Source organism: Diospyros lotus, chromosome 3 (assembly GCF_014633365.1).
Source record: "Diospyros lotus cultivar Yz01 chromosome 3, ASM1463336v1, whole genome shotgun sequence".
NCBI classification, from domain to species: domain Eukaryota; kingdom Viridiplantae; phylum Streptophyta; class Magnoliopsida; order Ericales; family Ebenaceae; genus Diospyros; species Diospyros lotus.
The window spans coordinates 31789085-31900735 of NC_068340.1; the positions used below are offsets into that span (position 1 = coordinate 31789085).

At 36.1% G+C, this 111651-nt stretch overlaps 12 protein-coding genes and 2 non-coding genes across 20 annotated transcripts; 3 read left to right on the top strand and 11 right to left on the bottom strand.

Annotated features, from left to right (window-relative positions):
- Nucleotides 1-17384: 17384 nt before the first annotated feature.
- LOC127798460 (trans-cinnamate 4-monooxygenase) lies at nucleotides 17385-21131 on the bottom strand. Its single transcript, XM_052332040.1, has 3 exons — nucleotides 20262-21131; nucleotides 18753-18886; nucleotides 17385-18103 (listed from the first exon to the last, which is right to left on the bottom strand). The coding sequence occupies exons 1-3, from the start codon at nucleotides 21044-21046 to the stop codon at nucleotides 17505-17507; spliced, it is 1518 nt and encodes a 505-aa protein (XP_052188000.1). The 5' UTR covers nucleotides 21047-21131; the 3' UTR covers nucleotides 17385-17504.
- Nucleotides 21132-28399: 7268 nt separating this feature from the next.
- On the top strand, nucleotides 28400-28472 carry TRNAR-CCU (transfer RNA arginine (anticodon CCU)). The gene has a single exon. It is a non-coding gene; the product is annotated as a tRNA-Arg (tRNA).
- A 487-nt stretch (nucleotides 28473-28959) lies between these two features.
- LOC127798245 (uncharacterized) lies at nucleotides 28960-30592 on the top strand. Its single transcript, XM_052331685.1, has 3 exons — nucleotides 28960-29117; nucleotides 29307-29389; nucleotides 29872-30592. Exons 1-3 carry the CDS (start codon nucleotides 29021-29023, stop codon nucleotides 30082-30084), a joined length of 393 nt encoding a protein of 130 aa, XP_052187645.1. The 5' UTR covers nucleotides 28960-29020; the 3' UTR covers nucleotides 30085-30592.
- A 100-nt stretch (nucleotides 30593-30692) lies between these two features.
- Nucleotides 30693-36429, bottom strand: LOC127798243 (eukaryotic translation initiation factor 2 subunit beta). Its single transcript, XM_052331684.1, has 10 exons — nucleotides 36274-36429; nucleotides 35840-35901; nucleotides 35583-35691; nucleotides 35414-35469; nucleotides 35274-35328; nucleotides 35037-35128; nucleotides 33571-33716; nucleotides 32577-32719; nucleotides 32341-32426; nucleotides 30693-30928 (listed from the first exon to the last, which is right to left on the bottom strand). The coding sequence occupies exons 2-10, from the start codon at nucleotides 35885-35887 to the stop codon at nucleotides 30851-30853; spliced, it is 813 nt and encodes a 270-aa protein (XP_052187644.1). The 5' UTR covers nucleotides 35888-35901; nucleotides 36274-36429; the 3' UTR covers nucleotides 30693-30850.
- LOC127798575 (small nucleolar RNA SNORD34) lies at nucleotides 31151-31243 on the bottom strand. The gene has a single exon (XR_008022439.1). It is a non-coding gene; the product is annotated as a small nucleolar RNA SNORD34 (small nucleolar RNA).
- A 3211-nt stretch (nucleotides 36430-39640) lies between the features above and the next one.
- On the bottom strand, nucleotides 39641-58073 carry LOC127797332 (ubiquitin-conjugating enzyme E2 28-like). The gene is made up of 5 exons (XM_052330149.1): nucleotides 57906-58073; nucleotides 57413-57529; nucleotides 57167-57294; nucleotides 56079-56183; nucleotides 39641-40126 (listed from the first exon to the last, which is right to left on the bottom strand). The coding sequence occupies exons 2-5, from the start codon at nucleotides 57480-57482 to the stop codon at nucleotides 39983-39985; spliced, it is 447 nt and encodes a 148-aa protein (XP_052186109.1). The 5' UTR covers nucleotides 57483-57529; nucleotides 57906-58073; the 3' UTR covers nucleotides 39641-39982.
- Nucleotides 58074-61284: 3211 nt separating this feature from the next.
- Nucleotides 61285-65109, bottom strand: LOC127797606 (uncharacterized). Of its 2 annotated transcripts, XM_052330645.1 has the most exons (3): nucleotides 64833-65109; nucleotides 63413-63459; nucleotides 61285-61484 (listed from the first exon to the last, which is right to left on the bottom strand). In XM_052330645.1, exons 1-3 carry the CDS (start codon nucleotides 65059-65061, stop codon nucleotides 61380-61382), a joined length of 381 nt encoding a protein of 126 aa, XP_052186605.1. In that variant the 5' UTR covers nucleotides 65062-65109; the 3' UTR covers nucleotides 61285-61379. The 2 variants fall into 2 exon arrangements, 1 of the variants encoding a protein (XP_052186605.1); XR_008022254.1 differs by lacking the exon at nucleotides 63413-63459.
- A 929-nt stretch (nucleotides 65110-66038) lies between these two features.
- LOC127796944 (uncharacterized) lies at nucleotides 66039-66677 on the bottom strand. The gene has a single exon (XM_052329345.1). The coding sequence runs from the start codon at nucleotides 66675-66677 to the stop codon at nucleotides 66039-66041; it is 639 nt and encodes a 212-aa protein (XP_052185305.1).
- Nucleotides 66678-67183: 506 nt separating this feature from the next.
- LOC127797604 (probable inactive receptor kinase At5g58300) lies at nucleotides 67184-73241 on the bottom strand. Of its 2 annotated transcripts, none has more exons than XM_052330643.1 (3): nucleotides 72811-73241; nucleotides 68807-70135; nucleotides 67184-68049 (listed from the first exon to the last, which is right to left on the bottom strand). In XM_052330643.1, the coding sequence occupies exons 1-3, from the start codon at nucleotides 72836-72838 to the stop codon at nucleotides 67427-67429; spliced, it is 1980 nt and encodes a 659-aa protein (XP_052186603.1). In that variant the 5' UTR covers nucleotides 72839-73241; the 3' UTR covers nucleotides 67184-67426. The 2 variants fall into 2 exon arrangements, with proteins under 2 accessions (XP_052186603.1, XP_052186604.1); XM_052330644.1 differs by having other exon boundaries at nucleotides 72829-73240.
- Nucleotides 73242-87394: 14153 nt separating this feature from the next.
- LOC127798480 (root phototropism protein 2-like) lies at nucleotides 87395-89708 on the bottom strand. 2 transcript variants are annotated; one of them, XM_052332068.1, is made up of 5 exons: nucleotides 89548-89708; nucleotides 89383-89452; nucleotides 88931-89305; nucleotides 88134-88859; nucleotides 87395-88046 (listed from the first exon to the last, which is right to left on the bottom strand). In XM_052332068.1, the coding sequence occupies exons 1-5, from the start codon at nucleotides 89610-89612 to the stop codon at nucleotides 87564-87566; spliced, it is 1719 nt and encodes a 572-aa protein (XP_052188028.1). In that variant the 5' UTR covers nucleotides 89613-89708; the 3' UTR covers nucleotides 87395-87563. The 2 variants fall into 2 exon arrangements, with proteins under 2 accessions (XP_052188028.1, XP_052188027.1); XM_052332067.1 differs by having other exon boundaries at nucleotides 89383-89467.
- A 1501-nt stretch (nucleotides 89709-91209) lies between these two features.
- LOC127798396 (60S ribosomal protein L10-like) lies at nucleotides 91210-94170 on the top strand. Its single transcript, XM_052331929.1, has 4 exons — nucleotides 91210-91364; nucleotides 92537-93038; nucleotides 93625-93706; nucleotides 93919-94170. The coding sequence occupies exons 1-4, from the start codon at nucleotides 91355-91357 to the stop codon at nucleotides 93985-93987; spliced, it is 663 nt and encodes a 220-aa protein (XP_052187889.1). The 5' UTR covers nucleotides 91210-91354; the 3' UTR covers nucleotides 93988-94170.
- A 1921-nt stretch (nucleotides 94171-96091) lies between these two features.
- On the bottom strand, nucleotides 96092-99532 carry LOC127796539 (putative B3 domain-containing protein At5g58280). 4 transcript variants are annotated; one of them, XM_052328717.1, is made up of 8 exons: nucleotides 99277-99532; nucleotides 98845-98958; nucleotides 98366-98428; nucleotides 98091-98186; nucleotides 97696-97754; nucleotides 97447-97606; nucleotides 97094-97300; nucleotides 96092-96415 (listed from the first exon to the last, which is right to left on the bottom strand). In XM_052328717.1, the coding sequence occupies exons 2-8, from the start codon at nucleotides 98917-98919 to the stop codon at nucleotides 96221-96223; spliced, it is 855 nt and encodes a 284-aa protein (XP_052184677.1). In that variant the 5' UTR covers nucleotides 98920-98958; nucleotides 99277-99532; the 3' UTR covers nucleotides 96092-96220. The 4 variants fall into 4 exon arrangements, with proteins under 4 accessions (XP_052184677.1, XP_052184675.1, XP_052184676.1 ...); XM_052328715.1 differs by having other exon boundaries at nucleotides 98845-99016; nucleotides 99277-99531; XM_052328716.1 differs by having other exon boundaries at nucleotides 98845-99105; nucleotides 99277-99531.
- Nucleotides 99533-100213: 681 nt separating this feature from the next.
- On the bottom strand, nucleotides 100214-107743 carry LOC127797991 (cytochrome b-c1 complex subunit 8). The gene is made up of 2 exons (XM_052331252.1): nucleotides 107536-107743; nucleotides 100214-100616 (listed from the first exon to the last, which is right to left on the bottom strand). Exons 1-2 carry the CDS (start codon nucleotides 107703-107705, stop codon nucleotides 100568-100570), a joined length of 219 nt encoding a protein of 72 aa, XP_052187212.1. The 5' UTR covers nucleotides 107706-107743; the 3' UTR covers nucleotides 100214-100567.
- LOC127797990 (uncharacterized) lies at nucleotides 107686-109611 on the bottom strand. Its single transcript, XM_052331251.1, has 2 exons — nucleotides 108119-109611; nucleotides 107686-108015 (listed from the first exon to the last, which is right to left on the bottom strand). Exon 1 carries the CDS (start codon nucleotides 109433-109435, stop codon nucleotides 108509-108511), a length of 927 nt encoding a protein of 308 aa, XP_052187211.1. The 5' UTR covers nucleotides 109436-109611; the 3' UTR covers nucleotides 107686-108015; nucleotides 108119-108508.
- Nucleotides 109612-111651: the final 2040 nt, after the last annotated feature.

Below are 111651 nucleotides of genomic sequence, written 5' to 3' on the forward strand. Positions count from 1 at the left end.
TCGGCGAGACGACAACCGACGAGGGAAAGGGCACGGTGACAAGTAGTGAGGGCGAGTCGTGAGGGCAAGGGGGCGAGTCGTGGAGGGGCAGGAGGCAAGAGAGGTGCAGAGGAAAGAATGAGGAAGGTTCTGGAGTATTATATATATATATATAATTAACTAAAATAAAAATATTTATATATATATAATTAATAATTGATTAACTAAAATATTAAAATGACACCCTTACAACCTGTCATTGGAGCAGATGTAGATTTCAAAAGTGCCATAACGTTATTTAAGGTTCCAAATTAATAATTTAGCACTCCAAAACCTCTTAATTACATATACTCCAATGGCAAGTTGTAGTGTTATTTTAGTATTTTATTTTTTTTATTAAAAAATATAATTAAAATCAAAATATATAATTTTAACCTAAAATACAACAACAATAACAACATATCCAATCTTTATCCCACTATGTGGGGTCTGCTATATGAATTCTAGACTTCTATGTATTTCTATCTTTTTTCATATCTTCATTTAGGCTCATATATTTCATATCAAATTTTAATGTCTTTCTCAAAGTTTTCTTAGGTTTGCCTTACTCTTGTTTTAACTAACTCTTCTCACATGAGAGTCTCTTAGTGTTTTTCTCACATGACCAAACCATTTTAGTCTAGCCTCTCTCATCTTCTTCTCGATTGGCATTACTCCTATCATATTACGAATAATCTTATTTCTAATTTTATCTTTTCTTGTATGGCCGCACATCCATCTTAGTATTCTCATTTTTGTTACGCTCGTTTTTTACTTATGTTGGTATTTGACAATTCTAACCTAAAATAATCAATTTAAATTCTAATAATTAACTAAAATAAAAATATTTATCTATATATAATTAATAATTGATTAACTAAAATAAAAATATTTATCTATATATAATACATACTCCATAAGCTTTCTTTTTCTGCACTTATCTTGCCTTCTCTACCCCTCCATGGCTTGCCCCTCCTCGCCCTTGCGATTGGTCCTCATTGGTTGTCACCTCTCTCTTGTTTTCTTTTCGCTTGGTCGTTCGTCGTTGCTCGTTCTCGTCTGTGATTCTTCTGGCTCCATCGCTCGCTGCCTCGATGCCTTCTGTTTCCCTTCGTCCCTCACTGGTCGATTGCTGCCTTAGGTTCTTTCTCGCTCTGTCTCTCCTTCCTTGTTTCAGGTAAATATATGTATATATAGAATGTCAAATATAGCCGTTGTATTTTTATCGTTGGCAAAGGCAACCTCAATTTTTCTCTCTTGAAAAAATGACACTGCAAAAGAATTGTTGTCATTTTGCGAACTCATATGTCACTCCCATTAGGGTGGAAATTTTCTATTTCAGGAAAATGACACCTTTCTCATTTTCTCTTTAGAGGTTGGAAAAATAGTATTGCAAAAAGATTATTGTTATTTTGCAATCCCATTTTCCACCTTTGTTAGAGTGGAAAATTTTGAATTTGAAGTGTCATTTCGACAATTATGGAATTAATACTCCTTCTTGGAGTTACTCTTAGATTATCATGGATGAATTTTTCGTATTCTTATTAGAATGTGAGAACTAGCCCTTAGAGTTTAGGGGTCCTGAATGAAGCTTTATATTAGCTTCTTTTATATTTAAAAATAAAATTACACGTAATAAATATGAATTATTTTTTTATTATATAAAAATATTTAAAGTTATCACAATAATAGTTTAAAATTCATAATATTTTATTTTAAATTTATTTTTTTAGTATTTTTAGATAAAAAATTTATAATTAAATTATTATAATTAATTTATTTCAATATATGTTTTTTAATAAGCATTATTGTCAAAGAGCAACCTAAGCATTCTGTATCAAATTTTTTATATTTTTGTTCATTTTTATTTTTGACATCTCCTAATTCATGTTGTTTCCGTATGTTATTTTGAACCTTTTTATCTATCAAATTATCACTCTTTATTTTTTATTGTATTATTATTAATGTTCCTAGTGACAAATCTGTCTAACGTCCTGAGCTTTTTATTTGTTTTTTTTTTATTTTTAGATAAATATTTTGCAATAGACATAATAAATTAATTAAAATATGAAAATTAATACAATATCAAATTTAAAAATATTCAAATGTAATTGATGAATAATAAAATTTGATTATATTTGATATTTGCATTGAAATTTACAAAACAAATTAACAGAAGAATATCGTTGTAAAAATAAAAAAAATTAAAGAACATAATAAATTAATTAGTGTGGATTCATTAATAACATAAGGATTATAAATAATGAAATATATACATAAAATTAATTAATAATTTGATGATAAAAAAATTAAAAATTGTTCCTCTTTTAAGTCGGACAATGGGATGATAAAGAAGAAAATGAAATTGTTGAAGAGAATATGTAATTGTCAGATCGGTTGAATTGAGATAAATGCGTAGATAAATGCCAGTGACGATGGTTAAAACATTGAGGAGGATGGAGAGGAAGACCAGAGGGGATCAAAGGGGAGATTGATTTGAGTTTGAAAAGTTAAATCAATTGATAATGTAAAATGAAATAGTTGCGAGAGGATGTCTAGGGCCAATTTTAGATTCAATTAATTTTAATTTTTTTTGTGTGATAATTTTAGGGAGGTCTACTCACTGATGAATAAAGACGTAACATTATTGTGGTTGGGACAATGTGAATTAGAAGTGTCTGAAAATAAAAATGAGCAAGAATATAAAATTTTTGATACAAAATGTTTATGTTGTTTTTTTTGATAATGATGTCTATTGAAAAATATATATTGTAATAAATTAATTGTAATATTTTAGTTATTAATTTTTTTATTTAAAAGTGTTAAAAAAGTAAATTTAAAGTAAAATATTATAAATTTTAAATTATTATTGTGATAATTTTAAATATTTTTATATAATAATTTTTTATTTATATTTATTATATATAATTTTATTTTTAAATATAAAAGCCCTATATAAAATTTTACTTGAGAGTTCTTAAATTCTGCCAGAGGGAAAGACTACGAGAGCTTGGTGGCAAGTTATGATTGGCCAGGTCCACTGGCGGGTGGGGCCATGGACCCAACCTAGCATATAATTTTCCTGCGGGTGTGGGATTCAGTAGCTTGCAACAGTGGCCTTAGACGACAAGAAGCGATCGGACAACAGCGTCGCGAAGCGTGGCTGACAACTCTTAGCGACGGTTGACAAGGAAAGCGTGTCAATGGCAGGGCCCACAAACTGACGTCGTTGGCGAGAGAGAGAGAGAAAAGATGCAGTGAAAAAGTGATTTTCACATTTAGGATAACACGTTTATTGTTACCTCCAAATGTTCAATTATAAATATATTCTCAATTAATTAGTTAACCCTAAATTTGAATACTCACCCAAAATTGGAGTTTCTTCTTCATACTTTCTCTCTATCTCTTTTTTCACTGCATCATCTCCACCGTTGATATGTGTCTCCTTCACCTCTGGTGTTTCTTGAGCTTGTTTCTATTATTGTTAGTTCTCCATCAACACTGGTGTTGGGCATCTCTTGGTGTCTTTCCTCCCATCCTTAAAACTTCGACGTCTCTTCCATCTCTGATTGTCCAACATCCTTTGGACTCGTTCATTCCATCATCGATCTTTTTCCAATAGTGACGTCGGGCATTTTTAGGTGTCTTTTTGCCCGTCTTCTCACATCTTTTTTCTCTTTCTCTTTTATATGAGTGCGTAATTGCACCTCCGGCATTCCTTGGTTCGCTCTTTCTCTTTAGTGTCTATTGTCACCATGCCCCTGTCTCCTCCTATCTCCGGTGTCTCCTTTCTCTCTCACACACTTATTTTAACAATCTCCATTTTAATATTTATTTTTTTCTTTATTTTAAGAACTAAAATATGAATAAATATTTTTATATATTATATATTTGAATCTCACTGTTTATTTTGTGTTTACTATTGTTCTCATTTATTTTTTTTCTATTTTGTACATCCTTCTTCACATTAAGTTGTTTGTTTCTCACAATGTCAATTCCATGCTAGTCCGGATAATGCTTTCTCATGAGTTGTGCATTTTTCATCAATCCATTGAAATTATCTACAATCATTATCTTATTCATTAAACATCTAACAATCAATTCTATTCATATTAATTGATTTTTTATTTATAAAATAATAAATTACCTTTTAGAATTCACATCTCAATAGTTTTCTTCCATGATGTGCAACATGAATTGACATCTCAATAATTTTTTTTCTAGAATTGACATCTCAATGATTTTCTCAATGATGTGTAGTAGACTTACTAGCACAAAACAAATATACTATTGCTCACACAATTTTTTAATGCAAGGTTTCAATATTGATTCAATTAAAAGTCATCTTAATTGAGACAATCAATTTTGATTCAATTAAATGATTGAAGCTGAAAGGTTTCAATATTGTCTATATCCTCAAATTTATACGTTATAAAGTATGAAAAAAATATTACTAAATATTACAAATCTATACACTATAGTATGTAAAAAACATTATTAAACAGTACCAATTGATACGCTATAAAGTATATAAAAAAACATTACTAAACACTACCAATTGATTTAATTTGTTGAGTTTTCAAAAAGAATTCAACTTTTGGTAGGATAAAAAAACTCTTTTAACAAGGACAATCTCAATTTAGAATCCTCAAACTGAGGAGAAAACATACACATGATCATCATTTTTGCTATTTTCTCTCTTTTTGGTAGAATTAAAATGTAAAAGTCACGAACAATAAGGAAAAGGAATAGGTGTATAGTGTGAGGAAAGATTATACTAGTTTGGAATTGACATTTAGAAACAAACAACTTAATGTGAAGAATGATGTACAAAATAAAAAAGAAATAAATGAGAACATGTAAACACAAAATAAATAGTGAGATTCAAAGATATAAATATATAAGAATATAGATTTATATTTTGGTTCTTAAAATAAAGCAAAAAAAAAATTAAAATAGAGACTATTAAAATAAGTGAGAGAGGAGACACCAAAAGACGGGAGGAGACACATGCAAGATGGCAACAGATGTTAGAGAGAGAGCAAACCAAGGGATGCTCAAGGTGCAGGAGATATGGTCACACTCACACGGAAAAGCAAGAAATGAGATGCGAGGATGGGAGGAAAGACACCAAATGATGCTTGATGCCACTATTGGTAGAGGGTCGACGACAAGAAGAAAAAGCCCAAAGGACCATCGAAGGTGGAGAAGCTGCACATTGGAGATGGAGGAGCAGTCAGAGCACTGTGGAAGGTCACCAAGGGACACCCGACGTTGCTGCTACTAGAGGATCGACGACGGTAGGAATGAGCCTAAAGGATGCCGGAGGTGGAAGAGATGTGATGAAGAGAGAGGAAAAAAGATAACTTTTGGAATTTTAGGGTTGCTGATTAGGTTGAAAATATTGTAATATTTTGGTGTCAAAATGTCGTGATATTTTGGAGGTGTCTATTAGGGTGTTTTCCAAATATGCAAGTAGCTTTTTCCAGAGAAACAGAAGGAGATGTCGATGAAGCAAGGTAGGTTGAAGAAAGAATAAAAAGAGAAAAAAATAGAAAGAAGGGAGAAAAAGACCAATAGAGAGATGGGTTGGTAACCATCGGGTCGAAGTGATTTGTTTAAGAGAAACTCCAATGGTTGTAGGTTAGTCATAGACCACCTAGGATAGGGAGGAGGAGACGTCGAAGAAGATAGGAAAAGACGGCTGCCGTTGATGGGACCGGGTTGACTTAAGGGTTGGTGGGGTCTTAGGCGATAATTAATTTTGAGCCTTCCAAAAAATAAATAAAATTATTAAAAATTTATTTTTCTTGCTTTTTAAGATACAAAATCACTAATTAAATTTTTGTATTCTAGTTTAGAAGGTAACTTTTTTTCAATTAATAATATAACTAAATTATTAGTTAATCTTTCATGTGACATATTTGAACATAAATAAGATTTTATTAATTTTAATTTTGAAAATTTTCTTTTTTCTAAAACTATAGTAACACGAATGGTGAATAATATTCTATAAGTTATTCATGTATTTAAAAAAGAATTTATTATTATTTTTTAAATTTAGTATCGCAAGTGTTGTTTTAATTTATATGGTTATGATTATAATTTCTTTTAAAACTTTTAATTCTAAAAATAAATTTAAACCATAGCATAACATGTTTTAAAATTTTTTCAACAAATAAACAATTTTTATTTAAATTATCATCTTCAAACAATTTTAACCTTTATACATTATATAGAAAATCGAAATTATTTTCATAAATTTTAAATTATTCAAATCTATTTTGAATGGAAAAATTAACATGATCAGCTAAAATAATAGTAAGATGGTGTACCGGTTTTTATGTCAATCAAATTGGTAAGATAGATAAACTAACAGGAGAGGAGAATCGGAGATGTTATAGTAGTGTTAGTGCCCTTAATGTTGGATTTAAAGAACATCTAGTATGTGTATTATGAGATTATTGATATAAATTTTATAAATATAATAAAATATATTTTCATATTTTAGGGTCATATATTTATTTATACCTCTCCGATATGTATATGTATATATATATATATAGGAATGAGTACCTAAATTCCTTGATAAATGCCTTATTTTTAAGTGTTATGTATATGTGACAAATACCTTTTGATTAAAGTTTTTTTAAAGTGATTTCAATTCTTAGATTTTTTAGAAAGGGACTATAAATAATCGATTATAGATTGACATATGAACTATTACTTTTGATTAGTATAAGATACTAATGACAAAGAATGTCTACTTACATTTCATAGTCCATGAGGTAGATATAGTAGATATGTGGGTGGATATTAGTTGAACTTTTGTTAAATGTGACGCAAATGATGGATCACATGGCTAAGAGGATCTATGATTTGTCATTGGTTTTGATTGTGTTACCGGTCCTTAGACAAGAGACAACACAATTGTTTTGTATGTTGATGTCAGAGTCGTCGTTAAAAACTATCTAGTTGCCGTGGTGGGAGATACACTGTGTGATCTCTATGTAGTAACGTATGGAGGTAGGTTATTACTAATGGAATTCATTGATTTTCAGCATGAGGTAAACATGAAGGGAATTACATGTACGACGTTACAAACAAAAATAAAATTTTTATCGTGTATCAAATACACACAATGGAATATAACATATACGCCATACTTTAGTTTGGGTATTTAAACAACACACATATTCAATAATTGAATACATTAATAAATCTCAAACTTGTTGTTCAATTTAAGAATGAAATACATAAACAATTTATGTATTGAGACTGAATCCACTTAATGATGTGATGGTCTTAGTCGGTCCACACCTTGTATGTAGCAAAATACAGTTCTGGTCACCTCTTCTTGTGCTAGACATAGAGGATCTGCTTATCACTAGTGCTCGCGTTTCAAAATTATATGCGTAACAATTATACATATAATTTTTATAATATTTTCAAAGAAAGCATAAAGAAAAAAAAGAGAGCAACATCAGAAAAAAAGAGAGAGAAAAGGCAGAAGCCATGCCTCTGCTTTTAATAATCAACCATTTATTCTTTTTCTTTCTTTTCTTCTCCCAATTACAATCCCACCTCACATTCTTGCAACCCTCCTTTAATAATTGAGTAATTATGTAATTTACTATACACTATTACTTAACACTATGCACTATTACTATTGGGCAATGGTCAAAGGTCAATTTTTTACCAACCATTTTTAGAGACATTTCAGGCACACGATGTCTGTAATACCCCATGTTCGTATGAGGACGCCACGTAATTTTGATGAGTTTAGAATACCGAAAAATTGATTTTATAGCAATTTCAGGTACCGAATCAACTGCAGGGAATGCCTCGGAGTGAAATTGTCTAAAGAAAATTATATGATCTCGACGAGCGTTCCGAGATAAGATTTATGGTATTGAAAGAAATCGGATCGGGAATAGTTTTCGGTACAGCTAAAATACAGTTATCATTTAGGCTGTAAAACCGAATCGTTGTAGGAGGCTCCTGAAAAATCAGCGGAACCCTAGGGAGGCTCCGGTTTTGCATAACGAACAACCCTTCAGTGATTTCAGGAGGAAACAATAGCTCGGTGAGGACTCTGGGACAAAATCGTCTAAATCGAGTAACTTTGAAGTTATTAATTTTGCGTTTTTGGTATAGAAATGCAATTTAATCCAATGTTGAGGGTATAATTGAAATTACGGAATTGCCCATTTGATATAAGATGAAAATTAGAATTTAATAAAATAATTTCTTATAAATTAGTGTGCTGGCAAGCTTCTGTGAAGCTTTAATGACTGAGATTCTGGCCACAAAATGAGGAGATTATGGCAGCAAGGATTGAGAAAGAGAATTGCAGCTGGATTTAAGGGATATGGCAGCCGATTTTGAGAGATTTAGCAATTAAATGCGAAGTACAAATATATAGATATGCATATATATGCGTTCGTCCATGGCTGCCTATAAATAGGCAAAGAAGTTGGCCGATTGAGGGCAGCAAGCAGTGAGTAATCGAGAGAGAGAAAGAGAGAGAGATAGAGAGGGAGAGAGCAAGAGAGAGGCAGAGCAAGCCGCGGCAACTCGCGGCAGCCATGGCCGCAAGTTTCCAGCAACTCGAGCAACCATGGCAGCTCAGTTGAAAGCGAGTGGAGATGGTGCGATCGGCGAGGCCAGCGGAGGCCGTAGGGAGGCGGCCGGCGAAGCGAGCAGCTCCCATGGAAGCTCGCAGCCACAGCAGGCCGCGATGGGGAGTTCGCGGGAGGCTGGGGAGGCGACGCGAGCGGTGTTGTCGGGCGATGGTGGCTGATCCGAGAGCAGCGACGGATGAAGTCCCCCGGGGGTGGCAGCCACGATGCGCGGCGAGGGCGGTCGCGGCAGGCGGTGGCGAGGGCAGCGGCGGCGCGAGGGCAGCGCTGGTTCGGCCATGGAGGAGAGAAGAAACAGAGGAAGAAGAAGGAAGAAAAGGAGAAGGAAGAAGGAAGGAAGAAGAAGAAGAAGAGAAGGAAGAAGAAGAAGAAGAAAGGAGAAAAAAAATAGAAGAGGGAGCAGTGCGCGGGAGCAGGGGAGCGAGAGGTTGAAGAAGAAGGAAGGAAGAAATAAAAGAAAAAAAGGAAAAGAGAAAAAGAAAAGAAAAAGAAAGAAAAGGAAGAAAAAGAAAAGAAAATGGGAAAAATGTCGAAAAAAAATCCCGAAAAAATTTCAAAAGATAGGAAATTATATTTTGATAACATCCTAAAGATTTTGGTGAGAAAACGGCTCAGGCACACTTTTCGAGATCAAGGCACGCATACCGAGGAAACTGGAGAGGCTAAATCAAGGTAAGTAAAATTTCTTAAAAATTCTAGAAATTCAAGAATATTATTTTATGAATTGTCATAGTGAAATATTTGAGAAAATATTTTAGGAATATTTAATTTAGAATTATTGAGGAAAAAGAGGAAGAAATAGAGAAAAAAATTAAAGAAAATGCCAGAGATTATGGAAAAATAGGTTTTAATATTTATTTAAATAATTATGGTGATTAGGATACTTTGAGGCTGAAGTTGAAGAGACTCGTGCAAATTTTGAGGTTAGCACGTAAATCGAGACAATGCACGAATTTCGAGGTAACCCGATAAGCTCTAGAAGGTAAGTGGTACTTCTTCGAAAATGTTTTCATCATATTGACATGCCCTGATATGTATCCATCACGTAGACTTCATACATAACTATGAAATGCATAAATACACGTTGATATCATCGATCACACGCATATGAGGCCGTAGGGAGTACGAACTGGCGCCGCTGCCTTACCAAGGGTGCACCCATACACCCCGGCTTCGAAAGAGGTGGCCGCTAAAATGGTAGGTAGCATGAGGGGTGCAGTTGACACCTACGATGAAAGACATTGCATACACTCATAACATAGCATTATGTACCCTTACTTAGATGGTTCATCATCTAACTTGGGTTCGCCCCTGGAATATTCAACGTTCCAGTCGGGACTTGCAGAGATGATTCCGAGATTGGTGATATGTGATGACGCGAGACGTCGAAAAGCGAGTAAATGTACCATGTTATGTTAGTAGTCTAAGAATTATGTACATTGTATTTTTTGTCAGACGCTTATGAATTAACTTTGTAATGAATGTCATGTCTAGTTATTATTATATGAGCAGGTTCGATTCAGCTTCCGCTTTGTATTTATTTCTAGTGTAAACATCTCGCACTAGATAAGGTCTTAGGGAATTTCGGGATAATGTAAAGATAAAAAAAAAAAAAAACCAAATTTCCTAAGACATAACACGCCCTGAAGAAGTGGGCTGTTACAATGTCGATACCAAATGCAACACTATATGGTGTGTAACTTTTTAGGTTCACCACCCGCTAGCAATTGGATAACAACGAAATCATTTTCGGTATCGGTCAACTCCTTATCCTATTATTAAAACTTTTCCAAATCCCAATGACATTCCGAGAGTTCCTGAATAGCGCCCAACAGCAGTTTAACACAGTACAAGTGGTAGTAAAGTTTCACTTCAAGTGAATCTATTACAGTTGACGATTATCGTATGCTATAATCTTTCTATCACCTAACGTCTCAACTGAGCGAGAGTCATGGAATGACAATACTCACAAACTTAGTAACTATGTGTCATTCTAAATGACACTTCAAGAAACATATTTCCTAATTTTCAATCTGCTATAACGAGAGACTATCCTATCACATCAATAATAGATTACATAAGCAAGGTAGATTGAAAGTTAAAAAATATGTTTCCTAAAATGTCATCTACCTTACATATAGTAGATGAAACTTCAAGAAACACTTTTACTATTTGTGACACCTTTAGTATTGGTGTCATCACTACCTGTTTCTATTTGGTTTTGGAAATCATTTCTTCTAAACCCATTCCCATCTTCATCATTCTTGCAATTAGCTTGCCCACCACATAGTCAAATGGAGAATCATCTACTCATCATCTATGTATCACAATGTAAGGCCCGATTCTTGGACCTTACCCTTTAGAGGCCCAAGAGAAGCCAAGGCCAAGGGCTCTCTACTCTTCTCTCTGCTAGCTCTAAGCTCTCGTCTCTCATCCTCCAATCACGATCGACAGTCACGCGACCTTTCTTCCATGGCAGCAACGACCCCCCTCTTGCAAGATTTATACCGCGACCGACCCTCTCGCTCTCTCGTGCTCGACGTCTTCTACGTGATGTGGGTTGCCAAGACTCGTAAGTAAGAACTGCCCTATGCCGCCATGTCCGTCGATTTTAGTTCTGGGATGGGTTTTGCCATGGCCAAGATTGTTGGTATCTTGGTTTATGGTATTGAATCCCCTTTGCTCCCTCTCGATTCCCTGTACCAACGTTACGTGTGGCTTCTGTTTTTGTTCTTCTTCTTCTTCGGCGTCGTCTTCTTCTTTTGTTTCTTCTGCGTCGTCTTCTTCTTCTTCTTCCCGCAATGAACCCAACCCCCAAACAAAAACCGGCCATGGCTGGGCGGCTCTGACAACAGTGGTCGGAAGCCACTGCCGTCAGCCACATCCCTCTCCCAACCCTCACACACACGCACTGCATTCCTTGGGCTGAAATCTTCCAAACCCCAAAACTGATTTAGGGTGTTTGGTTGGTAGGTGCAAACTTAATCCAATCCATGGATAGCCAATTCCCATGCTTATCCAATTCCTGATTTATTAAATACCCAAATTGATAAAGGGTAATTGGGATACTCAATTCCAATGGTTGTCAAATTTTTGATTTAATACGTAATGTTGAGGATAGTTTATGATATTCTTGTTTGTTTAATTCTCGATTTATTTGGTTTAACTTATGATATTCCTAATTTATGTACTTCTTAAATATATATATATATATATATATATTATCTTTGGTTAGCTAAATTTGATGGCCAAACCCAATTTTATATCAAATGGGAGCTAACTTTATTTTCAAAAATTTAAATTTAATTGGTAAAGCTTAATTCTCAGGTTCCATTAAAGCCCAACCAGTTTTTTTAAAAAGCCTAGCATTAGAATTATACTCGCCGCATTCCATTTTACACATGCTAGTATCATATGTAGTCCATTAGCCAGATAGGATAAACATTTTAGATGGTTGGGAATATTTTAGTTGTTGTGTATCTTTTTTTAGTTAATTCTCATGTTGCTTTAATAATTTTGTTAGGTGATTTTGACGCGATTTAGCTAAGAGGCAACTGAAAAAATTTCAAATTTAATATAATATTGTGAGTAATTTGTATTATAGTGGCATTTGTTATATTCATATTGCTAATCATCCTTGTATTCTTGATATACTATCTTGTTGATATTTTTTTAAATTGTATTTGGGAAAAAAATAGAATTCATGTTACATGATCTGTTTGATTTCATTTTCTTTAATTTAAATTTGAGAAAAATATAGTCCATGTTACTTTGATCTATGCAAGTTGGTAGGCATGTGTCATTTATTGCATGTAACACTTCAATGTCAGAACGAAAATATATCATTCACTGCATCTGTACATGATTATATTTGGGGAAGACACCTTGTCATTTAATGAGGGGAAGACACCTTGTCATTAAAATTTATGATATAATTAAAGGATCACAAATGTCATTTAGGGGGGGGGGGGGGGGGGGGGGGGGGGGCTGTTGCTGCCATGGAATGAAGGTCGCATGACTATCGATCGTGATTGGAGGATGAGAAAGGAAAGTTCCAAGCTATCGTTGCAAAGAGAGAGAAGAAAGCTTAGAGCTTGTAGAGGGGATACGTAAGCTTAGTCTTGGTGTTGTTGCCAACATACAACAATTAAAATTTGTGATGTGGCTTTAGATTGACAATGTCTGCTTGGCTTCGAGAGACAGAAATGGCCTTGGGTGGAATAGGCCATTGGGAAGAAGGAACTGCTCTAGGTGGGCAGCTCATCGGGAGGAAGGAATTGGCTTTGGGTGGACGGCACCGGAAGGAAGGAACGGGCTTCGGGTCACCGGGAGGAAGGAACTGTTATGAGCAAATGGCTCACAGGGAGGAAAGAATGTGCTCCTAGTAGACAATTCACCAGGAGGAAAGAACTACTCTAGTTGGATGGCTTACTAGGAGGAAAGACAGGGCTTCGGGTGGACGGCTTACTGGGAGGAATTGCTCCGAGTGGACGGCTCACTAGGAGGAAAGAACGTGCTTAGGGTGGCTCATTGGGAGTAAAGAACTACTCCGAGTGGATGGCTCACCAGGAGGAAAGAACGAGCCCCGGGTGGACGGCTCACCGAGAAAAAAGAACAGGCTTCGAGTGAATGGCTCGCTGGGAGGAAAAAACGGGCCCTGAGTGGATGTTTGCTCCTTCCGGGTGAATTGTAGCACGAAAAAGGGTTAGAAGACACGCGATTCGCCCACATAGACCCTCCAATGTTTAAGTTAATAATGGATGAAAGCAAATGCTCTAAATGGATTGAAAAGTCCCTTTGGGTGAAATGCGTGTGGAGTAAGTGTTGTAGACAAATGAGTATTTTGAGTAATATAAGTGAGGTTAGATTTTACTAGAAGTGTAAGGTCTTTTCTTCTCTCAAGTGATTAGGTATTTTTAGGCACAATTCTCGAGAAATTCGTATAGGCCACGTGTTGTGCCAAGATGTCTACAACTGTTAGACGAGCGTAGGCGAAATCCTTCTCGAAAGAAACCCTGTGGGTGAAGGTTGGCCTTGCTCCAGGTGGAAATTTGTTCCACTTGAAGGAAACAACTTCTCTCCTTGCTCAGAGTGGAAATGAGTTTCACCCAAAGCAAGGGCCTTTTCTCTTACTGAAATTTTCACTTGAAAGGACTGGCACAACACTTAACCCTAGGCTTGGCCAGGGCCGGCCTTGAGGGTAGGCAACCTAGGCAGTTGCCTTGGGCCCTCCACCAAGGCTGGTCCTGGCCTTGTTGGCATGGGACCATCTCATATTATATATATATAATATTAAATAATATTAGGGGCCTAAGATATTAGTGTTTATATAAAATTTTGCTTAAGGCCCCTAATTTCTTAGGACTGGTCTTGGGCTTGGCTTCTAAATGGTAAGGCCCAGGAATCGGGCCTTACACCCAACATATATCTACTTGGATCAGAACAAGGAATGGAGACCCAATTATTCAGGTTGGTATTTCGAGTTGATTAAAATGAAGACGTAACGTCAGGCGGCAGCAAGGAAACACAATTTTTGGTGCTTAAATTTAAACAAATTTTCTTTCCCATACTTCATTCTAGAAATAAATTCACGGTATTCATGTGGCCTCAGTCTCTCGGACCTTTCTCCGTCATGGACAATAAAAATATTGAACTCAGACGATGTAGGCACATTTTTAAAACATCATAGGCCTCGATAGAATACTGGTCTTCAAAAAGAAAAAAAAAAAAAAACCTCCCAAGGGAAAAAGTAGGAAGTCATGGGCTGTATACAATAAATGTCATGTAGGAATATGATATTTCCAATTAAATGCAGGATGCAAAAAACAAAAATAATCGCAAGCCATATCCATCGACGGCCATGTCTCTTGAGGAAATGTTCAAACAAAAAACAAAAGTTGTCGACCCAAAGAAAGCCATATTTACCACCCATAAACTGGTCATTCCCACCTCATTGACACTCCCAGTCTCCAGCTGGATGGAGTTAGGGGAAGTCCAGGATATAAGTTGGGAAGGGAAGGGAAAGAAGGTGGCAAGGACAGGTATCCGTTCTCTTGTTTGGTTAATCAAGGTGAAGAAAGATAAGTATCTTTTAACATTTAAAAATAAAAAAAAAAGTGAAATAAAATGAAACCATTGAAGCTCTCACAGTTGGTCAGAACAGATGTTTGCAATTGAAACAAATACAAGCCAACACAAATGCTTTGTGGTATTGTGCAGGCTGCTGTGGATCTAAGTTTGCACTAATTTTCACAAAATTTGACGTGAAACAGAAAGGAGGAAAATGAGAAGAGAAGCAGCAATAGAGAGACGAGGAAGAAAAGGCAAAAGTGTATATACATACAGACAAGGGAAGTGCAGCGCATTGATGGTAGATCTGAACCTTATACCTAGAATAATATGGCGAATATGTTACAGGCTCATCTTATCTTAAAGATATATTATTAAGACTCATCAAAAAGCCATATCAAGGAACAACACAGTACAGACAGACAGACTTCAACATTGATCATGCTATTCATGGTACACAGAATCACTTACGTGTTCAGTCTCAAGGACTGTGCTGGGATTAAACAAAACGAGAAGGAAGAAGAGCAAGAGGAATTGAGGAAGGAGTTGATAGAATGCTTGAAGATATTGGAAGCAGAGCTCGGACCGGAGGCAAGCCTTTCTTCGGGGGAGAGGCCATGGGGATGGAGGGCGTGGTTCTGGTTCCACACCTATATGAAACCTTGGGGAGATTCAGCATCCAGGCTGAGTGTCCAATATCGCTGAATGGGTGGGTTAAGAGGTCCGTGCAGAACACTGCGTCTCAAGCTTTCTGACTCACCCTCACTATATCTACGACCATGCCTTGCAGCTCAAGCAGAGAGGCGGCTTGGACGTTGAATCGGCCAACAAAGTCCGTCGTCTGTGACTTTTCAATTTGCTGCTTTCCGGTCCTGTTTGGGCGGCTAAAAAAATTAGTGGCAAAAAATGCAACGTGTGTCGAAGGTACTCCCATTCCAGCCCCCCTTTGGGTAAATTTTCTTCAACTAGAGTTGAGTTTAGCAAATAGTAATTTTTATTTTATCTCAATAATAATGATTTTTAATTCGAATTGGACAGAAAATTTTGAACCAAATAAAGGTGAAAACCATGTTTATATTGCCAGAGGATACTTAAAGAAGAAAAATAAGATTAATTTTAAATGCAAATTAAAAGTAATTAAGGAGAATCTCGAAAAGATGGTTGGTGTGAAAGGAAAAACAAGCATATGTATGTATGTATATATATATATATATGTTTTGCAGAAAGTGAGATCCGGGGAGGGTGCAAATGATGACTATATTATGTCGTCATTGCGGCAATCGCCGTACTCGATAGAAGCTTCATTGCTTCAGGAGGCTATTGACCACCCAAGAGCAAGAAGAGGAAACATCAGTTGACAAGGAAAGGAGGAGACAGTGGATGCCGATGGGACGGGGTTGCTGGTAGCAGGAAAGAGATGGCAACAGATGCATAGTTGTCGATAAGGATTCACACAGATCCAAGACGGTAACCGATGAGAGAGAGAGAGAGATATAGGGTTGCCTACGCCGCTGCTTGCTGCCGACGCCGATCACCGATTGCCTAAGACCCCACCAACCCTTGAGTCAGCCCTGGTGAGGTATGATGCAAGTTCGACTTAAAACTAGGTGCTTAGGCAAAGACAGACACACTGGCGGAGCCAAGTGAGGCCCGACAGGGGCAATTGCCCCTACTGGGCTAGATCTTAATTTTTTTATATTATTTTTAATCGAGTTCAACTCTCAATCAATTCAAAATTATTCTATTAAAATTTAGTAATGGGTCAAATGTTTTAAATCCACTAATTCCTAAGTTATAATATGTTTCATTTATAAATTTATCTTATTTCTTGTCTTCTTTTCCAATACTCACTTGATTTTCTTTCTTTCAATTATTACTACTACAGTTGAAAGAACATTTTTTGTAATGAATATTATGAATAATTAATTACATAATAGGATTGAAAATTAATAGATGGATGATAATTTAGTTATCTATATTAAAAATAATATATTTAATAAAATTAATAATGAAATTATTATACGACTTTATCAAAGTAAAAAAAAGTCATAGAGAATAATTATAAAAAGTTTTTATATTTTAATATTATTATTATTATTATTTTTATTTTTAAAATTATATTTTTTTATATTAAAATTCATCTTCATTGAATCAAAATCTTGAATCAAAATCTTGGCTCGGCCGATAAGTAGACAACCGGCCGGTGCAACCGATGGCCAATGGCGATGAGACCCCTCATCAGCTCCCCCTCGCTCTCTCTCTCGATGTCCTATGTGAGCAACTTCAGTGACTCTTGCACATCTGCTGTCTCTTGGTGTCCTTTCTTTTGTTGTCTCACGTGTTGTGACCGGCGCGGTGGTGACTGCGTTTCCTGGTCTCCTGACCTTGGACTGAATATGTGTAATTTTGTATGTGGTGTGTTTTCGTTGCTTGTTTTAAATTTAAAAAAAAAAAAATAGTAGTAGTTTTTAGGTGTGAATTATCTTAGTCTTTTGATAATTCTTTAAATTTTATTTAAAAATGGTTAATATAGATAGATGAAATGAAAATGAACATAACGTAATTAGATCCATATATATACCCAGAAAGAAGAAATGAAAATATTATATATAGGTAGAGGTGGAAGTGGAAGTGGAAGTGGAAGTGGAAGGGTGCTTATTTCAAACTCATGAATCATCCATCCTTGCAGATGCAGCATGTAAGGTCCACAGATTTACAATCACATCAACCGAAATTACTTTGGAAATCCAAAAAGAAGAAATTTGGAAATCGAAATTAAAACGATCTTGGTTTCAGCACGATGGTGGAATGCTTCAGGATGTGCAAGCTGAACTGCCCGCCTTTCTCCGTAGTATCAATCTTCGACTGCCCCGGCGGAGGCAACAGCTCGAAATTCTGGACCAGACGCCCCAGAGTGATGCCCAGAATCGGCAGCGCCAGAATAATCCCAGGACAGCTCCGGCGGCCGACGCCGAACGGAAGGTACCGGAAGTCATTGCCGTTGGCTTCGACCTTGGCCTCCTCCTCCAGAAACCTCTCGGGCCGGAACTCCTCCGGCTTCTTCCATTGATCGGGGTTGTTGGCGAGCCACCAGGCGTTGACGAGGATCTTGCTCTCGGCGGGGATGTCGTAGCCGCCGAGCTTGGCGTCGTGGAGGTTCATGTGGGGGACGAGGAGGGGGATCGCCATGCGGAGGCGGAGAGTCTCTTTGATGACGGCTTGGAGGTAGGGGAGGCGGTGGGTGTCGGGCTCGGTGATTTGGACGCCGGGGCCGAGCACCGTGTCGAGCTCTCGCCGGAGTTTGGTCTGAATCTCCGGGTGGTTGACCAGTTCTGCTATACCCCATTCTATGGACCACAGTGTGGTTTCGATGGCTGTCTCATCAAAATCAAACAAATTTTGTAACATTAATACAGCGATAATATATATATATATATATTCTTAGTTTCTTTCTTTAGTTTTAGATATTAAACGTAAAGTAAATTGTGTTTCTATAAATTTTTTTATTTAGGAAAGAATATTGATAATAAGGAGCCCAGTCCCAGACCCAGTCCCAGTCCCAGTCCCAGCATTAGATTAGATTAGATAAATAGAAATAAACGTATTGGAGATTGGGGTTGGCGCGGGGGTAGGGTAGGGTAGGGTAGGGTAGGTCGTCTATTGGGTTGGATGGATGGCGAATCACTTTCATTCAAACAATGACAATTCCACAACGCTCTATACCAAATCATATTGATTGGTCCCCACGTCACCAACAGACCCTCGCCATTTGCCAATAGACGCTCCACCAACTTCACCTACACTTATTTATCCATTGTTCTTAAAAATTGAAATTTTCTTTTTCTTTTTTTTTTTTGTAAAAAAAAAAAACCTCATTATTTTTGAAATTGTCTAGAATAATAATTCCAAAAAATAAAACTCAATGCACGAGATAATAAGCAATTGAGAGAGAAGTTAGCAATTGAGAGTCAGTCCTCTAGTGTTTCAAATTGAATTGAGGAAAAATAGGGAAGAAAAGGTTACCGGCGACGTTAATGTTCTCAACAATGTAAAGAACATTGTCTTCATTGATCTCTCCCTTCTGCTGAGCATCCAGAATATGATCGATTGCACATTTCAGGCTGTCATTGTTCATGCTCTTCGTGCTTGGGAGTTTCCTGCAGCCACCATTCAATTTATTTAAACCACCCACCCACCCCCATATTTACAATACAAACAAAACAACAATTTAATTTATGAACAAATGTTTTAAACAACTTAATTATATAATAATAATAATAATATGTTGATTACCCTAAACCCACCCAAAATGCAAATGTTATTGTCATTTGTAACAAGAGTACAAAGTCTCAATCTCGGATTAGGTTGTTGGTGGACGACGACTACTACTACTACTACTACTACTACTACTACTACTACTACTTCATTTTTGGGCCATTCAAGTCTTTTTCAGCTCCTGTATTTGTAACTTCTAATGCTTGGAACCAAGCCACTCGGCCCAATTGGCCCGTACAGCCTCAATTGAATCTTTGTAAAGGTGTGAGAAAATATAAAAATATATATTTAAACTTCAATGTTATTTTATAATTTTTGTAGTTAATTACCTTCAAATTTTATAATATGACTAAAACACTTTTCTTATTCTTCTTTTGTCTCTTTTCAAATCCTCTCTCTCTCTCTCTCTCTCTCTCTCAACAAGGGACATTAAGCAAATACCAACAACAAGCTTAGTTGTTTATCTTCTTTCTCTTTCCTCTGTTTCCCTTTCTCACCCTCAAATTGTGAAGGCTGGTCGCAACAAGAATGACAATGGGGCATATTTGGTCATGTTGACAATGCCACAACAACAGTAGACACCTACTCTTTTTCTTTCTCCCCCATCTAATTTTTTTTCTTTCTTTCTTCTTTGAATCCAAATCTAAGTTAGTTGTTCATCTCAAATCTAGATCTGGATTCGAGATGAATAGTTTTACACATTTTTTCTCTTTTGAAACCCAACCAGGTTTAATATTTATTTTAAATAAATTTTGACTTCAAGATGAAATATCATTCTTCCCTTCATTTCTTTTCTATTTTTCTTCTCTCTCTCTCTTTTTCAAACCTATATTTAGGTTCGAAATGAAATATTTTACTTACTTTTTTCCATGATCTCTTTTTCTCTTTTATATCTTTTTTTTTTTCTTCTCTATTTCTTTTTTAAATTTAGATCTAAATTCGAAATGGAACTTAATCATCAACCCAGATCTAGTGGGTTCATCACATCTCAAACCTATATGGGTTTATTGTTGGCACAAGCATGGAAGTGGGTTTTAACATGGGTTATTTTTTATTTATTTATTTTTAATATGAGGAGGGAAAAGGAGGATGAAGGTAAATTAGTTATTTTAACTATTTATTTCTCATAATTTAGTAAAACCTAAAAGTATATATTCTTTACAATTTAGCCTTATATAAATGTATAATTGCGCAAAGCTTTACCTATTTATGCATTAAAAATAAAATTGGGAAAGAAATAAAATAAATAAAACTTACTTCCTTTCGTCGACGAAGTAGTCCTTGAAGATCTTCAACCTCGTCTCCTTAACTTCTTTGCAGATTTTCAAGTACCCTCTCAGAAACGGCCTCAGAATGGGAATGAAATCACCATAGTTGTAGTCGAAGCTCTGCGCCAGCCTACTCCTCTCCCCATTCAGTGCCTTCAGCTTCCCGAACAACGGGTCCTCCTCGCTCTCGAACCGCCGATCGAACATGATCCTGTACATGTTGTTGTACATCATCAGCTGCAGCCGCCGCCTTAGCACGATCCCGCCGGCCGCCGCCTCCGGATTCTTCCTCACGTCCTCCACCACCTGCGCTGCCTCCTCCTCCCACCCGAACCGGTACTGCTGCACCACCTTGTTGGTAAAGAACGGCACCGTCATGATCCGCCGCATCTTCCTCCAGTGCTCGCCGTACACGGTGAACACCATGTCCTGGCCCTTCCCGGTGAAGATATCGAACACGACGTTCCGGGTTCGGGACCCGAATTCGACCCCCTGTGTATGGAGCACCTCCTTCGCGAGATCCGGCGAGGAGACCACCACAAGGTTACGCTGGCCCATGCGGAGAAGGAATATCTGGCCGAATTTCTTGGCGAGGTCCGACAAGTTCCGGTGGTTCAGGTCGTCGCCGACTTGGAGCCAATTTCCGAATACGGGTACGGGTAGGGGACCCGGGGGTAGCTTGAAGCGTTTCCCGCGCAGTTTAGAGATGGTGATGGCGAGGACGGTGGCAATGAAAAGACCCAGGAGGGTCTTCTCTAAGAGGAGAAGGTCCATGGGCGTATGTAAGGGCAAATGCGGCGGGGATGAGTAGGACAGAGAGGCGGTTGGCGGTGAATACTGGCGGGGGAAGTGGTGGTCGAGGGGGAATTTATAGTGGGGAGAGTAAGGTGACAATGGGGGTTTGCGGGTCGTTGACGGCGTTAGTTTTAACGGCGGGAGAAGGAAAGATGGAGTCGTGGAGCAGGCGGAGGAGGGGGGTAGGTGAGCTCGGTGTGGTTGGTGAGAAGAACGGACGTGATTTTGTCGACGCATCGTCATTGTAATGCAAACCGGCACCTACCTCCGTTCGCCCATTGTTTTGCTGCCACGTCAGAAGAAAAAGAGAAACTCCACTCACTCCCCATATGTAGATTAATTTGTTTTTAGATTAATATTTTAAAATAAAAAAAATACATTTTCCTTCAAGAAAATGACTTAAAACACACACTGATTTCTTTATTTTATTTACAAAAATAAATAATAATACAATTAGACATGTAAAATAAACAGCTTGATTTACAACACAACCCCATCTTATCAAATTTAATCTCTAGTTAAGTGAATTTTGATGACACTCAATAAGTCTTTAAAAGTAATAAAATCGAAAGAGGTCCCAATACCAAATTACTTTTATCAAAACCCTATATAGAATATGAAATCAATCATTGATTTTAGTAATTACATTAATTAGAATGCCTTTTATACTCTCCTCTTTATTACCTTATAAATAATTTACTATTTATTATTTTTTACTTAAAAAACTATAATTATTTCAATCACACTCTCCCTTATTTTTTTGTATTTGACTTTATATATTATTTATTTTAATTTATTTATAATTTTCATTACTATAAAAATTTAATATTTATTTTAAAATTTTAATATATTAAAAATAAAATTTCAAAAACAATGAAATACACATAATGATCGAATCCATATATATATATATAATTAATTAATAATTAAATACACAAAACGATAACTAAGTACATAAATTTTCAATATCACTCATCAAATACACAAATTAATACAAAATTCTCCAAAATCAAATACATACACAAACCCAGATATTGGTCGCCACCTATTCCCTTTTCGATGCCATTGTAGATACTGGTCTTGGTCATTGCTAGATCTCTTAATCGTCGTCGATGCTGCCTCTACTAGTCATCGCCATCTTCTAGTCTACTTGTCGTTGCTTGTTCTTCTTTTGATGGCATTGTAGATGCTGATTGTCACCACCGTCAATTGTCGTCTCTAATCTCTTGGACCCATTGTGGCCTTTTTCTGACAAAAAATCAACTCTTGAGATAGAAAAAATAGCGAGATTTGGTCAAACGTGATGGATCGTCAAATTTGACAAGACTTTGGCTGCTCGCTATCAAATTGGGCTAGGGAATTTGGCAAGGGTGAGTAGCATTGGAGTGAAGAAATTAGATTGACTCCCTAAATGTTTGGGTTGATAAGCTTAATGACAAACAGTTGGAGATTGCCGCCTTATAGAGCAATTGCCTAATATATATGATCGATCACGGCACCTGAAACAATTGTTGCCACCAATCTTCTTTCCAACTAAGTCAACTCACAACTGTAATATAGGTAATGCAATGATCCCTCCCACCTTAGGCTCCGCTTCTAGTACGTACAAGCCCACCAAAAACGAAGGATACGATGAACAAGGCAATTGTTGTTCCCTCCATCCCCAAGAGTGATGATTGCAAGACATAGCCCTTAGCGCAGAAAACCCCTTAAAAAGGCAAGGAAAATAACAACAGTAAAATGCCTAGCCTAATAAAAAATAATACCCTATGATCCAAGAAACGCTTGGGAGGTGTCATTTTGATATTTTCAAAACGTTTCCTATATCAAAAAATCAAGAAATACAAAAAATATATATATATATATTTTTGGGTCAATTATGTAATTTTAAAAATATTTTAGGATCATTTTGTAGTATTAAAAAAATATCAAAAATGTGTTTCTTATGTTTGACTAAAAAAATTCCATCTCTAATTAAATCTAGATATGGAATTTTTTCTGTCTTTTAAGTAAAAAATTTTAAACCTAAAGCGAATATCTTCTTCTTTCTTCATTTTATATTATATTTGATTGTTTTTTTAAAATTTATTATTTATTTTTAAGTAATAAATCATGATTCGTGAATGTTATAAAATTTATATTTATTTTTAAATTGAATAACTACTTTTATAATTTTTTATATTAAAAATTATATTTACAAAAAAAACCTCTATATTTTCCTTAATCAACTGTTCTCTCATATTTCAATTTTCTAATTTTTTTCAAAAAATAATATTTTTTTATTTTTATTTCGTATCATATTTATTGCAATCTAAATAATACCAATCGGTAACCTTGTGGCCCCGCTGCCGAGAACTTGGGTCACTCGGCAAAAGGTTAGTCGGCTTTGTTAATTCTTTATTCTCTTCTTAAACATCTAATGGCCTTTTTAGGTAACTCTTTATATCGTTAATGTTCTCTTTGATTATAATAAGACATAGAAAGAACGGCTAATGACTTAAATCTGGACAAAATATTATAAAAGAAGTTATGTTATTTTTTACTAACCGTACGTAGTGTAGAAATATATATAATATTTAACAAGAGTTTTAATAAGAAAAATTAAAGGAAATTAATTAGAAATTACCCTGACTTTTTTTTTCTGTACGTAGGGTATAAATCTTTAATCGATTCTTTAAATTTCTGTTAATATTTCCTTAATCAAGTTAATTAAAATGTTAACCACCACTCTGTGAAAAGGGTGAGGGGGTTTTATGATAAGTTGTGTGTTTTTTTTTAGCTAGTTGAAATGTAAAATTCATTATGGAGGTGTGTTACGTTTTTAAGTTGTTAATAGTGCAGATGGGAAGGTTTTAATTGAAAGCTTTTTTTTGGGGGGGGGGGGGTCACATAACATTATTTATTTTTTGTGATTTAGTGATGACACCATTCACGAATTTACATAATTATATGAGTTAATAAAATTTTTATTCCCTTTAAAACAATGGTACAAAAATCTCACTTAAGTAACTGTATATATTCTTAAAATTTTTGTCTTTATGAAAAAATACTGAGTAACGAAGAAGATAGCTTGCTAGCTAGCTTCTGGTAAGTACCATATTTTCCCTAGCTAGGTTCCAGGACCAGCTGGATGAAAGCACTGTATTCTACAATGATTTTATAATTCCCCACATTCACCTAAAACTTTTTCAATTTTTAGTTATTTCGATCGGTTTCATTGAATATTGTCACCCATGCATTCATCTGAATAACAAATTAATGCTCCATCATAAGATCTAGAGAGAACCTTGATCCAGCAGATTGGGGACACCATTAATTAGAACAAGTTACTGTATACCTTGCATGCATGTCTCCTCTGCAACTACAAGAGTACACTGACGTACGTACAGCATACATTATTTCTGTGCATATATTAATTGTAGTATTCCATGTGCGTGTGTATGTGTGTGTTGTGTTGTGTGATGGATGTTTCACTACAATGAATAATGAATTATCTGTCTAATTTGTTTTACATTGGGAAAGAGTAAAAATAATTAACAACTAAAGAAGCATCAAAGCTAGTCGACAAATCTACTTCCAACCCCAGTTGAGACTTCAAAACCGAAAGACGTTATGACCCAAACGAGCCAAAGACCATCAGCCACGGACAGTACTGTTGGACTCCTAATAATAAGCATGAGAAATTGATCAAGAAGTCCAAGATATTATATTTGTGTGGTAAAACAAGCAAATCTGCAATCACCCCCCGTAAAGATGAGACGGCAAAGAGGCCCCCGACTTAGACAAGTGAAGTGAACAGCCGCCTTGGAATCAGAGGTAACTTCATCCAATCGATCGGATACCTCGCTCCCAACAATTAATGTAGGAGGAAGGCCCCTCCCTCAGTGCAAGCAATTCCGCTATGGTGTACTTGTACAAGAGCCAATATGAAGGGTATAAAACTAAAACCAAAAACCCAAGTATACCAGCCAGCAAGATCACGAACACCACCATCTGCATGCGGCCACATTCCTCCCTTGCAAGAAGAAAAACAATCTGGCCACCGCGAATCCACACCACACCCACCTTGCTCCATGCATGTCAATCCCGAAGAACATGCAGATCGAATGGATGGCACTGCTCACAGATGTCCGATGAGTTCATATCATATGCTTCACCCCTCCCAGGACTGCTCGATCAGGAAGATTTAGACTAGCAGTAATTAAGCAGTATGCTATCCACTGGGAGATGATGACTACTTAAACTACAGACGACGGAATCTACCCCTCAATCATAATTAATAATAAATGAAGAAAAGTTTTAATTTTATAAAGGCAATATTATCTAAATAAACTTCTTATGTATATGTATATGTACATATAATCCAACCAAATGATGCGACTTTTTTTACTCCTCGTGGAGAAATTTACAACTTCATTTGTTATGTTGTTTGACAGGTAATTGTAAATACTACTACTACTGCATCCTTATTATATATATATATATATATATTATTTTAATAATATTTTAGTGCAAGATTAATATCGAAATTAAGATCAACTCCCTTGCAATAAAAATGGGGAAGCAGTGACTTTTGCTTTACTTGTTTTAATTACACACAAGCAGCAGCTGCAATTTAAAGATTTGATAGCTCTTGCTCTTTTCCTCCCTCAATTTAAAGAACCCCTCTCGCCCTTATAATTCTCTGTTGTGGTAACACCAATATATATCGATCTGGTTCTGGTATAAAAGTAAGTATATAATACCTAACCACCATAACATTATGTAATTGTAGTTCAATTGAAAACGGTGGGCGAACTCATCTCTCTCTCTCTATATATATATGGTGGTAATTAAGACTTTGTTTGTTCACATGTCCAATGAAAACAAAAGAGGGCTTCGCCACATCCATACGTATGTCCAATGAAAATGGCATCACATCACACTATTCACTAATAAAATTGTTATATTTGATTTAAATTTAATTAATCATATATAGGCCAAGAGAAAAATTACGATTCAAGCAGTTAAGTACAGTGATTGAATGACAAATAAAGATAAGTTAGAAGAATGGGAAAAGCTTTCGTCATTGATAATTTGAGAGCGAAGAATTAACATTAATATATTGTGGAGAATTTTAGGTTCACCTACCACCATCCATCCATCCATGTGCTAGCTAGCTACAGGTGGCTGGCTCATCTTACTCCCAACAAGCCTTAACCTACCTCCACTAATTGAATACCATTTCACAAATCTTCAAACTACTTTACACAATCAACTTGACTTAATGAAATGAAGAAAATTTATAATTAAAGAAAATATGATAATGACTTTTTAATTAGATATGACATAAGATTTAACGCTTTTTACCAAAATATATATATATATAATTATAAATAAAAACTTACAATTCATACAGGGAAAATTCTATTTGCATACAGGAAAAATTCTATTTGCACCCCACATTTTGCTCTCCATAGTCACATTTTAATATGACTAAAATAATCTTCAGCAAAAATTCAATTTTGTCCTTTGCAACTTCTTCTCCTCTCTTTGCCGGTTGCCCTATCATTTTCTTCGTTTATCATTGTCATTGGCTTGTTTCTTTAACAGTGGCCACAAAGGCTGTCGGTAGTCAAGAAAGAAGGAATGAAGGAGATCGATGGATATGGCAATGACGAATGGCAAAGTTTGGGAAGAAAGGGAGGAGATTGACTGCCCCATCCTCACACCTATTGGCAACCGCGACGAACACAAAGCTTCTCAAACTTGGGGTGCTTTCAAAGCCTCTAAACCCTGGGATTTGGGATGGTTTGAACGCACCCAAACCTTAGGGTTTTGATGCAATGATAGGCGACCGTGAAGAACACGATCGCTGATAGTGTGAGGATGGGCGTTCATGTTCTTCATGATTGCCGGTGGAAGCTTTGCGATGATGGGCGGCCACCAACGAGTGCAAGTATGGGGTCGCTAGCGGGTGCAAGGATGGGCCCGTCGATCTTCTTTCTTCTTTCTTGAACTCTATCGTTCGTCATTGCCATGGCCGTCAATCTCCTCCCCTCTTTCTTCCTTGACAACCAACAGCCTTTGTGGCCGTTGTTATGGAAACAAGCCGACGGCAATAATAAACGGAGAAGAGGATGGGGCGACTGACGATGAGAGGAGAAAAGGCTGCAGAGGGCAAAAAATAAGTTTTTGTTGAAGGTTATTTTAGTCATATTAAAATATGGTTGTGAAGAGCAAAATACCGAGTTGCAAATAGAATTTTTCTTCATGCAGTTCACTCTAATAAAATTAAGGGTTATAATTGTTATTAATTAATGTTATATATATTTTTTATTCACTTGGGGTGTCTGAGCTTCGCCTGATTAATCCCTAGGAGTGGGTAACTTTTTCCCCTAATACACTACTCGAGTAAATCCGGATTCAGATGCGGACACAATCTAATACACACTTAGAGTTGAACATTTGGTGCAGTCTATACGAGACTTATCTTCTAGTCTTACTGTTGTTTTCTAGTAATAATTCTGCCTTTTAGGTCATCGTATTAATTTGAATCCTAATCCTTTATATGAAATTTCAAGTACTTTACCATTACACCATAACCGTAAGAGCAATTAGTGTTATATTTTTATTAAGTGCATGTAAAATGGAACAGGTGATGTTTTCCATGGTAACTATTGTAAAAGCAGTTTCATATTTTTTTTTGTCTAAGATTCAGTTGAACGTATGCTTTAGGGGTGAGTAAAAAGCTCAAATCCATCAAATTCAGCCAATTCAAACCATAAATTGTCATAAAAGAAATGACAATTTTAAAAATCATCTAAAAGGGTAGACAAATTCTGAGTTTCGATAAATTGTCAAACTGACCACATCTTAAAATCCTAAATAAAATTAAGTTTTTTATGGTTTGAATTTTTCTTTTATCTTGTAATAAAACTATAAATTTTAATTAATTATCAAATGAATGACAAAATCATGATTTTTGGTTTAATAATTCAAACGAAAGGCCTCTGAAATAATTAAAATGCTATCAAATTTTCACCTCACTCTCTCAAGTGCTAATAAACTTGGGTGGGATGGCTTAATTAACAACTTTTAAGTTTTTTTTTTTTAATTTTAGAATCAAAAATAAAAATACCATTAATTGTTGGTATTTACTTTTTTTACTTATTAATTATTATTATTAAATAATAATAGAGTTAAAACCAAGTAAACTACTAAATGTCATAATTTGATCATGATTTAAAAAAAAAAAAAAAAACAAGAGGAGGACAAGTTTGTTTTAACTTGTATATTTGCTAGAAAATTAGCTTAAGTGATGGAGTAGCTGTTTGACTTGATAGCGCGCGAGCGCCTGTAGCTCAGTGGATAGAGCGTCTGTTTCCTAAGCAGAAAGTCGTAGGTTCGACCCCTACCTGGCGCGGGATTTATTTTTGCTTCTTCTGTCGTGGAAGCATTGCCAATTTTTGTACAGATATATAAGAAGAAAGAAAACAAGGTTAACAAATAAAAGACAAAAAAGAATAAAATAAAATGGTTGGGTGGACGAAGAATAAAATGGTTAACAATCATCACCGCTTTGGTTTAAATATTACAAAAAGTATTTTTATCAAATAACGTTATTATAGTTTATTAATTTTTGTTTCTTTCTTTTAAATAATTGTGATTTAGTGCGGGAGATGGGATGGGATGGGCATATTGCATTGTTCCTTGGTTTTTGTGTTTGCATATGATATGCTGAGCATATACTACAGCTACCAAACAAAGGCTGCCCTAGTTATTAGCGTAGCTCCACAATTCAATCTATTTTCTTTTTAAATTATACATACATATATATGTATATATATATATATAAACCACCTCTTTTGGTAGCTGCATTTAGACATCTTCTTCTTCTTCTCTTGCGCTGGTCTTAGCGTAGCGGTGCTTTCACTAAATTTCTTTCTTCACAGGAATATAATATTAATTAGGATGGATATGGGAAATCGCCGGCAATTGGGTTCCAAAGCTGCATTCCTTTGCCTCATTCTCACCGCCTTCTTTCTTCTTCGCTTCACCGCAGCAGAAAGTAGCGTAGCTTCTTCCCACCACCACCCCTTATTTTCGATAATCCCATTATTTTTTCACAGAATTTTCTTTTGCGTAAAAGTTGTACAAGAAAATTGTTTTGCTTTTCAACTTCTGTCAGCTTGATCTGATTGATTAATTGGTTGTTTGGAAATAAATAAATGTTTCCTCTGATTACTTTGCTTTTCAGACACCAGAGATCCCACAGACAACGTTAATCTAAGCCCATTCCGGGCCTGGAGAAGTGCTCATTGGTGCCTCGTCAACTTGAAGGTGCCTCTCTCTCTCTCTCTCTCTCTCTCTCTCTCTGTCACTCTGTGCGTGTTCGTTTTCTCTTCTTCTATATATAATATACACGATATTTTATTACAAGAAATACATCCGTGTATATTTTGTATAATTATATCAAGATTTCATTTACAAACAATCATGATTTATTAGCTTATTTGCAATTAATTATATGGGCTTATATTATTATAGTTGGGGTATCCGTACTATTTGCATAGACATAATATATAGTGCTTCTCCTTAATTTATATGCATCCATAATAGTCTCCATTTATTAAAACGCCATTAAGATATCATGCATCCTAGCGATTCCTTCTTTTTAAAAATGAAATAAAATTTTGTAAACATATTGTGTTCCTTTCTGTTGTGTTTTCTACGGTGATGAAACACGGAGAAAAAGTAGAGTCGTAACACAGCTCAAAATGGCTCATAATTATAAAATTATTATTATTATTATGGGAATGCAGAAAGCGGGGATATGCCAAGGAGCGCAGTTGTTAACGGAAACCGGGGAGCTGAAAGTGGAGGCGAGTGAAGTGGATGGGTTCTGCAAGGGGGGATGCGGGGACCAGACAAGGGCAGCTCTCACCTGCGTTCACCACTGCATGCGCCACTACAAGTTCGCCAACAAGGCTCGCGTTTCCGACCTCAACTCCACCCTCTCCAAAATTTGCCCCTAAATTTTGTAGTTCAATACATAATCACCACCACTGGCCGCTGCTGCTTATGTTTTTGTCTGGAATAATCAAGGGGGAGGCATGACACGATGGCGGGCATCTTCAACAAGAAGCCCGCCAGAATCAATCAGTGTTTACGTTACGTGTGTTGCCTATGTTTAGTAGTCCCTTTTTCTTATCTAATAAGATAATTAATGAATCCGGTTTTGCTTTACAGATAACAAGAATTATCCTACAATTAAATTAACCAGCACTGATCAACGAGTTCAATAAAAGTTCAATGGATCATTGACTAAATTTCGACCTCTTTTAAGGTTGTTGTTCAAAGCTGAACATACTAGGACGGAATATTCTCTGGAAAATGATCCCTCATACACTGAAGAAAGGACTGCGAATAAAACCTAGAGGGTATTTTCAAATGTTTTGACATGTTCCATGCCATCCTTTTCAAGGACGCGCATTCCCTATCATTTCTTATGTATCAATAAAAAAAAAAAAAAAAAAAAAGAAACCCAATGGACATTTCTTTCGCCTCACGAGTATACATGGCACATACATATATTTGCACAATTATCCCACATTAGTCGGTCAAAGCAACAGAAGAACACTCCTCGTCCACAAACAAAAGATCACTCGCTTCTGTTGTATAATATAGGGTTTATCGTTGAAAGGGCGTACCACCATCCTTCAAAATTAACAAAATACCACATTACTGACACAAACTGAAAACGATGCTCGTCAACATATTCCTGACTACTATTGGCTGAGATCATGTTCCAGCCTTACGACGGCCAACACGGGCTACAAAACCAGCCTTGATTGGAGCAACTGATCGCCCTGAACCACACTGCAAGAAAAATTGAAAATCTAGTCATAACCCTGAATCACAATATATATTTCTACTTGATCAGAACAAGGAATGGAAACCCAATTACAGGTTGGTATTTCCAGCTGATTAAAATAAAGCCATAACGTCAGGCTACAGCAAGGAAACACAAATTTTGGTGCATAAATTTGAACAATTTTTCTTTCCCACAACTTCATTCTAGAAATAAATGTACAGTATTCATGTGGCCTCAGAGTCTGACTTTTCTCCATCATGAGCAATAAAAATATTAAAGTCGGACAATGTAGGCAAATCTTTAAAACATCATAGGCCTCAATAGAATACTGGTTCTTCAAATTAAAAAAAAAAGAAAAAGAAAAAGAAAACTTCCAAGGGAAAAAGTAGGAAGTAATGGCTCTATACAACAAATGTCATGTGGGAATGAATATTTCCAATTAAATGCAGGGTGCAAAAACAACAATAATTGCATGCCTTAAACCCAATTAGAGGAGAGTGGCTGTATGAAATCTAACCTTCCAACCATTTCCATCCACGGCCATATCTATTGAGGAAATGTTCAAACAAAAAACAGAAGTTGTCTACACAAAGAAAGCCATATTTACCACCCATAAACTGATCATTCCCGCCTCATTGACACTCCAGTTGGATGGAGTTTGGGAAGTCCAGGACTATAAGTTAGGAAGGGAAGGCAAAGGTGGTGGGAAGGACAGGTATCCGTTCTCTTGTTTGGTTAATCAAGGTGAAGAAAGACAAGTATCTTATGGGTTAGACATCAATTATTCAGGGAAGGAAGTGCCTAAGTCGGAAATGTAAGAGGCTTAAACTGACAGACATAAAGGGAGGTTAAAAGGAAATATATAAACTACCATCTCCCTTTCCTGCCCCAAATGTAGACCCTAACCCTCTATGTTGCGTATGTTCTACAATTCTCATACAAAAGCAATCCAAACAAAGATGACCATTAACGCTTTTCTTTCAAGCCTCCACTTCTGCTTCAAAACATTTCATACAAACAGACCATGGATGCATGAATCTACCCATTGACTACAAAAGTTCCTACTAAATGTTGTTCCATGAGCTAAACAAACCTTCCCCTACCAAAATTTTATTTATGGTCCAAGGCAATTGGCCAAATTTGTGAAAATATCAAAAAAAGAACAAGACCAAAAGACTGAACCATCTGTAGCTTTAGATGGAGGTATATCAACTAGTCCAATATGCAGGACATCAATTTAATTCAGATTCATCTCATTGGAAAGGGAAGGACCAAAACAGGCAGAACCTCTATTAGCATGGTTTCAAAGAGCTGTCTTACACTCTTACCCTGCATACAAGACACAGGTACAGAGGGTTCTTTTTCCTTTTTTTTTCTCCACATGTAAAAAACATAAGAGTGTTAAGTGGAGCACTACCTTCTCACATCTGAGGAAGAAAAGACGATTCTCTTTCGAGAGAATTGTGTCTGGACTCTTGCAACCATTACAGATAACATATTCATCTGCAGTCACCAGAATTCCAATCCAATCAGTTTTTAGTATACTTCTGTCAGAGGCCAAGCAAACCAGAACCATCTATTCAACTTTTACACACACTTTGGCGATTGGCTTGGTTATTTCCAACATTATGTAAATATAGACATGGAACTTACTGACATATCTCCGCAAGATCCCTTCAAAATTTTTTGGTGCAAATCTTCCCTTCACAACTAATCTTTGCTGTCCATCAAGTGATCCACTTGTCCCCATTTCAGCCAGCAAGAAAGTCATCACATGCTCTGGCTGCCTATGCATCCTGACAACAGGAAAAGAAAAAAGAAAAAAGCCAATATAATTATTTTGGTGTAGTAAAAGGGTCATATAATAAATAAATAAAATAAAAGAATGAGTAATTAACAGAGGCGGCATCCAGTAATATCATGAAAATTAACCTGTAAAAATAAGAAATGAATCATAAATTCAATTCCATAAATCACCTGAAAGGCAAACAACCGCCAGACAACCAAAGCAGCTTAAGAAACAACATATCCTTTTTTAGCAGGATTCACCCCCTTACATTGATTTTCTTTTATATTTTTTCTTACCAATACATACATACATATATATATCTATATTAAAACATCTGGTTCTGTATAATAAATGGATTTGTATCTCGTCTTTTTCAACCAAATAGCCTATCTGGTGGTCATTTCTTTCTCATGATAATCAAGTGCTAGCATGACTACATATTTTGCACTTCTCATGACCCTTATACTAACATGGTTCTGGTATCTTAACAAGGAGCAATCTTATATCCCAATCAAATACTATAACTTGGAACCATTTGTCTAGATACAGAACATGGCAGCACCATCATGGAAAGAGATGAAGCTAGTAAAAAACAGAAGTGATAACAACCACAATTAGATCCTTCACATAATGATACGTTGAAAAAGAAAAACACAAAGCATGAAGTACCAAATAATCAAAATCATTCCACACACACACACCCCCCCCCCCCCCAAAAAAAAAAAAAAAAAAAAAACAGAAATAATCAAATTAGCAAGTGCACGTATATCAAACATAGAGGAAGACTAGTAAACCAACATTTAAGAAGACAAATCAAAATAAATATATAATGCCATATAAGTTAAATCATGACCGTACGTCTTGCAGAGATCCATGAAGTTGACAAAGACAGTTTTCTTTGTGCCTTCACGCAGAACTTGAGGAGGTCTCATGACTGTTCTGCGCCTATCTCCCGCAAGCTCAGGATTGTTCTCACGTAGAATGTTGAACACACGGCCCAGAAGCTGCACATTTTTTAGTGTGAAGATAATTAGATGAGCGTTAACAGTTCTAAGAAAGACTAATTATTAGCTAGTACTCAACGCGTCTATGAGTACAGTTTTGGTTTCTTTTGTGAACCAAATTGCATGGCAAATTAACCAAGAACAAATTCAAATTGAAAAGCACATAGCAAAGAGAAACCACCATAACAGAAAAGGAGAAAACAGGAACAAACAAAAGATGTCCAATATATCAGGTCTCTAACATGGCATGATACAAAATAAAAACAAAAAAGAAAAAACCCTAGCAGAAATGATTTTTCAGTAACTTATCACTTTTAACATCTGAGCAACAAGGTAAATCGGGGTCAATATTTCAATCCTAAAAAAAAAAATGAAAACACAATTGCAATTGAAAAAAGAGAGTGAACCCTAATGGCAAGAAGCATTGGATGACATGAGTTTCAATTTAGAGCATGTATGTTGAGTTCCAATAGTATCTAACTAGAGTAGCTGACCCTTTATGGATATGGTTTATAGTTATAATATGGTTTGTACTTTTTTTAGACAAAATTTTAAGTAAAACTTGGCATACTGGTAACCAGAGTGCTTATAAGTTAGTTATAATTAGAAATCATTAGTTCAAATCTTTTTTTTTTTTTTCTGGCTAATGGTTAAACTAACCCATAAAGGGTCAGCTAACATCAGCTTGGGGCACAAAATGTAGCAAGGGTGGGGAAAGTGGGACCCACCAACCTACCACATCCAGGCAATTTCTGACCGGATGGGAGGTCAGTGGCCACTTATCTACCACATGCAGTCCCTCGACCAAAGTGATGCAGGGCATCACTTGTTTTTCTTTTTTTTTTTGGGGGGGGGGGGGGGGGGGGGTTAATGGTTAAACAAACCCATGAAGGGTTGACCAACATCAGCTTGGGGCATGAATCATAGCAAGGGTAGGGAAAGCGAGACCCACCAACCTACCACATCCAGGCAATTGCTGACTGGAAAGGAGGTTCACATCCAGGCAATTGCTGACTGGAAGGCAGGTTAGTGGCCACTTATCTAGCACACGTGGTCCCTCAACCCAAGCAATGTTGGACAACTTCACTCATTTTTTTGCTAATGGTTAAACCAACCCAAAAAGGGTCGATTAGTTCAAATCTTGTTAAAGCAATTTTTTTAAACAGAAGTTAATACATAAAAGACTATTATTAGAATTTAAAAAGTTTGATAGGGATTCAATCTTGTAACACCAAATAATGGGTTGGCTTATAGAATAGAAGAACAGATAATGTTGTTCAAGATAATATAACATGGAAACATAGTGGTGGGGGGTTCTACCTCCTCATATTCATAATCCCGATCACTCCCTTCCCATGGGAACTGTGGTTGCAAGATAATTCCTTCCCCTTCTTCATCATCTCCAATATGATCTGCAAATTGTGTGTAAGCTTCCATTCTTATATTCCATTAAATTATGAATGATTATACCATACGTGACATAAATCAGCAGTAAAAAATATACGCCATATAACTTAAATCCATTTAATTTCAAGTATATATAAAAGAACAAATTACCCTCGAAATCATCCCCTGTATTCTCTTTCTCATCACTGAATGCATCAGTCTGGACCTGAAATTTTTACAACAGTTACAACTCATGAATGGAAAACTAAGCAAATACTATTTATTGAATAGTAGATAACATGATAGCTCACTGGTTTTTTCTTCTTCTTTTTCAAACCAGAAAAGGTATTCTCAAGACCATCAGAAACTGCAGGATAAATTCATGTATATATAATCAAATTAACAAACACTTCAACAAAGTAACGCCCATAAATCAAAGTAGACAATAATCTCCAGTGTCACAGCTGTTAAGTTTAGTACCTGATAAGCTTTCAGTTTTCTCAGCCAACTTGTCCACAGCATCATCTGCAGGATCTTGAATTACAACCTTCTTCTTTTTCTTCTTTTTAGTGGGATCAAATGGGGCAATCTGCAATGCAATGGCAATTTATAACCCAAATGAGTGCTATATCCAAGGTACAATCCAGGAGATCAGATAAAGGCATGACCACAATTTTGCACCAGAAAGCAAAAGGAATAAAACAAAACGTGACAACTATTGCATACAAGAAACTTACATCTGCTACCTCCTCCTTCACTTCGCTTTGATTTTCTGTATCCGCCATGCTTGCCTTAAGATCTACAACAAAAAAGAAAACATAACTGAAAGAAATAAATAAATTGGAAAACTGACAAAGAAAGCCTAGGTGCTTCAATTCAAGAGGAGGAAAAGTAAAGGTAAAAGTAAATTAGATAGCAAAACCCTAAAAACCCTTATCCATGCATCTTTGCCTCTCACTTCACTACACAGCAGGACTCTGATTAAACGTTATTAAACTGAAATAAGCCCTAACGGGTTTCCACTTCCAAATCTAAACGAGCGCAAGAAGGCCAGAACAATCGAGAATCAACCCATGAAATGGATCAAGAAAATATAAACATTCAAATCACGACACAGAAGGTTCGTAGCCGAAATCAAGCTGCAATTATAGATCTAGTCTGAGAACGTTACCTGCGAAAAAATGACGAGTTGCTCTTCCTACGACCACAGCCAACAATGGGGGCTATCTTCTCTGGTTTTTCACTCTCCCTCTGTTCGCCCTACCCTTCCTAGGGTTTTATAGCGCGGAGGTGATATGAGGCTTCGTTTGGCAATGCGGTTTGACCGCTTATAAGCTATATTAATAGCTTATAAGCTATCAAGGTTATTTTCTTATATGTTTGGCAATGCTAATAGCTTAAAAGCTACACAATTTAAACGCTAATTGAGTTTGACCGGCAGAATGACGATTTTACCCTCTAACAATTTCAATATTTACACCTTTTATCCCTATACATCGTGGTCTCTCATTCTCTTCTTCATTACTCTTATCTTTTCCCATCTTCCTTCAGTAACATTTATGCCTTCTCTATTACTACCGTCGTCGAATCTCCTCCCTAAACGGTCATCATCATTGCCTATCACAACCCAACGATACCCAAAACCCTTCATCACTGCCCAACACTGCCAACATCGCCCAAATATGCCCATTGCTGCCATCGTCACCCAGTGCCGCAAGCTGCAATTGCTACTTGATATGTATTGAAAAAATTATTTATTTGTATATTATTATTTATTTAAAAAAAATACTTGATATGTATTGATAAAATTTAAGAATTTATAATTTTATATAATCTCTCAACATATATATTGAAGATTTTTATGAATTAAATCTAAATTTATACATAAAGTCTAAAATTTTTATATTTTTAATTTTTTTATAATTTATCGACATGTAATTATAAGTATTTTAGCAATTAGACATCAATTTAAAAAATTATTAAAAAATTATATTTTTTAAATTTTATTTACATTATTCAATACTATGTTTATTTTAATTTTTTTGTCAAATTCTAATAGTTTATCAATTTTTACAAACCAAACACATAATTTTTAAGTAATAGTTTAAAAATACATTTATTTAAACACATTATCAGTTTAAACGTTACTCAATTTAAAAATTTTAAATAGCTTTAAATCTGAACAACTTTTAAACCATATTTAAAAATGCATAGCCAAACTAAGTCGTGGTGCGATCGATTGCGATCCTATCCCTTTTTTTTTTTTTGGATGACGCCTCATCACAATGCCCCATCTACCGGCCCCATAGTACGATAAAGAAGGTAAAGTAGAGAAACCAATGACACTTAATTTCAATCCTAGGTGCATACGCAAACATGACCATGTGGCAACCATGGCAAGAGTTGTCAAACCCAGTGGGCTATGCCCCTAGGGCGCAATTCTACCCCTCTCATTTTTGTATCAAGTGTACAAAATGGTTTAAGGTGCAAGAGATGTGAAAGGTTTATTAATAAACAGACAAAAAAAATAGGGAGAAATATTACCTTTCTTTCCTTTTTAAATTCTTCATTTCCTCTTTCTCCTCTCAACTCAAATTTAGTCTAGAAATAAGAAAATTATTTTATCCCATGGAGAGAATATAATTTATTTAATATCACTTTTGGTGGAATTAAGTAAGCCATGAACCAATTAATCCTCTATCTCACATAATAAAACTTCAAACAAGATATTATCATGTTAAGTAGTAATGCTTTTTGTTAATCCCTTTACCAAATTAGTTATGATAATGACTAGCAAGTTAATCTAACTAAGACAATAAGTGAGATATAATAAAAACAAAAGTTATTTTCTAAGTACTATTATTTACTTATTTGTTTTTGTATAAAAATTTACTCAATTGTGTTACTATTTTAAAATTAAAAAATATCTCCACAAAGAACTATAAGATTGTGAAAGCGAGAGTAATTTTTTTTTTTCATTTTGTATTTATCTTCTATGTAACTAGAACTTACCTTTCTAATTAATTTATTATATTTAAATCTCAATCATATTTAAATAAATGATACATTAGAAATATAAACATAGGAGAGATAATATTTTATTTATTATAAAATATTTAAATCTCATTTTTGTTTATTTTAAATAAAATATATTTAAGTGTTAATAAGAATAAATATAAGGTGTCAAAATGGAATTAGGCCGTCAAAAAATGAGATTAGATGCCTAGTATCATAACAAGGAAATAACACTTTTTCAATCTCCATTATTGATATATATATATATATATATATATATGATATTGTTTTTTTGTATGATTTTTTTAATGACTTAAAATATAATTTTAAAATTAACTTAAAAAAAGAAATCAATTAGACAAAAATATCTAAATTACACTTGCATTGATTAGTGTTAATTAATCACAAAAATAATTTAGACATTTTAGGGAGTAAGCCTCTCTCTATTCATGAGAATAATGCTATTTTGTTCAAAACGTAAATAGATGGGCGTAATCCCTCCTAAAAAGTCCGTATATGGTCGCCTTACTACAATGAATTTATTTATTCTTTTGTGCTTTTCTATCATCTTATGAATTTTCCCAATCCTATTCAAACTTTAAAAACATTCGTTTTATATAATTTTGTTTTCACATAAAACTTAATTTTCAGAATAATGAAAAATATCTTCTTATTTTTTTTCTCAAAATAAAGAGTGTTTCTGAGGCACTCTTTTTCCTTTTTGGCAACAGTTTCAAGAACTAGTTTTACTTGAGATGTTATCCGAAAAGTCTATTTCCTATAAAGAACAATCATAATCAAAATGGACTATTGAAATATCCATATCAATAGCTGCGGTTCCTCGTTAATCTAGCTGGGACCATTGCTTTTGCCTTGCTACCCTAGGAAGGAAAGCTGATTCCACCAAGTCCATGCCCCAGGGGGATGTGGGATGTGTTGTTAATCCCACACGAAATATCAAAAATATATTGAAATCAATGTCACACTCAAAAATATGTAAGCTTGTATTTCAACTCCAATAATTGTTGACATTTCCTACACACGGCACCAAGCCAACGAAGAATTCAATCTCAAGAGAAAAAAAAAAAAGGCAACGAAGAAGCTAGTATGATCCAAAAGCAAGGTATGGATAATAATCTAAAAATAAAAGGTTTATACAATAATTCGAGATAAAATTATTGAATTGTTGGCAATTATATGCTGCTAAGAAGCTAATCTACGAAAATCAAAACTACCATCCATTTGACAATCACAGAATCAAAGAAAAAGATTAAAATACCTCTTCATTGCAAGCTCAGCACATGAACCGATTAGTCAAAATATGATGATCTTGGGTTGGGTGACAATGAATTTCTAATATGTTCACATTTTCCAGCCATCAAACTGTTATGGACGTATTTTAATTCATCGGATAAGATTCTAATGGATTGTTTACAATGCATCTTGCACAGCTGGAGATTACCAAAAACTTATGTGTCAAAATGCAAACTCTGCCTAGGACACGCTCACATGGGTGCAAATGGTAAGATTAATGTCCTGAAGGATCACCAAACAACTATTTCATGAATCAGTGCGGATTCAAAGAGAACAAGCAAGCAGATCATGCACTTGAAAACTAAACCCCGTTAATATTACAGTTTCATTCCCCCTTTCCAAAGTCTTAGAATTATATTCACAAATTGAGAATTCCAACTTTGTTCCAAGTTCAAGTCTAATAGAGCCAAATAAACAAGTCGCTTTAACCCCCACCCCCCACCCCCGGCTTAACTGACAAGCATAAACAAGTTCCAATTTTATTCTTTCACCCAAGTGCATTGGAAAAGGGCATTATCTTAGGAAGAGCCAGTGGTGTTTTATGTAGCACATCATCCCATGGCATACTTCTGGGTCCAGCTGCGGGCAGTGGCCTCATACTTCGCTCTGTCAGTCTTATACATGTGAGCTATTTCCGGAACAAGTGGATCATCGGGGTTGGGGTCCGTCAACAGGGAACAGATGGACAACAAGACCTGACAAAAAGGTTGTTTAACTTCAGCTATAATTCTCCAAACTCAAGTAATTAATCACTTAAAAAGATTCTAAGACAGCAAATTCAGAAATCTCTGTTAAAAGACATACATCATTACAGGTTTGCTTCAACTCCCAAGTATTTGTTATTACAATTTTTTGTCACTTGCATTAAAAGATACACCTCCTCCTCTCCAATACAACAGCAACAAACAACTCAAGCGTTACAGGCACCATAGAAATAATTTTATGGATAAAAAAAATTCAAATAAAAAATACTTTGCAAATCAATCTTAGCAGTTTCATATCCATGCAAAAAACACTTTTCATTTTCAATTGCAACTAGTAAAAATATCTTAGGTCTAGTACAAATCATTGTAATATTTGGGACATCACTCCAAGAATTTTAAGTCTTTTGAGATTACAAGGCATTCGGCATTCGATCATCTAAAATTGACGGGTAATGAGGTTCTCATGGTGTATGCCATGGATATTATTCAGTTACATAAGGGATATTGTCGGCATTCGGAGATTTCAAGGTGTCATGGGTTTCCTAAAATCAGTTTAGGAAATCTTGCCTAAACCGGTCTTGGGAAACTTTCTAAGTGTACAGTTGCTCTTCTTTCCTATTGTATAGTTGCCTATTTTTTATAGATTTATAGTTTCCTATTGTATAGATTGATTGCTTCCTTTTTATGTAAATCCCTCTTCTATAAAAGAAGAACTCGTGTAATTGGATGAAGGAGATAAGAAAGGAGTTTTTCTTCCATTCCTTACATAATATTAGAGCCGCCACATCCCTACAAACCCTAGTGCCTTCATTGCACCCTTTAGTGCCGCCGCAGCCTTCTGAAACCCTACTTGCATCACACGCACTTTCTTTCTCACCGCCAGCCTTCTTGAATTTCGATTAAGCTCTCTGAAACATGTCCAAAGCAATGGTAACCGGATAGACCTCACCAGCAATGGATCAAGTTCCTAAAGCAATCCCAGAAGCTGGGCATGGAGTAGTAGCAGGGGAGTTGTCCAATATCCACCTATCTTATCGACTAGATGGGAGAAACTAGCTGCAGTGGGCTCAATAGGTAAGGACATTTCTTAAAGGAAGGGGTAAGATCGATCATCTCATTGCCTTTCCTCCAAAGGCAATCAATCCTATGTTCCCGACATGAGATATTGAGGATTCCCAAATAATGTATTGACTATGGAATGCTATGCTTCTAGAGGTAAGTAGGAATTACATGTTTTTGGGTACAACTAGGGAGATTTGGGAAGTTGTGAAGCGAACTTACTCCAAAATTCAGAATACATCAATCATCTATGAAGTAAAAACTAAAATTAGTGATTCTAAACAATGGGGGTTGTCAGTCACTGAGTATTATAATCGTATGAATGATCTTTGGCTAGAGTTAGACTACTACCAGAATATAAAGATGATTTGGAGCACGGATGTTGCAACCCTTAAACAAATAGTCAAATGGGATAGGATTTTCGAGTTTTTGGTTGGTCTTAATCTCGAATTTGATCAAGTGAGGGTGCAACTACTTGGTTGGAAAAAACTCCCCTCTCTTAATGAGGTATTTGCTGTGGTAAGAAGGGAAGAAAATAGGAGGTTGGTGATGCTAAGGGAATCTACCACTGACGGATTTGCAATAGCAGTGAACAAAGGAGAGGGGACACGGCCTAGATTTGGGAGAATAGAGGCTTGAACTCGAGCTAATGGAAGAGATGGACTATGGTGCACTCATTGTAAGAAACCCAGGCATACTCGTGACACATGCTTCATGGCAAAGAGGCTGTCCTAAATAGGAGTGGAGGAGGATTCAAGAACCTAACTGCAAGAAACCAACTTTATCTATCACATAAGGGGCAAGAGGAGGACCGGACATGAGTGAAGGCCGAGGTTGACAGCAGCTTAGATCTCACTCCATTTAATGCTAAGGAGATCAACAAGCTAAAGTCCTTCTTCAAATCAATGCAATTATGCAAGATGGATCCTACTCCCTAGCACAATTGGAAACCCCAGGTAAATGCACTCATTCTGCATTATTTTCTACCTTAAATACTAACAAGAATGGTGTTTGGATCTTGGATTCAGGAGCAACAGACCATATGGCTCCTAACCCCTGTGTATTTTCCACCTATCAACCTCTCAAGACCACCAAAATGATTACAATTGCTAATGGCACGATAGTTCCTATTGTTGGTCATGGCGGTGTGGATCTTAGCTCTAATCTCTCCATTAAACCAATCCTTCATGTCCCATACTTATCAACTAATCTCCTGTCCATTCATTAGCTCACTAAAACCTTAAATTGCCAAGCTGTTTTCTCACATAATATGTGTGAGTTTCAAGCATTGAAGATAGGGATGAGGATTGGTGTCACTAAAGAAAAAGTGGGTTGTATTGCTTTGTAGGTAAGGCTTCTTATCCATCTAGAGACCAACTGCTGGTGGCTTGTTCCTCTCAAACTACAGCAGATCATCACAATATATAGATCCATCATTACCACCTTGGTCACCCTCCATTTACTCTATTAAAAGTTATGTTTCCTACTTTATTTCACTCTATTGATCCCAGTATCTTTCATTGTGATGTATGCATTCTTTCCAAACAGCATCGTGTTTCTTATGCCATGAGTAATAAATTCAATTTTAAACCCTTTGCCCTAAATCATTCTGATGTATGGGGGCCTTGTAAAATTCCTAATTATTCTAGGGCTTAGTGGTTTATTTCCTTCATTAATGATTGTACTCGAATGACATGGGTGTTTTTGCTAAAAGATAAGGCAGCCATAGGAACAGTGTTGCCAAATTTTTGTAAGATGATTACTACTCAATTTGAAACACCTATACATAAACTTAAAACTGATAATGCCAGGGAGTATTTTAACCATCATATGCATCAGTTTTCCCAACAAGAAAGAATTGTCCGTGAATCTTCTTATATAGATACTCCACAACAAAATTGAGTAGTTGAGAGGAAGATGAAACATCTCCTTAATGTGGCCCGTACCCTACTTCATCATCATAGAGTTCCTACAATTTTTTGGGGGGAGGTTGTCCTCACTGCTGCCTTTCTTATTAATCAGTACCCACTAAGCTCCTTCACCAACAAAGCCCTCTTGCTTGTCTAACCACTCATTTTCCAGATTTCAATGTTACCTTTGTTGAGTCCCTTCCTTGGTTTCTCTCCAGCTGGTCCCCAGGGGGAGAGACTTTACTATGGGGATTACAGCTTCGATGAGAACTTTGATGATACTCTCTTGTCTGCCTCCTAGCATACCCCTCACTCCAATTCTAATTCTCTTGACCAAACTAGCCCTACTACCGTTCAAACAACTCAACCATCACCAACACAACCTTCTCATCCTTTGATTGACCTGTCCTTTGGTAGTCGCAAAGAAAGGCATGATCAAGTTGAGTTGGGTGAACAAGCAACCATCAAATGGCTGCCCTCTCCAGTTCGGTACAAGACAGGCGAAGATAGCCTATCCAAGACACTCAGCATACACCACCCTCGAATCCTGGTCTAGGTATGAATCTCACGCAGGATACTTTCTCTTTTGATGGCCCTATCTTTGATGATTTAGACCTACCTATTATAGTTAGAAAAGGGGTTAAGAGCTATATCCAACATCCCTTAACCAATTTTCTCTCCTATCATCATCTCTCCCAAAAGCATAAGAGTTTCCTAGTTTCCTTAGATTCAATTATTATTCCTAAATCAGTAAATGAGGCATTAAATGATTGGAACTGGAAACAAGCTATGTTGGAGGAAATGAGTGCCCTAAAAAAGAACCATACATGGGATCTTGAATCCAGACCTAAGGGGATCAAACTGGTGGGGTGTAGATGGATTTTCAATGTAAAATACAAGGCTGATGGCACCCTAGAGAGATATAAGGCCAGGCTGGTAGTTAAGGGATACACACAATCTTATGGAGTGGATTATCTTGAGACATTTGCTCCAGTAGAAAAAATGACCACGGTATGGATCCTCCTCTTATTAGCAGCCTATTTTGGATGGAACCTACAACAGGTAGATGTAAGAAATGCATTCCTCCATGGGGATTTGGAGGAGGACGTATATATGAAATTGCCACTAGGGTTCCAAGAAGGGTAGATATGTCAGCTCAAGAAAGCTCTATATGGGCTTAAGCAGTCTCCTAGGGCTTCATTTGGACTTTTTTACAAAGCTATGAAAGCTCTCAGGTATGACCAAAGTAGGGGAGATTACACTTTCTTTATAAAACACTCCAAAGAAGGTAAAGTGACAGTTTTGTTAATATATGTAGATGATATGATTGTCACGGGCAATGATAAGAAAGAGCAAGGAAAACTCAAGGAAAGGCTGACCAAGGAATTCGAGATCAAAGACTTGGGGGTTCTCAAGTATTTTTTGAGAATTGAAGTTGCCTATTCTAAAGTTGGGATCTTTCTTTCTCAAAGGAAGTATGTGCTGGATTTGTTGACAGAAACAAGGTTAATAGGTGGAAAAGGGTCTAAAATCCCTATTGAACCTAACAATAGGTTGTTGAACAACCCTAGCAACCAACCGGTGGACAACGAAAGGTACTAAAGACTTGTTGGAAGGCTAATATATCTCTCTCACACAAGGCCTGACATCACTTTTGCAGTCAGTCTTGTGAGCTAATTCATGCATAGCCTAACTAAGGAGCATATGCTTGCTATAAGAAAGATTCTAAGTTACCCCAAGGCCACTACAGGTAAGGGAATTCTATTTAAAGTAGGGAATGAGTTACACATTAAGGGTTTCTCAGATATTGACTATGCTAGGTCTATAACATATAGATGGTCAACAAGTGGTTACTGTGTTTATCTAGGTGGGAACTTGGTGTCATGGAGGAGTAAAAAGCAAAGTGTTGTAGCAAGATCAAGTGTAGAAGCAGAATTTAGGGCTATGGCCCTTTGCCGATGTGAAGCTTTTTGGGTAAAAATTATCCTTGAAGACCTAATGATTCAAGCCCAAGGATCAATTGGGCTTTGGTGTGATAACCAATCAGCAATCAGCATAGCCCATAATCCTGTCCAACATGATAAGACTAAACATGTTGAAATATATCACATTTCATCAATGAGAAGTTGCAAGTTGGCCTAATTCATTTACCCTATGTGCCATCCGAAGAACAAGTTGCAGATATCCTAACCAACGGGCTACCAACAAAGAGGTTTGAAGACTTGATAAGCAAGCTGGGAATGTGGGATATACATTCTCCAACTTAATGGGGAGTGTTGGCATTTGGAGATTTCAAGGTGGCATGGGTTTCCTAAAATTAGTTCAGGAAATCTTGCCTAGATCGGTCTTAGGAAACTTTTCTAAGTGTACAACTGCTCTTCTTTCCTATTGTATAGTTTCCTATTTTGTATAGATCTATAGTTTCCTATTGTATAGATTGATTGGTTTCCTTTTTATGTAAATCCCTCTTCTATAAAAGAAGAGCTTGTGTAATTGGATGAAAGAGAGAAGAAAGGAGTTTTTCTTCCATTCCTTACAGATATATAAGTCTTGAAATCTAATCAAAGCCCATGGACCCCACACCATGGAATAAGACATTTTAATCTTAAGAGGAGAAGATAATAATGTTTATTGTCTTCTATTAATATTTATCTATCTTAATTGTTTTTATGTTTATCTGAGTTTTAGGAGATGAGTGTTTACATGAATTTTCATTTTGATGGATTGGGGTGTGATTTCAATCCAACAAGTTGTAATATGAGTTCAAGATTTTGCTTTGAAATTATTTTTGCGGATTAACATAATATCCACATATATTTGTGATACAAGGGCTCTTGGAGATAGGGTTAAAATTTATGAGAATCGTCAGTTAACTTTCCAGCATCCAACTTCAATACTTAAACTCTCTCCAATTAAAGTTTGTTTCAGCCAATACCTGTAACGTTTCCTCTAAGCAATTTTTGGCTTTAATTCCAACTCATAATATCGCAAATAGCTGCTACCCAAAACCCTTAAACTTTCCCCAGTCTTTTTGGCTCTAATTCCACCTCATAATACCATTAATAGCTGCTACCTTAGTTATAACCAGACAATCTCTAGAATACAGCTTGCAAAATTCTTCTTTTCCTAAAACGAATTCTCCTATATTTTTATATCTGGATGAGTGAAGAAAGAGCACTTTAGAGGCTATCTCTAAGCATAAAGGAGATGTACAAAATTCTGAAAACTATAGAGGGATCAAGCTAAAGAGCCATGGTATGAAACGAAGAGAGTAAGAGAAACTAAAATCACTAAAAACTAATTTTGTTTTATGCCTAGTAGGTCAACAATGGAAGCTATCTACTTATTGAGACACTTAATGGAAAGTTCAAGGAAAAAATAATAAATTTACACCTAATACTAATAGACTGAAAAAAGACTCTGCCCCACAGACATCCTGTGGAGGGTTTTGGAGAAGAAAAGAATTCAAATTGCTTATATACATGCTATTAAGGACATGTATCGTCAAGAAGAAACTTGTCTTAAATCTTAATACTTGTAGAAGAGATACTGAAGCTTTCCCAAATACAATTGGATTACACCAAAGACCTATATTGAGCCATTATCTCGTGGCTCTTATAATGGATGAATTCATAAAGCCAATCAATAAAAATTGGCTTGGTGTTTATTGTTTGTAGACAATATTGTCCTAGTGAATGAAACAAAAGGTGTGAATAATAAAATTGAATTACACGGAAAGACCTTAAATTCAAAGGTGAAACTTGGAAATAAGTCATTCCAAAATAGATTAATTTTGATATCTTGGATCAATTGTTCAAAAAGAAGGGGAGATTATGGAAAATCTTATTACTAGGTTCAAGGCAAGATAATTAAAATGGAGTAATGCGTCCAACATTTTATCTGGTCATAATATCCCTTAAAAGAAAAGTTTTACTGGACAACTATAAGACCACCTTTGTTATATAACTTAGAATATTGAGCACTTAAGTGCCAACATGTACAAAATATGAATGTAACTAATACGGGAATGTTATGGTGGATGTGTGACCATACAACAAAATATAAAATAAAAGATGAGATGAGATCATATATAATAAGGTTGGCGTGGAGCCTACTGAAAATGAGATTCGAGAGTTACAATTAAGATGATTTTGACATGTGAGAAGAATATTGATAGAAGGTTCTATGAGGTGCGTGGATGAAATGGAGGAAATTTGTAGCAAAATAAGGAGAAGAAGACTGGAGAAACCCGGTGAAAAGCCCTTAAAAACATAACATAGAATATAATGGCTTCATAGATGATAGGACCATGGATGGAGACATATAGAGGTCTATATTTCACGTAGTCGACACCACCAAGTAGGATTAAGAATTGGGATTATTGTTGTTTTAAAAACCAGTGATCCATGCTTCTTGTTAACATGACAAAGATCTGCATTGGTTTAGAGAAAAAGATCTAACTTCTTTCAGCAGCCTAAATTTCTTTTGATAACAATGTTATGCAGCATGACATGAACAAACTTTAACTGCAGAAATATTTGAGAAGAAGAACTCGATTTCTTTATCATTCTGATCAGTATAAATATACAGAGTACAATCTTGACTTAGGAAACCTACAGCTAATTAGGAAACCTAAAATGAGAAGATACATCAATACTAATTAGGTAACTTACAGCTAAACAGAAAGATTTGTTCTCTACACAAAAAGGAAACACATTGACTTTACAGAATTTACAGTTGCAATTAGGAAACACACTAATTTAGACAGCTGAAAAAGGGCCAATTAATCAGCCACCAGTAATCTCCACATTAACCAGGGGTAACTTGAGGGTTGTTTGGTTAGTGGGTTTAGGCAAAGAAATATTCTAATGTCAACATTCGCCTTTGGTTTTAAAACAGATATAATATGGTCTTCTTCAAATTGTTGAGATCTTACATATATGCTAGAATTTTGAAATAATGAAGTCTTGAGGATTTAGTATGATGTTAAAGGCCATGAAGGGAGAGCTCAAATTTAGGCTAGGATATTGAAAGGTTTCCAAGGGAATGTTACTAGAACATGCTAATACCTTAGTAACTTATGAATTGATATTCAATTTAGACACAAGGTGCACTTTTGTCCGAACAATAAATTTAGCAATCACTAAATTTTCCCCCATTAATTTTCTTTAGTACAAAATCCTAATTATAGACATGGCAAAATGGTTCTCAAATGAGTTGTGAGTGAAATTTTGACATGAGAATATGGAAAGAAAAAAAAAAAAAGCCATCATGAGTTTTTTTTTTTTTTTGTAGATGACTAATTCAAAGAAAAAGTAGGGAAATTTTGTTTGAATTTATTTACAATCTAATTGTTTTAAAAACAAAAAAAAAGGAAAAAAAAAAAAGAAAAAAGCTCTAGGAGTACCTTAATTCTAATGGCAATCTCAAAATATATGTTGCACCACAATTTAGGACACGTGGCATATTACCTTAAACATACCTACGAGAAGTTTTCCTAATGTATTACCCTAGGGCATTCTTATGTTCTCCTAAAAAAGAGGTAAAGGAAAAGATGAGAGAGCATAGGAAAAGATGAGAGAGCATTTTCTTGCAAGGCCCGGGAAATGCACTCGATCCCAAATTCATTCTCAACAACATACCACTTTCTATAAAATTATTGCTTTTGCATCACATGTATATGCAAGGAAACATCAAATTTAGTGGCCAAGTATTTGACTTTGGACAGTCAATTACCAAATAAATAAGGAGACGCTTGTAGACCTTTCAATTTTCTGTTTTCAGTTTTGTTCTTATTTTTGTGTTAAAGTTTTTTTTTAAAAAAAAAAAATCAAAACTTAATATGTTCTTTGATAATAATGATTTGTTCTCAATGTCATTTTTGTATTTTTTTTTTCTTTTTCCTCCTACCCCATTGATTTCACTGAGACATTAGCGACCCCTCCAGCAACTCTAGCGAGTTTGGTGGCTGGTGCTGGAAGGGTAAGGGAGGGGAAGAAAATGAATATGAAATAAAAATTGAAAACACCTTTTTCTTGTTTTTTTTTCCCTTGAGGTTAGCAAATTTCAAAATAAAACAAGTCATCCAACACCATTTTCTGTTTTCATTTTCAAAATAATAAAAATGGAAGCAGTAAAAAAAATGAAAACTCTGCCAAACATACCCTGAATATCTTTTGTGAACAAGAAAAAAATGCCAATGCACTTTGCATTATACCACTTTCCCTTACATTTTAGGTGTAACCAGAAAAGTATACTCCCCAGAAATCCCAATAGCTGGGCTCTCTCTACAATGAGTTCAGTGCCTACTCATCACTTGTTAAAGAGAGGGAAATTTTTCCAGCGTAAGGCAGCGGGAGTAAAATTACATTAGGGAAAGGTATCCTATATTCAGGTAGGAACGCTTTTCTATTAAATTATTGACGTTCCTACAACCAAAAATGATAAAAATTCAAGTAGTATCATTCAGAACCAGCCTAGAAGGAGTATAAACTTAAAATATAATAGCAAACAACGAAACTATTAACACAAGGTGTTACTTATGGTTCATTTGGTATTGCATATAAATCTTATACTGATGGTAGGACTAGAGTTGATTCTTTTTAGTCCTGTATTTCAGCACATTTTTACGAAAAAATCTTTCTTATTATATTAATATAAGCATTGAAGATAACTCTGCCTGGGGATGTTATCCACTGCCGGTCCCAAGCCCAGATAAAGGAAGAGGGTTGTATTAGGTAGCCGACAGCCAACGTAAAACTTAGTCAGATCCAAAACATGAACTCTAGACAAATTATGAAAAATCGTTTGGGCGTGGGCGTAACCCTTCATAGCGACGCGCTACACTGCCCCCGTGCAGTGACAAATGAGCTAGGGCCGCTGCATCGGCGCCCAAATGTAGTGATAAATGAGCAAGGGTTCCCGCATTTGCTTGGACGGATGTGGGTAAAGAAACTAGTCCAAAATCAAAATCAAAACCAAAACCAAAATCAAAATAAAAAATAAAATCAAATTCAAAGTCAAGGCCAAAAACAAAATCAAATCCAAAGTCAAGGCCAAAAACAAAATCATAGATTAAGGATTGGGTCATGGAACATAGGAACATTAACAGGCAAAGCAATGGAAGTGGTGGATGTGATGATTAGGAGAAAAATTAATATTATGTGCTTTCAAGAGACGAGATGGGTAGGGAAAAAAGCAAAAACTTTATCAGAAGCTGGATATAAAATATGGTACATAGGAACTGATCGAGCGAAAAATGGAGTGGGGATTATTATGGATAAAAGCTTAATAGATGAGGTAGTGGATGTAAAGAGAATAGGGGATAAGATTATTATGGTGAAGATTAGTCTAGGAAGAATGACTATGAATATCTTTAGTACATATGCACCACAAACAGGGTTAGGTGATGAGATAAAAGCAAAATTCTAGGAGGACCTAGAGGGACTCATACAAATGATACCAAGAGGAGAGAGAGTGATTATAGGAGGTGACTTAAATGGGCATGTGGGTAGAGACGAAAAAGGATATAGAGAGGTATACAGAGGGTATGGATTCGGGAAAATTAATAATGAGGGTAAATTTATCCTAGATTTTGCTATGGCATATGGGTTCATTATAACCAATACTAGGTTCAAAAAATGGGACGAACACTTAATCACATATAAAAATATCACCTCAAGCACCCAAATAGATTACTTCCTCATGAGACAAGAGGATCGATTATGTTGTAGGAATTGTAAGGTGATACCGGGAGAGTGTTTGACTACTCAACATAGACTTCTAGTACTTGACGTCCAAGTAAGAAATTGGAAGAGAAAAAATCACATAAAACAAAATCCAAGAATCAGGTGGTGGAATTTAAAAGGGGAGAAACAATTAATCTTCAAAGAAAAATTAAGGGGTAGAAGGGAATGGAATGGAGAAAAACAGACAAACCAAATGTGGAAAGAAATGGCTAATGCTCTGAGAAGCACGGCAAAGGTAGTCCTTGGAGAGACAAACGGTAGAGCCCCTAACCTCAAGGAGTCTTGGTGGTGGAATGAAGAGGTATAATTGAAAATTAAAAATAAGAAAACTTGCTATAAGGCGGTATATCAATGCAACAATGAAGAAAATCAAAAAAATTATAAAGAAGCAAAAAAGACAGCAAAAAAAGCTGTTAGTGAAGCAAGGTCAAAAGCATATGAGAATCTATATAAACGACTTGATACAAAAGATGGAGAAAGGGATATATATAAATTAGCTAAAGCAAGAGAAAGAAAAACACTAGATTTAAATCAAGTGAAATGCATAAAAGATGACAATCAAAATGTTTTAGTAAATGAGGGAGCGATTAAGGAGAGATGGAAGGAGTATTTCACAAAATTATTCAATGATGGTGGTGACACAAGAGTTAGGTTGGGACATCTTAGTAACTCTGAAGGGAATGTGAGCTACACATTCTATCAACGCATAAGTTCAAATGAAATAAGACAAGCATTAAAAAAGATGAAAAATCACAAAGCAATGGGACCAGATAATATACCAATAGAAGCATGGAAATGCATGGGAGAAGAGGGCATCTCCTGGCTAACGCAACTATTTAACGCCATCCTTAAATCAAAAAAGATGTCAGATGAGTGGAGGAAGAGTACTTTGGTTCCTATATACAAGAACAAAGGAGATGTTCAAAACTATGAAAATTATAGAGAAATTAAGTTAATGAGTCATACTATGAAACTCTGGAAGAGAGTAATAGAGCAGAGGCTCAGAAAGGAAACAAAGGTGTCAGAAAATCAGTTTGGTTTCATGCTTGATAGGTCAACAATGGAAGCTATATATTTACTGAGGCGTCCAATGGAAATGTATCGAGATCATCAGAAGGACCTACATATGGTGTTTATAGATCTAGAAAAGGCCTAAGATAGGGTCCCTAGAGAAGTATTATGGAGGGTTTTAGAGAAGAAATGAGTCAAAATAGCCTATATACAAGCCCTTAAGGACATGTATCATGGTGTAGAGACAAGGGTCAGAACATGCGGAGGGGATACTGAACCATTTACAACTACAATAGGACTGCATCAAGGTTCTGCACTAAGTCCATACTTATTTGCCCTAGTAATGGATGAACTCACTAAAGATATTCAGACAGATGTGCCATGGTGTATGCTATTTGCAGATGACATAGTGTTGGTGGATGAAACAAAAGAAGGAGTGAACACAAAGCTTGAGTTGTGGAGAAACAATTTAGAATTTAAGGGATTTAAATTAAGTAGAAAGAAAACAGAATATATGGAATGCAAATTTAGTAAAAATGCAAGAGTAGATGATGTTATAATAAAATTAGAAGACCAAATCTTACAAAGAAAAGACCATTTTCGATATTTGGGATCAGTGATTAAAAAAGATGGAGAAATCCACGAGGATGTCGCACATAGAATTAAGGCAGGTTGGCTAAAATGGAGAAATGCATCGGGAGTGTTATGTGATGGTAAAATCTCATTAAAATTGAAAGAAAAATTTTATAGGACAGCTATAAGACCAGTCTTGCTGTATGGCTCAGAATGTTGGGCAGTCAAATACCAGCATGAGCAAAAGACGAGTATAGCGGAGATGAGGATGTTAAGAAGGATGTGCGGACATACAAGAAAGGATAAAATTAGAAATGAAGTTATTCGTAATAAGGTAGGAGTAGTGCCAATCGAGGAGAAGATGAGAGAGACTAGACTAAGATGGTTTGGTCATGTGAGAAGGAGACTAAGAGACGCTCCTGTGAGGAGAGTTGATGAAATGGAACAATTAGTCACAAAATGAGGTAGAGGTAGACCCAAGAAGACTTTGGAAGAGACATTAAAATTTGATATGAAATATATGGATCTAAATGAGGATATGACAAAAGACAGAAATACATGGAAGTCTAGAATTCATGTAGCCGACCCCACATAGTGGGATAAAGGCTGGATATGTTGTTGTTGTTGTTTAAGCATTGAAGACTTTAGACTAGGATTTGGCCTATACATGCAAACAGAACAAATAAAACAAAAAAAAGAGAAATAGCATTAAAACACACTACTTTTTCTAGTCCAATCAAACTAGCTTCTTCAAATGTTGATTGACTATTTTTCAAAATCTTATAGAAAGAGTCGACAAACTCTTCTAGTCTCCCCAGTGACAGAGAGTGACATCCTACACAATAAGCTCTTGTTTTTCTTTGAGCAACTCACTCTTCCTGTTTGCAAGAGAGCTTACTTGCTTTTGTATGAAAAGCATTCTCTCTCGTATGGGAGAGGGATCGAAAGCAAGGTATATGTTCCCTGAAGGTGCCCAGCATTTGCTCCCCCTGGAGCTTCTCATTTTCCAACTGACATATTTCTTGCTCAATTCTCTCAAGTCTTCTAACAATATCCATGGCTACTCAAAGCTCTTTTTTGTTGACTTCTAAGTTCGGCCTCATCCCCCTTTGCCAAGACAATCTATCAACCTAATAATAAGAAAGTGTTAAGGGCCTCCAACGCCTATAAATAGAAGCTTCTTTTAGTCTCTATTTGGCAAAGGGAGATAGGACCGACCGAACTTAGAAGTCAACAATAAAGAGCTCTGAGTAGTCATGGAATCCAAAAAGACTTTAGAGAATTGAGTGAGAAATACATCAACTAGAAAAAAAGAAGCTCCAATGGGAGCAAATGTTGGGCATCTTCTGGGAACATATGCTCGCTCTCAATCCCTCTCTCATATGAGAGGGAATGCTTTTGATACAAAAGAAAATACGCTTTCTCTCAACAATAGGAAGAGGGTGTTGCTCGATGAAAAGCAAGGGCTTATTGTGCGGGTTGTCAGCCTCAATCGCTAAGGAGACTAGAAGAGTTCGTCGACTCTTTATACAATTTTAAAAGTAGTCAATCGACGTTTGAAGATGCTGGTTTAATAGAACCAGGCAAAGTAGTGTGTTTTAATGCTTTAAACTTCTCTTTCTTTTTTTTCTTTTTTTGGTTTTTTTGTTCTGTATGCCTATATGGGCCAAAACCTAGTCATAAGTGTTCAATGCTTATGTTAATATAATAAGAAAGACTTTTCCATAAAAATGTGTTGAAATATGTTGAAATATGGGGCTTAAAAGAATCAGCTCTAGTCCCACCATTAGCATAAGATCTATACGCAATACTGAATGAGCCATATGTAACTCTATGTGTTAATAGTTAGTTTCATTGTTTCCTCTTATATTTTTTCATACTCTTTCTAGTCTGGTTCTAAATGACACTACTTGAATTTTATCATTTTTTTGTTGTAGGAATGTCAGTAATGTAACAAAGAAAACGTGCCTACCTGAATATGGGATAACCTTTCCTAATGTAATTTGACTCCCGTTGCCTTACCCTAGAAAAAGTTCCCCTCTCTATAATAAGTGATGAGTAGGCATCATCAACACTAAACTCATTGTAGAGAGAGCCTGACCATTGGGATTTCTGGGAAGTATAATTTTCTAGTTACCCCTAAAGTGTAAGGAAAAGTGGTGGAGCATTTTTATTGTAGGAACTTCAATAATTTCCGCCTTACTTTTCCCTTGAAGTCAAAATGCATTTGCATTTTTTTGCTGACCCATACTAAAATTATAGGTTAGATAGTGAAACCCATACCCAACAAATATAAATATTACCAAAATACCTCAAGCACCTAAAGACAAATATAGTATAAATGACAAGAAAGGTAGACCTTAAACATACATACACATATATTCACAGATACCCACAAGGCTAAGATCTTACAGCATGGTCTTTGGCCCATAAGCTTCATTTTGACACATAAAAAATTGGTCCGCCTATATAACTAAGTAATAGCTGCTGCATCAGCATCAACATCTTCCTCATTTTTCATTTCCTCATTTGGAAAATGTGGAGAGGATTTGAGTATGAAATGTAAAGGCATCACCCACTTTCAGGTAAATAACTAGTCAATTTGCCATCTATAAATTGGTGTAGTGGCTAGGACTAATGATGCTATCTGTCCAATACTGAACTGTTTGATAAAGAAAACTTCAACTACAACACTCTCTTTACATGTGAATTATAAAAAAAAAATTATGTTTTCTATGTGTATGTTAAAAGTAAAACATTTTAATTGTTGAAAAGACAGTCAGTAAAAAAAAATAAATTTGATGCTCAAATAAAGTTCTCTTCAAAATTATCTAAATGTATTGATGAAGAGTTACATATTGAAAAAGAAAAAAACGGTTCATAGTTATATGGATACAATATTAATGTCGGTTAACAAAAGGTTCAACTTCATACTGCTATGAGTACCCCAATAGCACCACCTATTGTTTCAGCAAGCCCCTACCCAGCTCTACTGCAAAAAAGTCAGCCACATCATTGGACATACAGAGTCTGCATATTGGATACTTCCTTTTCCTCCTTTTATCTTTTTCATTCTTTACCCTTTTACTTACACAGGTGATCCTGACTTCTGTAGTGTTATGCAATATGCATGCATATTTCTGTGTATTTATTTCTTTATGCACAACTTGTGTAAGGAAAAGTCTGGATTTTTAATGGAGTTCCAAGCATATTGTTCAAGTTAAAATTTTGGATAAGGAATGACAAAACAAAAAAAGGGGAGTCCAATTAAAAATTAGAAAAAAAGATGATGTTCATACTAAAAGTATTACCTTAACAATATATTTATATCAAATTATTAGTATTCCTCAATGTTTTTATATATAAATAATACTATAAAATGAATGTCATTTTCATATTAGTATTATTTCCCTATACTTTTAATTCTTTTGGGCTATTGTATTGTAAAGCATATTAATAATATTAGCTTTTTGTCACATTCCTACTGCACACATTCTTATTTTTTCAAATAAGAAATCATGGTGTTTTACTCATCCAAGTGCAACAATAGCATTATATCATATACTGGATACTAAATTTATACTATTTATAGCACAAAATTTGAAGGTTGTACCAAAATAATGGATAGAAGACAAATCAAACCTTAGATATGGTTAAAGCTGGACTCCATTGTTCTTTCAGAATATCAAGACAAATGCTTCCATTGCTGTTAATGTTTGGGTGGAACACCTTAGTCCTAAAAGCCACCTGTAATGTTAATCCAGTCAGCCTCATAAAACAGCAAGAGTATTGATCAGAGATGAATAGTCTTCCATTTAATGGAAATAACCAACAGGAATTAGCATTCATTGTTGTACCCATGCAAGCAACACAAATGAACAAAAACCCAATGTGATGCACCTCTTATAAACTGTGGGAACAATTCGAATGACAATTCATATGTGCTCACTTTAACCAACTTTGCAATTTTTCCGCAATTACGTAACTGAGAAGAATGTTGAACTAATTAAACTACTTCTTTTTCTTTCCAATTAAGGTATTAGTTTAGCTTTTAATGTTCTGTTTCTATTCCCCCCAGTCAGCCTTTTCCCAAACAGGATATATGACCCTGCCAACCAGAAAAGGCATCACTTTTCACACAGGATACAACACAATAATTTACCAATACATGCAAAATTTCTTTATTCTCAAGGTTCCAATGCCTCCTCTCTTGGGGATTGATACATGCATTGTCCCTCGTCTTGTCAGCCTTTTCAATCTCATCATTACTATTTCAATAGTAAGCCCAAATTAAAATACATTTTGATGTGTATTAGCAGCAAGATCCCTCGTTTCTTAGAGCTTTTTTTATTTTATTGTTAGTTTTTATGTATTCATATTTTAGGTATGTTTATCATTTTCTGTTAGAAAAATGAAAGCTAAACATGCAAAACAATATATCAAGCCTTAATCCCACTGTGTGGAGTCGGTTGATGAATTATATAGTTCGCCAACCATTTTTATCTATAACCTTATTTTTTGTAAGGTCCTTATTATTCATATCATATCTAGGAGTTTTCTACCAAGTTTTTCTTGGAGTCTTCTACCAAGTTTTTTTTTTTTTTTCTCTACCTCTTTTGCCAATGATTTTTTTCATACCACGCACCCTCCTCATGTAAGCCTCCATTGGTTTTCCTGCCACATGATAGCATGAATAACTATAAATTGAATGCCAGATAAGGAAGACCTACCTTAGGGGGCTTAAAAGGATAATCAGGAGGAAAATGGATAGAAACCAGAAACACGCCTCCTGAATATGGGCTATCACTTGGCCCCATAATTGTTGCTTGCCAGTGAAACATGTCTTCACCTACAGGACCTGCAAAAATGAGCTAAGATCTGAATAGTTAAAAAGTTCTACAGACTTCTTCACAGATCAAACAGGACATGCATGAAAAAAGGCACCGCAATGATCACAAGCAAGCCCAAAGAAATACCAGCACTGCATGATGTGGGAGGATCCTTCTGCAAATCCTTGAGCTCCTTCAAGATCCGTTTGGATGCCATGAATCCAACCCACCTAATACCTCAAATCAAATGCTCGATCTATTCCACTGCAACAAGTAGAGCAGATCGTGATCCAAACAAGTCAAAATCCATTTATCTTTAAGAGATCCAATTACAACTGATTCAGAGAAACACGCCGACAACAATCGTACCGAACCTAATCACTAATCGAAACCCACTATCAGCGGTAAGACTCAACAATCAACCCTAAGATTAAAGATCCGGAGATTTCTTCCAACAACAAAACCTAGACTGCATACAAAACCGATCTATCCGTGTATATACATCTAAATACACACACGAAACAACAACGATCTACACATACGCAGATGGGTCTACATACGATACATACATAACAGTTAAAATTGCCATCTACATTTCCAGATATATAATCTATCTAGAGAGACAGAGAGAGAGGCGAACCTGACGAAGATTGAGCGAATGACTGAATTTGGTTGAGGGACGGAGAATTAGAGAGAAAGGCAAATTACGTGAAACCGAGAGGCTGCGGCGGTTCTAGAATTATATATCATCCGAAGTCGTGATCGGCGTGCGTGCTAGTAACGGCAGTTGCTGTTTCTCTCTTTCGTTTTTGTTTTACCAATTCAATAACTATTTTATATTTTATTGGTGCGTTTGCTCCGACCCTGAACCGCATAATCGGGCAGAGCTCGGGTGATATTATTGTCTTCGCTAAACGCCAGTTTGACTTAATATTTTTTTTTTATTTTATTAATTTCCAAATTACATTAATTATAAAAATCATTACCAGTGTTATTTACTTATTCAGGTTATTTTAATTATTCTAGTTAAGACTAAATGGTTTTTTTTTAAAAGCCTTAATTTTCTTTTCTTTTCTTTAGGAGTAAACATGTTTATAACTTAAAATAATTTTAGAGATAAATAAAGTTCATTTATTGGTTCACAAATAAAAATAAATCATGAAAAATTACGACATGGAGCATAAAATATACAATATTGATTTTCAATTACAAAAAAGAAAAGAGGAGTTGTCCATTTTTAGTTTTTGTTTTTAATTATTTTTAGTATTTTATGTTCAGTTTCATTTTTTAATAAGAAATTAAAATTAAGATTATTATTTGATAACTCCCGTAAGTTTTCAAAATTACAAAAAAAAAATTAAACAAATTGTTTAGTGTAAATAAAAGTAAGTTAGAGATTAAAAAATAAGTCAAATAACACACAATAATTGTTATGGGTATTTTCCAGACTACTTTTATGGGCTAGAATCAACCTAGCAGGCTTCTGCCCAGTAGACACAAGCCGAACTCGTCAGAACAAGCTCATACATCGCTGAAATCCGAATTCAGATCGCGGAATCAAGCGAGCTCTCAGCAATGCTTCCAGTGATGCTTCCAATGAACTTCCAACAATGCTTCCAGCTCGTCGCCCTAATCTTTCAACTTGCATAATAACATTGCTGCTGAATAATCGGAGGCAGGAACCCATCTACTTTATGTGAGGCAAACTAGATTCATGGTAACATGGAGTCCACTCTCGATTTTTTGGAGTTGATAAGGATATTTTGTCCCCGTGATGTCATTTTTTTATTTTTGAATTTTATGTAATTATAAACATCTTTAACTATAAATAGGGGTCAAAATACCATTGTAAAAGAGAGCACAAAGATAATAACTGATGATACGGTAGCCGATCACCCTCTTCCGCCTCTTCTAGTGTGCCTGCAATGGAGATGGGGACTTACTCCCCTGGTGAATCTCCGACGATCAAGTCAGATGGATTTTTATCAGCCAAAACTAGTATAATTACTTATGCTATCATTATCAAAAGATGATTCGATCCCTTACTTTTACTCTTCCTCCTTCTTTTATCCTTGCGTTGAGATCAAGATTCTAGATAGAGATCTTCCGGATCTTTATCCCACTTTTCTTAGAATCTTATCAATAAGGATTCCTTAATAGTCGCCCTCTCCGAAGAGTTCAGGATAGCTTTCTTCCTTCGTCATCTTTGGTGAAAGGATTAGTCCCTAAGATCTCGGGGACTTCCTTACCGAGCATCCTGCCAACTAGCGTGGCGATACATATCTGCCACGTGTCCTTCTAGATCCAAACAAGATAGCATCTGCGAAATACCCCTTAAGCGAACACGTGGCCCGACTGCTATAAGATGCCTTTCCAGGGCATAGGAGTAATTACGGACCCGAAGGTATTCTCCTCATCAATAACATACTCTGTTGGAATAACTAGATGACAGTCGTGAAATAGACATTGTTCTGGCCGAACCACGTAAAAATCTCCCGTGTACGTTATGTTTCGTTCTTCCTTCTTGCATTCTGGCTTATTTTCTCATTGTGGGCCTACGAATCACGGTCGGCTTATTCTGAACGTCGACAATAATTAAATACAATTGCTCTAAATTTAACTCAATCGTTAAAAATAATACTTCTGTAAACTTTACAATATTAATTTTAATAGTAATTGTAATGCGAGTTAAAACACAAATATTTACAACTAGATTGTGAAGTTATGAGTTGGTTCCAGTAGAGCTAAACCAGCTCATTTGACATCCATCTCTAATGAGGAACAAATCGAGAATGATGGTTGAGCATCAATATAAGTAAGATATTGAGGAGCAGGATCTGAAGGTGATTCAGAATTTAGCAAGATTTTCTAAAGGTTGTATGCCCTTTCCGTATCTAGGCGTTCCTATAACTGCTGTGAAGCTTAAAGTGAACTATTATTCACCTCTTATTGATAGGATAGCTGGCCATATTAAAGCTTGGAAGAGTGTGAAACTATCATATGCGGGTAGAGCTGAGTTGATCAAGAGCATCCTTCAAGGAATGGAGTGTTTTTGGCTCACTATCCTGCCAATCCCAGCTACGGTCATTGATAGAATAATTCGGCTTTGTAGGTGTTTTCTTTGGAACTCGTCTCACTCCCTTGTTGCGTGGATGGAGGTTTGTCTGCCGAAAATTGAAGGAGACTTGGGCTTTAAGAGTTGCTAGAACTCGGCCTTGCTGGCTAAAGTCCTTTGGGACTTCCATTGTAAGAAGGACTCTCTTTGGGTGAGATGGGTCAATCATGTCTACTTGGGGGACTCATCGATTTGGGGCAAATTACCTAAGAAAGATGATTCCCCCCTTATGAAGAAGATTTTTCTTATCAGGGATTCCATTTGCCAGAAGGAAGGGTCGGTGGATGTTGCTATTCGGTTAATTGAAAGTTGGAAGGATGGTGAATCTATTAAAATATCGCTTGCCTATAATTATTTTCGGCCTAAGGGTCTGCGTAAGATATGGACGGGGGATGTTTGGAATGTGGCAGTGCCTCCCAAGCATGCCTTCACGTTGTGGTTGGGGTTGAGGCGCTCTATGTCAACCGTAGCCAGCGCTTTGAAGTGGCTCAAGAAAGAGGTTCGGGGCTCATCTTGGCAAAGTAAGGCCAAGCGCCCTTGCATGCTCAGTTTATTATATATGGTCAGCTCGCAATCGTCTCATTTTTTAAGGTAAAAAATTTCCAGAGAATTGTATTATTAGCAAGGTTAAAACACAAGTATATAAGATAATTTTTTTTATGTATCCTTACATTTTAACTCATTTTGAATCCCTTGCTATTGGGTAATTAGTTTTGGTCCTTCTCGTATTTGCTGAATATGTTCAGTGTATTTGTATAGTTCCATTTTTGAACAATACAAATTTTATTCACCGATAAAAAAAAAAAAGAAGATATTGAGTGAAAAAAAAATAAAAAATTAAGAAATAAGTTTTTTATGTGGTCAAAATTTTAAAAACCAAATAAGAAATGAAAGGGAATTTAAATAAAAATCTTAATAATAGAAATGCAATAAAACGGACGCTGATAATAAAAGTGCTAACACTAGCAAAACAAAAGTTATAATCATCCCACGACACTATTATCTAACAAAACATTGAAACAAAAGTGCTTCCATCCCTTTGCAAGCTTCGAAAATGATGCAATTCTCTTTTCCTCCCTTTTTCATCTCGGGGTTGGGGCAAACCTGAGAACAAATTACAGATATGATAGTTAAAAATTCATACAAAGGTCACACACACACACACATTAACCATATATGATATGCCCAAAGTATAACACCATCTAGATTCTAGACATGGACTTTACCTTTAGATGTTAGATATTTAAGACAAATGGTAAACCTTACACACCGGGAAATGGATCCCTCTATATATTAACCTATAGAGATTTAAGTGTGAGATAATTAACCGTCACTGCATGTGTTAGGAATGACAAAATACAACTGTCTACCATTGAACAAAACATGTGGCAATAGCTTGTGCACTGCCCTCCTATTGTAGTGGTTAACGGACAAAGGACACGAATGAAATGCATGCACCTGCATAAAAGTTTCTTAAATCCAGTATAATTAATACTGCAAACTGTAAATCCAGAATATAGGTCAACCTATGCAAATAAATTCATGGCCATCGTGCTTAATCTCAAAGAGCATGACGGAATAGATATTCAGAAATAAGTAGCCCGAACAGAGTGATATAGGGTCCAACACCAGACTAGCAAGTCTCGTTACCTATGCTTGGGCCATGCACAGTTGGGGGGGAGGGGGGCGTATGAATATGAGATGAGTGCCAAAAGCTATTCTTAATGCATCACTCTTATCTCCCATTTAGAGGGTAACTCCAGTATCTTGTCTGGAAACACACAAAAAAATCTCCAACAGGAAGCACTTGCTCCAAGCTACCCACTGACAGATGAGTATATCCCTAACAACTGCCAGATATACTTGACACCCCCTCTCCAAGAGTCACCAAGCATCCAAAGAAAAATTGCTGGGTGTTGAGATACAATCACCCTGGATATGGAATGGTGATGCCCTAAGAATGTCAAACATAAATATCTTCAACTTCAAATGACAATCTAGGTTGGCAAGGCATGAACCGACCAATCCATGCCTAGGATGGCATCAAATTCATCATACCGAGTACAATCAAGTGTAGTAATGTCTCCCAACCAGCCACAGGAATCGTACAAGATTTATACACATCCTGCCCATAAGGATTCTCCTAGTGGTGTTACTAACATGGTAAACCTATCTAAAACTGTAGGTTTGTTCTCTGCTCTAACTTGTAGCAAAATAGGATGATACATAGGAATGCCGAGAACTGGGTCAAACAACAAAAGTGCATCAAAAGAGCCAGTGGATGCAATACCAGTCACCAAAGCAATGAAAGCTTGGTGATGCTGATGAGTCAGTAAATAACACGTTGCTCACCCTGACCTCGTCCTGCATTGCCGGTACCTCTATTTCTATGCTGCTCTCAGGTGGCATGACCCCCCATCTCATTTATCTCCAATATCAGTGTGGCATTCAGGGCATCAACATATGTCTTAAATGAATGTATTGCCATAAACATAAATAGTGGTTTATGGTTCCTCTAGCCCTCTCACAAGCCACTTAATTCTCATTTTCTATGTGGCTACCAAATACGGAGCATAGTGAGAGAGTTGGGAAAAACGGACATTGTATTCAGATACACTCATGTTAGGCGTTTTAACAAGTATCTCAAACTCCATAGCTCTGGCATCTCTCACACACTCGAGAAGAAAGCGTGCCATGAAAGCATCACTAAATTCATCCCAAGTTAGTGCAGGTGAGTCAACTGGTCTTTCCCTTAATAGCGATCGGTACCACATTAGAGCTATATCATGCAACCTAAACTGAGTAACTGCATCGACCTCATACTTGAAACACCCCAAGGCCGTACAAATATTGTCAGTGTCATCCAAAAAGAATTGAGGGCCTTCGGATGCATCAAACCCTGAGAAGGTAGGAGGCATAAGTCCCATGAAATCTTGCAATGACACCTCAATTCCCCTATCTTCTTGAGACAAAACAAACATCTAAGCATTTTTCAGAAATAAAATGCACATACTTCAAGAAAGGCAACTTACAAGTGCAGAAAGCTCCAATGTGGCTAAGGCGATGACTCCTATGCTAACTGACAATCTCAAAAAATTCGTAAATTAGATGTTGGGATGAGCAAAGGCTCGGCCACCTCTAACACTTAGAACCAAAACGAATCTGAAACAACTATTCAAAATCTGGAAGCATAAATACACACAAACATAAAACAGTAAACGAAATATAAAAAACACAGTAAGATTTACCATGGTTCACCCTCAAAAATAGGATTACATCCATATTGAGCTCTAGCGTGAAGAGCTCAATGCACTATTTGGAAAGAAAAATTTACACACTCTCTGTACAAAATTTCACCTTCACCATACACTCACTGGTTCCTAACAAAAATGCCCAAAGATTACATACAAATCAGAAGACATCACTATGAACCAGAAGAAAATGAAAAACATGTACAGAAGAACAAAATGAGAGAAAAAACCTAAAGAAAAACTTCTCTTGTTTTTCAATGCACGAATCTTGAGAAATCGGAGGGATATAAATAGGTAGAAGGTAGAGATAAAATCTGGGGATCAGATCAATGACTTCAACACAGCAGACTAAACGACAAGATGGTATGTGGGAATCAAATGAGCCATGAAACGACAAGGGAGGTTGCCGTAATCAAATGAGCCATGAAACGACAAGGGATGTTGCCGTTTTGGGCCATCCAAACACACGGGCCCCACAACGACAGTGTTTTGGAGCAGCCAGTGTATGGTTGCCACCTGGCCTCTCTTCCCTTATCAAAATTACAGCGTGAGTTCTTCAACATGACCAAACAAGTTGACAGACAGGCTTACAGAATGAGAGCTAAAAGACTAAAATATCCTTACCTACATTGTATTGGAAAAAATGCAATGCAATGTGAGCGGGGACATTTTAGTCTTTTAACTCATATTTTGTAAGCTTGTCTGTCAATTTGTCTGGCTTTTAAAAATTTTCCTTGCAGCGAGTTGACGATTCACTATTCTCAACATTAGACAATGATGGAATAGAGGGCAAGTAATTGCGCATTTCTTATCTATTTATTTATTTATTTGAAGAAGAAGATGATTTTTCCTTTTGGAAAACATGCATCCTAATATGTCGTGTAAGAAAAATGTGTTCTTTGCATGCTAGTAGCCTGAACGAGGACACAAGTTTCCCCAATCCAGCGGGCAGATCGATAGTAACATAAAAACTATACTTTATAAGCACATATTCATAAGGAAACTAGGTGGACACTGTCGTTCTTTACCTATCAAAACTTCTCAAGATTGTGAATATCAATTCGTCTTTAACCACTGCTATAAAACGGGCTTCAATGCGGAAAATAGTTTAGAAGGATTTTAAACAATCGCTTTTTTTTTTTTATAATTGGAGATATGAACAGACTTTGAAGGTCTAAGAATTAGCTTTCTGAGTGATTACCTTCGTTTTCCGAATGATTAATCGCTCGATCGGAATATATCGCCTGATCGGATGATTCAATGGCCTGAGAAATTAACAGTGATCTACAACTGCTTGGCTCGCCGAAGATTAGTCGAAGAAAAGGATCAGCACCCAGATATATACATACAATACATACAGAGAAAGAGAGGAGGTCAGAGGCAGATATCGCGGGGCGGAAGAATAATTGGGGAAAAAGTTCCCCCGACATCAAAACAACGAAGTTCGAATTTCTACATTGGAACTAATTTTTTCATTTAAAAAGATTTTAGGCAAAGCTTTTACTGAAAATTGTATTTAGGCCCGGTGTGGTAATTTTCTAATTTTCTGCATTAAAACCATATGAATCTTTTAGTTAGCAAAAAAAAAAAAAAAAAAGAGTAGATAACTTGTTAAGGAATATAAATAATAATAATAATAGTAACATTAACATATAATAGTAACAAAAAATAATAAACTTGGGGCAACACTATCTGGAATCACCATTACCAAAACAAACTTATAAATTATCATAACACTAACAGTATTGTCCGACGAAACATTGAAAATAAAAAGAGCTTCCATCTCATTGCAGCTCCAAAAAGATTCATTTTCTGATTTGTGTTGGTTCCCCTTTCCCTTCCCCCCCCCCCCCAAATTTTCTTTTTGGACATGCCTGAAATGAAAACAAACTAAAAAAGTATATCATAGCGTACAACCTTGAAACTAGCTAGAAATTAATAGCTACATCAATTAAAGCTGACTATGTATTTTTGGCGAACGTGATCCGGCCGGCGCAGGAGCCACGTTCAAACAGGCTCGTCGTAGTTGTGGGTTATTTATTAATTTGATTGCTTCATTTACCGACGCCTCTCCCCGCCCGCAACAGCAACACAATCATTATTATTATTCACGAGCTTCCCCAACACTTCCATGCAACTCCTTTGCCACCCATCCCTTCGTCACCTGCAACATCCGCAAACCATTACATATATAGAGAGCATTATATTCTATACATATGTATACACCATGGATTGCATTAATTTATCGTTTGTTTGCCGTGGCCATTAATGCATGCGTGCATGCAAGTGAACACGTAATGACTAAGAAGGTGATGATAATTAGAGGGGAGGGGAGCTAGCTAGCTTACAATTAGACGAAGAAGGCGATATCGATCGATATATATATAGAAGGTGGACGACGACGTGTTCATAAGAACGCGAACATCTTGACGCGGCACTTGGGCTGGATGCCGCTGTCAATGGCCATCTGGTTAATGCTGTTGCAGTACACATTCAGCGGCAATTTGCTGAACTTCATCGTATTGTAATCGATCCCAATGTGTCCCGTCAACCACACGCTTATCACCACTTGCCTCGTCTTGTAATCCGACTTGAAGTCCTCCCCGTCCTCCTCGTTTATGTCCGCCTTCTGCACCGTCGTCGTCATGTTCAGCACCGACGCATGCCGTCGCGGCTGCTTGAAAGGCGCGATCTTCGCCCTCCCGAGATCCACCCCGGTGGTGGAGACTCTAACGCTGAGGGTGCCGTAGGAGAAGTCGTACTTGTTGTTGTTGTTGGTGGCGTTGAGAATAAGGTCGAGCTTGGAGTTGAGCAGCGTTTGGTCTCCGCGGGTGACGAGCTGGAAGTGGGAGATGTTCATCTGCTTGATGCGGAACTCCGGCATGGAGCCCTGGAGGAAGGAGGCGAAGAGGGCGGTGGCGACGACCAGGGCGAAGACCACGCAGCCGATGAGGAGGGAGGTCCAGGCGCAGCACCACCCGCAGACGCGGTGCTCCTTTGGGTCCTCGACGGACTCCCAGTCCTTGCGGTGGTCCGGGGAGTACATCTGGCTGCGGCGATGGGTGGATTCCGGCAAGGCAGCGAAGCTCGGCTCGGGGAGGGCGTAGCTAGGTGATCTTAATGTTATATTTTGCAGGCTGAGATCTAAAGTACTCCTCCTGGGTGCGACTTGCGAGCATCGATCGGTTTTTAGAGCAACTCCCAACAATCCAGTGGGAACTCAATTGTTTTTTCTTTTTCTTTTTTGTTTTTTGCTGGGACAATGGAACATATATATATATATATACACGTGTGCGTGTGTGTGATTAAGTTAAGTATGTTTGATTCTAAATTTTAGGAGAGCCTCTCGTCTATAATTGGAAAATCCAGTGGTCTTCGCTGCTGAATTCACTCGTCTTCTCTAGTTGGCTCTCCAGTCTCTCACAGGTTGGGTTGGGTTGGGTTGGGTCAACAAGACTAGACAAAATGTTCGGAAAAATAATAAGATTAAAAATACGTGCCCTCATATCATAACACAATGCAAGAATCTTAGACAATTGAGAAAGCAGAAAATGAAAATTTTGGGGTGAATTTATCCATCAGAATGAGACAACAATTAATTAATAGGTCAAATGATTTCTTACACACAATAAAAATAAAGAAAGGGGAAACAAAATACAAGTAACAACCATCCAGAGAATAAGGGCCGGCAGGATTAAATACATTCACACTTTTGAAGGGTTACTTAATATCCTGAATCAGATGATGATGAATTTCCAAGAAAAAGAATGAAAAGAACCAACATCTCCAACACAGTCACGGGGTCTGGACATTTGAATTCTTGGATTTATTCTCTTCTGAAGACTGCCGGTTTTCCGAGTCAGATTGCCGGACCTCTTCGATCATCCTAACAACTTCATCCATGCTGGGTCTCATGTCTGGCACCCTCACTACACATGCCATTGCGATCTGCAGCATCTGCACCATCTCTTCTTCGATGTTCTGGAACCTCATCAGCTCTACATCGAAGACTTCAGCCGTCCATTCCTCCCGGACCACTGAATGCACCCACCTGGGGAGATCCACCATGTCATCGCGCCCAGGTGACTGGAGTGGCTGTTTTCCGGTTAGCATCTCCAGTAGCAGCACGCCGAAGCTGTACACGTCTGATTTGTGAGTGTGCTTTCTTGTTTCAATCACCTCGGGAGCACGGTAGCCAGCATGTCGGGATGGAGGGAAGTTCATCACTGGGGCTAAGCCAAAGTCAGAGACGCAGCCGTCTAGATCTTGGTTGAGAAGAACATTTGAGGACTTGATGTTTCCATGGGAGAATTTTGCACCACCCATGGAATGAATATGGGCAATGCCCCTCGCAGCTCCAAGTGAAATCTTGACTCTCGTCTCCCAGTCTAGAGGAGTTCTTCCGCCACCCCTGTTACCTGTGGTTTTATGGGTGATGAGGACAGTTGATTCAACATACAACGGATCTCACCATTGGGAACACCCATATACACAAATGATACAGCTATAAGAACGAGCAAATTCAGGCAGAACAAGTGATGAATAAGACTTTATCTGGCTCATTTACTCTAGCCTCATGCGAAGTAACAAATGATATCTAAATCGTAGTAACTACAACCTAATAACATCTCAAATAAACAAAGAACTTTTCACTTGATTGGTCCACATAAATTATCTTGCTCTAATATTCTTTTCTCAGTAAACTATATTTGTTCATGGATATTCAGTGCTCAGTTTCCCAACTCCCAGTCTTAAGCAATAGTTCGTTATGTATGTAATTGATTTCTGTCCATGGCATTTCTATATGTCCATAACATATATAGATATACTTTTAAAGCCGTACAAGGCTATTATTGATTAAATCATCTAGTGAGATTATCAGAGTTAACCAGTCATAAACATAATCTTTGTTTGTTGCATGAAGCAACTGCCCTCGTACCTGGAAGTCATATTCCAACCTGGGCCCGAACTTAAAACCACCAGACCCTCTATGGTCCTTACTAGTCAAGGTTGCCCAGAGGGCTCAAGTGTAGATATAGAAAGCTAATATTTGCCATTGTTGTGAAAATTAATCTACTCTGAAGCTGTAGTTGTATTTTCACACAGAGCCGATGCATTACCATCTAAATAATTCTACGGCAATCATTTATAATAAAAAACACAAAAGATGCATACCATGCAAGAGTGCAGACAAGCTGCCGTTCTGAACATAATCATAAACCAGGAGCTTCTCATCCTTTGAGTAATAATAAGCACGCAGAGACACAATGTTTGGGTGCTGCCCAACTCTCCCTATAATCTCCATCTGTTGTTCAAAGTCCTTTTTTCCGACAACTACTTCTTTCAGTCGTTTTACAACAACTGTGGTTGACTCCTCCAAGACAGCCTTATATGCAGTCCCAAAACTTCCCTTACCCAACACCTCAGCTGAGGCCCTCAATAAATCCTCAAGATCAAAATTAAAAGAACAGCCTTCAAAGAAAACCAACTTGTTCTTTTCAGGCTCTTGCACTCCACTGCCAAACTCCTCCCTCGGCTTCTCACTCCTTCCACCACCGGAGGCCTTTCCTTTCAACACAGTGCTACCCTCTCTATCCTTTCTCTTCAGACAACACAATAGTATGACCAGAGTGGCAAGAAAGAGCACCACAGCCCCTCCAACTGCAATAGCAATAATAGCTCCTCTTGTGAGTTTCTTTTTGGAGCTTTGTTTCTTAGGGAGACTGGGTGGAGAAGGAGGAGGAGGAGGAGGCAATATAGGAGAGCAAGGATTAAGAGGTGGGCCACACAAAAAAGAGTTTCCTACAAATGAAGAATTCGGGAAGTTCCGAAAAGAAGACGGGATGGAACCATTAAGGTGGTTGTAGCTTAAATTCAAATGCTTGAGCTTTGGGAAGGTGACATTTGGAATAGGTCCAGAAAGAGAATTGTTCTGTAGATTCAATCCAGTAAGCTGTGTTAAATTCTTAAGTGTTACTGGAATCTTGCCTGTGAAGGAATTGGATGAGACATCCAGAACATTGAGCCTGGGTGAAAAGGAGGTTGGCATGTCACCGGAGAAGTTGTTATGTTGAAGGAAGAGGTACTGTAAGGAAGGGAGCGAGGGGATATCAGAAGGAAGATTTCCATTTAGGAGATTGGAACGAAGGCTAAGAACCTTCAGGGCATCCAACTTTCCAAGGGTGTTGGCTGGGATGGGGCCAATAAGTCCAACACCAGGAAGTCGAAGGCCTTGTACACGGGTACCATCTGAAGTGCAATTGATGCCTACCCAAGTTGTGCAAACAGGAGTAGCATTGTTCCAGTTGAGTTTCCGACCATGAGGAACAGCAGCATTAAAGGCAAGCAGGGCTTCTTTATCTGAGTTGAGGTCAGCAAGTGCCAGAGGAAGAAGAGTAACAACAATAAAGATGGAATAAAGCAATGCAAAAGTAGACCAGTTTTTCATGGGCCGTTCACCACAAGGCACGTGTCGGTGAAAATGGAGTAAGCCTTCCTCGTTTCCTGTTCAGTGGAGACCAGAAAATGACAAGAGATGGCCAAATAGAAAATTAGTAGATTGCTATCAATCATAAAGAAGAGAGAAAACAAAGTATATCTACTCAAGGATTGTAGCAACAGCCAGCACATAGTTTCTCAAGGTCAGAAGGCAAATTGGCAAGATGCCATCCATGTTCTAATGCAGGGATTTAGAAAGCACAGAAGCAGGAAATATTACGCACATGTAACCTCTTATCCAGAAAATCATTCACCTTTGTGTGTGTCACCAAAAATGTACGGAGGAACAACAGCATTCCTTCCCTCAAAGAGATTACCCATCAAACGTTCTTTTTGTTGTCAAAGACTTGACAAAAAAAAAAAAAAAGACCCATGCTTGTCTTGTATTATGACATACCAGTAATCTGAATATTATCCATGTTAGCCAAACAAATGGGAGAAAGAACTTAAAAACCAATTTTTCTGTATCTGTAGCTTTTACTTCCCTGATCATTATATTATGCCTCAATGTTTGCTTGTAAACCATGTAATGGAACAATGAAATGCTGTGTTGTGAATCAAGTGAAGGAACTAACCAATGCTGAAAAGAATATGTATGGAGCTTTTCAGAAAGCCACCTACCATTTATCAAAGCACACACACAACCATCTGCTTTGATTATCATTATTTATAAATAAAATATACTAGACCAGATTATATATAAATTAGTATTGAGGAAAATAGATGAGAGTCTTCCATCAATGCTGGATTATTTATCTGCACAGAGCTTCTAAACAGAAGAAGTTCATACTAAAATACTATGCTTGATTGGGGGATAATGGGTTGGGATTATAGATCTAACCTGGAGGCCCATCCATCTAATGGTTGGTGTGGTAAATACTATCCATCCTAAACAACCATAGGGTGAGTAATGACATCACTAAAATTTAATCCACTAATATTCCAAAGCACTGAATTATCCATAGGCAAAGCAACAAATACAGCTGTGTATATATACCTATGAACTGCCGAAAGTTCAAGTAACAAAATTTGAACTTTCATTCTTATGTTTGATATCAAGATGTAAATAGAATTCAGTAAATAGTTTGATTATAACACCTTTACCATCTCCATCAAAATAAAGGGCTAACATACAACATAAAAATCAAACAAGTACATCCTTGAAATGGTTGATTTTAACTTCATTTGTCCCCAAAATTAATTTAATAATTCAACCATTTGAAGGAGAGATGCTTTCTCAAGTTGTGGTATTTGTAACTCCATTCATATCAGGTTGATTGCTCTCTGTGTATGGGCATGCAGGCATCAAGTTGACTCTGTGTGTGTTCACACGCAGGTTTGATTGCTCTCTCTCCCTCCCTCCCTCTCTCTCTCTCTCTCTCTCTCACACACACACACACACACGGCTGACGGGCACGCACACATCTGTGTGTGAGTGTGTGCTGTCTTCAACGGTTGAAAAAAAAACTCTAAAGAAGGGCAGCTGATAAAAGTAACAAGAACAGAATGGTCTTAAATTGTAATAACAAGAATACAAAGATCAAACGTCAGATGAACTTCAATTTTGGTATATGGGAAGACTTTATTGTTGTCTTTGTGCTTACCTTGGATATAACTCTCCATTATTTTCTGGTAATACTAAAAAGATGGAAAAGGAGAAGGTGGGAGAATTTGAAATTTTAGTGCATGGCAGGACTAAAAAATACGAATACAATCAGAATAGTGAACTATGTTATTTTTAGGAATAAAATTGGTGAATGAGTAGGGCTTAAGAATCGTAATTGCTTTACCTAAAAATTCACCAACTTTGGTCAGATCTTCAATTCAAAAGTTTGAGGGTTAATTAAATTCCGGCTCTTATACTCTTTGGGTTCCAAATTTAATAATTACTTAAAACTCGGGAATTGAAAGAACTAGTAACAACTCAAGACCCGAAATTCAGATTCTGAGTTTCATACGTTTCCAAATGGTACTGTAAAAATCTTGCAATTAAGTTAATTGGGATTTTCTCAACCTCGAAGAAGAAAGGCAAAGCACAGAGCTTCTTAACATCCGTACTTTGGGGCAAAAATGTTCCAAAAATTAAAGCAAGTAACAAAAAACCAAAAGAGACAGAGGTATCTCGAGAGAAAAAAAAAGAAGCTAACGCTCAACTTTTTCCATAACGTTCTAAACAAAACAAATGGTGTGGAAAAATCCTATCTCCCATTAAACTTCTTGACTAAGATAAGTTAGGAAGTGGATATAATACTAGAGGTACGATAATCAAAACCCTAGACAATGTGTTAGAGAGAGAACGAGAGATCTTAAAATCCGCACTTGTAGAAGCATCTCGGAATTCAGATTAGTTGAAGCCTAAACAAGTTTTGCTACTGAAGTACCAAAAAGCGTCAGGAAATAATCTGGGTTAGTTGAAACTGGCAAGTTAAGCTCACTCCTCCACACGAACATTCTCTCAAAGTTGTCTGGAGTCAAATTACAAAATTTCAAGTAGGAAATGTGTGCCAATTCTCCAATGTCCCAAAAATCTCAGGATGTTTACTCAGATCTGTGAACATAACTTCTTGAATTCCACAAGCACGCTCAAAAAGAACCCCAAATGCAAAAAAAAAAAAAAAAACACACACACACACAGGGGCAGAGGGCGACGTACAGGGAGGAACACACGCCCATTAACTCACCGGGAGTACAATCAATACCTTGAGACATTCCGAACAGAAGCAGCGACTGGCTTCATACAATCCTTTGCTAAACCCTCAAGTGGAATGCTAAGCTCCGCAACAGCCGCATTTGTTCAGGAATTCATCTCCAGATCCGAAAGTAGAACCACCTTCGCCTCAAATTCTCCACTTGGATGCCTGCCAGATAGGTCGAGAGTACTCACTGAAGCTGCTGCGGTCAGGCAGTACGACTACATGCGTAAGCGTTGATTGTGCGATTCGGCGCTTGAGGAAGTCGTCAAAGCACGTAGAGGAAAAGGAAGATGATTTTCTAGGAAATTTTGGAAAAGAGAGTGGGAGAAAACATTTCAGAAAATGGGAAAACAGAATTTAGGGGAGAGAGAGAGAGAGAGAGAGAGAGAGAGAGAGCGAGAGCGAGCGAGGATAGTCTGAGTGAAGAGCACCTCCTCCTCCTCCTCCTGCCGCTGGTTTTGAGAAAGCTTTTATTTATTTATTATTTATTTATTCATGATTAAATAAATGGCAGAATGGGGTGTTGGGACAAAGTTTAATAAATTCGAATCCGGAATGATTAGGCCTCGATGTGCTCCATCTCCATTTCCAGGTTTCGTCTCATTTTGCTCCATAATTACTAGCGTGCCCCCGTCATCGCACGTAACGGGAAAGCGTTCCCCCCCTTCCCAAACAATAAATCAATTCTTGGCATTCCATATTATTATTATTATTATTATTATATGCTTCAAACCACCCCAAACATAATTAATTTAAATAAATATTAAAATTCTATGAATTTACCATTTCCTCGACACATTTTCATAAATGGCCCCATTTGAAATCATTGTTTGCCAAACCACGGAGGAGGTCAAATGATCTCTCTGCTGTTTCGACTACTCCATATTTGACCGATGATGCTATGAGTAGAAGATAAACCAAACCACATGCAAAAGATTTGATGGCAAGTCCAATTCGCTGGCCCTCCCCCCACACTGCCACCAACAATAAATAAAAGGGTTAATTATACAAAACAAGTATTTTTTTATTATTATTATATAGTTTTAACTTATGTATTAATTTTTTATTTTTTTTATATTAAGTCTATATTTTTAATTTATATTAAAATAAATTATTAATTGTTCACATATTATTTTCAATTAATTCTTTTTAGATCAAATTATTTTAGTTTAAGAATAAAGAATTTTTGGTGGTTCAATGAATGGGGTTATAGAAAAATAAGGATGGCATGAAGATAATGTAATTTGGAACATTTTATTAAAAAAGCGATAAAAGTATTTAGATACAGAGACAATAAAATCAGTTTAAAGGGGGAAGCTTCTTATTATAAAAGTGAGCAATTACTGCTGCTGGGTGGTGACCGACGAATTTGGTTGCATTAAAAGTTCCCCAGACCCGACCCAGAAGGTGAGCCTATTTAATTCTCTCACTTTTTCGCCCCGTTGCATTGCATGCCAGCGTTGTCTCCATAATCATAACCCACGTTCACACCGACCGTTGCGTATTCACCCGTTCGTTAAATTTAAGGTATCCTCGAATATCAATTTATTTATTGGTTAAATTGTTCTATTATTATGTCTTTTTATAAGGATAAATAATGTTAAGTATTGTCTTTAATTTTAAGATTATTAATTAAATAATAATAAATATACATTATTTTTTAAATGAAGTGTATTTATTGCATATTATTTTTGACATCTAAATAATTATAATGTTTTGAAATATTTAATTAACTAATCAGTAAAACTATTTAAAAGTTAAAAATAATATGTACATTATCAAAAAATAAAATGTACTTGTTACATCTTAACTATTTTTCTTAAGATAATGGTTAACATTATCCACTAATATATTAAGATTGCTACTTGACATAGCTCGGTACAAATAAAAAAGTTTGAATTATATAATTTTAATTATTTTAAGAGTATTATTTTAATTATATTCTTAAATTATATGATTTTAAATTAATTGTATATCTTGATAAATTTATTAAAAATAATGAATTAAACATGATCTAAACGTAATTGAAATAACAAAAAGTTAAGAAATGTAAAATTACATAATTTATAAGTATAATTGAAAAAAATGCGTAAATATAAAAAATAAAATATATATTCTGTGATTGATACGTGAGTCAAAAACTTTTTTATTTTAATTTGTTGATAAAAAGGGACACTATATATATTTTAATTGCAAATTGAAAGTTGGTAATTAAATTTGGGGAATTGACAGGGCTTGCATGTTGCAATTGCATCATCATCCTAATCTCAAATTCCATGACGTTTTTGTCTATTCGTGCGCTCTCCCTTTCTTGGGTGCGGAAGTGTCAAACACTCACTCAAATTCTCCTTCAGCCAGCAATTGCCGGTTGAGTTGATTGGTCTTCATTTGATTTGACAAGTCAATCTATATATTATATAACAGTTTTAAGTTTTAATAAATAAATATATTATTTTTTAAATAAAATATACTCAAAAATATTTTCATTGGTTTATAACTAAAAAGTAAAAAAAACACATAAATAAAAGAGTCTAAAATGTAAAAATTCTGAGTATATGCCAACCGAAGTCTTCTCCTATTTTATTTATTTATTTATTCTTTTTTATATTTGGAATGTATTTGTTTGTTGGTTAACCTAACCACCACCTAGAATGGACAGCCCAACCACTCCTACGTGGAGATATCATCAAAAGTGAAAATAATTCCTAATGAGGACCGTCAGATCCAAAGCAACGAACACTAACACTGATACTGATGAGAAAGTGATTTATTTTCCTTCCGTCTCATATAATTAATTAATTAATTAATTTTGACTAGAAATATCTTTTATAATTCTGTATAATAATTAATAATTCACATTTCAGTTGGTTGGATTTATTATTATTATTATTGGTTTGGAAATACTAAAAAGAAAACAAAATCAAAAAATCAAAAAATAAATTTGTCTTTCTCTAAACTAAAGTTTACTCTACTCAAAAGTAAAAAGTAGTAGTGAAGGGAATGTTGTAACTTGTGTGATTGAACATTTTCGTTCCCCTCGAGCTTCAAATCTGGCACTCAATCTTGACTCTTGACCTAAGCAACTTAATTCCTATGTAAAAATGAATGCGAATGGCAAGTCCCAACTATTCTATTGTGCTGCTGAGGTTTTAGTTTTAACCAAATGCCCAACTTCCAAATTTCATCTTAATAAGTATGGGCTTTGAGAGATAAATTATACGTAAAAGAATATTGAAAAATATATATATATAGGGGAAAGTGAAAGGAGTCAAAAAAGAGGCTCCGCTCCGCCTCTGCACCAAAAGCAGCAAGCCGAGAAGAGCTTGCTGTTATCAATGAGTACGCTTTCAAAAGTATTCAATTTAATAACTTGTATATAATAATAATAATAATCATAAAAATACAACTAAAAAGAGCTGCTGCAACAGCCAACATGGAAAGAGAAAGAGAGAGAGATTGCTGCCTGCTTTAATGCTTTTATTCTGCACAGTGCTTAAGACTAAATGCTAGAAGACTCAAAATTCTGGCATAAAAGTGTGTCTATTAGCTGTCCAAATGAAGTCTTTCTTTATTCCATCTTTTAATATTATTTATTAATTATGGCACATGGCGGATGCGTTGTTGCTTTCGCTGGATCTCATTCCTCCGTCTTTGTTCCATTCCTTTGCTTTTTATCATTATTATGTTTCTTTCTCCTTCATTCTATCAATGCTTGTTATTTGTTTGGACTTTCACGTCTCATTTTCTCTTCTCTGTGTAGATCAACCATTATATTTATATTTTAAAAAAAAAAATACACATTTTCATATTTTGGAAGATTAATAATAATATTTGATTTTTAATGTCTCCCCTTTTAAGGGTGTAAATATAATGGTTCCCCACTCCCCAAAAGTCCAACATTAATAGACATGTTTTTTCTTTTCATATATTTTAGTATTCTATAAACTAAAAATAACAAAAACTTTAAGGTTGTGTTTGTAATTTAAAATAATTATCTTCTTAATTAGTATACTCATTAGCTTTCAACTTCAATCCAAATGTTAATATTCATTGAATTTGGCCTCCAAATCCTAAGTCTCGCCCAATTTGGCCTCCAACTGTTAATAGACAAAAAGTGTTTCTTCCAATGTGTAGTGGCCTACATGCCCAACACCGAAACCTACCTCCCTTTCCTTTATTCATTATTTGTTTTTTAATTTTTTTTTTTGTCAGCATTTACTTTACTTCTTGATTGGGGTCCACCCAATTTAACATTGCTGCCTGCCCTATGTAGAGTCCCTTTTAATGCCCTTAACGGGGACCAGCAGCCTAATGCCCCTTGTAGCATGAAGCCACGGCCACCTCAAAATAAACACAAACTGGTCTCTATTAAATTCAGATGATAAATATCGCACAATTGTGTTGACGCTTGACCCACACGGACTATAAACCAACAATGGAGTGGAAGATAAATATATATATAAGTCTTTATTGGTACTTTGACATGCCTCCTGCATTTTATTTTTTTCTTTGTGAGAATTATTTTAATTTTATTTTCTTTGTATAATTACATATTTTTATCGTAACTTCTTCATCTTAGGATGATTATTTTTGAGCAACTCCTGATACTCGTGCCCTCGATTACGCTAGGAGAAGTAAATCACAGATTGGGTCTTTGACCCTTACTTAGGATAAAGATCGAACTCGCAACTTACTAAATTAACACTGAGATATGACTCATCCAATCACTTAATCTATACCCTGAGAGCTCGTAACATTTTCATCTTAATTATATTTATATTTTGTACACATTATGACTTTAATATATAACATTTTATATCATATAATAAAATGAGTTATTCTATTATTCTATGATATAAAAACTCTTAGCAAAGGAAAAGTAAAAGATTCTCTTATGTATGGAGACAGAATTATTTCATTTGAACGAACAAACTTGGTTAGTTAGCTTACACAATCAGATGAGATAAATTATGAGAAGGTGGAGAGATTGAGAGGGGGTTTCTACAGTTAATAAAATGATTATTAATTAGGAGTTTTAAGCCCCTAACAAGTCTCAAATGTCTTGGAGTGGCAAGGAGAATCTTAAGAGGCCCCAAGCTTAAAGCTTGATTGAAACCTTTCCCCAACTTCAACCAACTCCCTTGCTCTTTCAATCCTCTTTGCTTTTCATCGGAGGGTCGTCTCTTTGATGCCATGGACTTTTTCCCTTTCCTATATCCATGTGTTTTCGGTCGTTTGTGATTCGTCTGGCTTTTCCAGCCTGTGTTTTTTATTGGGCAAAGTATGCACAGGTCCAAGGATCCTAGGCGGTTCACCCAGCCCTTTCTAGACCCAACTCTGTGCTTAGAAAAAAAGTCAGGAATGGTGTTGACATTTTAGTCTCTTAAATAAGTTATTGCTTAACAAATTGATTTGACCAATACGTTCCTAACACGTGAAATTAACTACTCTTTTTGTTTGGAGCATACCCTACATGGTGACCAATGTTGACTTGATGTAGTTATGAATTGTTGTAAACTTTATTTTTCTCTTAAATATCAATTAAATCACACAAAAAAAAAAGAAGAAGAAGATAAAAAGTAGGAATTCTCAAGAGAAATTCAAACTTAAAAACCCTTTTCTCCAATGCATCGGTGTAAGGTCTGTCTTTTCAGCCAAATGGAATATGGGGAAAAAGAGAGAGTGTCCCAACCCTGCCTCCTCCCATGCACCCCAATTGGCCCCGGAGCCCTGCCCCATTATTGTAAGATTTGTTGAAAATTGATAGTCCCACCTTATCCTCGATTTGAAACAAAGATGGCCATTGATATATATATTTTTAATTTAAATTGCTTTAAGGTTTTCTTGTTTACTAATGAAATAAACTTTATGCATAGAACTGTTACTGACATAAAAAGCCCTTTTGCTGACATTTCCTATACTTTCTTTTTCTAGAATTTGACATACCACACGAAGTGAGGTTATAGCATTAGCTAGCACCCGCTCATGCTAATACCAGGAGAAGAGTAAAGTCAAATCAGAAGAATCTGATGGGTGATGGCTCCCCAATAAGCTCCACACCACACCACACCACAAAACCAATTCTCAAAATTTTATTTTATTTGCCCATGAGAAAAGGTGTGAAAGTCAAAAGGGAAAAAAATTAAATGGCCCACACTAGATTAAAGCAAAAGGAAACGTAATTTTCAATTCAACCAAGGGAATCTAGATGCCATCTTCCACGAGGGAATCTAGCCTTTCTTTTTCTTGTCAGAGGCCAGAGCCCAGCCCAGCCCAGCCCAACCCAACCCAGCTTGCCAGTCAGCCCATGCTGAGGCTCGTTTGAAAGCGAAGTTATATGCTTGATAATAATCATAATAATTCTCCCAACTCAACTTGAATGAAGTGAGTTTTAAGGGTGAATTCTTAACAGATCCTAAATTTGATATCCCATCAAGTGAACACAAATTAATAATAAGCAAGAACACCAAGAGTTATGGCAAAAAAATATTGTCATTTAAGTGACACAAACTAATTAGGCTCGGAGGCATCTAGAACGACTTCTGAATGACTCGTGAAAAGGCATTGGATCTGGGTTGAGCATCAAAACCAGCAGTAGAGATGGTTTCCATCTCATCAATTATTGAAGATGACTGCAGGGCATTTTTTCTTTGGCAAGGCAAAACAGCATCAAATAACATAAAGATGCATTTAAAAAATTACAATAATTTTTTTTTTCTTATCATCAAATTTATAACATAAAGATGAAAAAGAGTAATAAACACATAATAACAATAAACACTACAATATAATAATATCATATACCATCGAAACAAGTTTGCCCCTAATCATAAGTTCTACAATATTATAAATTCTGCGTACATAATTTTAATAAAAGTAACAAGCTAAAAAGCACGTGCTTAAGTTCTACATGCAATATTAATAATTGTATGTTCACAACAAGATAAAAAAATACGAGTTTAAATTCAAGTAACGTCATTGGCAATATCCACTTCTTATAATGCTCATCATCCACCACCTCTCTTTCATTGACAATATCCACTTCTTATAATCATCCACCACCTCCCTTGATAGAGTTTTGTAAGTCAAACGTTTTCTTAGTTCATCATTCTTGACCAAAAAAACTTTTGCAATCTTCTCATTCTAAGCTAAGTAATCAAAGATAGATAGATATAAGGGTAACTTTATCGAACCTTTTACTTTCATCACCATTTTAGATATAACATCAACATCATGTTGACGTTTACTTAGCTCGACTAAGACTGAAGTAGTTGTATCCTGAGAGTTAAGACCATTTTTTTTTTTTTTTGTTGAGATTTTATTCTATAAGATACTAGATGATGATGTCTGTTTTGTTTGTTTGTTTGTTTTGGTTTTTTTTATCTCCTTCATATCAACATCATTATTTAATAGAGTAAATTGAACTTTTGAGATCTCATCAAGGTTAATATCATTGAATGACTTGACAAAATTTTCGGTTGTTATATTATTTTCTACAACAAGTGTTATCTTATTATATATCTCTATTTTTTTTAAACCGTTTTCATAATTAGGATGTGTTTATAAAATCAAACACAAAATAAAACAAAATTTAAATTTGAAAATTAATATGAAGCAAACAAAAAAATATATATATGCATAAAAAAATAAAACAAAATTGTTACTATTATTTTCACTTCATTTATATCCTTTGCAAGAGTTATTATCTTTGTAGAATCATCCCAGCAGAAATCACTTTTCTCTTTATACTTGGCCTATATTCTCTATTCCTTCTTCACTCAAATATTTTTCAACATTATTAGGAATACAATCTATGACAAATCTTAAGTTGATTTCTCTAACAACACGTCGAAAGTTTTCGAGCTTAAAAAATGAAGAAGATTTATTTCGTTTCGTAGCCTCAACTAAAATTTAAAGTACCATGAGAGACATAGGTTTGGACCATCTAAAATTCTTTAATTTACCTTTGTCTTTCTCTACCTTGCTCATTTCTACAATTATCATAAAAAAATTATAGATAAAAAATGGTTATCAGATCCATTCAACACTTGTTGCAATGTAATCAGTTCGCATTGTCGAGGCTATCATATCTTTTTGTCATGCCCATTCTCTTTATTGTTCTCTTTCCTCTCTTTAACTTAAAAAGGTCATTTGTGTATTGTTTTGACTTAGATACATAAATGTTTTTCATAATAAAATCAGTAAGATCTATTATGATGATATGACTATGTAGAATGCAGGAGCGAATCTAGATGCAAATTTAGAAAAGGGCTAACTCCAGATCCATAAACCATTTCAGCCCTCTTCCCCCTAAATGGGCCAATCTAGATTTGCCTTACAAATATGGAAGAACGGCTAAATCTGAGGGAAAGGGAGGGTTGCAGCCCGTGACTGCCCCTCTAAATCTGCCCCTAGTAGAATGAAATTAGCAAACACATCATCAACTTGTGTTTTATATGACCAATATTGATAAAAATATTGTTTGGATCTATCGCACGAAATTGTTTATATAATATACTAAAATTACGTTCAATTGTGATTCTAAGTGAAAGTGATAAAGATTAAAAAACTCATTTTCATTTTCAAGTGAGTGATCAATAAATTCTTTGAGATGATATTGAACACCACAATATGGAGTCATTACTCCATTTCATGTGCCATAATCATAATGCTAAAATAATATCTTTCTACAAATTTAATATAAATATATTACACCAAAAAGATATCTATATTTGTTTAATTATATGCATAATGTAATGAATTTTAATTTTATGAATGCCTTCAAGAATCTTAAGCTTCCCAACTTTTGATAATACATCATTTAGAACATGTGAATCATTTGCACTTCATTTTCAACCACATAAGCAAATTTTAAATCAAAAGAAATGTCTGCCAGCACATTTTGTTTGTCCCATCCCTTCCACTACATAATTTTTCTCAAAGTTCAAAAAATACATTTGCTTGAAGGTGAGTTCCATCAAGTACTCCAACACAATCCTAATTTAAAATATATATATATATATATATATTTGGTGAAAACTTTTTCTTTTGTTAATAAAATTAGAAAACCAAACATATAAAAACAACCGCTTATCTTAAAATAAGGAATAAATCTTTCGTTACTAACTATTTGTGCAGGGTGGAGCTTTCAAGATCTTTAATGGCATGTGTCGACGTTCGAAATTGGTCGATGAAGATTCGTTGGCCCACACTAGTGTGGTGGATCCGAGAGAGAAATAATGAAGTATCTGGTCCGATTTGCTGAGTCGTCGGCCCTTCTCTGTAAGGTACTCCGAAGCTCAAGTCAGTGAGCGAGTAAGCAAATATATCGGGCGTTCGTAAGTTGGCAGAAAAGAATACATACCTTTGCTCTCAGAAGAGCTGACTGATATATATAGGTGGGCACGCCCTTCTGCGTGCACTATACGTATACAGGCAATGAGATGGAATAGCCGGCGTCGGCGGAGACGTCTGTGCAGCAGCAAGGCGTTGACGAGACCCTCATTAATGTGGATGAGATATGTTATTAATGAGGATGGGATCTGAGGTGAACGCGCAGAAACCCAGACACGACTGTAATGATGTTGTAGTAAAGGGGCCAGGATGGGACCAGCATGGGCTGGCAAAATGGGCCGAGGAAATAGGCCTGAATGGTCTAGCTGGGGCGGCCCTTGGCCTACTGATATACCATGGCATACATCCCTTTAGTAATGCGAGCTGATTGGCTGAGCCAACGAGCTACAGGGATCGTTAGGAGCTCGCTCAAAACGTAGCTGAGAGCTTGCCTGAATACGCTAATGAGTTAGAGGCATTATCGGGAGCTCGCTTGGTCCCAACGTTTGAGCCTGAGCTCCAGCATTATGCGAGCTCGCTTTAACGAGCTTAGTTTGATGTTTACTGGATCTTGAGCGTTTGGGCCGGCCCAATGAGTTAAGTCCAACCCACACAAAGTAGAGCGGGAAATAAATCCATATTTTTATCTATGTTCCTTTACGTTTTTTTATGTGGTCACTTAAACTTTTCGTTGTTTCAATTACACCTCCAAACTTGATTTTCAAATCAATTTAACCCCTATACTTTTGACTTTTTTTTCGTGTGGCAATTAGAATTTTTTATTGTTTCAGTTATACCGTTATACTTGTACTTTCGAGTCAATTTAATCATTATACTTTTATGTGTAAAAAAACATTACAAAAAATTATTTTAGCGATAGAATTTAGAGACAAAATTTATTTTCATCTTTAACAGAGATGGATTTTAGAGATGAAAATGAATTTTATCTCTAACATAAACGAATTTTGAGATGGATCAAAATTTGTTTTAGAGACAAAAATTTTCCATCTCTGAATTAGTGAAGGAAAAATTACATCTTTGAATGTTTTATGAATTAGAGACAAAAAATTTTCTATCTTTGATTGTTTAGAGGGGAAAAAAGTTCCACCTCTTAAGTTTTTTCGAAATCTGAGATAGAAATTATTCTGTCTCTGATTTTTGCTTGCTCTTAGAGATAGGAAAAATTTTCTCTCTAAATTTCAAAAATTTTGTTGTCAGAGACTGAATACAGAAAAATTTTGTTTCTAATTTCAAAAATTAATTTTTTTTTTTGCCTCTGGTTGTTCTTTCAATCAAAGACGAAAATTAGATTTCCCCTTTTAAGTTAAAAACGAAAAATTCCATCTCTAATTTGAAAAGAGATGGAAATTAGAGACAATTTTTTTTTTTTCATTTCTAAATCTCTCTCTCTCTCTCTATATATATTTATATATGCACGCCTTTCATTATTTTCTCCTCTTTCTCATCTTCTCTTTCGACTTTGCCCATTCCTTTCCCTCTAGCCTGTATCTTCTTCTCCGTTTCTTCCCCAGCCAACAGTTGCCAACTATCAGCTCATCTTCTCTTCCCCTCACATTTGGCCATTGACTATTGTTGCAAATGCTGACAATTGGAATTTCTCCTATTTAAGCTAAGAAACTAGTGTTTTATGATTTTAATTTTCAAATCTAGTGAGATTCAACCATTGGATCGTTTCAATTTTTGGATATGTTGGTCACTAGATCAAGGTGATTCCGATGATCAGTTTTGATCATCAGAATTTGGCACGGACTGTGTCCAGTGATGTCCTTCTAGAAACTGGTTGCATTTTTTCAAAAAAATAATTTGTAGATCTATTGAAATTCAACTGTTGGATTATTTTAGTTTTTGGGTATCTTGGTCTCCAAACTAAGACCATTCTGATGATCTATTCCAATCATCAAAACATATCATTATAATCTGCCATGGATGGTGGCTGGCAATGCCTTTCAAAAAATAGGTAACATTTAAAAAAAAAATTAATTTTCAAATCTAATGAGATCTAACCATTAGATCAATTTCACTTTTTAGGTATGTTGGTTTGTCACCAGACCAAGGCTATTTCGATGATCAGTTTTAATTATCGGAATCTTCCATGCATGGTGGTCAACAATGCCTCTTCAAAAATGGGTATTATTTTTCAAAAAAATAATTTTTACATCTACACGATCTAATCATTGGATCATTTTGGTTTTTGGGTATGATGGTCACTAGACCAAGACGATTTTGATGATCAGTTCTAATCGTCGAAATCTATCGTGGACGGTGGCCGATGATCTGTTATTTTTTTTAAGTTTGTTTCTTAAGTTATAGATGAAATTTTTTCAATTAAAATTGTCTCAAATTAGAGACGAAAAAAATTCAATCTCTAATGTTAGAAATGAAATTTTTTTTGTCTCTAAATGTAAAATTTGACCGATTTTGAGATTGATTACACAATTAAATTAGAGATAATTATTTTTAGATGGGAAAAAACCAATCTCTAAAGTTAAAGACGAAATTTTTTTCCATCTCTAATAGCAATGGAACAAAAATATCCATCACTAATTATTTAGCGACATGCTGGTTAGAAACGGACCAAAATCCGTCTCTAATTCCATCTTTAAGATGGAATTTTATAGATTTAGAGACGGATTTTGTTTGTCTTTAAATCCTATTTTTTTATAGTGAAAAAAGGTAAAATGTGATGACAAAATACATGTTACACTTTATTCATGTTAACGTACATTGGTTAAATTAATTCGAAAATACAGAGCTAGAACTGTAATCTAAATAATGAAAAGTTTGAGTAACCACACAAAAAAAAAACATAAAAATACAGAGTAAAAGTATAGGTTTGACCATTTTAGAATTGCACATAGCACATTTAAAAAAAAAACAGTGTATAGTTTCAACCGATTTGTAAAACTTTCCACCAATAAATCAAAACCTAGCATTGTGTCTTATTATTTGCAAGAAAATCATCACTTATTTCATGACATTCATATTTGAAGTTAGTTATAATAGTTTAAGTATTCCCAGGAGATCACTCAATTGGTGAAATGTTGTTGGTGTCATGCGAAGTTTTTTAACACAATACCTATCATATCACCTTGATTTATTAAGCTAAGACATAATTTTTTTTAAAAGAGGTTGCATAATACGAGATTGTTTTGATATTGTCGACATTCGATTTCAGCCGACCGTGATTCGTTTTGGGCTGCGGTGAGTGAGTCCGAAATGCCAAGAAGAAGAAAACAAAGATCACAGATATGAGTCAACACAAGCAATTTTTACGTGGTTCGGCCAGAACGATACTTACTCCACGATCGCACTCTGATTATTCTTTCAGAATGACGGTGTCTGATTATTCTCCTTGTCCCCTTATGGTATTTCTGACTCTTATTTATATTGAGGGGTTTTTACAATTTGGATAACATATAGAAATATAAAAATGATATAACGGGGGACAAATAGTCCTTATCATTTGTACAAAACTAGGAGTGGGATCCTCATTACGAGGAGCATGAGCTGTTGCAGATAAAGTAAATGGACCCTACTTCTGACTTTTTAGCAGCTTTGCCATTTATGCGAGATGGAGGTTTTAGGCCAACGATCTAGATGGTCTAACGAACTGAGGGTTTTACTGGGAACTCGTTAGTCGATCGCTGAGAGCTCGCTAGGAGCTTCATCGGAAGCTCGCAAGGAGCTCGTTTTATGAGTTTCTAATTTCAATAGTGTATGGGATTTCTTTGACGATGTCACCTGGACCTTCTAGACTCCGGGCAATTGGGCCGGCCCATTAGACTGAGTTTGACCCATAATAAATGGTGCAAGAAATACATACAACAGATATACTATTACCATTTTTACATTCATCAAGGACTAAAGTATTTACAATAACTACAATTGTAGTAAACCCCTTGCATATCGCATGAATAGATTGAGCATCCATCTATGTAAAACAGATTGGTACAAATGCACAAATTGTAATAAAAACTTGATCAAATTATTAGGGATCAATGAAGCAACTTTATTATACTACACAATTAAGCATCATAAAGAGTACTTTAAGACAACACCAACATCAAAGCATAAAAAATCAACAACAATAATAGAGCATCAGCAATAACAACATTAACATAAAAAAATCTTCCCAAGAATTTCATATCCAAAAATCACGGTTTGAATCACAAATTTTTTCGATCAATACCAAATTTTCAAGCAATGGAACAGAAACTAACCCTAATCATCGATTAAGACAATAAAACAAAGAATCGAAAAAAAGGAGAGAATCAAAATAGTGGCTTACCACTAGCTATGGTGATTGCGACTTACCTCTTAGTGGTTGAAGAAAGACTTAACAGAGAGCGCTAGAGATAGAGTTAGAGAGAAAGCCAAACTATAACAATGAGGTAGACAATACAAAATTGCGACCATAAGGTAGATGGTGACAACAAGGTAGATGGCAACGCATCAAAGAGACGACTAGGTAGAGAGGTAGAGCAAGAGAGAGACGAGGTTGAATGGATTTCAAAAATCTGACTTCCCTTTTTTGCAAAGGGGAAGTCATTTTCCACAATTTTATACAATGTAAGAAATGTGTTTTTCGTTGATCAAATGTATTTTCATTTTGCTTTTTAACTTTTTTCACTCCCAAAGATTGAAAAATAGAAAAAGTATCTTTAAGAAAAAGACTTTCCTCTAAATAAACGAAACTTAAAAGATTAAAGTTGTATAAAAGTTGAATTTAAACATAACACTATGTATAGAAATATATAGAATCTAATGCCATCACATTAGTAGAAACGGGTCACTCCAGCTTAGGAAAAATATTTAAATATACTCCTAACTAATTATTTTAGATTTGTCCACCTTGAAGGTTAATGCATACAACCATTCTTCCTAAACACATTTTCAGATATTCATCCCAAGGATCATTGAAAACAGAATTGATTTTAAACTAGTACATAAATAGAATTGTTAATTATAGACAAATTATATAACTCTTTGGCCGGATGATGGATTTTATTTTTTTATTTTTCATTCATTTTCACTCAATTAATTAAGCAAAATCGTGTTACATATACCGACAACATATACAAATTTGGTGAAAAACTAAACTTCATTCAATGATAAAATTTTATAGATCGAATTTCATCATCAATCATGAATTTTCTCAATCATGAAGTTTGGGTATTTTTGTATTTTATTGTCTTTGATCATCTTCTCGATAAATCAATTATTCGTAAAAGTAGCATTTTTCAATTAAGCAACCCATTCTTCCACAAAACAATAGTGTCAGCAAAGCAAATAATATTTAAAACAACAAACAAACCGCAATCAGAAGAACACACACGCAGCCTTTAATTACAGGGAGATCAAAGAGTGCAGAGTGCAAGCAATCCAATCTAAGAGATGGAGAACCTTCTTCTCCGAGGCTTGGAAATATCCACCACATCCTCAATGCTCGAAGTGTCCTTAGATCCATGCCGGAACGGATTCAGCTTCCCCAACGTCTTCGACATCGACGAGAAGAACGTCGCCCGCCGGGACACGCCCTTGGACGACGAGGTGGAGGGGGTCCCCTTCTGCAAGTCCGTGATGTACATCTTCATCTTCGACACCTCGCTGCGCAGGGCCTCGTTCTCTCTGATCAGTGATACGTCTGTTTGAAGCTGAGTTCTCGCGTTGGCGGCGTCCGGCGGGTGGCAGTCTTCGCCACCGCCGCCCCCCCTCAGTTTGAGCTGGTCGTAGTAGAGGGCGTGGAGAACGATTTGGAGCGGCAGGCGCTTGTTTTGCGAAGCGTGAACCCTGGCTTCGTAGGAGAGTTTGTGCGGATCCATGGCGCTGCACAGCTTCTCGCGCTCGATCTCGTCCAAATTCGGATGAGCCTGCAGCGATCAAACATCTCATCAATTCAAACAAAAATTATTATCTTGAATAAATTATTAGTTTGTTAAACGTCTCAATTGGCTTACCTTCAAGTAGATATCAATGGCTCTGTAAAGATCATCCTCGACTTTCCTGGCTGCTTTGGGCACGAGATTCGCCATTCCGTTGAACCTGGAGATGCTCAGCTCACTGTACGTGGCGATCTCGCCTAGGTAAGCATCGACGGTCTTCGCAACCCTCCGCATTGCCGGCGAGCAAACGTCTCCAAATCCGCCACCATTGAACACCGCTACGCTCTTCTCCTTCTCCACAAACCCCGAGATAATCCTCCTCACGCTCTCCAGATCGAACAGCCGCTCGCCGTCATAGGTGAACGACAACACCAGAAGATCGTCAACGGTTACATGCTCTAGAATTACCAAAATTCGCTTCTCGAGCTCGTTCTTGCAACTGCTGGAGGCTCTGAGGAAGATCGCGGAGCGGAGGAGACAGCAGAGGAAGTTGATGGGGAACGCCGCCTTGTCCGCCGGCAAGAGTGATACGATCGATTCAAGCAGCTGTATCTGGACTATTCGGGCGTCGGAGTCGCCAGAATCCGACGATTTCTTGCCGATTCCCGAGTGGTCTCGCACGAGATCGCGAAGCGAGCTCTCCGAGTATGTCACTATCGCGCTCGCCATGGTTAGGGCTTTTGCGCCGCGCGATTTCATCGCCGCGATGATTTTCTCGAAGAAAGCTATATGCAAGATCGTTAGCTCTTCGGTCCACCAATTCGGAGGCGATTTGCTAGGAAAATTCGCCTCGCTACAAGCCTGTAAAAAGCCATGAGTCAAACTGTACAAGAAACTGATAATCCAATCGCCAAAACAGGCAAGAAGAGTACCGTATAGCTTACGACGTCGACGCATCTCTGCACAATCTTGAGGTCCTCAGCCATGGGGAGATCTTCGCATGACTTCAAGACAACAACCGCTCCAGTTAGGCTGGCCAAGGCGACTTGGGAGAGAAACTCTTCCGTCCGGCCGGCGAGATTCCCCTTACAGTACGTGTCGGCCATTTGCAGATACTCGGCGGCGCAGCGGAGAGCAGCGACGTTGTGAACTGTGATCTCGAAGTTGACGCCATAGCAGAACTTGGCTGCTTTCTTGAAGATCTCCGGCCCTCCGGGGATATCAGAGAGGCTGATTCTTGCTAAATCGCTATCTTTCGATTCTAGTATCAGTTTTCTGATATAGTTGCTCTTGGCAACAAGCATGAACTGCCATAGAACAGATGATTTAGTGTTAAACAGAGACAAAAATTCAGTAATTCCAACAAAAAAAGTACTTGTAAAACCTTGTGAAGATTGAAATTGGCTTCCCCCACTTGGACTACAACATCTGTGGGGATTTCCTGAGGGAAGACCCTGCAAGAAGAAGTACTAGAAGAAGGAATTAGTTTCAGAGAACGAAGATAATCAGTTATAGGTGGATGGTTTCGATCGAGGGAATAAAAAGGTACCCTTGGTTAGTCCTCTCCTTGGCAAGAGAAAGGCTGTTGTCGATGATGGAGGCGGCCATGGCCATGGGTTGTTGGGTTCAGAATGTAGAGGACCTCATATTGGAGTAGCGCATGTTTTGGACTTTATAGATCAGATGGAGATTATTATTATTATTATATTTATCTAATCCTAATTCAGCTGCCTTTTTCTTTATCTAGGTGGAAATAACTCCATCTTCTTGCCTTTTTCTTTTCACTTTTTAGATCCAGTTCAATCAGTCCCGTCCAGTATTGTAAATCTACTTTCTCTTTTTAGTCACACGTGAATTGAAGAAATTAAGAGGCTAGTATTGCCTAAATACCAAGCAAAATTTTATGGTTCACACCCCCTCCTAGATTTCACTAGTAATAACTTGTCATGTTATTCTCACGCACTTTTTCTCACTCTCTCTTTCTCTTTGAAAACATTATCAGTTGCTCTCTCTTCCCCCACCTTTCTCTTTCTCGACATTGTTAGTCTTTGTCCTCTCAACTATTCCGATTCTCTCATCTTTAAGACGGAGACACTTTTAGGAGAATAAAAAACAAAAACAACGTAATAAGTTCTTACTTAGTTGAGTCAATTAATGGAGTCATAGACTTAAGGCAATATAAGAATTTTCAAATAGTAAGAATATTTAGTCATGCATCAAATTAGGTAGGTTGACGAAATCATTGTTTATTAATTACTATTAATTTATTTTATTGAACGGACACAGAGTGAGAAAGTGATGAATATTATTAATCTAATTTAATTTAACCAAAATTAGTGATAAAAAAAATTGTTAATCACTCAAGATTATTTCTAGGTACAAAAAATGTTGACCCTCACTTTTAGATACTAGATAAATAGCCTTGTGTTATGTCAAACTTTACTTTTAAATGTGAGACAAAACAAAGTATCAAAAAGGTTAAAAAAAGAGCCTTTGTAGAGTTCATTGTTGAATGTCAAAATCAGGGAGGTGCCCAATGATTTCTCATCACTTTCTCTTTGGACGATCAATTATTGGTGAATTGAATGATATTACAAAATCGTTTTCTGTTAACAAATATCTCAGTTTGGTTAACTGGTTCTCCTAAAAACATTGTTTTGAGCCAATTGAATTTTGTTTAATAATATATATATATATATGATGGAGCTTCCTCTGGAAGTAAGTACTAGGAAAAGAAAAGAGAAGAATGTAGACAAAAATGCAATCTGGATGAAGATGGTGACTGGAGATGGGGTTTGGAATGTAAAAACAATGAACTTGCAAGTTGGTAGGGCTCTCTGGTCCCCCCCTGTTTACCCAAGTAATGGTCTCTTCTCCTCAGCTTGTGGACGCAGTTCTATCCTCGCCTTCCTTGCTCCGAACCACAACCTTCTTGGGCCTACCTTCTCTGGTGTGATCCGTCCAATGTGTGGTTATTTATCAATTATCATTGCCTCGCGTTGATCTTCTCTTCAACTTAATTTTCAGATCATCCTAATTGCTAAATGGATAATGATGACTGATCGAGAGAGCATTGACCAATGAGTACTCGTCAATGCTGAATGTCATGTGAGTTGGGCTTTTGTTAATAAAAGGCCGAAACAGTTACATCCGGACTAATACATTGTTTGTGTCATCCCTGGCCCAATATTCAAGCAGGCTAGACGTCGGAGGCCCGTTATGGTTAGCGGCCCAATTCTGATAGGGTTTTCAATCTTTCGAACCGCCGCATTCGCCACTATATATGCACAAAATCTCCTCTCGTTTTCTAGGGGTTTCAGTGGCGACAACACAGATCGAACTCTGAAGAATTCGCCATGGGGAGGAGTAAGTGCCTTGCGGGTTCTACTTGTTAATGTTGATTCATCCATGCATGTTTATGTCCGTGTGGTTCCGTGTATACAGATCTGTGGATTACTTGTTTGAGCTTAGGAAGATATGTTTATTCTTAGATTGATTGAAGACTTGACCTTCATTATCTTAATGTTCGAATTTTGTGTATGGCGAGGCTTTGTTTTCGTTGAATCTTGATTTTTAAAGCTTTTATCAAATCGTCTTCCTGTGATCAATGAGAAATCTGCGAAAAAATATAATCATTTTTGGATTTTCTTCTTGAAGGCGGTTTTTCTTTGAGATTATCGAGTATGATTTTTTGTTCTTTGTGGGAAAAGATGACCCGTCAATGTTCTGTTATTGATTTCCTTTCAACACATTTTTAGTGCCTTGTACGGTTTTGTTCAGTTGTATAGAATGCTGATCTTTAGGCGGTTTGATGCCTATGTTACTGAGTGGACGGGGGTATGTGTAACATATTCATGCTTCTGTTAATGGCTGATTTTCTTTGTATGGATTATTTACTTGCTCATAATGGTGTGTGCAAATGATATTTTGGCCTAGCGTAAACCTGATGGACAATCTTGATCAAAGCAATGGCTAATATTATTAGTAGTTATCATCATTCGAAGTTTTACTTAGTTTGTTCTACATCATGCTTTGTTGTTGTAATAGCCTTTATGCAAGGACCATATCAGTCAATGTGGCTTTTGGCGGAAGCTGGACATATTAAATCTATTTATTTCTTTGTTTATCCTTGTTTCTTGTAGCAAATCTTCAATCCGATTTTGTTTCTGTTTTTATGTGTGGCAAGAGCTGCATGTCTCAGTTACCTGCACATTATGTTGGCACCTTGGTTGATTTGACTAGTCCCAATAGAGTCCAAGAATACTCACATAAAGTACATTTGAGAATTCAATATCCAACATTTTAAAATCAATCTCTCTCCTATTTATATAGAATGTTATAAGTGCTATTTAACTTCTGTTCCTCCAGGAACTGATTTCTGGAAAATAAATAGAATTGAGGATGTGTATGATATTATGAATCTTAAGTTCTCAATCGTATGTCAATGATTTATTTTTCTTATTCTTCTGATCCCTTAATTTCATTTTTCAATACTTAATATTGAAGTGGACTATGCCATATACTTCTTGCTTTTGTAGGACCTGCAAGGTGCTATCGCCAGATCAAGAACAAGCCTTACCCAAAATCACGATACTGCCGTGGTGTGCCTGATTCTAAGATTAGGATTTATGATGTAGGAATGAAGAAAAAGGGAGTTGATGAGTTTCCCTTTTGTGTGCATTTGGTCAGTTGGGAGAAGGAGAATGTCTCTAGTGAGGCCCTTGAAGCTGCACGTATTGCTTGCAATAAATACATGACCAAATATGCTGGAAAGGATGCTTTCCACTTGAGAGTGAGGGTGCATCCATTCCATGTCCTGCGCATTAACAAAATGCTTTCATGTGCTGGGGCTGATAGGCTCCAGACTGGAATGCGTGGAGCTTTTGGTAAGCCTCAGGGAACCTGTGCACGTGTTGCCATTGGCCAAGTCCTCCTGTCTGTCCGCTGCAAGGATGCTAACAGTCCTCATGCCCAAGAAGCCTTGCGCCGAGCAAAATTCAAATTCCCTGGCCGTCAAAAGATCATTGTCAGCAGGAAGTGGTACGTTTAAGTTATATCACTTATTCTACCTTTGCCGTTCATATATTAATTCTGGATGGTGGGAAAGTCCTTGATTACCATGAAATTCATATGTCATGATGGTAAAGCAAGTGTGATTTGGTTGTTTCTGATTTAGTAAATATATTGGATTGAGAATTTGGATCGCAGTAGATGGCTTTTACTGTAGTTCATAAATTAATTGAGTGAGATGTAAGACTAGTTAGAGTGCTTCCAATTAAAATATGATAAATTTCCCTGTCAATCTTTGTATGTTTTCCATAGCAGGTTTATATATATAATTTTCTCTTTGTTGGTGTAATTTGTAGTCGAAGTTGTGCTTATACCTATCTGACAAAAAAGGAAAAAATAATTGAAATGTTCCTTATTATGGTTGTTCTTTTTCTCATTTGATTTTTACCCATATGGTTCTCCAACCGGGGAGCAAAAATGTTATAATCACTGGTTCTTGCATTTTGTATGTTAATTGTCTTGTCTATGCATTGTTTTGTTTATTTATTTGATTCATTATTCTTTGGCATTTTCATTGGTTATAGATTACCATAATAAAATTTTTGCTGCATGGCAGGGGATTTACCAAGTTTAGCCGCACTGATTATGTAAAATGGAAATCAGAAAATCGCATTGTTCCAGATGGTGTCAATGCTAAGGTTAGTTTTTTTTTTTTCTTTTTTCAAATCTTGCTAAAGGGGGAATTTCACATTGTTTTGCTACCTTTTCTTTGTCTTTTTTCTGGTTAGCTCTGTTCTGGTTTATCCCTGCGGCTCAGGTAGCTTGTAGGTACATTTGATCAGGTTTTCTGTTAGCGGTGGTTCATGCCTCCCAAAATTTACCGATTGTGTCTTTGATTTGATTCTTGCAGCTTCTTGGGTGCCATGGACCTTTGGCAGTTCGACAGCCTGGAAGAGCATTTTTACACTCAACTGCTTAAATTGTATGAGCACAAGGCCAAACATTTAGGACACATTTCTCTAGTTCTGACCTCGTTTTTAGAACTGCAGTGCATGTTTCCTTGCTGCAATTCAGTTTCTGGAACACCGTTTCTCTACTTGGTACTTTTTGTTGGAATTCCTATTTTGCATTATCGTTTAAAGATTTCTCGTGGTTTTTACTGCTTGGATTTTGTTACAATCTTCGTAATTGAGGCCTTTAAATTTTTACATGGCATTTGCTTGCTATTTCATTGGTTTGAAGTGTGTGCAAGCCCCACTCGCATGGGTAGCACATGTCAATATAGATGTTGAACTTGACATTTTTGCTTGAATTGTGAGGCAACAAAAATATTTCAACCCAAATTTTTAGGAGGAATGTCAACCCAAAAAAAGGTTTGTGGTCTTGGTGATCAACGGTAGCCATTCTACAAGGAGAACGAGGAGAGTTCGTCATGGTTTAAGAAATCTTCAAATTATGGGGTTTGCAGTTTGAGAGTTTGAGAATTTTTCGGTTTAGTTTGAATCGAATTATTCAAGTATTTTAGTTCATGGATATATATATATATATATGAACCAAAAGAGATTGTATAAGCAATCTGTTTATTTGTTTATAAACAGATTATATAAATAAAACACTACTTATATATAATTTTTTATTTATTTTGGTTTATGAGCTAAATGGTTGATAAAATTTTTTATAAAATCATAAAAATTATATCACAAAAATAAGTGAATTAATATTTTGGATGTTTTGATTAAATTGTGAATGTCGCACCAAATAATACTGCATTTTACAGTGATTCGATGTGATTTTCACACATCAAATCAAAATCAAATCATGTGATTTAATTTGATAGAAAAATCACAAAAATAATTTAATATACTAAAAATATCAAAAATCAATCAACCTGAATAGTACACACTCCTATTTTTAAGTAATGCCATGGCTTTTATAGTTCCTATGATGTCGGATGATGACTTGCAATTATTTTGAAATCTGTGATTTCATTCTTTTGCTTACAAACGTCCCATTTATGGGGTTTCACCATCCGAAGTGATTCCACCTAAGTTTACTACAAAGTTGTATGTTGGTCGGTAAAGCCCTAAATTGTGGGGTTTTACCATCTGAAGTGATGTGTAAAAAGATAAGAGAAGTAAGTTAGAGCTTAAATAAATATAAGGCCATCTCCAATGCTGACTTCAAATTCTCGCTAACTCAAATTTGAAGGAGAAATTGTTGGAAATCTCTCTAACAAGCCTCTTTGTCTAACAATTTTCTCTATATAAAACTTCAAAAGGTTCCATATAAATGAAGAGTGATTTGATTTTTTCCTCTCTATCTTTCTCCTATCATTTGTTGCATCTAAAAGTTGAAAAAATTTCGACAATAAACAACAGCAATAACGATGACAAACAATAGCAAAGGTGATGACAAAAAAGAAAGAGCAATGATGAGGCAACGTGAGGCGACCGTGACGAGAAACAACGGAGAAGAAGCACTAATGATCAAATTCAACTACTAGCGACAACTAAATTCGACTACCAACAACGACGACACAACAACTCTCTCAAACATCCAACATCTTCAATCTAAGTTTGTGACTTTTATTATATATTTTATATAAATTTTGTATATATTAAAATATTAGGTTTTAATTATATTTTGATTAATTTATGTATTTAATTATATATTTATTTGTATGTGAATATTAAATTATTGTGTATTTAAATATATATTTTGTGCATATATATTTAATTATTTTGTATATTTAATTATTCATTTTGTATATGTATTTAATTATTAATTAACTATATGTTTAATTATTTTAAATAATTTTGTTAAATAATTATTTTTAAAAATATTAATAAATTTATTTACAAATATAATAAATATTATAACAATTTAATATTGTCATATTTATTATTAAATTATCAAATAAATAATAAATAAGTAAAATAGGAAATAAAATAGAGAAGAGAATAAGGAATATGATTGAAATACACATAATTTTTTAGGTAAAATTAGAATAGAAAATAAATTACTTATAATGATAACGAGTAGAATAGAGAGAGAGAATGGTTGAAGATAACCTATTCTGCATTTTCCAATACTCACCGGTCATCATTTAGTTTACAACATCTCATCATCGTCAAAAACCACCCGCTTTCTGGAAATATCCAGTGGATTTGTTCCTTTTTTTGGGCCTTGGTAAGAGTTTGTTCTATCCTTCATCATTTCTTCTTCTTTTTGCTTGAAGAAGCTTTTGAGGAGCCTACATCTTTCTTTGTTCTTGTTTTTGGTCTTTGCTCGCTCTTCTTGTCGGCCTTTTCTGCCCCATGGGATGATGCGCTTTTGTTGTCTCCAGCACGAACAGCGGTATCATCATCTTCTTCACTTGAACAACTGGCTGCTCTTACAATGTAAATCTGCAATTCAATGGATAAATCATTTGCATTAACTGCATCTTTGTATCTAAGATCAACGTATTTATGGTCCTAAAAGGAGAACTGGCATGTTGTTGTATCATTTGACACTTGCGATTAATTTGATCAAAGGCAGAGCAGACCAGTGACGTAAAATAATTGCCCCATTAAGGACCCGATGGTGCTTGCCTGCCTTTAACTTGTTAGACGTCCGCACTCTAGTCACTGAAGACAGCTGGCGAAAGCTCTGTTTGCAACATTATTGGCTCTACTGTACACCACCCAAACGTGAGATCTCAAGTCTCGACACGTGAGGTGACTCCTATAGAGTTACCATCTTGGTACAGGATACGTAGTTTTCAATTATAACATTGAACATATGAAAATGAATTTACCTTTAGTGGCAGAAAAAAAGAAGAAATGAAAAAAGAATTTACATTTTCCAGTCATGGTCTTCGGTTTGTAATTCAAGCGTTACTTCTCTATCTTTCCAGTCAAAGATAAGTTAATGTGGGAGATTTATCTGCAATTATAGTCTGTCAAAGGCCTAAGGTGATAAAACGCTCTTGGTTGGTGAGATTTGATTTAGCTGAAATTGTAAACAGAGCAAGTGTTGCAGTACCACATTGAGAGCTGAAATCATTGAGACAAGTTGCAGAAATGTCACTGATGAAAAGTTACCTTAAATCTTGCAGGGTCAATCAGTTCAAAGACCAAAGCGTCGCCGTCATCCAACTTGTGCTCCAATGCAAATGCTCTCCATCCACCACTTAGCCCAGTTCTCTTGCCAATGTAAACAGCATCATATTCTGCTCCATTTTCACTTTCCAACACCATATCTACTGTTGTTTTGGGAAGATGATCCTCACAGAATTTGGAAGGAAGTCCCTTTAACACCATGCAATGTAAGTTAGCCAACCAAAAAAGGAGCAAGACAAAAGAACTGTAATATGTTTAACACAGCTAGATTCATATTGTAGACCTTCCCTTGTGGAAAGTCATATGCTCAGCAAAAGTTCTTCCGTTAAACTTACCAACCAAAAACAGCTATAAACATGAGACCGGACCATGGATTTTACGAAAGATGGGTTTCCAGCTGTTAGCTTGCCTTGGAGGTCTTCTGCGCCGTTAAAAGCTTGAGACCTTTCTTCATAAGAAGCAGTTTTGCATTCGTCCAGTGGTCTTGCTATGTAGCTGAAAATCCAATTCTTTTATTACCTGCACATTGGAAATAAACTAGAAAAAAAAAAAAAAAACACTAAATTCCAAGATATTTATGTAACCTAGCCCATGAAGAACTTATCCTTGATCTCTTTCTCAAATGTGGAAGCTCTATGTTGACCTGGAATCCAAATCAAACAAAACCATCCACATAATTTTTGGAAGTTGCGAAAAATAACAAAAACCTAGCAGCAATATACATTGAAGTTGATCAAAGATGTCAAATGGAAACTAAGAACTAAAACCAGCTCTGTGTGTGTGTTTTAATCTACAACTTGGCATACACCAACTTGGAGGCAACAGGCATAAGCAAGTCCATCTCAAAGCTCAAGCCATGTCTACTGGTAAATACCATGTTGCAGATTTAAAATCTATTGAAGTTTACATTAACAAATCCTTATGTTGTAATGCAAAACTTTCAGCAAAGTGCAAAAAATATAGAATGGCAGTAACTAACATCATCACGGTATGAAGGAACTGGATTTCGTGCACGAGAAGAACGTCTTGGCTCTAATGTGTAGATACTCTCTGATTTGGGTTTTGGATGACGTTTCTGCAGAACAATGAAAACATGAAAGTTAAACTGAGTTAGTGAGAGGAAGAAATGGCATTGCTCGTGTCACATCCAGATGACAGAAAAACAGAAAGACATGAAACTCTTGAAGGCCAAAACCTGTAAGAGATAAACTATTGCGACATAGTCAAATGCTAGGAAAGATATCATATGTTTACCACAGACTTCTCAGAACTTTGCAGCTCAGCTAGGCACTTCAAAGTCTTTGAAATCCCCAAATTCTTCAATGAACAAATTATGTAAAGTATCAGTACTGCAGTCTAAAATAAAGGAACTAGAAAATAGTTAAACTTTGTGAACGTCTATTGCTCATATAATGAGCCTGAATCAGTGGTTTCTTTAGTTTTTCATCTAGAATCAGAAGAATACTGGATTCAGAAGTCATTGCAGAGGGAGATACCACAAGTTTAATCATTCACGAGAGACAAAAATTTGGCTTGTTCAAAGACTATCTAATTGGACAAGGATAAAATTTTTTTTTTTTTTTTTTTTCATCTAGAAGATATGTCAGCTCATTGTAAATGTCCTGCCAATGCAGACAGCAAACAGAAAATATACGTACATGCCAGGTAAAATTCTACTAAATTAGTAAATTTCTATGAGAAAATATTTGTGGCAGAACAATGAAGTGAATTACCTCGAAACACTTTTTATTCTCTTCAATCCGTTGCTTTCGAGCTTCCTCATAAGTGCTCACACTTTTGGGAGCCATTGATCAACAGTCCCAAAAAGGATTGCCAGTGTTTTTGGTCTGAAGCGTAGCAGGAGAATTTAATAGAATCGCTTTCAGTGGAGAGGATGCACAAAGACTGTTCGCTATGAATCAAAACGAAAAGGAAAAATTGGGTAAATGATCTTCAGCCCAACCATTTGGAATATTAGACTCCTATCAGTTCACCTGTAATCAGAGACTAAGTTCACAGCAAAATGTACTAATTTGTGCCATAAAACACATCGAATCCGCAAGTAATAAACATAAGCAAGAAAAGCGCATAGTTCAATCTAGAAGACACTCAAAAAGTTGGTTCAGATTGTTTTCAAAATAACTTGGAATGAAGAATCTATGGACCTTTCAGTGTCAGCTGGATGGAAGACGACAGGGTTTGTAGCATTCATGGAGTCATCAAGAAAACCTCGACTATAAGAAACTTCCGGGAGGTCAAAGCGTCAGGGCTGTGATCGCTCGGCGCTTTGCTTCAATGTGATTTGCAGAGAGAGGATTGATTGTTCTTGCAAGGAAAGCGCCGAATTTGAAATTCGAAACCTGCGAATGCGCGGCAGACAGCCCGACAAGACAATATGGGCTGTCGTCCACATTTCTTGGGCTTCGACGTTGTAAACGACATCGTTTTTCTATTTCTTTGCTTGATATTGCCCTTCCTAGCCCTAACCCTTTCATATTAATTTATACATTTCCGTTGAAATTGAAATCCAACAAATTGTCAAATTTGAAATTCTAAACCAAATTTATTTGTAACCCATAAGTTAAGTAATTGCCCGCATTATTAACGCGTTACTTAATTTTTGCATAATATATTTCTTTTACAAGAAAAAAATACGATTACTTGATAAAAATGTTAATTTTATTGCGTAGGCCTGTTATGTTGCCCACTGACGGACAACATAACAAGCCTCTTTCATCGCGATCACATAATATATAAATTTTGAAATAAACATTACATAAATCATCTTTTGAGGTAAAAGCCGCAAAAAAAAAGAAAGGACCAATCTGGTAATCTTTACAAATGTAAAACAAATTCACTACTATGCTGTTTAAGCGTTCTTCTAAGGTAAAAGCTGATCACATTATAATGAGAGATGAAACTCTATCGTGCACCTAAACCCGGCTTTTAACACACGGAACTCTAAAAAAGGAAATTATTTTTCCCATACATAAGATTTGAGATTGTTTTTATAACTGGAATGTATGAGCGAACATTTATATAAGGCCCTGTCATCATGTCAAAGCATTGTTAACATTATTAATTTGCGTTATGTGAAACACCTTTGCAAAATTCTACTCCTCCTTTATATAAGGACCTGTCATCATGTCATCCACTAAGAAATTTGAGTTCCAGATAGTGGATTTAGAAACCAAGACACTGTTTCACAGGCGCATTCTGGACATCACACAGAAAAGAAGGAATTTTAGAACAACCAAACGTTTGGTTGGGAAAGGGCAAGTAGAAGCAACACAATAATGTTGGGAGGGACTAACTATAATATCTCAAAATGACTGAATTAAAGTAGCAAATTTTCCGGACAGCAAATGCAGTCAACTGCTTCTTATTTGACAGTGCTTGTAAAATATAAGAGAAGCGTGCACTTGGCTTGTGCACACAACTTCTTCAGCTGTGCCTTCAGTACCTGTGCTCCAACTTCTCCTTTTCCAGGTAATACTGCACATACCTATATGCACATGGAAATGCAAGAACAATCGGAGTTCAGTTTCGTTTCTTGTGCAGTACAAAGCAGAAATTAGCTGTTAATGAAGCATAAAACAGAGAGGAACATTCCTATCAATTAGTAACACGAGGTGGCGTGTCTATTGTCAAGTATGCCTTGCTTGGATACAATTTTACCTATTGGTTCACAACCCCATCAATTGATGAATCAATCATTTGACAACTAAAAGATTAAACACGACAACATCTTTGAGATAAGAACACTCAATATGAATTTTATACCCACCATATATGAATCATGCATCCACCATTATCAGTAGCAATAATCTAAAGTTCAGCAAGGACGTAACAAGTTCAACAAACTTGACGAAAAGTTCACTTGAGATTCTTATATAATTTCTCATGCTCAATTCAGACAAGAACTTTACACTTGAGGAGCTGGTCCGAACTGTATTTCAATTGAGAAGAGTCTACAATTAGGCCTTTATTATAAAGAGGCTGCTTTCACTATGATTCAATCTCACTTAGCAACCCTGCACACAATTTCCAGAAATTGGCTCCCCCACTATAAAACACATCAGTTAACCCTCATGTTAGGGTACCATTAAAAATCTAGTGAGAAAACAATCATGCACCCAATACATGACCAAAGAACATACTAAAGTGCCGTACTTGACTAAAATGAATTTTCTAATAACAAAGTAATTGTATTTTAGATGTGCACCATACCATACAAGTTTATAAAAATACAAGTAATCATGTACATGCATGATGTATCCATATATATGAATACGAAGATCTAACTGCAGAAAATATATTGTTAATACACATAAATAGACACAATAAAGCATGATTAATTATGCACATGCACAGAATTTATCATTAGATATGTTCATAAATACAATAACCAAAGAATATTAAAAATATATCATTAATTCAATATGATATGCTGTCCAATTCATAATAATGATAATATTTTTTGAAAAAATACAACTAATCTCACGTGAAGATATCATTTAATTCATAGGAGCATCCTTAGTGCACAAAAGGAAGGTAGTATTTGCATGCAACCTTGCAGTTGTTTTGCAAAAGAGATATTCCCACAAAATAGACCCCATGACCTAGTTACAACTGGACAACTTTATAATTGCAACCAAGGCTTGCCCTCTATATCATTTAATCCACAATAATGAAAACATAAACAACATTAGATATAACACCAAGAAAGAAAGTAAAAATATTTTTGCTTAGAGTTGTGAAAATATAATGTACTAGTACCGGGTATAGTGAAAGTAGTGATTTCTTTCATAATTTGGTTGGCTAAGGTGATTAAAGGGTAAATAATAATATTGTCAAAAGAGAGAGAAGTGAAGGTTGTTAAAATCGAGATTTTAAGTGGATCGTAAAGGGGTTCATAAAAATACCCTTTAATTTATATAAATATATGTTTATAATGACATATTCCTTATTATAAATGAAATAAATGTAACTATTTCAAAATTACTTCATCTATCAATTTCAAAAATACTAAAAAATATGAAATTTTTAAATATTAAATTCATCATTCATCCATCCATAATCAAAATTTCAAACAACAAACATTGCCATCATCATCAACAAACATTGTTAAAAATAACTAAAAATACTAAGTCATAAAAACAACAAATATTGTTAAACTTCTACATTATGTCATTACACTAATTAAGTTACCAATACTAAAGAGGTATATTTGTTTCTTACTAATCATCAATCTTAATATAAAATTAGACCCACCCACAATCTGATTGTGACATATTTAAGATTAATTCTTTGAATCTGCACTTACTTATACTTGTAGATAACAACATCACAAATGAGAATGTACACACACAAGCACAGTTACACAACACACTCACTCAGCACATCAATTGGACGCAACACATAGCTTAGCACAACGCGCACACAACATTTCATTACCGGACTTAGCAAAACATAGCCACTCTCACTCACAACTCATTTGCATACCTGGGTTGGGTTTGATTCTTCGAACTTTCAAGGTGAACGAATGAAGAAGAAAGGCCAAAACAAGATCGACAACGATTAGGGTTTGCAGAACGACACAAGCAGCGAATGCAACAAGCACACGGCGTATGCAACAAGCACACAGACACAACGTCGTTTAGGGTTTGTAGAAGAACCAAAATAGGAGATTGACAACGATTGTATATATATATATATATATATGTTGGTTAGGGACGAAAATATTTTTGTTTCTAACCTCAAAATTGTGGGCAAGACTAAACCCGGTAAACTCGTAAAAGCATAAACTCAGATCGGTAAACTCGTAGACTTGGGTCCAATTCTATAAAAACCGATCCTACAAGCGACTTGACTCGTTTTATGCCTCTTGACTCGTAAAATCGTACAAATTGACTCGCAATTTTAACAACAATGGAAGTGACACACACACACATGGTGAGATAGAAGTAGGGTGTCTACGTCACTGCTTTGATGATTTTCTTGAAGAAACCAATATAAAAATTGTTACTGTTATTTTGACTCCACTTTCCCCTCATCATAATGAAGTGACTATGTTTTTTCTTTATTAACAATTAATTATGGTTGGGAAACAAAACTTTAGTTTACCAAATACAACTGTTGCATTTTTTTGGTTACCTGTTAACTTTTGAAGTAAAAAATTATGGTTGGGATGTTGTTTCTAACAATGGTTTGTAAGATATTGTTGATGTTTATGTTACATGGATAAAGACATACATAATATTGGGCATCTGGAGCTTCCAGCATGGAGGGATATGCATGTATCCAAAAGTATGATAGAACAATCTTTCTTGGTGGCTATTTTTGTTTTGTTCTGTGCCATTCATCATCCTTGCCCAGTGGCTACTAATGGATGGGAGATGATGGATGTGCCCAATTCAAGTTAAGTGCTCCTTTTACTGGTTGTGTATATACTCAAAAGTTACAGTGACTGCCACATTTTGGTTGTTGAATGGCCAAGTTAATACATTGCCAAGCCCCTTGTGATGATATATTTCTCTCTCTCCATTTATTCTTTTGATTAGGGGCAATTAATATTTCTCTCAGGCTCTGCCAATGGTGGGTAATGCAATATTTTGAAAAGCGCTAAGCATAAAGTGCAGAAGTCCTATGGAGCTTAAGCGCAAAGCACAAAGCGAAGCACACACTTAAGCATTTAAATAAAGAGTATAAACTTTTATAAGCATAAAAAATATAAACTATTAAATTAAAAAAGCAACCATTAAAAAAAAACTAAATAAGAATGAGGGTTGCAAATTTAACAAAAGATGAGATACTATTTTTCATTTATATTTTATACCAGTTTACAAATTTATGCAACCATAGGAAAAACACATAGTGGGCATATAAAGGGATACAATCTGGTCAGTTGCTGGTCCTGATAGAACTTGGAAGGATTTGAATGTGTTAAGGCTTCATTTTTAATCTTTTGTTTTGATGAGTCTTCTTTTGTTTTTTGTAAAAGCATGGCAAAAAACCCATTCTATTTCATTAACACGATTTATATAAATGATTGGATAGAAGAATAAGGAAAAAAAACCATCCCTTGTTTATAATGATCCCCAATTAATCAACCTCTAATTTACAATAATCTCGAATCAATCAATAAACAATGGCTAATGTATAACAATCAAGAATCAATCATCAATCCCTGATTTACAACAATCCAAAATCAATCATCAACCCTAATTTCCAGCAATTAAGAATAAATTAGCAACCCCTAATTTACACCTAATTACATATTTCCTTCAATATTGTTTGCTTGGTAAATACAGCTGAGTCTTTATTTCTTTATTTTTTTTTTTAGACAAATGTATCTATGATTTTATTTAGATCTTTCCAAAATTTGATATTAGCTTTTCTTAGGTAAGGATTCCATATACAAGCAGGGGCGGATCAAGAAATTTGTATAGGGGGAGGCTGGATTTTTTTTTTGAGGTGTAGAACTGCACATCATAGATTTTGGGGTGGAGTGTAATTTTTTTTTTTTTTGACTAGGTTATTATTAAAAATTATTATTTTTACATTAAAAAATTATTTTTTTATATAAAAATTTATTTTTCACATTACAAATTAATTTTTTAATTGTGGGCTGCCCTGGGCTTCACACGTGGATCCACCACTGCATACAAGCAGCTACCCTATTGCAAAAATTTAAATAAATCCAACTATTCATATTGTTTGAAAAAAAAAGTATTTCTGGAGTGCACTTTTTGCACTTCGGCACTTGGGTAAAAGCGCAACTAAGCACACTCAATTAAAGTCATTGAGCTTCACACAAAAAAAAGCCCCAAGCATGTTGCGCTTCATACTTAAGCGCGCATTTTTAAACACTATGCTAATGTCAATGCTACTAAGTCATAATATTTTTGTCTCCTTGTGATGAAATTTTTCTAAAGGAGATCTTTCTATTTTATTCTTTGTTTGGTTAGTAAGTTAGCAGTACAAAGTCTTTTCTTCATATTTCCATTTGCTAGTGGAGGTACGAAACATTTCTACTTTATGATGTTTTAGAAATGTGAAAGAATATATATTTGAACTAGGAGTGGGTCCATGCACAGGTTAAGGATATGCAGGGATTCACACAGAAATTTTGCTCATTTGAGGAAGCATCTCAGTCCTTGGAAGCTTATGTTTGATCACAGAAAAATTACCATCATAGAACAACTTCACAAACTGGTGAGCCACATTGACGCCATATCATTTTGCTCTAACATATGTATTATATTGGTTGTAATTAATGTTGCTACAGCTTTTTTCACCTTGTTCTAATATACATGTTATGTTGGGAATATGTATCATGGCTTGTGTTGAAATATTGTCTCGAGTATATGGTATAAGTGAATGATGGCAGTAGCAGTGAATGATGGCAGTGTGCTAGAGGGCCATTGAAGAATTAGATAGAAGTTTATATCTCAAACTGTAATTAATGAAAATTGGGGAGGGGGGGTTTAATTGTAAATATCTAATGTCTTATCTAGAGATAACCGCCCACTCTATAAATAGAGTGCTAGGGGGTGTATGCGGCCATTCTATTCTCTTCTATTGTAACGAGTGCATTGTATTCTCTGAGAGGAAGGCTAGAGTTCTGATTTAGCTTTGTAATCTTGGGAGACAAGTTGTTGTTTTGTACTCGGGAATAGGAGGGAGATCTTGCTGCTATATTCGTCGGATTTATTTGATTAATAAGACTGCTCGAGGTGCTCTTTGAAGGGTGGATGTAGGTTTCCTCAAAGGAAACTGAACTAGGATAAATCTTTGCGTTGTGTGGTTTGTTTTCTGTTTCTTGTTCTTATTTTCATTCTGTTTGATTGCTTAAGTTTTCTGTTTCAATTCCTATTAACACCGAGAGGATTTGTGAGTGTTGAGAGAGGCTTATATCATCTAAGGGTAATTCCGCATAGTCCTAGGTTAACAGCTTGAAATGTTTACTACATTAATTTGGTTGGTAGCCTATACTTTGATTGGTGCTAATTATATCATACTTTCGAATTTTATTGGCAAGAAATCATTTTGTACTTTGTCGGAGGAATATTATTGACAAGAGTTTTTTTTTTTTTTTTTTATTGAAAGGAAAATTGTTGATTGATGCTTATTATATTAGATTTTATTGGCAGGATTATTATTTTTGCATTATACTGAAGAGAATACAATTTTTTCTCCAGTCTAGTTCCTGCTACAAACTAGCACTGGACTAAAGATAGGGAAATTTTTGTAAAACTACAATTTCCATTATCCAATCCAACTACAAAATAAACTCAGAACTTACACTGCATACAGTTCAGCATAGTTCAGTCTTAGTGTAACCATTCCAGCCTTGTCCCTCCCTCCATCTCCATCAATGTCAAACTATAACTCATTCAAAATTTACCATACCAAACATGTGTCACGGCTTCACCCTTACAATAGGAATTACTCCTAATCCGATGGGGATTTAGGAGCGATTCAGAGAATAGAATAGAGAAATAGAGAGAAAGAGAATCAGAGGGAGAGAGAACAGAGAGTGGAAGGAGAAAAACAGAATTAGATATTCTCGTTCATGATTCCCTCATTGTGTGAATGGAGCGGATATATAGGCCGTTTGGAGGAGATATTCTCCTGTCAGAGGTGGGCCCACACCTGGTACAATTCTAACAAACTATATTCCTTTTGCCTCCCATACACATGGCCAAATCTCACTCTAATATTGCTAATACAGAAATAAACGAAGTAAGCAATGCTTAGCCCACAAACTATTACAGGAATAAGATAAATGCAGAATTTAAAATGGGACGGAAATAAGGTGCTGATAATGGATCATTTCTTGACAACATGGGATTAAATTTTTGTGTTAAATGGAAAATTGTCCACCCTGCGCTATACCCCATTCAAGATTTTCTGTACCAAAAATGGGATTTAGGATACCAAACATAGGCTGCTGATTGATTGTCCCCCAGAACTCATCACACGAGGACAATCTTCCTTATAGCCTTATAGGTAGCCCGCTTAAAACCTATCCATGGTTAAGATCATCACACAAGGACAATCTTTCCTATAGGTAGTCTGCTTAAAACCTATCCATGGTTAAGATCAACCAAAATTTTCAACGATATCAGCAACCAGAAAGCCCTGCAGTCGATGCTTCAAATTTAGCGCACCCGTATCATACAAAACAATTCACATTCCCCGCCAAAATCTTCAAATCCAGTATTCCACCAATAATCAGCATCACCATCAAACAACTCAATACAGTAAAAACCAACAATACTAAAGTTATATCATCGCAATTAGGATCTAGACACAGAAGTAATCAAAATTGAACATACAATAACGCCAAAACACAGTTATATGCATGCATCCATATGCAAGACAAAACGCAGAGAGAGAGAGAGAGAGAGAGAGATTACGAGTAGGTGCCGACGAGAGGGCTGAGGAGGAGGACGGCGCTAAGCCAGTTCTCGGAGACTTTGTGGTGGATCTTGTTGGGAAGATCCTTCCAGAGACCAGGCATCACCTTCTGCTGGAACGGAGACAGCGCGTACACCACGGCCTTCATCCTCACCGGCGTCTTTCCCATCGCCGCCTTCTCGCTTATCAGCTCACGCTTTCTCTCCGGCTATATTTCTCCGATCCACAGCCGTCGTCGTCGTCGTCTCACACGCAAATTGGGGTTCCACAATATGGCCTATAGCCATTAATATAATATTTCCAGAAGGTACTCAAAATTGGGCTTTCCCCTAATGGGCCCATTCCTGGGCCTCTCTTTCCCTATAGTTGGGCTCTTGCTTCACAATTGGGCCTCATCTCTCCTTAATAACTGCTGCTTATACTTCTGTCTCTTTTGTATTTTTTGGCCCAAGATACTTTTCTTTGAAGAAAAAAGCTATCTATCAAATTAAATTAAAAAAAAAGTATAACGTTAGATTATTTGTTTTTGTTTTGAAAAATGAGATTAAGAAATACATTATCAAAATTTTATGTTATTTTTACTTTGGAAAGAATTGCTTTTGACCCTTGGACAGTTGCCACTTGCCAAGAATAAAGATGCCATTGACAAGAATGGTCGCTTTCCTCCTCGGTGTGACTGTAAATGCCCTTCACATTCCAAGACTAATTCCTGTCAAAATGGAAACCAATGGCCAGTGCTCAGCCCATACTCAGGAAAACACTGATAAAATATGAAAGAATGACATAGTTCACATATGCAATATAAGCTGGGTGTGCGTGGTTTATCGTTTTTGTATATATTTCATTGATGATGTACTCAATGTATATCTGAAAAATAATAATTGTAGATTCTCAATGAATAGAAAATTTCATGGAGAGTTCAATGAACAGAGAATGCTAAACAGTTTATAGTCCAATTCCCATTGATGGATGTCAAAGCAAATACTCATTCTCCAGCACTGGCCTTGTCCTAGTCCCCAATGCCATTGGCATTCTAATTGAATTCCCAACACCAACTCTTTCCAGTTCACTCCTTCCTTCTGAACCCTGTTGGGCCTGTTCCATTTTGTGTATCCTTTTCCTGTCTCTACACATCTTCAAGCACAAAACCAGCATACCCAGTAAAACCAACAAAGCAAAAACAGCCCCAGGAATCACCCACAGTTCACCATAATTGTGCTCTCCATGCTCACTCTGACCGCCGCCTCCGCCTCCGCCAGACTCTGGTGGCTCTTCAGCAGCTATGGAGAAATGGCCCTGTTTGGTGGCTGAACACATGTTTCCACCCAACAGATTGTTGAATTCCACCGAGCCATGAGAATCAAAGTACACACACTTCGGCAATAGCCCATTTGGCGAAAACTTCAGATCCCGAAACTTGATGATGATGGGTTCTTCAGAGGCTCTTATGTCCAATTGGGGTAGGTTTTCAGCAGCCAAATAGGCGGCATCATAAGCCAGAAGTCCCAGAACTGGAGCCAGATAGGTGTAGCCAGGTAAAGGGTAGTAAAATGAGGACCAATTGCCCAGGTTCTGGTACACAAAAACCAGCCTCTTCACATAAGGCTGCTCGGCCACCCCAATTGGGATGGTGAATTCTCTGAAACTGCTGAAGCCTCTGGCTCTCAGGCTGCCACTTCTCAGCCTCAGGGCCGACACGGCGATGCCGGAAAAGTTGACGGGGACATGGACATTACAGGGAATGCCGGTTCTTGTCGTGGCAAAGGCCTTGAAAGCATAGTTTTGAAGGAGTCCGTCAAGTGCGGGAGCTGAGAGCTCAGGCAATTGAGAGCCCAACACTGGAAGTACTGCCTGTAAAATGGTGAAGAGATCCATCCAGAGGCTGCCCAGAAGCCTCATCCAGAGATCAGTGAAGATGGAACTAACACATATCTGAAGAAAAGTTTCTGGGAAATGGCCTGGAAAGGTTCAGTTATTCTGCAAATGTAGAAGACAAATCAGAGCTGGGATGAATCATCCCATGGACACGTGAGATTAGGCCAATCTCGAACTTACATGGTCTAGACAATGAAAAACCGTACAATATTATTTCCCTTTCAAATATCAGGTGTTAAATGAGCCATCATTCTACCTGATGGCTCATTTAATTACTAAATGTGATTATAATTACTAGAATATATTATCATTGAATTATGGTATAAAAATTTGATATGAATAGCATTAATGGAGGGAAAAGAAAGCAACGCCTTGCAAGCTAGAAGAAGTGCAAGAAGACAAGTCAAGGGGCCAACAGATGTAATTAATGCCATTAATCACTGGTAATTTGTGGTAAAAGAGGACAAGGATTTCTGCAACTTCCAACGCTGCAACCAACTAGACAGCTATCTTTTGGGACCAGACAGCAAAATTTACTACTTCCACACCCCCTCTGTTTGTATAATTTCTGACACACTTAATAATGAAGAAATCATTTCACAGCTACAGAGAATGGAAGAAAGCAACTGACAAAGAAATCCCAGGAGCCATTAAAGACTCGAATCTCATATTATTATATAATGGATTATTGAAGGGAGAGACAGCTTGATCTTTTAGGTCCCGTTTGGTTTACAACCGAAAAGGAAGGGGAAAAGGGGCCAAAAAGATAGTGATATTTTTGTTCCTATTAATTGAATCATTGTATTTCCTATGGCTATATAAGATGAACATAATTTGTATCAAATAATATGTTCTTTTAAAAAAAAAATTAAAAAAATGAAGTTATCTGGAAATACATTTCAGTTTTTATTTTTTAACAAAAATAAAAATTAAATTAAAAAAAACATAAAAAAACAAGAAAAAAAACTCAAATTTCATCGAGCATTTCCTCAATAAACTTGAATGATAACATTTAATGATAATAAATAACACTACCAATGTTATAGTTTGAATAGAATCAGAAGTAAAATCTCTTCCGGATTAACTTTCTAATTTTTTTGTAGTGCAAAACAGCAAATTGCCTTTCCATCCCACACTCAAAAGAGTGTGATATTGTGAAAGCTAAATCACCATTAAACCAAAAACAGTTTAAACTAAAAACAAGACTCATCGATTTCAGGAAAAAAATTATATTTATGAGAAAAATAAGTATTTTTAACGATATAAAACTAAAACATCTCAATTTTTTTTTCTTTCAAAAAAATCAAACCATTACTGTCTTAAGGGTTGGAATTCAATCAGTAGGGTATAGCATAAAATAAATAAAATTTTCATACAGAAATGTCATAAAATAATACAACAATTTTTGTAACTGTTAACTAACTTGTTAAAAACCACCCTTTTAAAAACGCCACTCTTATATTATTCAAATGGTATGCTTTATATATCCACATGAGGACCACGGACATACAGTAACTCCGAAGCAGTAGCCAGCTAAGATTGTCACGGGACCCAGCAACATGAAATCATAAACCATGCATAAATGCAACCGAGTGATCAATTCAGAGGAAAAGAATGGTATGTGCAAATTAGTTGGGTATAGTCATCTTACAAAGGGCTTTGCTACGTTGTTCGAATATAAATCGAATTTCATACTGCCCGTTCCGACTTCATCCCGGATGAAGCGATTGGGCTTCATCATAAGGCTACAGTGATGAGCGGCAAGGATGCAACAATGAAGTGACAGCGACAAGGCAGTAAAGATGCAACGACAATCAGCGCGAGACAAAATAGCTATGAAGAAGAGAGAGAGAAAACAGCCATAGAAGGGGAGCGAAGGCATTTTTCCTAAGAAAGGCAATTTTATCATTTTGACACCTTTGGTCATCTCGTGCACCAACCACATTTGGGCAAAATAGCATTTTCCTCTTAGAAATCTACGTCACTGTTAGTCATTGCAAATCTACCAAGCACCTCCAGATCCCAAACTAACCTGTTGTGGCAAGACTCGAGGCACCTTCAAATTGCAAATTGCTACAATTCACTATGACTCAACCCTAGTCATGCATCCTCATCATTGTTGCCTCTAGTTTACATCTTGATTTCGATAAAAAAAAAACTCAAATGGTTCGATCAATTAAACCAGGTGGTCTCCAATTGTCTTGAACTAGATGGCTACTCGATCCATCGAACTAGATGGT

Coding starts and splice junctions, on each gene's coding strand:
- LOC127798460 (XM_052332040.1), bottom strand. CDS start 21,046: ATGGACCTTCTCCTCTTAGAGAAGACCCTCCTGGGTCTTTTCATTGCC. Junction 18,887..20,261: donor TACTTCGTCGACGAAAGGAA/GTAAGTTTTATT, acceptor TGGTGGCTGCAG/GAAACTCCCAAGCACGAAGA. Junction 18,104..18,752: donor TGAGAACATTAACGTCGCCG/GTAACCTTTTCT, acceptor TTGATGAGACAG/CCATCGAAACCACACTGTGG.
- LOC127798245 (XM_052331685.1), top strand. CDS start 29,021: ATGGATATGGGAAATCGCCGGCAATTGGGTTCCAAAGCTGCATTCCTT. Junction 29,118..29,306: donor TCGCTTCACCGCAGCAGAAA/GTAGCGTAGCTT, acceptor TTTGCTTTTCAG/ACACCAGAGATCCCACAGAC. Junction 29,390..29,871: donor GGTGCCTCGTCAACTTGAAG/GTGCCTCTCTCT, acceptor ATGGGAATGCAG/AAAGCGGGGATATGCCAAGG.
- LOC127798243 (XM_052331684.1), bottom strand. CDS start 35,887: ATGGCGGATACAGAAAATCAAAGCGAAGTGAAGGAGGAGGTAGCAGAT. Junction 35,692..35,839: donor TGAAGGAGGAGGTAGCAGAT/GTAAGTTTCTTG, acceptor ATTGCATTGCAG/ATTGCCCCATTTGATCCCAC. Junction 30,929..32,340: donor TCTTCCTCAGATGTGAGAAG/GTAGTGCTCCAC, acceptor TTTTTCTTGCAG/TGTGGTTCAGGGCGATCAGT.
- LOC127797332 (XM_052330149.1), bottom strand. CDS start 57,482: ATGGCATCCAAACGGATCTTGAAGGAGCTCAAGGATTTGCAGAAGGAT. Junction 56,184..57,166: donor ATCCTTTTAAGCCCCCTAAG/GTAGGTCTTCCT, acceptor TTAACATTACAG/GTGGCTTTTAGGACTAAGGT. Junction 40,127..56,078: donor CAGCTTTAACCATATCTAAG/GTTTGATTTGTC, acceptor CCTTTTTGTCAG/GTCTTGTTGTCCATCTGTTC.
- LOC127797606 (XM_052330645.1), bottom strand. CDS start 65,061: ATGTCGGGGGAACTTTTTCCCCAATTATTCTTCCGCCCCGCGATATCT. Junction 63,460..64,832: donor TAATCATTCGGAAAACGAAG/GTAATCACTCAG, acceptor TGAGATTGTCAG/TTAGCATAGGAGTCATCGCC. Junction 61,485..63,412: donor CATTGGAGCTTTCTGCACTT/GTAAGTTGCCTT, acceptor ATTTGTTCTCAG/GTTTGCCCCAACCCCGAGAT.
- LOC127796944 (XM_052329345.1), bottom strand. CDS start 66,677: ATGTACTCCCCGGACCACCGCAAGGACTGGGAGTCCGTCGAGGACCCA.
- LOC127797604 (XM_052330643.1), bottom strand. CDS start 72,838: ATGTCTCAAGGTATTGATTGTACTCCCG. Junction 70,136..72,810: donor AGGTATTGATTGTACTCCCG/GTGAGTTAATGG, acceptor TCCACTGAACAG/GAAACGAGGAAGGCTTACTC. Junction 68,050..68,806: donor CTTGTCTGCACTCTTGCATG/GTATGCATCTTT, acceptor ATAAAACCACAG/GTAACAGGGGTGGCGGAAGA.
- LOC127798480 (XM_052332067.1), bottom strand. CDS start 89,612: ATGGCCATGGCCGCCTCCATCATCGACAACAGCCTTTCTCTTGCCAAG. Junction 89,468..89,547: donor AAGGAGAGGACTAACCAAGG/GTACCTTTTTAT, acceptor TCCTTCTTCTAG/TACTTCTTCTTGCAGGGTCT. Junction 89,306..89,382: donor CCAATTTCAATCTTCACAAG/GTTTTACAAGTA, acceptor GTTCTATGGCAG/TTCATGCTTGTTGCCAAGAG.
- LOC127798396 (XM_052331929.1), top strand. Junction 93,039..93,624: donor ATCATTGTCAGCAGGAAGTG/GTACGTTTAAGT, acceptor GCTGCATGGCAG/GGGATTTACCAAGTTTAGCC. Junction 93,707..93,918: donor CAGATGGTGTCAATGCTAAG/GTTAGTTTTTTT, acceptor TGATTCTTGCAG/CTTCTTGGGTGCCATGGACC.
- LOC127796539 (XM_052328717.1), bottom strand. CDS start 98,919: ATGGCTCCCAAAAGTGTGAGCACTTATGAGGAAGCTCGAAAGCAACGG. Junction 97,607..97,695: donor ATAAGTTCTTCATGGGCTAG/GTTACATAAATA, acceptor TTGGATTTTCAG/CTACATAGCAAGACCACTGG. Junction 96,416..97,093: donor TTGACCCTGCAAGATTTAAG/GTAACTTTTCAT, acceptor ATTGAATTGCAG/ATTTACATTGTAAGAGCAGC.
- LOC127797991 (XM_052331252.1), bottom strand. CDS start 107,705: ATGGGAAAGACGCCGGTGAGGATGAAGGCCGTGGTGTACGCGCTGTCT. Junction 100,617..107,535: donor CCTCTCGTCGGCACCTACTC/GTAATCTCTCTC, acceptor ATGTGCATATAG/GTATGTGCAGTATTACCTGG.
- LOC127797990 (XM_052331251.1), bottom strand. CDS start 109,435: ATGAGGCTTCTGGGCAGCCTCTGGATGGATCTCTTCACCATTTTACAG.